The 109,568-nt window shown below is 42.9% G+C and overlaps 1 protein-coding gene across 2 annotated transcripts; it reads left to right on the top strand.

Moving 5' to 3' along the window:
• The first annotated feature begins 390 nt into the window (after nucleotides 1-390).
• CHM (CHM Rab escort protein) lies at nucleotides 391-77,107 on the top strand. 2 transcript variants are annotated; one of them, XM_061598531.1, is made up of 16 exons: nucleotides 392-558; nucleotides 833-976; nucleotides 13,514-13,580; nucleotides 23,725-23,797; nucleotides 24,784-24,908; nucleotides 33,830-34,220; nucleotides 36,661-36,777; nucleotides 39,716-39,836; nucleotides 41,103-41,328; nucleotides 51,598-51,675; nucleotides 58,494-58,598; nucleotides 61,932-61,995; nucleotides 63,507-63,603; nucleotides 68,670-68,762; nucleotides 70,427-70,596; nucleotides 73,675-77,107. In XM_061598531.1, exons 2-16 carry the CDS (start codon nucleotides 928-930, stop codon nucleotides 73,864-73,866), a joined length of 1,968 nt encoding a protein of 655 aa, XP_061454515.1. In that variant the 5' UTR covers nucleotides 392-558; nucleotides 833-927; the 3' UTR covers nucleotides 73,867-77,107. The 2 variants fall into 2 exon arrangements, with proteins under 2 accessions (XP_061454516.1, XP_061454515.1); XM_061598532.1 differs by lacking the exons at nucleotides 68,670-68,762; nucleotides 70,427-70,596; nucleotides 73,675-77,107 and adding an exon at nucleotides 64,901-65,178 and having other exon boundaries at nucleotides 391-558.
• The last annotated feature ends 32,461 nt before the right edge of the window (nucleotides 77,108-109,568 follow it).

Raw genomic sequence — 109,568 nt, 5'->3', positions numbered from 1 at the left:
CCCAGAGCTACAGTTTCAGAGTGGCTTAACAATCAATCCTTTCTTCCCAGCGAACTCTAAGGATGATAGCTCTGTGAGGGGTATAGGGCTTTCCTAAACACTCTCAGCACCCTTAACAAACTACACTTCCCAGAATCCTTGGGGAAGGCAGCCATAACTGTTTAAAAGTAATTCAGGTTTATACTGCAAATAATGACTACAGTAGGGCCCCACTTTACGGCGCTTCGCTGATTCGCTAATACAGCGGTCTCAGTTAGACGCAATTAGACTAAAGCCCCACTCACAGGGGCTTGTTCCACTTTTATGGTGGTTTTCGGGCATCGTGCCATTCTATTCAATGAGTTCCGCTTTACAGCAGTTTTCGCTTTACAGCGGGGGGGGGGGGCTACTGTATTTGGCATAAGCTTTCCCGGACTCAGGAGTTCACTTCATCAGATGCATGAATGTTAATCCTCAGTTGCACGTGACTGTAAAGCGCAAGGGACCATGAGGTCAGAGGCTAAACAAATGCAAACGTGCAAGTACTGGCAATTCAGTGACAGCTGAGATGCGTGTAAGGTAAGCAGGGCGATCCTTTAAAACAGCGGCGATGCAGATAAGAAGCCAATCAGCCTGGGCAATGCTCCGAATAGGCGTTAACTAAAATGCGAGGAAAGGAAGGAACCGCGACTGCGGTTTGCCTTTTCGCAGTCTTTCCGCATTTCGCTTAGGAAAGAACCTGGGTAACGTAGTTCCTTGGCAGGAGAACCAGAATACCTATGTTCTTCCCTGGGGAACTACATTACCCACAACGCACTGCCAAACCAATCCACTTCCGCCCTTCCTTCCGTAGCATCGGGTGCCGGAAGCTGTCTTGGAGACCCACTTCCGCCAGGAGTTAGCAAGCAAGCGGGGTCGTATGACAGTGGTCGCTTTTCCCCTCCCAAGATGGCGGACAACCTCCCCTCGGAGTTTGACGTGGTGATCATAGGAACGGGTAAGAGGGATGCGGGAGGCGCGCGCGTGTATGGAACGTGGGGATTGGATTTTGGCTGAAGGGTGGTCGAGCTCCTCCGGGGAGGGTGTCGCGGGAGAGGCAGGGAGCGTTAGCAGGAGCTGAAAGGAGGGGGCGAGATGGGGTTGGGGCAGGTACTTGGAGAGAAGGAGTGGGATGGAGACGCGCGGGGTGACCCCAGACTCATTTTGCCTGCCCCCTTTCACCATCCTGGCCCTTCCACATCTCGTACCCCTCCCCAGAGACGTACAGCACAATCCTAAGCGTGTCTACTCAGATGTAAGTCCTCCTGAATTCTTTGGGGGCTTTCTCCCAGGCAAGTGGGATTAGGATTGCAGCCGTATCCTCCTAAAAACATAATGTTTTAAAGCCCTTTGTTAAGAAAGCCCTATTCACGTCATCTGCTTTGATAGGTAAATGAAATCCCTTTCAATCCAGTAAATGTGCGGTTTTGCCAGCTCTCCTGTCTGCTCGGGCCACATTCACGCTATACATTTAAATTGCTGTTGTTCCACTTTAAACAGGCATCCTGTTCAGAGCAGCCAGTACTGTGATTTGCTGTGTCATCTGAACTAAGGATTATTCACGTATATACCTATCCTATCATATAAAAGCTGCATTCACCGCACATTTAAGGTGCTATCACACCACTTCAATCAATCATGGCTTTGTCCTAAGAATCCTGGGAACTGTAGCTTGATAAGGGTGCAGAGAGTTGTTAGGAGACCCTTGTTCCCTTCCGAGAGCTACAATTCCCAGGGTGGTTTAACAATCCCTCTTTCCAGGGAATTCTGGGAATTGTAGCTCTGTGGGGGGAATGAGGGGGGTGTCTCCTAACAACTCTCAGCATCATTGCCGCCCAGAGAGCTGTTTGCTAGTCGGGCGGGATATAAGCTGGATAAATAAATAAATAAAATAAACCAAACTACAGATGCCAGGATTATTTGGGCAGAAGCTGTGATTGATTAAAGTGGTATGATAGTGCCTTAAATGTGTGGTATGAATGCAGCTTTGATATGGTGATAGGATAGGTGTATATGAGAACAAACCTTGGTTCAGATGATGCAGCAAACCATAGTACTGGCTGATTTTAACTGCATGGGGAGGCATGTGGCTTATTGGGAAATGCAAACCAGGCCGTAGAATCATAGTGTTGGAAAGGAGCTTGGAGGCCTTCTAGTCCAACCCTTGCTTAATGCAGGAACAGATGGTCATCCAACCTCTGCTTAAACAGCTGCATTGGTTGCCAGTTCGTTTCCACACCCAATTCAAGATGCTCACACTGTTTAAAGCCCTAAATGACTTAAGCCCCAAATATCTGAGAGGTTGACTCCTTTTGTACAGACCTTTTGGGGTTTTAAGATCAGCAGAGGTAGTTCTGCCACCCTCAGAAGCTTGGGGTGCTGGTAGCCCAGGAGTGGGTATTCTCTGTGGCAGCCCCTAAGTTGTTAAATTCCCTACTCCGAGAGCTACGCCTAGAACTTTTACTATACAGTTTTCAGTGAATACTGAAGAAGCACCTCTTTACCTTGGTCTTTGACACCTGAGATGTATGCTTTCAGGACTTGCCCTATTTCTGTGACTGTAATTTGTTTTCACTGTTTTGAATACTGAATTTTAAGTTGTTGTAACCCGCCCTGGGACCTGCTGGTGAAGGGTGGGTAATAAATTTAATAATAATAATACCCCCAGCAAAGGAGAGCCATCTTCTAAGGCAGACTGCCCCACTGTCAAGCAACCAAGATAAATTCCACGTAGCCAGACGTCATGTGGACAAGCAAGGTTTAGAGCTCGTGTTGCCACCCTCTTTTCTCATAGGGCCTCGGAGCCTTGTGATGAGCAAAAGTTCCTCAGGTGAAGCTTTTCCTAGCCTGGAGCAGATGGGAAAATCTTCACCAGCTGAATTTCTGGTTGTTGTACAGTCGCATAGGAGCCATGCCAGAAACGAAGTTGGCAATCCATTTTAATCCAGGTTAAAATCCAACACTTGCTTGCTGTCCACGACTGGGGGTGATGCATGAAAGAAGCAGCTTCATCTTATCTCCACTTCCTACCGCCTTCTGTATTGTTGTTGCTTGGTGTATCAGCCCCTAACTGTCCCTCTTCACCTCACTCTGGCTTTTTTGTCCATTTAAGACCATGTGGTGAATCTTGAGAGACTGCCTTATTCCTTATACACCCAGTAGGATTCTGCAGGAGAGCTTCTCTTTCAAGGTTCAGAGACAACAGAAGCCTGCTCCACAGTAACTTGGAGGAGTGTGGCCGCCCCTGTTTTGTGGAACAGTGTTCCTGTTGAGAACAGTTTTTAACTGTTTTGAGCTTATATTTTATACATTGCCTTGGGACAGATGTGGAAGGTGATTAATAAATAACAGGAATAAGAATAATCTTCGGTCCATGAAAGTTTATGCCATAGTAAAGTGAATAGTCTCTAAGCAGTCACAGGACAATCTGTGTGCGTGCGTGCGTGCGCGCCCATGCATTTGGGACATTCTGTTAGCACTTGTGTTCTGTGTATATCAAGTCACTGGTGAAGTATGCTAAATGTATTTGCAATAATTTTCCATAGCATTCTGGCTGTGCAAATGGTTTATCTGTTTTACCTTCAGACCTGTGTGGTAGGTAGGTAGGTTGTGAAGATTCCCATTTTATGAATTTCATCCTGAAATTATGAGAAAAGTGACACAGAGGAAGCCTTGTAAGCCATCTAGTTCAGGTCCCAGCTCAGTGCAGGAAATCCAGATGATAGACAGCTGTTGGTTGGGGATGCGCTAGCTCTGTTTGAAGACCTCTGCCAGCAGCAGCGAGGGAGCACACAATCCCAGTGCAGCCCTCCAGGCCTCGGTCTCCAACCCCTGGGCAGGTCATCTCTCCTTGCTTGCCCTCCTTTTAACCTCCTCAAGTGCCTTTGGCTGGCAGGAGTGTGTTCGGTATGTGACCTGCATGCCAAAGCCTGCTTTCTGCATGCTTCTCTCCTGCATCAAGGTGCCTGCATGGCACTGGCAGGATCACAGAACTGCAGAGTTGCATCTGGAGTCTTGAGTGGCATACAAGAATCTAAATTCTCAAAATCGACTGTAATCTTTTTCCATTCACTTGCTGAGAAAGAGGATGCTCAAACTCTGACTCAGCAGACTGGTTCAGTTGCTTTAGTTCCTATAGAAGTCCACAGTCTTGTTTGACACAGGAGATCCCAGGAACCCTCTTAACCAGGTATTTATTTATTTATTTATTTATTTATTTATTTATTTATTTATTTATTTATTATATTTCTATACCGCCCAATAGCCGTAGCTCTCTGGGCGGTGCACAACATAAAAACATCCAATATACAAGTAAAAAACATATATCAACAACTTAAAAACAATATACCAAAAGTAGTAGAACATAATTAAACATATAAACAACTACAACACAAGCCTAAAAATATTAAAAACGTATTAAGTCAGTTAAAAGTATTAAGATGTTAAGGTGTTAAGTAATTAAGATTACTAAAATATTAAGAGCGTCAGTGCAAATGTAGGTGTTACAATAGATGTTAAAAATGTTGTTAAAAAGCCACTTGAAGTTTGACACATGGTGGTGGATATCATCTCTATGCACAGCTGATGTGCCATTCTTTAATTTGCTGAGTTGTGTGAACTGACTTTCTGCCCTTGAGTATTGTCCGTTCAAGCTTTAGCAGGTGCTCAGTCCAGCAAGGTCAAAGGCCTACGATGCTCACCTCTTTCTGCCTTTGCCTACTTTAGGCTGCAGTAACTGTTACTGTATGTGTTCAGATCATTACCCTAGCAAGCTAAGTAGAGTTTGGAGCAGCGTTTTCAGGCTGGGGATAGTGGTTTGGGTTTGCAGAATACTGAATGAGTAGCAGATTCTGGGCAGGGAGATCTACTACAGATACATATTCTAGGAATGGCATTCTCCCAATGAGTTGTTTCCACCAGGGACTGATTTAAATATCTATCTACCTATCTACCTGTCTGTCTCTGTCTCTATCTATCTAAATTGTGTTTTGTTTATTTGCTCAAACATATCCTGGCCTTCCTTCCCACGGGAACACAGAGTAGCCTAACAGTCAATCCCTCTTCCGAGGGAACTCTGGCAATTGTAGCTCCGTGCGGGGAACAGAGGTCTCCTAACAACTCTGAGCACTCTTAATGTGGGTGAACAATCAAATACCATTTAGGAGGGAGTTCTCAAAGCAGAGGGTGGCAGGTGTCCCCCAAGAATGCCCTGTCTCATGTTATCATCTGTCCATCAGACTAAGGATGGAAGCAGAGCTTGGAAAAGTTACTTTTTGAACTACAACTCTCTTCAGCCCCAGCCAGCATGGCCACTGGATTGGGCTGATGGGAGCTGTAGTTCAAAAAAGTAACTTTTCCAAGCTCTGGTTGGAAGAACACGCAGGCTATCCCTAGCGGTGAGTCCCATTGGTTGTATCCAGCTAGGTTCTACTTGGAGTAAACCCACTGAAATTAATGGACCGTTCGTCATCTCCATTCATTTCAGTGTGTCTGCTCTGAGTATGATGAATGTTGGGTACGAGTCATTTTGGGCTTTATATACTAATACCAGCACCTCCTGTCTGTGTGTCTATGCAGTGTCACTTCCCAGACTCAAGGCAGCTACAAGCCTTCCCGTGAATGGGACTGGGTGTTCTGGCCTCTGTATGGAGGCTTGGGTTCGAATTGCTGTGGGAAAGAGCTGTGGCTCAGTGACAGAGCATCGGCCTTGCATGCAGAAGGTCCCAGGTTCAATCCTCGGCATCTCCAGGTGGGATTGGGAGAGTCTCCCTGTCTGAAACCCTAGCAGACGCTGCTACCAGTCAGTGTAGGCCAGCCTTTCCCAACTAGCGGGCCACCAGATGTTGTTGGACCACAACTCCCATCAGCCTCAGCCAGCTTTGCCAATGGTCTGGAAAGATGGGAATTGTGGTCCAACAACATCTGGTGGCCCACTAGTTGGGAAACGCTGGTGTAGACAGTGCAGAACTAGATGGCCCAGTGGGTCTGATCTTCTGCATAAGGCAGCTTCCTGTGTCCCTATTTCTCAGCTTGCTTTGGTGTTTGCCTCCTACCCAGCCCCCTGCTCATGGAACAAGATCAACACTGCCGAGGAGAAACCTCTGTGCAGCACAATACTCTTCCTGTCTCTCTGCGTAGAAGAATATGGGATGGGCTTGAGAGTGAGCAACTGGGCTTGGCAAGAAATTTTGTGGAGAGGCATGGCCAGAAAGGCTCAAGATGCGGCAGGCATGGTGAATTCAGTCAGGGCTTGGCCTGGATGGGAGACCAACTGGGAACTGTGTATATCATGAATGGGGAACCTGAGGCCCGGAAGCCATATGTGGCCCTCCAGGCCTCTCTGTCTGGCCCTCTGGATTCTCCCCACATCACCACCTGAACAGGCCACACACCCCACTGGGCCCTGTTCCAGGTTGTTTGTTTGCCTGGCTGGAATGTGTCTCTTGCTTGCCTGGATGGAGAGACGTCCCTGTAGAAACCTCTGGCTTTGGGGACTGGAGCCTTCAGTACAAAGATTTCTTTTTTTAATTTGCAAATAGAAAGGGGGGGGGAGAAAGAGGAGAAATAAAACATTGCTAGCTGACATTAACAATAAGAACATTCCCATCAATTCTAACTGAAACATATATATGTTACATACATACATATATATGCTGCCATTTATGGCAGCCCATATGTCCAGATAGGTATCCAAACAGTTCTGACAATCGTAAGCCATGTGTTCCAATGTAGAAAGGGCAGTGAGATCTTCAGACCCCTTAAGTAGCAGGTGGGGGGGGGTTCTCTTTCCAGCCCGGCACTGCAAGTCTCTCAACCACCATAAGGGCTTGCAGGATCTACTGTGAGCCTCCAGTACAAAGGCAAGAGTTGCATCTGTTGCTCTACCCACCACTGAGATGTGGTCCCTACTAGAGAATGTGGCTCTTGGGGTGAAAAGGGTGTGTGTGTGTGTAGAAGAAAGACAAGATATAATAAATAAAAATATTCATGCTCATCCACTGCTGAACGTTGGTACCGCCAAAGCTCCTGCTGCTCCAGCTTGAATTAGGATGTCTGCAAATAATCTGCCAAACGTTACGAGCCTGCAAAACACAAAGAACCCTAGCCTGCTGGGGACTGGCAAAGGATGGATGGAGAATTCTTTCCCACTGTCAGCCCTCTTTGTTTTTTGCCGGGCGCAGAAGTTGGAGGCAGCACTGGGGAAGGGCCGCAGTTCAGTGGTGGAGCATCTGCCTTCCATGCAGAAGGTCCCAGGTTCAATCCCTGGTGTCTCCAGATAGAGTTGGGAGAGACTCCTGCCTGAAAACCTGGAGAGCTGCTAACAGTCAGTGTAGACAATACTGAGCTAGATGGACCAATGGTATAAGGCAGCTTCTTATGTTCCTATTCTGTCCTTCCCCAGCAGTCCTCTCATCTACATATTCCATGCACTTAACATGACTGTAGTTCCTGGTCCCCTGTGGCTACCAGGCTAGTCCTTAAATACAAGGTTGTACTAATTCTCATGTTGCCAGTGCACTGATTAGCCCCGGGTGTCTGTTGACAGAAGTGCTTATCATTTTTGCTATTGAATAGTACTGTTGGATATCCTAGCTCAGGGATGGGGAACATTTTCCACCCTTTGGGGCAACCATCTGGGGGCCACATGCCCACGGCAGGCAGGGCCAGAGGTAAAAATGGGCAGAGCAGTGAATGTGACGTTACCTTTGTACAGGAGGCTAGCTTCTACCCATGCTCACTCTCCCCACTTTATCCTCCAACCAGGTGAGCAAAAGGCCTTTTCTGAGTTCAAGGGCACATTCCAGCCAGGCAGAAACGCCCAAGGAGAGTGCAAAGCTGGGCTGGTGAGGGGTGTGGCTTGGGAGGGGGTGTGGCCTGGAGGAAGCCCTATGGGCCTGGAGAGCTGCATTTGCGTGATGGCCTGAGGTTCCCCATCCCTGTTCTCAAACTAGTGATGGTGGGTAATCACTGGGCCTGGTGGGGCAGCCAAGAGTGTCACCAGAGGTAGGGCCAGTTTTCTTTTGCTCCTTTGCAAAATACTGCGGACAGTTAAGCAGTCCAGCTGTAAAAATGCAGGTAGGGCTCTGTCCCACCTTGCCCCAGTAAGAAGCCTCCCGTGGTCCTAGCTCATCACACCAGTTGACACTGGAAACATAAACAGAGAATTCCTAAAACCGACCTTTCAAGCAGGATTTGATGGGAATCCAGCGCTGTAGTTTGGGAACACAATGCCAGCCTTTTACTCTGCATTTCCCCTCTGTTTGGTTTATGATTTGTGTTTCTGCCTTTAAAACTTGCCTGCGATGTCGCTGGGACCCTGGTAGCTGCCGTTAAGTTATCAAATGAAGTACATTCCCTTCTGAAAGGGGTTTGTGTTCTCTTACTTTGTGCCCCAATCATTCTATTCCCTCCTCTTGTTTTTCCTCTCAAAAAAAGAAGTTGTTCTTTTTTAAAAAAAAAAATACCAGTCACTATAAATTTCCTGGTTCCATGCATTTTCCCCTCCTTTCTCTTTCTAGACTTCGCCAGTTATAAATAACACATGAAATGACTTTCAAGGTAGAAAGCAGGGATCCATTTTGAAATATTCTATAAAATAAAGAGTGATTTATGGCTCCATATGATTTTGGCTGAAAGCATTTGGGCTTTGCCCAGTCATCAAAGTCCTGTCAGGGGAATCTATTATTTATTGTTCGATATGCCGGGAGTGGTGGTAGTACTTTATTTTATGTTTATCTTATGTAAGTATAGCGTTAAGAAAAATCAATTCCAGATACTAATACGGTTTTAAAAATCTATTGTGGCAAACTTACCAAATATTAGAAACATAAGGTACAAAGTAAAACATTATTTTTTTGGGGGGGAACTGTATTGTATCCAACTAAATTCTACTCAGAGTAGACCCATTAAAATTAATGGACCAAAGTAAGTCATGTCCTGTAATTTCAGTGAGACTGCTTGAGCGCAACTAAAATTGGATACATCTCTCTGATCTTAATGCCCACCTCCAAAAACCCTCTTAAAAGTTTTGATTTCTACTGAATATTTTTGGGGCACAATCTTTGTCAGTTTCATCAAAATGCATTTCCTGTTCCAATGTTCTCATAGGTCAAATTTTCATAAGCAGGCTTCATTTTCTGCAAGCAAATCTTTAAATATCTGGCACAGAAAGCTCCTCGAGCTAGACAACGTGGACTTTTTTTTAAGATTCCCATACAGACTTGGGAGCTTCTGAAGTATTTTACTAGCTTAGGCGCTGACTCTGCACCAGAATTGCTTGCTCACAATGCAGGGTTTGCTAAAACTCTGTACAGATAGGTTATAAGGGTAGGGGACCCCTGCCCCCCTCCAGATGTTGTTGGACTAGAACTCCCATCATCCCTGACCTTTGGCCATATTGGCCTGGGCTGATGGGACTTGGGAGTCCAGCAACATCTGGAGGGCCATGGGTTCCCCCCATCCCTGAGCTAGAGAGAATCCAATCCAACGGCAGAGACCTGAACAAGATTGTTTTTTTTGTTGCTCATACCAGAGAGCAGGGCTGACTAGGGAGCATTTATAGCAGGAGTCTGCCAGATGTTGTTGGACTCCAACTCACATCAGCCTCGCCCAACATGGCCAGTAGTTGGGGATGATGGGAGTTGTAGTCCAGCAACATCTGGAGGGCTACAGGTTGTCCCCCTCCCAATGTGGCAGGCTAATAGAAATTTACTGAATCAATACTGCAGCAGCAAATGATCCAGTCCTCTGAAGTAAGTAGGAATAGCTCACTTTCACAGCCATATCTAACTTTTTTAAAAGGAAGTTCTGTTGTGTAAAGAAATGTGCTTCTTGGCAAACTTTCCCCCCAAAGGGCCTCTTCTCAAGCTACCTTTCCTAGTGTGGGAGCTGCTCCAGCTCAACTCCTTCCCCAGGTGTGAAAATAACATCATGAGCCCTGAGGCAGCCCTGGCGTGTGTTGAAGCTACAAAATAGGCTCTTTCCAGATGACATGGGGTGCCCTGTGCTATCTTTGTGGGGCAGGGAGGGTTTATATTGCAGTGGCTCTTGCATTGCCAAGATGAGAAAGGGCGCTGAGGTAGAACAGGGCTGGTGTCCTGGAAACTCTAGCTTGTGAAGGGTGCTGGGAATTGTAGCTCTGTCAGGAGTCTCCTAACAACTCTTCTCAGCCTTAACAAACAAATTTAACAAAAGTGAGCTGTGGCGTCCCTGCTCACTTTACAAGGCAGTACCCCGGCTTTCCACAGCTTTACCACAACAGGCAACACCTTCTAACCCAATCTGCCACCAGGATCTTTACCATAGGTCCAAGTTCTTAGACACTTCAGGATGTGAGGATAGGTGTGAACTTTAATGTTATACTGTGTTACTGTCCCCCTGTTCAGTAACCAAGCATTAGGCATGGGGTGATGAAAACAAAAAAGATATTTATTAATACATTTGATAAATATAACACAATAACTGAACCTAACCCTATACTAACTCTGTCTCTAAACCAGACGCTAACTGTATCTGTATCTATCAGTCCCTATCTCCTGTCTAACCCTATCACTCTCCAGGACTATTCCCTATCAAGCTCATGAGCACCCTATCTGCACCCTCAAGAACACACACATTCTATGTATCACACTCCTCCTCCGCCTTCAATCTCTCAACCAGTCACCATTCATATGCAGATACTCCCTCCCTGACTTGCTCACTCAACCAAATACTACTTACCGTACACAACATACATTTAAAGTAACATCATGGAAGCCATGACTGTTAAAGTTCATATAAGAAGGCTTTAAATGTATAGTGTTGATGTGACCTTTGACTATGAGTGGGTGTACATAACAACAGATACCTGAGAGTGGATCCGGCTGAAGTTGCAGGACCTTGGATAGCTCCAAGCAGACTGCTCTGCCCCAACTTCGGCTAAGGCCTTTTATGCCCTGTGGGTCAGACTATACTCTGACTTCACCCTCTTCCTGAAGAGTGGAGAGCCTTAGAGAGGTAGTCCTTTGTCCTGGAGCCCAACAGTCTGATCCTGCATGGTGTATGGCCTGTGCTGGTCAGCAGACCCTGGGAAGCATAGGCTCTATGGTGTGCCTTTTGTGTAAAGGGGGCTAGTTCTTTTTGGGAGTCCCAGTTTAGGGGCTTCTGGCTGACAGGCTCTGTACCAGTATCTGGGCTCAGCACCTCTGGAGCTTCCACCACTGGTATTCCTGATCTTGCTAGTTGCTGCCCCTCAGTGTCAAGAGTCTGGGCTGCTAGCTGAGGTCATGAATAATGGACTCAAGTTGCAGGAAGCCAGATTTCGACTGGACATCAGGAAAAACTTCCAATTACCTAGAGAGGTAGTGGGCTCTCAGACACTGGAGGCATTCAAGAGGCAGCTGGACAGCCATCTGTCGGGAATGCTTTGATTTGGACTCCTGCATTGAGCAGGGGGTTGGACTCGATGGCCTTGTAGGCCCCTTCCAACTCTACCATTCTATGATTCTATGACATCTTGACCACTGACTATGTGGAAAAGTAACCTCTGCCCCTTTCTGCATTCATTCTTTGCTTAATTCTTGCCTGATCATCTGGAGATTGTGTCCCTGGTGAGCAAGTTGCTTACCAGTTTAAAAAGAAAAATGTTGGTTTCAGTATCACGGGGAAGGACCATTGCTCAGTAGTAGAGCATCTGCCTTGCATGCAGAAGGTTCCAGGTTGAATCCCTGGTATCTTCAGGTATGCATCAGAGAGACTCCTGCCTGAAACTCTGGAAAGCCACTCCTAGTCTGTGTAGACAACACTGAGCTAGGTAGTCCAACGGTCTGTTTGAATCAGACAATGTTGGCTGCCATTTTGGATAGCACAGCCTGGCATGGGTGGTGGGTAAAACAAAACTGACTTCTGTATTATTGGTTGTTTAAACTATACTAGTGATATTTTGGCTCATTCTCCTCCTTTTGATCAAATTGAATCGGCAACCTCCAAGTTCATTACTAAATGTTTAGAACCCGTAAGGTTTTAAACGAAAGCTGTTTAAACGAGCTCAGATTTAATTGGAAGGTTGCTCCATCCCAAATTCAAAAAGGGTAATTGTGCCTGCTTTTCCTTTTCTGTTACATCCAGCATTTGTTTCTTAGATTGTAAACTGTTAACATTTTATTAATATTACTTTCAAACCTGATGGCAAAAAGGCTTTGTGTGTTGAGCCTGCAAAATAGCTCCTAGGGATTTCTGGAAGGAAAGGCAACAAATGTAAGATGGTTGTTACTTGATTACAGATGGTGATTTTGAAATCGTGTTATGCATTGCTTTAAGATTTAAAGGTGTCTGAAAAGTTCGCATAGCCAAACAAGCATAAACTAAAGGCGTTGTCTGTTGCAGTGCGCCATTCTGAGATACTAGCAATGTGTCAATGAAAGTAGCTGGAAGCTTCAGCCAAATAGTGTTTCTTGAATGGAAATCAATATGCTAATTGGCTCATAGAACCAGGGACACTTATGGAAGTTTGAAACACTGCTCAAGGAAAAGAGATCTTGGCCTGTGATGTAAAACTCCCAGTACCTTCAGAATTGTCTACTAGACAAAATAAACTTTCATCTATCCCTAGCATAGCAATCTTTTTCTCTTCCCCACCCCTGGGGTGAAACCCAAGTGCTAAAATGGTGTTCTGTCAGTACAAAAACACCCTTGATGTTGCAGACCAGCACTGAACCTTCATAACGTTTCCCCCCTCCTTTTTGCCAGCTGAGATTAAATCTGCTATTATCAGTCAAAGAGGTAGACCTTAAAAATGACTAAAAAGTTGCTGAAAGTCTGAATTTCTACCTTAAGGGCACCGGAAGATATGAAATAGATTAGAATGCTTCTTAGGTTCATACCGATTTCTGATCTTGTTACGGAGTCATTTTGCTGAACTTGCATAAAACTCATCCACAAGGCTTTTGGCTTGGTCTGCTCTATGGCTTATGTGATAGGCAGCTTTGGTTTCACTTTCTGTTGCAGTGCAGAAGCAAAACCAATCTCTGTATGTGCATGTAGAACAGGGGTGAGGAACCTTGGGGCCTGGTGTCAGTGCAGCACTCCGAGACTCTCCCCAGGCTGTGGCTGTCCCCAGGCCATGCCCTTCCCAGTCCTTCTGTGCTCCCCTGGAGTGCTTTCGCCTGGCTAGAATGGGCCTTTGAACTGTAGATGTGTCTTTTTAACTGTGATAATGCCTCTTGCTTACCTGGAAGGAGGATGGAGAGGTAGGTAGGGGTTTGTGGAAGAGATAAAATTCTTACAGTTGCTCACATATTATCATCAAATATAAGCATTTTTTGTTTAATTGAATAAGTGAACAGAATACTTGGAGTAGCAACTGTCCTAGAATTAGAAAACATAATGGCTCAGGTTTTTTATTTTTAAAGCGTCCTGTTAATTTGACATCCCCCACCCCCCGGTACATAAATACACACCATTTTATTCCATTTAATCACAATCTGCTTCTTCTTATTGTTATTTAAATCTTTTACAGGTTTGCCTGAATCTATAATTGCAGCTGCATGCTCAAGAAGTGGCCAGCGGGTTCTCCATGTGGATTTGTAAGTCTCCTAACGAGTTGCTGCCTTTTGTTACATGTTGTGGGTCTCAATTTAACACTGGTCAACTTGGCACAACAGATTGTGCTTTCACCTCATGTTAACTGTTGGACAATATTATCTTTGGGGAAATTTATATTTGTTGTTGTGATCATGAGACGGCATGGTATTCTCTGGGATAAATGTAACAGTGTTTGGAATAAATGTAAACATCTCTCATTCTGCAGCCAGCATTGGGGCCTGCTGGTGAGATCCCCCACCCCATTCAGTTTCCTTTGGGTTGGGTGAACAGGGCTTTTGTGTTGCCTCTTTGCGGAGTAGAGCACAGATTTGTAATTGCAGGGACTTAGACACATCCTCTTCCTCCCACCCACCCCCGCCTCTTCTTGGTGCGGGAGGAAGTGAATGACTGATTTGGGAGATTCTGTAGCTACTTGAATGGGGGAGGCCTCCTGATTGCCAGGATTCACCCTTCTTCATTATAAACTGGAGTTTCTGTTGTTTGCTGAAGAACACATTTTTATCCTGGCTTTTGACTGTTAAGTTTTCTGTGAATTTTGTGAGACCACCTTTATTGTTGAAAGTACTTCTTTTGGTTTGCTTTATTGGATTTTAATAATATATAGAATCGTTGAATTGGAAGGGGCCTATAAGGCCATCGAGTCCAACTCCCTGCTCAATGCAGGAATCCAAATTAAAGCATAATGATATGGTTGCAACCCGCCATGGTCAATGACAGCTAAGAAATCTATTAAATTAGTATGTCGTCTTGAGCTCCATGGAGAACTCCTGGCAGAACTAGTCTGAAGAAGAGAAGGACTGGAGTCCAGGGGAGGGGCCCAGTGGGTTGAACCAGGCAGCCGTTGAAGTCAGGGAGGAGCTGTCAGGTCCCAGCCAGGGGGGTCCTCATCAGAGGAAGACCAGAAGACCCAGCCATGGCTCAGGCTTCATCTCAGGGTGAGGAGCCAGGTCCTATCATGAGGCCCAAAACGGACCATCTGCACTCAGGTCAAGTTTGGCCTCTGACATTGAGGCTGAACGGGTCCCGAGCCCAAGAGAGAAGCATCGCCTCAAACGCTAGCTGGAGACCCGGCCCATCCGGAGGAGTGCTGGATTGCAGACCTGGACTTCTTGGAAAGAAAGGACTCTTTGGGAATACAGGACTGGTTGAAAGTGATTCATAGGAATCAGCTGAGGTTTGGGGTGCGATTCCAGCAGCTCCAGCATAAAAATCCCAATGTTAGGCTGGAAAAGCTGCTGGAACAACGTATACAAGCTCTGTACCTGACCTGGCTGCTGATCACCTGTTAACTCCAGGCCTGACCTTGGACTACTGCAGACCTTTCTCTTGCCTTGCCCTGAGTCGCCCACAGACTGCTTGGCTCCTGACCTGGGACTGCTCTGACCGTGCTTCCTGCCTGACCCCTTTGTTGTAGTGGTCTCTGTTTGGGCCCTGACAGTGGACTGGCCCTGGATACTGCCTCGCTGTTGCCCTCAGCTGTATCTAGTGCAGGGAAGTCTCTTGCCTCCTGAAGAGCCTGGTGAGAACAGGGCTGGAGCTCAGTGATCTGCTGGCTGACAGCCCCTCTCCCAAGGGGCTAGCTGCCACAGATGGGGAAGACTCAGTTGTCGCCTGTCCCTTCACTCAGCCTCTGGACCTACTCTACTTACGCATCCTTGGAGCAGGAGCAGCAGCTGGAGGGTGGACTGGCCAAGGTGTCTCTGTCGCCAAGCATGCGCCATCTGCATAGGTGCAAGCAAACTGAGCCCACTCACCAACCTACCCATAGGAATGCTCACTTGCTTGTCCAGTCCTGAGCGGGAGACAGTTTCCATGCAAGTTGTGTGTCCCTACATACGGGAGTCTCTAGGGTGGTCCTGAATCTGATTCCATGGGACATATAAAAACATGAAATCTCCAATTCTTCCCAGAGAGAGGAAATTTGGGAAGAGAGTGTGAGAGCCTTCAAATCTCTCCCTAGCCGTGGTATAAGCCAGGGAGGAAATAACAATTCAGTATAATCCTTCTTTGACTTTGGGACTGGCAAACAACTGGCAAGGAGCCGGACACAGGCAGCACCTTAAACTATTTGCATGCTCTTGAATGCACTTAAAATAGCTTTCTGTTTTAAAATTGTGCATGTATTTTTAATGAATAAATGAGATGTGGACCTAGAAAAAAATGTATTAAGAATTTTAGACTGTCTAGAGCATTGTCTTAACAACTGCAGTAAGTAATACATATCTAAAAAATCACATCTCTTGAAATGCAGTATACCATAGGATGCTTTCCCCCATTATAGTAGCTATATGTGTTTTGAGCCTTTCAGATTGAACTGCATAAAACAACGTTTCCTACTTTCATTTATACTCAATAGGCAGCTGCTTGTTGCCTATAAGAGCCTTTACAAGACAGGAATTGGTCTCCACCAATAAATAAAACTGAAACTTGGAGAAATAAAAAGAGGGAAACTACCACTTGGTTTTGTTCCTCAAAATTTTAATCCATAAATCCTACATGATGTTCCTGGATGTATAACATATGAAAAGGAGAAACAAAATATTGCTCTCACTTGTAAATCTGATCCTTGTGATGCTGCGCAAACTTTACATTTCCTTTCTGATAGGAGTTGGATAGAAAGCATAATGGCGGGGGGAGTGCATGGGGAGAAACTGTGAGTCTAATGAAACTTTTGAAGTACTTTGTGTGCCATTGCTGCCTGGATTCATTACCCTGGGTGGATCTTATTACTTTTAATCTCCCGCCACTGTTTTGCGTTTATCATAATATACCGCTTATGTGATGATGGTAGATGGTCTGAAGTGGACCATTATAAACCACTGAGTAGCACCTCTGTTGATTTATAAACACTGTCCAAGCATCCCCCAGCAAGAGCAGCTAATCTTATTCAAAATAGTCACTTCCATTGAAGCCTGGTCATAAATTCCTGTAGTCATGTTTTAAAACCAAAGTTAGCTTCTGCCAAATTGTAATTGAAAGGGGCTCTATTTCTGGGTGCTAGCTATCTGTCTCAATAAAACGTGTTTCCTAAAAAAAAAGTCTGTGGTTCTTTTTCAGAGAGCTACATTTACTGTAGATATTAATGAGCTGTTGACGTGTGAAATTTCAAGGATGGATGCTAAGTGATTTAGAAAAGTAATTTGCAATTCGGAACGTGAGACTTGGCATTGACTTTAAACTTGAAGTTGTGAAAGTTGAGAATTGAATGCAGTTGTGAAAGCCATTTGTTTATGCATAAAGATCTTTCTTCCTAGTGACCTCCCTCCTCCCCGCTCCCTCCTGCAAATGTTCTTATTTTTGGGGACTTCGTTCTTGTTCGTAAATTCTGGATGCGTTGGTGGAATAACCAAAGGAATGGGAAGGTAGCATATTTCTTCAGGTTGTCTATTTCGTGTCTGACACTAAAATTTGGTTTATGAGTCTAATCATTTTGTCACAGTATAAAGAAATAAGCTGTTGAGCTAGGCATGTAAAATCTCCAGAAATTTTGAAGCTGGATGTGTTTTTCCAGGTTTTGGGGCGGGGGGGGGGGAACTGGAGATTTTGAGAAAAATGGAAACATATCCTGTACTTTCTTATCAAATTTAAACGTATTACTGCTTTAACAACCTAAAATGGCATAGTTATATCCTTAGTTAGAATATAAAATTGTTCCATCTGGCATATTTATGAAATTTACAGAGCAGTCTGCAAGACAGTACACACTGTTAAGTGGAGCTTACTCCCAGTTAAGCCCATATAGGATTGCAGCCTCAAAGTATAAATGCCTTTGGCTTCAGTCCTATACATGCTTACCTGGGAGTATATCCTATTGAAGCCAGTTGGAAAACTGGGGAAAAAGTTCTTGGGGGGGGGGATAGTTCTTTGTAGAAGTTTTCCATTCCCCATCCTACCCTGGACCTTCAGATTCTCTATTCAGATTACTTACAGAACTTTAGATTGCTTTTTAAAAATCAGTTAAATCAATTGACTTAAGTAAATTTGGGTATGGCCAAAATGTCAGTATAGGTGCCTTAATGAAATACTGGCTTGTGTAAGATAAAAACTCCAACATCCTGTTCTCACAGTGGCCAACCAGATGCCCACAAGGAGGACCGCGCACAAGAGCACTCTCCCCTCCTGCGGTTTCCAGCAACTGTGTTCAGAAGCATGCAGCCTCTGACTATGGTGGCAGGGCACAGCCATCATGGCTAGTAGCCATTGATACTCTAATTCTCTGTTAAAACCTTCCAAGTTGGTGGCCATCGCTGCAAATTTCATCATTTAACTATGGCCTATGTGAAGTACTTCCTTTCGTCTGTTCTGAATCCCCCGTTATTCAGGTTCATTGGATGCCTCTGTGTTCTGTTGTCATGAGAGTGTGATGTAACATATCAGGGTGTTTACCCAGATGGCTACTATGTCATTGCAAATCCACCTAGAAGTGTCTTTGTGGGAGGCTCAAACATTATTTGTTCCTTTGTTTGGTGAGGATCATCTATAAAATTAGCTCTGACGTCTGATTGCCCTGCTCTAAATGGCAAAAGCCATATGTTGGTCACTTAAACCAAATACTAGAAAAACTCATCCAGTGCATGATTTATGATCTTGCCCTGTCTAAGTAGAAGTAATTACAAATTGGCTTTTTGGGCACATCCATATTCTTATTTCACAGCAACATTAACTTAGATGACTTTAAAGGGGAGAGCCTTGAATTTATCAGCATTTGCTGAACTTCCATTTAGCCACTAATTACTGCTTGCCTCGTGTGTGTAGAAAAGCTGGGAAAGGCTATTGCCTTCCAGCCCTGCTGGTGAGCTTCCTAGAAGCATCTGATTGGCCACTGGAAGAGACAGGATGTTGAACCATTGTTCTGTTCCAGTTTAGATTGTTAAAAGAAAACTCTGGAGTGTTCGGAGAAGCTGTCTGGTTCTCATTCCGTTTTGGGATGAGATGAAAAATCATCTGATCAGAGGGGGAACCAGTGGCCCCCCAGATGTTCAAGGACTCCAACTCTCATCAGCTAGAATGGCCAGTGATCGGGGCTGATGAGAACTGTAGTCCCAACAACAACTGAAGGGTCAAAGTTTCTCCATCCCTGATTTTATAAATGTTTCAGCCAGGTGATTAGTTAAAACTTTTAGGATTAGGCTTGGGAGTCCTTTTACATTCTTGTCTTGAAATCAGTGTGACAGGATCACTAGGAAGAGGCAGCTTATTATGGTGACGGGAGATATTCCCCTCCCCAAGAGATCAAATAGAGGAGAGACACATGCAGACAGCTCTCTGGAGAAATCATAAAGCATCAGCAACTTCTTCCCAGGCATCAGCAGCTTTGATTCATTTTTCCAGGGCTATTACGGCATCGAGAGAGGCAGCTTTCCTAATTGACATTTTCAAAAGAGCTGTTTTTTAACCCTTCTTGCAAGTCAGCTGCTGCACATATCAGTAGCACATTTTTTGGTCCAGACAGTTATGTAGGCCTCCACTCTCTGGAATACAGAAACATGGTTCAGATGTAACATTAAACCATGGTTCTCATTGCAGGAGTGAGCATGCACGATCCTCTGGCTTGCATGCTTCCCTTTCTTCTGTGTACTCAAGGGGACAATAAAAAGCTTCTGCTTTTCCTTTTAAACCAATCATAGTTCCCTGTAATGTTCAGACTTGAGGAACTGTGGGTTTTTTCTAACTGAACAATTGCTGAGTTGGAAGATACTTTGGAGGTCATCTAGCCCAACCCTGTGCTCAGTGTAACACCAGCAATGCAGGATGCCATTATAGCATCCTTGGCAGTTGGCCATCTTGCTGGCTGGGGCTGATTGGGTTGTAGTCCAGCAACCTCTGGGGATCCAAAGCTGGAGAAGGTCGCTTTAGGGAAATGCATTTTGTTGTTAAACTTAATTAGCAGAACATAAGCATATAATTGTGTTTATGTCATTTTTGCTTCGGTCTATTATAGGAAGGTCCAAGGGCTATGGGTGATACTGAATCCCTGCCCCTTGGATGTTGAAACTTCTTTCATTGCTTTCTGTCTCCTTCCCCTCCTCTGGTCTTCTAAAACTTCACAAGTATTGCTCACCAGGGCTGGCTTCAAAGGGTAGCCAGGTTAGACCCTGGCCGAGGGCCCCTTAAAGGCCCCTCCTTAGGATGGGAGTGTAGAGATCCCGTTCTGTGATCCACTGCAGCATTGGCTCCCAACCCTGCCACGGATCGTGGAAAGGGAGCTCACAGTGTGCCTACCATCACAAGATGGCAGCGGGGGCATCAGCCCCTTAGGGAAACCTCCACCACCTTCTTGGTTGATGGCAGGAATGCGCACGCAGCACGCACGTCATTCACAGGGACGGGAGAGATAGGTGGAACATGTGAGCAGGCTTATTGAATCCTGCACTGACTGTATTGGGGGGGGTTGGGCTATGGCACCATGGGCCCAGGGCAGGCTGGTGCTCAAGAGCCCAGTCATGCCTGGTGCCAGCCCTGTTGCTCACAGTCTTTCTGTCTTAGGTCATGGTTGTAAAGGCTTGTTCACTTTTTGAAATGAAAGTTGAGGCACATTCTGTGCCAGGTAACATATCCTATGTTTGTGCGATGTACCCCAGGAGACATGTTCCTTGACGCTTGATCTATGCGTGTAGGCACATGAGTTGTTGGAGTGGATCACAGCAGACTGCTGGGGAAATATTTTAATGTGCTCCTCCACATTAAAATCTCCCTGCAAGTAGAAAACTAGCATATTGTGGGAACAGCTGCTACCCAAGTTCTCTCCCTGCTGATGTGGTTTTCTACTACAGGAAGTGTGTGTATGTGCGTGCTAAACATTGGAGGCATTACAAACGTGACCCTTGCCCCAACTCACACATTTTTGCCTGAAGTGATATGATCTATTGCAAGGGTAGCCAATGTGGGCCTTCCAGATGTTGATGAACTTCCACCAGCCCCAGACAACATGGCTACTCCTGGTTTATTCTGTCACTGCGTTCCCATTTTGCTCTACTGCAGGTTGATGTAACACTTGTGAAGCCAATGAACTAGTTAGATAAATGGTTTGGGTTTCTGACAACACGGAGAAATGTTCTTGGGGGAAGGATCGAGCACCTCCTTAATCACAAAACTGTGATTTGTAAAATGAGGCCAGCTTAAACCCACTGATTTCTTTCCACCTCTGCTTGGTAACTTGTCAACATTGGATAAAATGTTGTCAGCTTCAGACAAAATGTCTTTACTGCTTTTTTGTAAGTAGCTGAAGGACTTTTCTTTACAGTCAGCTACTAACCATGAACAATTAGAATGGTGCTTAGCAAACATCTGCCTCTCATTGTGCCAGCTAAGCAATCTTAGAGGCCCTGTAAGTGGTCACTGCTGTGGTCCCATAAAGAGCCTGATATTCCTAACAAAGCCTTTGCCCCTTAATACAACTCCCATAGAAAGACAGAGTTGTCCTTTTAAACAGTTAATTGCAACTCATTCCTTTTTATTTATTTATTTTTAACCATTCTAAATACAGCCGAGGAAGATGTGGTAGGATTGGCTTCCCGTTTTTTTTTTTTTTTTTTAAAAAACCTTCTGTGATGTTGTAAAACAGTAGTAAGCAGCTGGCAAGTCGTGGGCTAAATCTGTTCCAAGAATGAGCCCTGGTTTGCCTGGCAGATAAAAGGCAGAGATGTGCATCAGTGATTTGACTCTGCATAGTCTGCCCATTTAGACATTGCCAGGACAGAGGTCAAAGAAGGAAGCAGATCTGCATAAGATTTGCATATGCCAATTTATTTGGGGTGATGCAGATTTGGAAATAATTTAAATAGAAATGCAATAGTGGGGAAGGCAATAACCAGTTGACCTGTATGCCTGCTCAGTCTGCTGCCCAAGTGCTGACTGTTGATGGACCGCTCATCCTAGGGTTCCTTACCTTTAAACTGGACTTGGATCCGACAGCCCTTCAAAGAGAGGGCTGTCTTCTGTAACCGTAGGAAGCTGCCTCATACAGGGTCAGACCATTTGTCCATCTGCCTCAGTGTTGTCTACACTGGCTGGCAGCACCCGTCCAGGATTTCAGGCAGGAGGCTCTCCCAACCCTACCTGGAGATGCTGGGGATTGAACCTGGGACCTTCTGCATGCAAAGCAGATGCTCTACGCTGAGCTATGGCCCTTCCCGTAAAGTAAGACATAAGGCTACCCCAGTGCCTGTCAAAGACTTTAGTAAAAAGAGTTTTGTAAAAAGCGGTGTTCTGGCCCAGGATTGGGGAGCCTTTGGCCCTCCAGGTGTTGCTGAACTTCAAGTCCCATCAGCCCTAGCAAGCATGGCAATGGCCAGGGATGATGAGTATTGTACATCAGCAGCATCTGGACAGCCAAAGGTTCCCGGCACCTGTTCTAGCTCTTAAGGTTGTGCAGACAGACCAGAAAGGGTGTAGGCCAGCCTTTCCCAACCAGTGTGCCTCCAGATGTTGTTGGACCACAACTCCCATCAGCCTCAGGCAGCATTGCCAATGGTCAGGAAATATGGGAATTGTGGTCCAACAACATCTGGAGGCACACTGGTTGGGAAAGGCTGGTGTTGGCAATGCCTGGTGAACTGTCAGAATGCTGTGTGTCAGTTTGCATATATTCATATGCTAAGTGGGATTTTCTATGAGTTGGGATGGGTGGTAAGCCTTCAGTGCCTTCCATGGCTCCTTGTGCTGATCTGTGGCAAGTTGAATATATTCTGCACAGTACAGAAATAATTTGTATCCTTTAACGCAGCCGTTCCCAACCAGTGTGCCTCCAGATGTTGTTGGACCACAACTCCCATCAGCCTCAGCCAGCATTGCCAATGGTCAGGAAGATGGGAGTTGTGGTCCAACAACATCTGGAGGCACACTGGTTGGGAAAGGCTGCTTTAACAGGTCACAAAACTCACAATTTCTTGGTGCAACTGCCTTTTCCCCATTGAGAGGAGACTGAGAAGCTGTTTTAACAATAGCCAACCACCTCAGAGTTGCTTTAAGAAGCACTGCCGAAAATTTAGAAGCTACCCCCCGCCCCCGTGTTCCTATAGTGGGCCTCTCCCTCGAAATGGCTTTCAGCCCTTGCCCGGAATAAGAACATGCTAATAACAAACTAAATTAGAGTGGCCCTTCTCTTCTTTCCTTAGCCCAAGAACAGCCTTTGATGGTGCTGCTGTTTTTGAATGATACATAGATGCTTGAAAATGGTTCAGAAAAATGTCAGGCTGATGTGATTTGGTCTACAATTGATCTATCTATACTATTTGCATGGTGGAAAAAATAGCAATTGTATTTTTGGCATGTGTAGAATTTTACACCAAAGAAGCCTTACCCTCCAAAGATCTTGCCCCAAAATTCAGTGTCACACAGGGGTGTAGTCGTTGAGGATCTCAGGGGGTCTTAGACCCCTTACATTTTTGGGAGCAGGGTCTCAGCAGGGTCCCTATGTTACCAGCATCCTATGAGCCAAGCAGCATGTAAGGGGTGTGTGAGAAGAGTCTTCTAACAAGACTCCTTGTCTTTTCCTCTTGATTGGAGCCAATCAGAATGAAAGGAGGTAAGTCAGCCACTGAGAAGACTCTTTTCAGTAGCTAACGCTCTCCCCTTTCATGCTGATTGGCTCCTGTTGTTGTGTGAGAAGGCATTAACAAGGTTCTCATTCTGAACCCAGCACCAAAAAGGGTGGTGGTGGCTGTGACTATCACGAAGAGACCCTGCACTTCTGAATTTGTAACTATACTACTGGTGCCACATGCATGTGAAACAGAAATGTTTGGGATTGATTTGATGTGTTTTGCATTGCTTTTCCTCTCTTCTGCACCTCTGTGCACATGTCAGCTTCTTGGCTAAGACAACTTCTTCATTTCCCTTAGATAATGAACCTGACGCATAAGATTGGACCCTGTTTTTATGTGTTTGAATTCCTTAATTTTCTGTTTTTATATGCTTTTAAACTACTATTTTACTGGCTTTATGATGCATTTCTGTTTTAGTGATACTGTTTATTGTTTTTACATGTACACTGCATAAGAGATTTTGAAAATATTGTGCAGTTTATAAATGCTTTTAAATAAATAATTGCAATAAAATCTTTGCAAAAATGAATGTTTGCTGAGCTGACTATTCTTCTCTTCTCCTCCCCCCTCCCATCAATAGGAGACATTACTATGGAGGAAACTGGGCAAGTTTTAGTTTCTCTGGATTATTGTCCTGGATAAAAGAGAGCCAAGTAAGCAGCAATGATTTTTGTCTCATGCTAGACATTTAGCTCTTTGGTTAAAATATATAACTTAAAACAATTATCTATATATAATTTCACAATAGCGTGCATCCATATACAAAAAGGCAGTTATGGTTTTAAGGAGAATTATGTAGCTTATTACATGTCTTTGGTTACTATTATATTTTAAGCAGAATGCCCAATACAAGGTTGAACATTTGTCTTGAAATTTTATATTACAATCATTAACAAAGTTGATTTTTCAATACATTTCTTTAGTGCGCATCCTTCAATATCTCTTTTATAATATGTAAGTTTTGTCAACAGTATTATATCCTGTGTTTTTTCATACCATTGCAAGATGCCAGCTGATATATCTGATTTCCAGTTTCTTGCTGTGACAAGTCTAGCTGTAGTGATAATTGCTGCTGCAAGTTCCACATCTTCCTCGTTTACCATGCCTTTCAGATATCCCAATAAAGCTTATTTTGGTGTTAAGATTATATTGCTACTAAGGACTTCATTTATAATCCTCAGCACCTCTTTTTTTTAACTGCACTATGAAATAGGAACCTTCCAGAGGTTTCCTTTCGCCTCTATTTTCGCAGTAACACACATCTGTGGGATACAAATGTTGAACACATTCAGTGTATGCAGGGTGTTAGCAGAGCTTGGAAAAGTTACTTTTTAAAACTATAACTTCCATCAGCCCCAGCCAGCATGGCCACTGGATTGGGCTGATGGGAGTTGTAGTTCAAAAAAAGTAACTTTTCCAAGCTCTGGTGTTAAGTATAGCTTCTACTCCTAATGCTGATAAATAAATTGATATAAATGGAATTAAGTGTTTATTTTGTCAACTTATTAATATTTAAATAAAGCCAAAACGAGTGCCACTTGCTCATTTCTTAGAAAAAAAGTCTAACGCAACAGTTGTATGTGTGCGTGTTTTGCTTATTTATTTATTTATTTACTTATTTACTGCATATTCTTGCAAGGAAAAAGCTGACCCACGTGGGGAGAGTACAACCTGGAAAGAGCTAATCCTTGAAAATGAAGAAGGTATTCCTCTTAACAAGACAGACCAAACTATTCAGCATGTTGAAGATTTCTGCTATGCCAGGTAAGTGCTTACTATTCAGCACCTAAATGGGGTAGCAGAGGCATATTTTGAATTGGGGGAGGGGTTTCAAAGGGACAGCTGCATGAGCTTACTTCTATATCATGATAAGACCTGCTCCCCGCAATTTGGACCAGAGAAAGGATGGTTGGGGCTCATTGTTGCTGTCACAGTCAGCAAGCAGCAAAGCAAGTATTATTAAAAATATTTATAGCACAACTTTCATTTAAACAGATACCAGAGTTGGGTGCAGAACACAAATAAAATCTTAAAAATACACAACAACAGAACACACCAATATAAATAAATAAATAACAGCTAAAACAGCCTTCTGTTTTAACTTTTAAACTCCTGCTGGAAATCTTCCTGTTCCGCCAGGTTTATGCAGGCAATTAAGATGTCTTTTTGCAAGCATTGACCTTTGTTTTATTGTATTTTTAATATTTTTATTACTTTATTTTATTGTATGGTTGGTGTTGTTTTAACTTGTTCTAAACCACTTTGATGTTTTTAACGAAATAGCGATATACAAATATATTAATGAATAAATAAAATAAAATAAAAAATCAGTGCCACATCCACTTACAGTGCCTGAGCAAACAAATAAGGTTTAACCTGGCAGCAGAATAATGGCAACAACTGTGCTGAGTGGACTTGTGAGTGGAGGGAATTTTGTGATTGGGGCACCATCACAGAGAAGGTTCTGTGTCACATCACTGCTAGTAAGCTTCCCTCAGTAGCGCTTTGTTTGCCGCCCTGGGCTCCTGCTGGGAGGAAGGGCGGGATATAAATTAAATCAACCAATCAATCAATCAATAGTGGAACATGGAAAAGAGCCTCCTCAGAAGATCTCAGAGTACATGCAGGATGGTAATGGGGGGAGGAAATCCTTCAGGTATATGGATCCCAGTGTAATTCCTTTAGAATATGGTAATGTGATTCCATCTGACTGTACAGGTTAAAATTCTGGCATCTGCATTCTGCACTAATTGAACCTTCAGAGTCTTCAAGGGCTTCCCCATGTGCAACTCAGTACAGTAATCCAGTCAAGAGGTTACCAGAGCATTGATTGCTGCGGCCAAACTAACCCCATCCAGGAACACTGATTTCAACATTGGAGAACTGATCTCTTCCTTACTGACCGCTAATTCTGGGAGGAGCAGTTGTCGGCATTGGGCCCAAATGTGATGAGTTACCAGGACCAGCCGAAATCTATTGAGCCCCTATTCTTTTCACTGTGGCTGTCTCTGTTCTCACTGTGAAAAGTCAGACCTTTTAAACCTTTGCTTACTGCAGTACCCAAATAAGGGTTGTTTTGGCATGTTTCAGATGGGTGAAAAAAATAAAAGTGTCAAACAGTTAACTCTTTAATTGACTCATTTCCTTGATGTAGTATAGAGGAGTACTGGATTGCTTCCAGTTCCCTTTTGCAAATCCTGCGGGATCTAGGATTCCAGTGTAAAAACCAACCACTTTGTTTTTTTGTTCTTTTGTCAGCTATGACCAGGTTCACACGTGATGTACTGATGTACTTGCACATGATGATAGGCAGACAGACATGTGGACCAACCCCTTTCAGAAACATTGGTTACGTCTGGGATGGCCCATACATTCACCCATGCAAGTTTTTCGGTTATAAAGTCTGCCTGGATGCTACCTGTGATAGCTAAGCAGAATCTCTTTGTTCAAAGGCAGTGTTCCTCTGAATACCAGTTGCTGGGAGCAGGGGGCAATCATCACGGGAGGGGCTATTGCCTCCCATCTTCCTTGCAGGCTTCCCAGAAGCCTGGCCACTGACCACTGTTAGGAAACAGTAGACTAGGTAGGCAGAGCTTTGCCTGGCCACTGTTAGGAAACAGTAGACTAGGTAGGCAGAGCTTTGATCTGATCCAGCAAGTGTCCTGTGCTGAACTGAACTAGACATTTGTTGCTGGCATCAGTCAGAGAACCTTAGGCGCCCTTGTAGAGCTGCAGGGTTGGGGGCAGGGAGGAAAGGCCACAACTTGGAGGGGGAGAGCAGTGCTTAACCCTTACTTCACCTGCATTCCTTTCCCCTGCAGCTTCCTTCCCTTAGCTGTTAGGAAAAGCAACAAGAATAGATGGGGTGGAGGTGGGGGTGGTTGTCCACTGCTTCTCCCTTGTTGTCAGGCCGTATCTGCTGCTGCTGAACATTGATTTCAGCCCATTGGGTGAACTATCACTGTGGGTAGCGAGGCAGAATTCCAGGGTTGGAGTGGGTCATCCAAGAAAGCTCTGCCCTTTGTCCAAACCAAATGTGTCTCAGCTAATATTGGAGAGCTACTAAAGAACATAGTTGATGGGCAGGTTCATGCAGGGTGAGGTGGTCTTTCATATTTACTTAGGGAGCTGGTTCAGACATAACACTCAGCCAAACCACGTCTTGGGGCAAACAAGCAGGCTCTTGGAAAGGAGATTGTGGCTACTTTGCTCCTTCTGTTGTCCTGCTGGTGCCATGAGCTACGTCATGGTTCAGCTTAAGTTTTCATCCAAACCTGGGCTCATGGTTTGTCTTGCTCCAGTCAAACTGCAAGTTGTAACAAAGGTTTGTTCTTGGGTTTACAGCTCATGGTTTTTTCTAGAAGGGCAAACCACAAACCTGAGTTCGGACAATGCACTAAATCAAACTGTGATTTGGCTCAGGGCAGCATGGCAGCAAGAGGACCAGGGGAGGAGCACAGCGCTTCTCGGGGGAACCCCCTTGCATTCATGCTGAGCCGAGGTTTGGCTTGCTGTTACTCGTGAACCAATTCACTCACTCCCTGGTTTAAGCATACCATATCGAGTTATGACATCCAAACTGTGTTGCCTCCAACCCAGAAGTGAAAACATGAATCAGATCATGGCTTGGCTGTTGCATGTGAACTGGCTATTTGTCAATAGTTTGTCAATTATTTGAATTTTATGTTATGTATCTAAAAAAGAAAAACAGCAATTAAAAAAACCATTCCTTTTAATCGCTTAATGTTTGAGAGAGAACGCTGATCACAGCTCTTCTGACAGTTTACATGCGTCGGTTAGTTTTTGCTATTGTTGCTTAATTTCCCAGAACTCCTATGAAATTGCCATTAAACATTTATTTTGAAAGAGTAAAAACAGCTGGGTAGCAGTGGTGATATAGTGCGCAAAGCTGAAATGAATGGCCACAGAACAAAGTGCATCCATCAAAGTGGAAGAAAACCATCTCCGCAACAAGCAGTACTGGAAAAAAAGGCAAATGGCTGAAAAATAAATAGTGAACACCTGTGCTGCATAAATTAACCAGCTGGTTGGCAATTTTTCTTTTGACCTATCCGAAGGGGTAGCTGTTACGAGGCATTAATAAGACACATTGGCTCTGAGATTTTTTTGTTACTAGCATTAATTAATGGATTACACTAGATAATGTTCAGAATTTACACCACAATTTGTGCTGCAGATGTATGCTTTTTGTGAGTTAGTATTATAAAATAAATAAACAAATTACTCTGCCTGCACAAAGATTTAAACTTGAGTGTCTTCCCCCCCCCCCGCCGCCCCGTTTTTATAGCTGCCGTTCTGTTTGGGAATTACGTTTTATACAAAAATATTTTGGTGGCTGTTATAAAGTGCCTGCGAATCCTTGAAATGAACATCAAGATAGTGCATTAGCTGGATTCCTTTTTTTCACCTGCTGAAGTGGATGTTGAATATTAGGCATAAAATTTCTCATAATTGCGGCGACCTTTTGGAGACTGATCCTAGAAAGAAATCCCACTGAATTCAGTAGCCTTACGTTTGAGGAAGCAAGCTTAGGATGGTGCTCTTAGTAAGGTTTCAGTGCTTACAGTCAGCTAGTCTGGTGTAGTTGCTTTGAGTATCCAGTTTAGTTTGCTGGGTGATTTTGGGCTATCTCTTGGCCTAACCTACCTGACAGGGTTATTGTGAGGATAATGGGGCAGGGGGAGAGACACCTGACATCCCTATCTGAGCTTGTCAGGGCTGGGCCATGGGAAGTGGCACTAGAGTGAGTCAGGAGCCACGAAGTGGGGAATCTGGGCTGAACAGCTATCTTGATCACAGGAGAAACCAGAAGGTAAGATTGGAGTACAAGCATGTGTTGGCACTAAAGAGCAAGGCACAATCAAACTCTGGTAGTTGCTTGAGCAAAGCACAGTTGAGCCAGGAAGTTCTCATTAATACCCTCTCCAGCCTGGGAGGAGCCAATGGCCAGTTTGGGCAGAATTGGTTTGTAAGGTTCTTCCCTAAAAACTGTAGTGACCCTTTTCACCACACAGGGCAATAGACAGCGATTTCTGGCAGAGCTCCTTGGAGGCAGGGTGCGATAAAAAACCTGACAGAATTTTGGAGAGCCAGTGTGGGCTAGCGATTAGGATGTTGCACTAGGGACAGGGTAACAGGGTTCAAATCCTCTCCATTCAGCCATGAGGCTTGCTAGGTAACCTGGCACCAGTCACCATCTCTCAGCCTAACCTACCTCACACAGTTATTGTGAGGATAAAATGGGGGTAACTCCTATCCAGGTATGGCACTCCGAACTCACAGGAGGAAATGTGAGATACAAATGTGGTGGTTTGATGCAAAGGGAGAATATTTGTATATCATATAAATGAGGAATGTCTGTCTTCTGGTTTTGTATTCACTGTTACGAACACCAAACAGTATTTCCATTTTGCTTGGGTGCATGTGAGCTTTGCAGTACATACATCCCTCTTTGCATACATCCCTCTTCTTCTTCTTTTGTATCTGGTTGCTCTAAAGAAGAGATACAAAGCTGGCTTCTCCCTCTTCAGTGTATGTCTAATATGTATAAGTGGTGATTCTAACCAGGGATGGGGAAGCTATGGCCCCCCAGATGTTGGCCCCATCCACACTATACATTTAAAGCAGTATTATGCCAGTTTAAACAGCCATAGCTTCCCCCAAAGAATCCTGGGAAGTTGGTAGGAGACCCCTCTGCCCCTCCCAGAGCTACAGTTCCCAGAGTTCTCTGGGAAGAGGGATTGATTGTTAAACCACCTTGGGAATTGTAGCTCTGGGAGGGGAATAGGTGTATCCAAGAAGTCTCTCAGCTCCTCTTAACAAACTACAGTTCCCAGGATTCTTCAGGGGAAACCATGACTGTTTAAAGTGGCATAATACAGCTTGAAGTGTATAGTACAGATATGGCCATTGTTTGACTATGCTCCCATCTGCCCCAGCCAGCGTGGCCCAATGGTCCAAGGGGATGGAAGCTGTAGACTAGCAGCACTTGGAGGCCCACAGGTTCCACACCCTTCTTCGAAACCATTTGTGAATACAGAAATCCTAAGTTTTGAAAGAGCTGCATGTTTGGGGATTTATCTACATCTCTACTCAAGAGGTCGCCAGGGAAGATTCTTGTTTCTCCCTTTATATGAAAATTGATAAACTCGAGTTCTAAGGAATTCTAAGCTGTAGGTCAAGCTACCCATGACTTCCACAGTCAGATTTACTGACTTTTAAAAACAAAACTTAATAGCAGCTGTGGATAGGGTTGAGGGGTGGGTGTAGAGATGATTGGGGCAACGCCCCTGGTGGAAGAGGTGTTAACCCTTTTCTTCTGCTTCATTTTCTGCTGTTGGGCGCAGCAAGTGGACTGGGAGGATTGTCTGCTTATTTACTTTATTTAGTGTCATTTACCTAGTGAGTTTTATACTTTCCAAATAACAAGTTTAACATCCCCCCCCCACCCCGGGACTTCAACCAAAAAATAGAAATAAGGCAAACAACAGAGAGAGATGAAAGTAGGAGTAAACAGGAGAAGAATGTGCACTCAGTTTACACGGACTGTAGCTTACAATAGGTTATTGAAACTAGGGATCGATGAATCTGCCAAGTTCGGTTTCTCTCATTTTCTCCAGTCTTAATAATAATAATAATAATAAACTTTATTTCTACCCTGCCCTTTTTCCAATAGGACTCAGAGCGGCTTACAACTAAAAACAACACCATTAAAACATACAGAGTATATTATTAAAAAAGAATTAAACTATGAGAAAAATTAAAACCATAAAATATAGGTTAAAAACAGCGGACAATTTAAAATAATAAAGTCATATAATGTAATCACCAAACCTATGACACTTAATCCTGGTCGTTCTCTATCCCAAATGCCCGTTGAAATAAAACAGTCTTTACTTGTCGCCGGAAAGACGGCAAGGAGGGAGCTGATCGCACCTCACTCGGAAGGGAGTTCCACAGCCTAGGGGCGGCCACCGAAAAGGCCCTATCTCGTGGCCGCGTCATATGTGCTTGCGAAGGTGTGGGTAACACAAGAAGGGCCTCACCTGAAGATCTCAAATCCAGGACAGGTTCATGTAGGGAGATACGATCTGTCAAATAGTCTGGACCTGAGCCGTATAGGGCTTTGTAGGTCAAAACCAGCACTTTGAATTGTGACCGGAAACAAATTGGCAGCCAGTGGAGCTGTTGTAACAGGGGAGTTGTATGGTCCCTGTAACCAGCCCCGGTTAGCACTCTGGCTGCAGCTCTTTGTACCAATTTAAGTTTCTGAACAGTCTTCAAAGGCAGCCCCACGTACAGTAGTCTAAGGTCTTAAGGTCATTGTGCCTCATTTCTTCATACTTTTGGGTCTGTTTTTTTGAAGTCCACCTGAAAATTTGTACTCGCTTTCATGTACATTTCTCGAAGTACCATAAAGTCAAAGTCACAGGAACCCAAGTGACAATAAAATGATAGTGATGGTTTGAATGTGAACAACTATACATGCAAACTTATGCAAGTATATGTGTATAGAATAAAAATTACAAAATATAAGTTATCCAAACTGTGGCCACTATATATATGTGTGCGCATGTGTATATACACATATATACACATGAAGTTCTCTGAATAATTCAGATAATTGACAAGATCTCCAGGTTTGTTATCTCATTACCTACTTGTTGTTCCAAAGGCTTCCAAAGCAGGCCTTCTGAGAACAATATCTGTTTTTCCCCCACCCACCCCACACACAGTAGGGTGAACAGTGGCTTTCAGGGGAGGGATAATTTGATCATGGAAAAATGGGGGAACTAAAACATCCTTATCCTAGCCATCCTTGCCCAATTCAATTTGCACCCCACCCTCGCCCCTCTGCAGCTGTGTTAAACAAAATGACAAAAACCAAAACTGATGTCACATGTAGCTTAACCCCTCAGCCCTGACATGAAAAAATAATGTTGATAGCAACAATATTTCCAGAAAGATACTTTGGGTGAAATACACAGAAGTGTTCTGGGCTCAGTGATGTGATGAGTTTTATTTCAGCCCAGCTCACTCAGAGGTCTGTCTTGTTAAAAAAAAATAGTCTGGCTGCTAATTAGATCAGAGATGGATGTAAAGGGCCTAAAAAAATAAGTAGCTTTTACCTCTGGCAGCTGGGGAAATTCTACCTTTTATTGATAACTACTGAAGTTTTACTGCTGTATCGTTTCAGATCACCTTTCAAATAGCAGTTCATTAGTTGACGGCTAGGCTTGGAACATTTACTTGGTGGATTAATAACTAAGTGGCTGAGATAAAAAGATAATGCAGAATTGTTGCTGAACTCTTCCTCCCCCGCCTCCCCCACTAATAAGGACACTGATTTGATTCATCTCCGTTGGTAGCATAAACTGAAATTCCAAGTTCAAAAGTGCTAGTTGCCGTGGTAGGCTTCCTTGAAGTTGAAGATTAAAAAGGAAGATGAGCTTCAAGTGTGGAGTGCAGCCTTAGAAGGAGAATATTAAGGATTTTGCCATTAGGAAAGATGCTGAAGACTTGCCACATCTGCTGACCTTGCTCCTTTGACCTCCTTACCTTCATCCTGATAGGTAGCCAATGGATTAATGGGCCCAGCAGCAAGATTTAAAGCGTGTCTTTGTTATGTTTCATTAAAGGCCAGTATTAAGATGAAGATTTTATTTCCTGATACATATTTTTAAAAAACTTTTAATGATATTTCAGATTATGTCTTTGCACGCAATCCACAACATGTAGCTCTTTCTGTCCTCAGTCCCTGTGGGGTGGTATTCTTCCATCTAAGCTGATCGTTCACCTCCTCCACCAAAGCTGCAGTGTTTGTCAACTTGCTATGTGGCTGACATATTCCCCCTGAGCCCTTTGTAAACATTCTGTTACATTACAGTAGTTTGACCAATCAGTGGCTTTGGGGGTGGGGCTTGTGCACCTACAAGTAGTTCTATGCTATTATGTAAATGCAAGTGGGACTTGTGACAAACATTTGCAGTGGATGCTTCTATTCAGTATTCTAACCACTTCATTGCAGTCCAGCTACCCCCCATCATTTTTTGTTCCTCTCCCCCCTCCAACAGAAGTCATCATGTTTAAACCATTGAGCATGCTTAGTCCTCATAGGGCTGGTTTTGCCTCCCTCTACCATTTTTCATACTTCTGGAAGGAGTTTCCCCAAGCCTATTTCTGCCACCCTCTTATTCTTGGTTTCTGGTGTTTTGGTAACATAAGCAACTAGTCTTGTGGTTAGAGCGTTGGACTAGGACCTGGGAAACTGAGAGTTCCCCACTCAGCCATGAAGCTCACTAGGTGACCTTGGGCCAGTCTGTCAGCCCAACCTACCTTACTAGGTTGTTGTGAGGACAAAATAGAGAGGGAGGAGAGCCATGTTTGCCACCTGGAGCACCTTGGAGGAAAGGTGGGATATAAATGAAATAATAAAATAAGTAAATGTAATAATAAAATAAATAATAGATACTCACCCCCTGAACATTAGTACTAGGAGCAATTATATGTCTTATGGATCTATGTCGCCTAGGCAAAGCAGGCATAGTTCCTACAATATTTTGATAAGTTGGTGAAAGTCGCTCTTCCAAGTTGCAAGATAACTTTGGGGACTGATTTTCCTCTTTTTTCTCTCTCACTCTGGCTCTCACTTTGAAAAAAATCAGTCAGGATCCAGCTGAAGATGTAGAAGAAGTTGGTGCACTTCTGAAAGTCCCTGTCTCTGCTGCTGCTGCTTCTAGTGAGGTTGTAGACGAAGTCTGTGCTACCCCAGAAGCTGAGAGTGAGTGCTTTCCTTTGACGGATCAGACATCAGGGACCAAAAGTGAAGAAACTTTCCCCAACAGTGATCGAGAATATACAGCTGTCAAGGATGGTGTAGAAGTGACCTCTCTGGGAGAGGTACTCTGTGACAACGCAACGTCTGGTCAGTCTGTTTCGGAAATAGAAAATAATGAATCTGCATCAGTAACGGAATCTGCAGTTGAACCGAGGACAATTACTTATTCCCAAATTGTTAAAGAAGGGAGACGATTTAATATTGATTTAATTTCTAAGGTAGGGAGGTCATTGCCTGAGTATTCTTTCTTTCTTTTTTAAAAACTCTGTTTGCTTCATTAAAAAGATTCCTTTGGAGGCTTCAAAGGCGATCCGAGATAATTATGATGATACTGAGACCCAGTATTCTGCTCTGTTAGGACCATAGGTCTCTTTATAAAAGAACATTTTGTCATTCTTTAAAGACTCTCTCTCACACACAAAAACAAAACAAAAAATGAACCAAAGCTAAAATATGCTGAAAGCACATTGTGATCATTTGCTTTTGAGATAGAATTGACCATCTTGGGTCTTGCAACAAGACAATTTTTAAACCTTTCCCTTTTGGAATGGTGCTTTGCTAATCTGGGATTTGAATAGGTAAAAATGATGGTCATTATTTTTGTCTTATGAAGCCAGGTAGTAGAGTTGCAAATATAGTGCCAAGTTTAGTACAGGTGGCAGAAGCCAGGATCCTGAGACCTGTGCAACTAGGTCTATGATCCAAGACTTTGGGTTGGGTTTGCCCCTTTCATGCCCCTGTATCTCAGTGGTAGAGCATCTGCCTTGCATGCAGAAGGTCCCTGGTTCATTCCTGGGCATCTCCAGGTGGGGCTGGGAGAGAGCCCTGCTGGAAAAACTGGAGAGCTGCTGCCAGTCAGAGTAGGCAGTACTGAGCTAGATGGACCAATGACCTGACTCAAATATAAGGCTTTCTACGTTCCCCCTATTGTAATTGTGTCAAAGCAAGTTACTCACTTCACACTTTTCCAGGTTCTGGCCTGCCTTGTCCCATCGTGCCCCTGTGAACTTCCACTGGAGGTCAAGGCGAGACGTAGTTCTGATTTGGCGGTCAAACTCCCACATCCCTTTCTAGGCCTTTCAAAGTTATCTCCTCAAGACTTTGAGAGTGATGGCACTGCATAAGTCACTTTCTCCAGTGGAGCATTGCTTCTTTTCTTTTTCCTCCCCCCCCCCAAAGTTAGGTAATCTGTGTTGTGCTGGGGGTTTTACATTCATGTCCTTCCCAGAATATGTAATAAACGTTCACCTTATATAACGCGAACAAAGGTATTAGAAGATTAAGTTTTATGTTTTTAGCTTGTAACCGTTGTGCGCACGCTGCATGCTGGGATGTTGCAGAAATAAGGACAGTAGTTTAAGTTTGGTGGTCTCAAAAATACAAAAAATTGAGGAAGAGGACGTACAAAGAATGTATGGCAACAGTGACAACCGGCCTGGTGAACCTGCGTGGTGGTTGCTTAGCTCTCTGCTTTGCATAAGCAAGGGAACAAACCAGGAACCTGCCATTAACCAGAGCTTCCAATGATGTGCAAACAAGCCAGGATTTTAAAGTTGGTTTTCAAATCCTGGCTTGTTTGGAAGCCATTAACCATCACTTCCAATTCATACATAATGGAAAATACTGCAGCTGCTTAGATTGTTTTCCCCACTTGCGCAAGAGAGGAGCTGAGCTGGAGCAAGGGGTTTTCAGGTATGTTCACAAAGATCATGCATATCCTGCCTTGAGCCTAATACAGCTAGAATGCAAAAATTTGAAACCTCCAAAAACTGTGGCAAGTGTAAGAAGATCTAGAGCAATGGATCTTAGCCTTTTTTGGCATCACAGATCCTTTTGAGAATATGATGAAAACTGTGGACCACCATAAATAAATACATTATTTTTTATTGCATTGGAAATTTATTTATTTTTTTGTGACCGGTTCACGAACCCCCTGAAGCCTGTCCATGGACCGTTGGATCTAGCGTTATGGACAGTAGGGGAGCAGTCTTATTTTTTCCACTTCATCTGAAAAAGTATACTTTTTAAATTTAAGCCCCGAACCAAGTTTTTGTGATCTTGGTAATAGTTTCATGTCCACATGAAAGCTAATACTTTTGGCATTAGCATATAGACTAGTGGCAACTGCAACAAAATGTTGCAGTGTATCCTGCCTTGTAAAAGTAGTGTTCCCATTTAGGGTTAAAGCCAGGCATTCTTTTCTAGCACGATATCCCATCACCTTCCACGTGTACTCTTTTTCTTTTTCAACTGTCACTCTACATTCTGGGGCTTTTCTGTTCTCTTTGGGCTGTGGTGTCTGTGTGGTCTTTTGGGGGCTGTGTGTGTGGTTTGCTCCTTTGTTATTTTTTAAGAATGAAGATTCTTTGTACTCTTGCAAAGTGCCCCCCAAGCATGCTGACATTTTCCTCTTGTTTCTCACTTGCCCCATTCTGGTCACAGTCCTGGTGGCATTCATCACCTGAGTTAGCTGTTAGAAGGATTAAGATCTAGAAATGGTATTCCAGCAGTTGTCATTTAAATGACACTTATAATTTGCTAAATACTTTGGAGTCTTGATAGTGTGATCCTTGTTAACAATGGTAGCAAGAAAGAAAATATGTCAGTTAATAGTTGGATTTTCTTAAAATATATATAGATATGTTTTCTTTTGTGCAGTTACTGTACTCCCGAGGATTGTTGATCGACCTCCTAATTAAGTCAAATGTTAGCCGATATGCCGAGTTCAAAAATGTCACCCGGATTCTTGCATTTCGAGAAGGGAGAGTGGAACAGGTACTGTACATAAGCTGAGTTTGTGACTCATTTGAAAGAGCAAATTTAAGCAGACATAACTTTTAATGCAACCATTTCCCCCCTCCTTTCTGCAATACCTTCCTTCATTCTTGGATATAGTAATAGCCTTGGAAATCTTTTCAACACTTTACAAATCATGATATTACTTATACTGTGTTATAAATAATGGGCTGGTTTGGGTATAATGGCCAAACCATGATCTGATTGGTCCAAGACGAACCAGCTCCAGGATTTGAAGGACCTTTGGGTAAGATGCTGTTAGTGGGAACCCCTTTTGAGAGGGCTGTGATGTTCCTATATATTAATGTATATATGGTAAGTGCTGGTTGTTTAGAGTATACATGGTAAGTAGTGAAAGAGGAGGGGGAGTGAATGGGCAATAGAATGCTTGATGATTGGCTGAATGTTTAAAATGGCTGACAGTATAAATGAAAGGATGACAGGTAAATCTGGGTGAATGTGAGGTGGTGAATTGTGGAATCTGGGGGGAGAAGAGAAAGAGTGGATTGCTTGGTGGGGTTTAGAGAGTTGTTTACCAGGAGGGAGGTGGAGTTCGGATTAGTATTGAGTAAAACCATATGCTTATGTGCCTTAAGAAGAAATCTTGTTAGCTTTGTTATCTGTAATAAATACTTAATTTGGTTTACCAAAGGCCTGATCCTTGGCTGGGGTTTCACAGACCAGAAGGGAGGGTAAGGTAATGACCAAGGCTGAAGGGGAACTGTAACAAATGGTGGCAGCGGTGAAGAGAATAACAATACCAGTATTCAGAGTCTCTGGGAATACTAGTATTGGGACGTTACTGGTGGTTGCCTAGCAGGGGGATCTGTTGAGATCTGTGCTAGAGCGGGGAGAGAAATCATAAGAGAGAGCGGTCTGGACTGGTGGAGTCCCTGGTGGTGCCTAGAGACAGGCAGTAACTACGAGCAGGTAGGAACCTGACAGGGAGAGCCAGGGAAGGACGCCTCACAAGGGCCAATCTCCTCCTCTCCACTATTCACTTGCTTGCCCCCCGCTCTCTCTCTGGCCCCAATCCTCACAACTGTCCAGAGGCAAGTGGGACACTGCTCCATCCATCTCTGCCGCCTTACCACTGCTCGCAAGCTGAGAGAGGGTAGGTGGACAGGTAGTGACAGGAGTAGGGCCCGGAGGCTTCTGGAGATGGCAGTGGGCCTCCTAAGCCCATGCCCAGTGATGTCAACCCATGATGCAGGCCCAGGATTTAAGCCTCAAGCTCACACACTCCATTTTTCCCACCTTCTCCCGTTTGTGCGCTACAGTTCTCTTCATGCTCTCTTGTTCAAGCAAACCATAGTTTGTCTGCGGTTACTGCAAAGTTTGGTTTGCCCTTCAACCCCCAGTCGGAAGCCATCTTTTGAAGTGGATTTCCAGTTCTGTTTTGGAGGGCAAGTGCAAATCAAAGTTTGCCAATTCAGTTATAATGGCAAAAATTTTGGTTTGCCCAAAGAAAGAAGTCAGGAAGGGAATTGGAGTGGCAAGGAAGGAGCACGTGTACCTGAGGTCTGGAAGTATCTTAGAGAATAGGTAAAAGGAGAGAGTTAACTTGAATGGTGCTCTAAATCCCCAGTTGTGTCCAAGTGACTGTTGATATAACAAAGGTGATATTATCAACAGGTTTTGAAATGATGCAGTTATTCCCGATATGTTATGGGTGTTCAGGAGGGAGGGAGGTGCTGTTGGCTTAGTGAGGGCATAATAAAGAGTTTTATTAGCAGAACTAAGAAAAGAAGATCTGTTCTGATTTAAGTCTGTAGTCAGCCAGTTTTATTTTTTTACAAAATGCTGATGGAAAATTAGGAAAATGTAAACCAAAATAATGTTAGTTTCCGTGAGGAGAAGAGGTGATTTCCTTGAAGGGTACAAGTGTCTGGCACTGAAACAGGGTTGATTAAAACTCAAGATCATCATACAACCCAAAATCAAGCATTTGTCAATTAGAATAGCATATGAGTAGCTAATTAAATGGGAAGGAGAAAAGGCTAAGAGGCAACAAATGTGAGTGTTTTAGTTATGCCTCAGGGCAGAAAAAAAATTAGAAGTTTGCATTGATTTTAGCACAGAAGTTCATAGGGCCAGGGAGGAGCTCTGTGGGCCAGTTCTGAAAGATACATTTTGAGAGCAAAAGCCTTGAATAAGGGGGAATCCAAGTGATTACTCAAAAGATGAGTGATCTAATTAGCCCTTAAGCATGCTGAAATCAGGCTGTCTTGATTCATATAATAAGGCACTTCCCTCTGTATAGAGAGTATGTTGTGATCCATGCTGGTGATCTTGAGAATACTCTGGATTGGCTAAACCTGAATGTAATAAACAATAGAAAGTATGACTGATAAGGTGGGTGCAAATGTAACATTACCAGTCTTCCTCACCATGGCTAAGAAACAGGGCTGTGGTGTTGCACTTTTCTTCCCCTAAGCATCTTCCTTCTGCCTGGTGCTAATTTCCAACCACCTTCCATAACCATGGTTAGAGTTTATATTCTGCTGGATCCAGATTCCCTTTCTCCGGTGGAACAAATTGTCCTTTTCTGGTGAAAGAAAATCTTTGGGTCCAACACACTGGCTTCAGCCATAACTGTGATTAACACTAATCACAGTTCCTTTTTAATCAGCATTTAAATTTGAGGAGCAAACCATGGTTGTGAGAGGGCAGGAAGAATTTGTGCCACCAAGGCAAGGAGTGGACACAAACAATCCCATGACCTGTTCCTGACCTCTTCTTAAGCCCGATCAAACCATGGTGTCTGCAATCGACTACAATTTAAGCCTAAAACTCTCATGTTAAATAATATTTATAAAAATACAGATTTCTCCAGTTCTTCAAGACAGATCATTTCCTGCCCCTGTACATCTTTGGAATGGTGGAAAATGACACACACATCCCAACTATATTGCAGGTTCCGTGTTCTAGAGCTGATGTCTTCAACAGCAAACAGTTGACTATGGTAGAAAAGAGAATGCTGATGAGATTTCTGACATTTTGCTTGGAGTATGAGCAGCACCCTGATGAATATCAAGGTTTGTATCTGTTGAATGGAAGAATCCCATCTGTCATTTTCATTGAATGGTTAAATGTCTATGTCTTTTGTCTCTAAAATGTTACACTAGTCCCCAGTTTAGATCTCCATATTATATCTCATGTGCTGAGGGCAGAGCTTGGAAAAGTTACATTTTTGAACTACAACTCCCATCAGCCCCAGCCAGCATGGCCACTGGATTGGGCTGATGGGAGTTGTAGTTCAAAAAAAGTAACTTTTCCAAGCTCTGGCTGAGAGGCGTCCCATGTGATCTCCATTCACTTTACGTGTTGGGGGTAGCTCTTGTGCATGTGTGCAGCTGTCCTGAGCATTCAAGTTGATGGTGAAACCTTTGAGCATGTGGAGCTCAGTGAAAGCGTTGGAATCCACACGCTGCCTGTGGTTCCAAAGCGGAACCAGGATCATAGAGTGATGGTTTCGTTCCTTGAGGCAAGAGAGAACAACTGGAATGCGCTCGTTGGTGTTTGTGTTTTAAGAAGTGTGATGAGGAAATATATCTCAAACAGTGTGAGCTAGTGCTGTGTACTGGTTAGAGTCAGACTAGGACCTGGGAAACCAGGGTTCAAATCTCCCCTCCGCCATGAAGCTCATTGGGTGACCTTGGGCCAGTCACTGTCTCTTAGCCTAACCAGAGCTTGGAAAAGTTACTTTTTTGAACTACAACTCCTATCAGCCCAATCCAGTGGCCATGCTGGCTGGGGCTGATGGGAGTTGTAGTTCAAAAAAGTAACTTTTCCAAGCTCTGGCCTAACCTACCTCACAGTGTCCCACCTTGAGCTCCTTGGAAGAAAGGTAGGACATAAATGTAGTAATAAGCAAAAATCACAAATCCAGTGTCTGGGCTTAGTGTGCATGTAGAGGAGGAACTGTATCCTCTGAGTTGCCTGGTAGAGTTCAAAAAGACCCTGAAGCCTAAAAGCTGGTTAACATAATCTCTTAACATGGGAATGGCCATAGGTTAATGGTACAGCATTGGCTTTGCAGGCAAAAGGTCCCAGGCTCAGTCTCCAGCATCTCCAGGTAGGGCTGGGAAAGATTCATTACCTGAAGCCCTGGAGAGCCACTCAGCGCCATAGACTGAGTGAGACTGACCAATGGTCTGAGTCAGTGCAAGGGAGCTTCTTGCAGTCCTCTTCTGACTGTGGCATGTCTTGTATTTGGTTGGTAGGCTGGCTGTTGTTGTGGTTGCAAAATTGATTATCCAGAACTGCTAACCTCTTAGCCTTTCTTTTATTCCCTGAAACAGGTCATAAGGATTGTAAATTTTCAGACTACTTAAAAACCCGGAAGTTGACTCCCAATCTGCAACATTTCATATTGCATTCCATTGCGATGGTCTCAGAGGCCGATTGCTGCACCATCGATGGGCTGAAGGCGACCCAGAAGTTCCTGCAGTGCCTTGGCCGTTATGGTAACACTCCCTTCTTATTTCCTTTGTATGGCCAAGGGGAGATCCCGCAGTGCTTTTGCCGGTAAGCAAGAGATGTGTTTGTTTGTTTTTAAAAACTGATCAGCTGGGAATACTGGCTAAACTGATTCATCTCCTTTGAACACTTAACTGTTTTCATTTTTCTGTGGTCACATGTTTGTAAGAGGGAAATAAATCCTCCTTTTAAGGATGCAACTCGTGCTTAGGCCTTCCTTTGCGTAGCAGTGAATGCTGTGGAGGAATTGCAGTGGCCGTAGGATATTAAACCTGTGGCCCTCCCCACTCTTCTCTCCCCCCCCCATCACAATAGCCTGTGAGGGACTCTCTTGGTGGGCTGATTCTCAGTGGGCCAATCCCTCAAGCTTTGTCGTACGTTGCTTTCTATTGCTAATTCATTAACTGGAATTTTAAAATATGAAAAGTTTAATTCAGAGCTGTTCCTTGGTGCAGCTGTTACGTGTGGTGTTGCAAGTAATCTTTGCATCTCTCAGTTCAGTCTGCAGTCATCATCCAGAGTGTTTTCCTTTCCTGTTAGTAACAGTTTCTATTTCCATCACTCTCTCATCAAACCTTGAAGTTGCTTTCAGAAGCTTTTACATATCTATAGAAAGCCAATGTGTGCCCGCAGGAGCAAGGGCCTTGAGTTTTGATGTTCGATATCCAAGGTCAAACCCAATCTCTTCTATGAGGGTCAGTGTGTGGCCTTTGAGAAATCCCTATTTGTGTCCTTTATTTAACCCCGAGGTTCTCAATCTGTGGTCTCTAGTCACTAGTGGTCCTTGAGCTGCATTCAAGTGGCCCATGGCAAGGTTGTGGGACAGCTGAGATAGCCATAGTTTGCTCTGAATTTGATTTATTTTATTTTATTTTTGATGGAGATCAACTTCACCAAACTCTACTTACAAAAACAGGCACGTCCATTGCATTAGAAAGGCAAGATTACAGTTATTTAAAATGCAAATTAGGTAAGTGCCTTGATTTGCATAACAACAACAACAACAAACTTTTTTTATTTTAATTGCTGTGCCAAGGCCTCCAGTAATTTTCTGGTGGTCCACAGGGGACGTTTGAGAACCACTGCCCTCTCCCAACCTATTTTAAACGGAGCTTCTGGGAAGGGCTGTAGCTCAGTGGTAGTGCATCTGCTGTGCATGCTCCAAGGTCCCAGCTTCAATCCCTAGCATCTCCAGGCTGGAAAAGACTTGTGGTCTGAAACCCTGGAGAACTGCTGCCAGTCAGTGCAGACAATACTGAGCTAGAAGGCCTGATGGTCTGACTCAGTCTAAGGCCATTTCCTATGCTCCTATATATGTTCCTATGGTTGTGAGGCTAAAATACCAATTGCAGCGCCTTGGAGGGAGGGCAAGTAGCAGAGTCATCTCCAGGTAAGAGGGGGTCCTCTGGTGGGTCTCTCATGTCAGCAGCCAGCCAGCCCCTTCCCTCCTGTTTATTTCCACCTGGTATGATGGGCAGGTGAGCGGGGGGCCTACCAGAGGACCAGGAGGATGACGGCAGTGGTGGTAGAAGTGGCACTTCCATCAGCGAGTGCCATTGAGTGCTGCCGTCCTAATTGCCCACAATGCAACAGAGTGACATAACATCTGGGACGCGGTAGGCAATTACAATGGCGGCTGCCTGGCGCTTATTGGAGTGCCAGGAAATGGAGACCAGGGGGCACTGCTGTTGGCAACAGTGGGCTGTTGGCAACTGTCCAAGGATGCCGACACCAGGCCTGTTAAGAAGGTTAATTGCTTTTCACTAAAAATATTTGTTTTAGAATGTTCTCTTAGTTCCCTTTTCAATTAACTTGAAAAGCAGCCGCATCCTCCTTTAAAAGATTCCAACTTGTAATGATTTTATTTTCTATGTACAGGACCACCTTTGCCCCTGTGTGTGTTGCTAATTCTGAACACCGTTTTAAGACTTCTAGAAACAGTGTTTAGTCAGTCTACCCAGTGGTAACATCCCTGCCTATACATCATGCCCTACATTTTTTATCACCAGGTTATCAGAATAAGGTGTCACTTGTCCTGTGATTTCTAACCACCTCTTCATATTCTGTTTTAATGTAACCCTCTTAAGCGTTTCTTGCAGTCAGTTACCCTGTGTGTTCTCATCAAGGCTACTGTTATAAATGGCATGCATGCATATTTATGTGAATGATTCAAAGACATTTGTAAGTCACATCCTTGCATTCTGAATGAATTCTGCATAAACTCTAAATGCTTTCTGAAACTGTGGCGGTCCCCTGAGTGAACAAGAGCGGTCTTTATTCCAAAAACAACTTTGAGCGAATGGGATTATTTTTCATGCTGCTGTATAATTTTCATACTCAGGGTTCACGTTTTTGTTTTCAGATCAATTCAGAATGAGTTTTTTGGCAACAACAAAGAGCTGCATTTTTTAATTTTGCTTTTTACATTTTTTTTTTTTAAAACGGTTTCTTCCTGATGAGTAGACTTTTGCGAGGTCAGTGGGCTGGATCCAAAGGCTCCCTTCCTTTGACAGTAAGAGTCTTGATGGGAACCTCTGGATCCAGACCAAGGTTTCCTAATAGAGTAGCATCGAAAGCTATGCTCGTCACAGAAATGAAACCATTCTATCCCTTTAACACAGGGGAGGGAAAACATTTTCTCTCTCTCAAGGGGTGATCTACTTGGGAGGATGATCTACTGGGGGGAATGCATGCCAATGTCAGGTTGAGGGAGGGGGGGAACAGAGCCAAGAATGGATAGTAACTGGAGCCAAAAGTGGATGAAATGTGGGCAGAGAATGTTGAGACAACACCAAAGGCTGCATACGACTAAGCCGAGTGATGCCTGTTCCCTGCCCCTGTTTTAAAAGAATGACTCAGAGTACAGAGCATAGCTAAAAGGGATCTGCATCGCTGTCTGGTATGCAAATTATTTTACTAATTTATTTGTATGCACTTTATATCCGGTTTTATATCTTGATGTACTGGTTTGATTATATGGCAAAGGCCATCCTTCATCTAACCTAGACCCAAGTTATTTGGTGCTTTGAAGGCTTATACCATGTTCTATTCTCTCAAGAAGGCAGGAGACTTCCCAGCGATAACACCAAAGAGAGCAACACCAAGGCAGTATCCAGGGCCAGCCAAAGTCAGAGTCGCAACAGAGTCCACAACAAAATAGGGGTCAGGCCAGTAATGTGAGAGCACTCCAAGGTCAAGATCCAAGCAACAGGGCTCTCAATAGGGCTGCAGCTTGTGTACCTGTGGACCAGTTAATTTACCTCTTAACCTACACTACCTCACAGGGGACTTGTGAGGATTAAATAGGGTAGCTTCGTATTTTATAGGTTTATTATTAGCACTGGCCCATCACTGTGAAAGGCTGCGTTTGGCTTCTCCCATAAACGTGAATGGCTTCTACTGCCTTCTGTGGGAGAAAGTAAAATCAACAATGAATGCAGATTGAACACCGCTGGAGGAATTAATCAGTCAATCAAAATTAATTGGAATTAGGAGATGACCCACACAGCGGACATGGTCACTCCCTCTCCCACTTAGTTGAGCTTCTGTGCCCCCGTGGTTTGCCACAGAGCTTGACGCAATGGAAAAAATGAGACAACAGAATGAGAGTGGAGGAAAAGTCATGAGAACGCCAACTTTAGAACATGCTCTAAGGCCAATTGTGCAGCGAGGTTGGCAGAGAATTATTCTTTCATTGCCACCACCCTGGTGTCTGCTCAGTGCTGGCCAGTGTTGCCTTTTTCAAGGGGCATGAGGGGCAGTTTGGTCCCTGGGCAGACCTTTCAGAAGCTCCCTGGGAGTAGTTTATAGAGCACTTTGCAGATAAAAACTCCTTGCATCAATTCCTACCTGGATTCCACTTGCTCAATGTGTGCTGGAGATCTCCTCTGTCCCAGGTGTCTGTGTATCTTTCAGTTATTTTCAGGTAAACCAGGGAACAGAATTCTTGAAGAAGCATGGTTAACCACATCCGTACTCAACCCTTGCCCTTCCTGACTGATTCGGACAGCTGGGATTGATTGCCTAGATGTTGGAGGTTGATAATACTACTTTGAGGAGTGGTTGTGTGTGCCTACTGTCCTAAAGGGGGCATTGGTACATCCTTTTGTTTGTTTAAAACAGCAGCAGCAGCAATAACAGCTTTGGAACCCTCCAACTTGAGCAATGATCAGCCAGAGCTGCTGTCAATCAGAGTAGACAATACTGGGCTAGAGGGACATACTGTGAGGTGGTTTCCTATATCCCTATGTTTGCAGCTTTCTGAACTTTGCTTCCCTTTTTCAAACAGCAGATTTTTTATTGAAAGGAATAGTTTAGTATAAGCATTTCCTGTTCTTACTTTTGTATTGATAATGTAAATTAGGGTGCGGATAGCGTGGTTGCGCTTGGGGTAGGGTGGTTTCCTCCCCTTCTCTTGAGGAAAGCACCTTAGTTTGGGACAAACATCAGCGAGGTGAGATAATCCATCTCTTCGGAGCCCTGTTCTCCAGTGATGGATGGATAGATTGGTAAAGTAACTCAATAATCTTTTTTTTCCCCCTCTCGGGTTATTCACAGATCAGTGGGCGCTGTCGTTAATAAAGCTATGGAATGCTTTTGTATCCTTGCCCATATTATTTCTCAAGTTTTGACAGGACAAGACTTTTAATTTGAAAATAACCTTTGTGTTGAAACCTGCCCTCCTAAGCATGCAAAGTCCTTTGTGAGCGTGGTATGCCACGAGCCTAAGTTGAGCAGTGAAATCCTTCTCGCAAAATGTTGTTTGGAATACTTGTAGCATTTAAAATGTATTTCTTCTGCCGGCTTGCGAATGCTGGATCTCCTGGGGCTGAGCCGGCTGCTTGCTTCGAATATGTTGGATGAATACCCTGATCATGATGTGCAAGAACCGTTGTGCTAGCTGACAGAATGTTGGAAACAGCCCATACAGTCACAGTTCCCCTCATTCAAAAGCCTGCTGGTAGAGGTAGAGGTGTTTGCCACCAGTTTCCTGCAAGTAAACAATAATGTGGCTAGGTGCACCAGTAGACCACAGTGTGAAGAGGCAGTGGCCCGCTCATGCCCACCTATGGCTTTGGCCCCACCCACAGTTGGCATGCATCCTTAGCCCCAAAGGAATGTGACCCTCAATATAAAAGATATTACCTGCCCCTGGCCTTAGTCTTTTGCTGCCATCTAATGAATATGTGGTTACTTTATTTCTTCTTCTGCTTACTTTATTTAGTTTTTATTAGTGGATGGATCTTCTTTGGCTTTGTTTTACTTTGTTTTGGTCCTAAGAGATTAAGGTCACATCAACACCATTCTTTTGAAACACTCCTATACCACTTTAATGGCCATGATTTCTTCCAAAGAATCTTGTTGTTGTTGTTGTTGTTAATAATAATAATTATTTTATTTTGATTGATTGATTGATTGATTGATTGCCCACCCTTCCCCAATAGGTTATGAAATCTAAAACACCATATTAAAAAATATATAGTTCCCAGGATTCTTTAGGGGAAGCCATGACTGTAGTATAAAAGTGTTTTAAATGTATGGTGTGGGTGTGACCTGAACTGCATGTTGGGAGATCCCCAGCTCAAATCTAGTGTCTGCCATGAACTTGCTGAATGGTCTTAGGCATGCCACACACTCTCAGCCTTGGTAGCCATGTCTGCAATATCCGGGGATAAATAATCCTGATTTACCTTGCAGGGTTGTTGTAACAATGGCAACTAGATAATGCATGTGTGGGGCTTTAACTATCTGAAAGAACCATAGAATAGTAGAATTGGAAGGGGCCTATAAGGCCATTGAGTCCAACCCCCTGCTCAGTGCAGGAATCCAGCTTAAAGCATCCCTGACAGGTGGCTGTCCATCTGCCTCTTGAATGCCTCCAGCGTTGGAGGGCCCACCAGCTCCCTAGGTCATTGAAAGCACTACTGTATGTTGTTGTTTCCAGCTGTTTGTTGTGAGTGCCTTGGAGATTGATATTAGTTGAAAAGGCAGGATATAATTTTTTAAAATACGTTTAACGTTCCCGCAGGCCTCCTATCAAGTATCAAAAGAAAGCCAATCTGTGTTTGTGTGTGTGTGTGTGTAGCGAGTTGGAAGTCAAGATGTCTGATAAAGAGACATCTGTATTTCCTCCCTCCCCTTCCAAATGCCGAGATCCAGGAGCACCACATGGCAGTTGCATCGTCCTCCCCGTAGCAACAGATGCAGTAACCCCGAAGCTTCCTTCCTTCCTTGTAACATTAGTGTTTTAATTAAAGAAAACAACCAGTTGGAGGCAGTTACTTTCTGTGAAATGTAATGAAGATTTATTTTAGGGAGTGACCTTCACTGTATTAGCTCCAGCAGTAATCAGTAGAATTAATAGAATAATCAAATTATATACAAACTCATAAATCACTGTGAATGTGCTGTCAAAAGTTCAGCTATTAATGGGGTCTATTGTTTTGCAGCTGTATTAGAAATTGCAGCTGCTGATTCCTTAGCTTGATAGGAACTGAAATGGCATTTAAAGGCTAGAGATTATTCGGGGGGAGGGGGGACTCTTAGGCCAAAAATTTTCACAACTGTTAATTTAGCTGTAATGCAGCTTGATGTCACCAGGGCAAAGTTGAAACGTAGTGCGTAACAGGTGCGATCTTTCAGCAAAGCCTGAATTATTGGCCGAGACAGTAGCCAGTTAATTAGAGGAGTATCAGTTTAAACGTCTGTCGTGCAGGGTTAATAGTATCAGAGTTTCCTTGTACTTTGGTTCTAGCCAAATCATCCTCTTGTGGAAGAAGAAGAAATTGGCAGGACGGTTTGCTTGGTGTTCATATAGATTTCAACTTCTAAAGAGCATTGGAGAGTTAATTCCAAATTGCTTCATCTGTCTTGTTTTAAATACAGTACTAGCTGCATTTTTGGTTCCGTCTTTCCAGCGCGTGGTCCAACAGGCATGATACAAAAGAGAAAAAAGGATGAGGAGGGAACGGGGGGGGGGACACCAAATTTGGGTACCAGTTCTTACATAATGTTACATTGGGTGAGGAGGAACCAAATAGCAGTTGATCCCAGCTAAGGAAGAGGGTCTTGCTGTCTCCCTGCTCCCACTGATCCAGCCAGGTCTATGTGCTGCTGTCATCAATAGACATGATGACCAAGCTTTTGTCTTCATTGCAAATTGAGAGCCAGTGTTAGCTAGTGGTTAGAGTGTCGGGCAAGGACTGGGGAGACCCAGGTACAAATTCCTCTTGGGTGTGTGTGTATCCATCCAACAGAGCAGAGAAGCTACTGCTTATCAAAAAGCTCTTCAGATAATAATCTGACAAAGTTATACAGCACTCAATACTACTTGTCCTGTTTTCTCATATGTGTCGCATCTCCCCCAGTATGCATGTGTATCTGTTTTCCAGTTTGTTGTGGTTGTTAATTGGACTTGTTAGTTGCTTGTTACCCAAAGATCTCCAAGTGACTTAGAACATTGTTTAAAACATAAATAACTATATCATACTGTAAAAACAGAACAGAAATAACCCCCTCAACAGCCACAGGAAGCTTTGGCAGAGCACTAATAAGAAAACAGCGTCATCTCAGTCTGTGACGCATCTCAGAGGCTCTTATAAGAAGTTATTTTGGGCATCACAATCAGTTGCTTACATATTAGTTCTTAATTCGTTCAGTGCTGGTCTCTAGTTGTTGTTTCATAACCATAGTCTACAGCCACCGCTCTGCTCTCTTGAATATTGTTTTATTATTGTTGACTCATAAGCCACCTCAGACTCATAGAACTGCAAAGCAGAGTAGACATTTTAAAATAATAAATAATATTTGTACTTATGATTGTCAGGTGATGTAAAGTTTCTGGATTGGCCAGGCTTTATGCAAATACTAGGTAACCTGCTCTTTCCTAAAGATTCTGTGTGCTTCATTTCTGTCCTTCAGTAACTGATCTCAGGGATCCAAGGTTGGAAGGCGGGAGGGGGCAACAAGTTTGATTATTAATATAATAGAATTTGTAATACACACACACACACATTTAAATACATAAATAAATTTCCAAGTGCAAGACATGCACTGTGTTGGATATCTGTTCAGTTTTTCCACGTATTGATTCATCTAGATCTGGCAGAAAAACCTCTCAGACTGATTTAATTGAAAAAGTGCCCATGCTCCATTGCTGCTATTATTAGATCTTCATTCATTGGTTTATCATTTTTAGACAAATATTTGTCAGATAAACACACATGTTTGGCTTGCTGTGTTGAATTGCCAAAGGCCCTGTCTCCAGTTATGTAACCAAACAAATCTAATTGATTTTTCTTTAGAAATGTTTACTATTTTATTTTATTTTACTTTTTTAAAGCAAAAGACCAGGACCTTCTTTCTTTCTTTGGTGCTTCTTGATTTCTCCAGTGTGCTCTCTTGTGTGTTAGCTGTTTTAACCCACTTCCCCCCCCCCATTTTGTATCCTTTCTTTTACTTGAGAGAGAACAATTTAACTCTTCTTTTTTTAAAAAGGGGGGCATCATTCAGGCATCTTTTATTGCCTTTTATCATTTGTGAATGGATCTGATTTTTGTTACCTTTTATAAAGTCAAAGATGTATGGCTGGAGAGATATTAGCTATTTTAGGGTTAGCTTTACAGGCATACCCTGCTTTATGTGGGACTGGAGCGTGTATGTAAAGTGAAAATGTACTTAAAGTGAAGCAATTATCTGTGCATGTACTGCACTGCAATTGCCACTAGATAGCAGTGGTGTCATGCCATTAAGTGTCCGTAATTGCGAAGCGCGCGTACGTTAAGGGGGGTATGCCTCTATTTTGGTGTTAGGGTGTGGGGCAAGATGTAAGGTAAGGTTGTCTTGGCCACCCATGTTTTCTTATGGTGCCAAGCAAGTGGCTACACCTGAGACAGCTAGTGGAAATATTAAAAGATGCAGGGCTAATGGTAACGTACAGTACAGAGCCCCATGTCAGTTCTCTCTTCAGGCCGTGCCTTTGATCGCTCACCCACCTGTTAGCACGGGGATTCTTCTGGCAGCACCAAAGAGAAGTGTTTACAATTTCCTCATTCCTCTCTGGTGCTGCAAAAAAAACATCCCTGTGGTGCTGGAAACGAGTGGAACAGGCCGGGCTCATGCTGGGAGAGAAGGTTGTAGTAGGGCTGGGTGACTTTTAGCACTTCTCGGCCCCAGCTAGAGACGTCAGGTCAAGTAGAGCAGGGATAGCCAACAAGGTGCCCTCCAGAAGTTGTTGGACTGCAACTCCCATCAACTCCATCCAGCATGGCCAATAGTTAGGGATGCTGAGAGTTGTAGTCCAACAGCAGCTGGAGGGCATCACCTGAAATTGTCTTAAGAACTCCTGCATAAATTAGGCCCTTGGAATCCATACAACACTCCCTGCATGGTTGGCCTGTATGTGTGCATGTAAGTGTGTAAGAAAGTCAGTGTGGTGTAGTGGTTAAGGTGTTGGACTGCGGCCTGGGAGGCCAGGGTTCGAATCCCCACACATCCATGAAGCTCACTGGGTGACCTTGGGCCAGTCACTGCCTCTCAGCCGCAGAGGAAGGCAATGGTAAACCACCTCTGAATACCGCTTACCATGAAAACCCTATTCATAGGGTTGCCATAAGTTGGAATAGTTTTGAAGGCAGTACATCATCTTCATCATCAAGTGTGTTATTCTAGCCTGTATGTATTTTAATTCTAGTCTACCATACAAGCTAGGCTGGTGAGCATTTCTATAAATACTGGTGTTTATTATTGTTATCCCTACCCAAAATTGCCATTTTAAGTGAGTTTCTGGTTAAGGGACCCGGATAGCCTTGACTGTGGTCAACAGCTGTGCCAACAGCCTCTTCACTGTGAGTAAGGCAGAAAGAGGGGATTTGCCCCAGGGAGGAGAAGGAAGGCAGCACCACAAGGTTGACTTCCTATTTAGCTTGTTTAGTGGGGAAGCAGCATCACATTGGCATTGGCCCCAGTATAGGTTTGTTCTTTGTCTTTAACAAAACACACTTTTAAGCGACATGGTGAGATGAAAATTGTTTGTGATTTAATAGATTATCATCGTTAAATAATCTCTCTCTTCAAGTGTTTTTTTAAGAAGTCAAATGAGATGCAGAGTGACCTTTGCACTGCAATCCTTTGCACGTTTACTGGGAAGTAAGTCCCATTCTGTTCATTTGAGCTTACTCATAGGAAAGTGTGCATTGGATTGTAGGTTTTAGCTAATTACCCTACTTTATGCATTGTTTGTTGTGTTGTTTGGAGAAGGTGGGATAGAAATATATTTAAATCTCTATTTTTTAAAAAATATTTCTGATGCTCTTCTAGGATGTGTGCTGTATTTGGCGGTGTGTATTGTCTGCGCCACTCTGTACAGTGCCTTGTAGTGGACAAAGAAACGAGAAGGTAAGGCTAGCAAGAAGTAACCTTTCTCTCCTTTTTATCTCTCCCTGTACACACACACACACACACAAAACCACAAGATGAAAAATGCTGGAGTCAATTTTTTAAAAATGGTTCTTTGAAGATCTTCCTTGGTATTAATAACACATCAACCTTGATTAAAAGTAATTTGTGTATAGGTCCTCCAGAACAAGGAAAGTGGGTTTAGAATATAGAAACTAAATTAATTTCCCTGCGATATTACTTCAGCCTCCTTCCTGATCACCCAAGCTTGGAAGACAAATCATTTCAGTTGCCGGGGGTCTGGTGATGAGTGATGTTAGTTTTCCTTGTGGCCTTACCTACTCTAATTGATTTTCATCAGATGACAACAAAGCCCTCTGTTATTGCATTTTTAAAAATGAAGCTCTCCCAAAGACTCATCAGATTAATCTTTGCTGATAATGCATGTCACTCTGAGAGAAAAGGCTTTAATGAGTTTTTAGGTAGATTGTTGTCGTAAACTATGCTGCCCTCTTACCATAGGATGAATTCTTTTTTTACAATAGTAGCGGATCTCTGGGCAACTTTTTTTTTTAAGTTGGAAGAAAACTGTCTGGTATTTTCTTGCTTTTAGCTGCGAAATTCACTTCTGTGAATGGGCATAGCAGGATCTATGGTTGGGTTCAGACTTAGTCATGCTTAGAGGAGACACACTGAAATCAATGGGCCCCTTCCTGGCTTTATAGGCCCCTTCCAACTCTACTATTCTATGATTGCAGTGGGTCTACTCTAAGTATGATGAAGTCTGGATCCCACACAATGTCTGCAAACATCCCCCCCCCATCCTATACGGGCTGGACTTTTGAATAAATGCTCCTAAAGGGGTGTGTGTGATATACTACAGGATAGGGTTTCTTTCCTCCGCCCCATGTGTTATCAAGCACTATCAGCTGATGCAGAATGTGTTTGCTTGATAGTCTGCCAGCTAAGTGCAGCAATCATGAGTTAAGGAGAGAATTTGTAGTCCAGTGGTAGTACGTGGCAGGTCCACGGCTTGATCCAGTTGCTGAAACTATGCTGAAAATGTAGACAGCGTACAGGAAGCAAGCCAACGGGAAGTTCAGCAAGTTCTGCGTAGGTAGTCTTCACCTGGAGGACTTACCAAAAAAAGCTACACTCCTAAGGGGGGGGCAGAAAAAGGTCTCCTTGGGAGTAAGGAGGGGTAGCTGGAAAGAAAGCCTCCCCCTTCCCCCGATTTCTGCCCACAAAGTATTTCATGTTGCTGCTGTTGAAAATATAGGCCGACTACAGGAAGCAAGACAAGGGAAAGTTCAATGAGCTCTGATGTTCTGCCTGGATAGTCTTCACCCATAGGAATTACTTCTATTAACCAACCCCACTCCCCAACCTCCAGTTAAAGTATATCAGGTCTGGAGGACCAAGAAAGACCCCTGCTTGAGACCTTGGGACGGTTAATGGCAGTAAGAGTTAATTGTAGTGGCTTAGATAGACCAGTGGTTCATATAAGAGTCCTTCATGTTCAAGCGCCCACACAGGAACAACTAAGATTTCTGTAAATATGATCCACATGACAACGACTAGGCTGATTCTGCTAGTTGTTCCCATCTGCAACGGAAGACAAGGAAAGGGAGGTGGCTTGAGATGGCCACCGACTTGGATGGCCTTTAAAGCGGATTGGGCAAATTCATGGAGAAGGCTATCAACAGTTGCTATTTTATTTATTTATATTTATTACGTTTCTATCCCGCCCTTCCTGCCAAGGGAGCTCACAGTGTCTACCCCAGTTGATGTGAACTGCAAGTGGGGAAAGCGTTGTTGCGCTCTAAACCCGCTTGTGGGCTTCCCATAGGCATCTTGTTGACCACTGTGAGAACAGAGCACTGAACTAGATGGGCCTTCAGACTGATCCTGCAGCCAGGCTCTTCTGACGTTCTTATGTACAGTTGAAGACGAGGAAAGGGCGACAGCTTGAGCCTGTTCCACAAATGTCCCTGTTCACAGAGCAGCACAAACTATCTCAAGAGTCACGTACACATATTTGACTTTCTACATTTTATATGCATTAGATGGGAACCTCTAGCCACACCAGTGTATTTGCACATAGAGTTTATTTATTTATTTTATTATTTTTACCCCGCCCTTTTCCCAAAACTGGAACTCACGGCGGCTTCCAGATAAAAGCACACATATAATTAAAAACATACAAAAGTCTAGATTAAAATCGAATTAAACTATTTACAGTATTAAAACCATTCATACATAGTTAAAATAATTCAAACTCAGTTTAAAATAATACAATTAGACCATAGCAATGCAGCACCCTTCAAGTCCTGTCCTAACAGCTTTCAGTTCCAAAGGCTTGTTGAAATAAAAAAGTCTTTGCTTGCTGACGGAAGGACTGCAAGGAGGGGGCCATTCTTGCTTCCCTAGGAAGGGAGCTCCAAAGCCTCGGGGCAGCCACCACATTGGACAGTTGTTTTCCCACTGTGTGTTCATAGTAAAAGAGACACATGTGGAATTACTGTCTGAGGGGGGTAGCCGTATCGATATGTGGCAGCAGAAACGGTTGTGGCAGATTTATTGTGCCTTTGTCTGGTTCGTCAGCTACGGCCATTCCTGGACAGGGATAGCCTGACCTCTGTAGTCCATGCATTGGTAACCTCAAGCCTGGTATACTGCAGCGCGCTCTATGTGGGGCTGTCCTTGGCCCTGGTTTGGAAGCTCCAGCTGGTGCAAAATGCGGTGTCCAGATTGCTGATTGGAGCACATGGCTGACAACAGGTGACAGCACTTTTGAAACATCTGCATTGGCTGTCCATCCACTAAAGAGCCAGGTTCAAGGTCCTTGTGATGAGGTGTACAGGACAATGAGGTCTATAAGGAGCCTTAGAGCAGCAATCTGGAACCTCTGGCCTGTGGGCCTGATTAGATCTGAGAGGCCTCCCCATTTCACCTGTCTTTTCTAAGCCATGTCCACGTGTCCCACAGTTGACATCATATATGACATCAGGTGTGGTGCATATAAAATGGCAGCAAAGGAGGGTTTGCAGGTACCACTGATTGACAGTTACAGCAAGGTTCTTTGGAGGCTCTGTCAGACTGCACTTTCCAAGCTCCAGCAATCAGCTGATTGTTGGCATTTGCAAAGCCCTTGCCTCACAGCATGCCTTCAAAGTCTGTTTGGATTCAAACTGCACCTGCAAACAGACATTTTTCCTCTCCATTTACAGGTGCTGTTTGAATGCAAACAACACCTACAAATGGATTTCAGAGGGATCCTTTGAAGGTGTGCTGTCAGAACCAATCAGCTGATTGGTGCTGACAGCACGCCTTCAGAGGAGCTCACTCTTGATCGGCGCTGAAAATTTAAGTCCTTCTGAAGTGTGTCACCTGCTCCCATAATGACATCAGGTGACTGACAAGTGGATGGCCCCACCCACCTGTCAGAGCTGGCCTGCGAGGGGAAAAACTTTCTTTTCCTAGTGTATGAAAACTTCCTTCCTTTCTCTAAGAAATATAGGGCTATCTGAGCTTAGGCTGATGATAGCTTCATTTTGTGTGTCTCTCTGTGTGTGTTTTCTGACCCAGAGGTTTGTTCTTAGACTTGAACAGATCAGATGTTGGTTAGATTAGCCCTTGGATGAGATACTGTGCAAAGCTGGCTCCTAGCAAAATAAACGAATAAAATTCCCTGGCTGGTTACCTTCACAGTGTAATGCTTATGGTTCTTAAGCGTAACTTCCATTTGTTGACTGGATGCCATGTGACAGATGACAGGAAAGTTCAGTATGAACACTCTTGTCACAAAGATTTAGCTCTGTGCAGGGCATGTCCTACAGTTTCTCTGCCATTAAATCACTGGAGGTGACATACATGGAGGCAATGGAATGACTCTTCTTGAGATTAAGTAAAGTCATCATAGCCCCTTTATATGAAGTGCATCATATTGCTTTCATGCAAAGAGGCTAAAGGGAAAGAAGGCATCTACAGAGGGCTAGAGTTATTGGAGGATTAGAATCTCACAAGCATTATATCTTTCCAAATCTTCCCGCCTCAGCTTGAAGCTCTTTTTATGGGGTAGCTCTTTGCAAGCAGGGCCATTCCATTCTCTGAAGTGTTGTCAAATGCTGTGCATGCTAAAAGATGCACGCAGAGCTTTTTCCAACACCGGAGAGGAAGGGACAGCGCCGTTTTGCCTTGAAGCTCCATGTGTAAAGTGCCCCAACCAAATTTTGGAGCTTCATATGGACTCCACAGTGAGCATGGAGCATCCTATAGGTCTGGCCTGCCCCATTAATGTCACTGGCAAGAGTAAATCTGCTGATACAAAAGGAATTGTGCATGTGGAACTGATTCTTCCATTGAAGTGGATGGGGAAGCCCTTGCAGACAAGGAGGGCCCTGAGACCTAAAAAATGGCTGCTTCAGGCACCTAGCAGTTGGATCAGGGTTTATGTGGAAGTACAAATCCCAGCAAGCATGGCCAGTGACCAGGGATAATGGGAGTCATAGTTCAGCAACATCTGGAGGGCCAAAGGTTCCCCACACCTGATTTCTAGGCTTAATGGTCCCTGTTTCATAGTTGTCTGTCCAAGTCGCAGAGCCCTGAATTATATCAGATTATGCTTGTGTCACCTAATAAGTGTAGGTGTGGTTTTATAACTTAAACTTAACTTAAACAAGATGCAGAGGGAGAAAACCAGAGAAGAAAGTTTGTTTACATATACAGCATTATTCTAATTAAAGTAAGGATTTTTGTTTTGTTTTTGTCTTGTTAATACTGCTAAATACCCATCAAACTTGTTGTGTGCTTTCTTCATGAATGAGAATCTCCGTAGACTTTTGCCTTTAGGGGAATGAAAATTGAATTTTCTCTCCCTGTTAGCTTCCTTTCCTTTTTAATTTTGTCTCTCAGTTCCTTTATGCTGCATAGATCTTGCTTGTGTGGCTTCATTTGATAAGATTTAAGGTATTTTAATTTACGTCTGTATATTTTGAGCAGGCCTTACATTACAAATAATTGCCCACGTTTTACTTCTAGCACAGATTTAAGTGTGTTTTCCAGTGAAACAATCCCGTCCTCCAACTGAAAAGATGTGACGAATGTAAATTTATATTTCCATAATAAAAAAAAGATATAGCAAACACCGTAATTTACATATCTTTCCTGAAATATTGCATACCGGCTTTGTCAGTGCTGGTAAGTCCATTTCAAGGATGTCGCCCTTAGTCCATTAGTTTGGATAATGAGCCCTATAAAGTACATTTATAACTGGTGGCACTTGGGAAGGAGATGGATTCTAATTTTCATCCTTTTATCTAGACACATTGAAGAAGGTCAATGGAGGGTTCTGTATGATTCATTGTCCTAACACATATCGGATGACAAAGTCCTGATAATGTCATTGCATAAGTGTTTTCCTTATTTGAACGTGGCACTTGAAAGAATTCTTCTGCTGATCATCCCTTTTGAAGTAAAAGTAGGAACCAATATTAAAAGCCTTGTGGGCATGCACTCTCTCTCTCTCTCTCTCTGCTGTTTGGATGAAACCTTCCCAAACGTTTGACCTGTTAACCACTGCTGGATGAAGGAGGAAAAGCAAAAGGAAAAATAAAGAACCAGTGACATGCTTTTTGCTGGTGCTTTGAGTACTGCAACATGACATTTAATCAACCTTCCCCCACTGGAATGTTCAGAGAGAGGAGAGAAATTTTCATAAACAATAGAAAAGGTTATCATCAAATGTGAACTGTGGCAGCTGGACCAGCTTGTTTGTTAGCAGCATTTAAATGAGCAACTTTGAAGATTGTTATTATTATTATTAAAAATACATTTAAGTTGCAAGTAGAATAGATAGACCTGTATGTCTGCCCAGTCCCATTTGATTGTTATGTGTTTCCTATATTTGTATGTTGTCCCTTAGTCAGATAGTCCCTCAGGGTGCTTTTGCAAGAAGAATTTTGTGTAGGGTATGTGCGTGCACAATTTTACACCAGTCAGTAAAGCAGCCAAATTTAAAATGTGTTTATTTATATTTATTTACCATACTTACATACCAGTTTTAGTTAAAAGAGACCCGAAATCAGTTTACTCAGAAATCATATCATTACAAATCAAGAACACAATTAAGATAACGATAAAATATCAACAACATCAATAATGAAACCACAATATGCAATCCATAACATATAAACCATGGGTTGTATTCAACTAAGTCCTACTCAGAGTAGACCCAGTGAAATTGATGACTCTTAGTCATGCCTATTAACTTCAATGGGTCTACTCTGAGTAGGACTAGAATTGAATACCAACCAATATAAACAATGAAACCACGAAATTAGTAGTATAAAACAAAACAATCTTGAAAGCAATCTAACCATAACCACCAAAAGCTAGGGGGAAATAAACAAGTACATTTCCATCAGATAGTACATATGGTAGATTGCATTAAAACTCTGCAGTTTTAAAAACTTTTAAAGGCCTGGAAGGATGAGGAGGTCTTCAATGGGCACCTGAATGACAGCCAGAATCCATAAGCAAGGCATCACTACCATGAAGGTTCCCCAGTCTCTCTACCCCCTTACATCAGATTTACGTAAGGTTTTTAAGCAGAGGATGGATGACCACCTATCAGGGATGTTCTACCAGCATGTTCCCTGCATCACCAGGTAGCCTTTGAGGTTCCATCCAATTCTATGATTCAAAATTAAAAACGCCTGCCTGAAACTTAAGCTGAATCTTCCTCAATTTGCTTTTCATAAACATATCTGATTAAAGAAATGTTTTTTTTTCCTGTCTGTTTGTCTGCCTTTTAACAGGTGTAAAGCAATCATTGATCATTTTGGTCAACGAATAAGTGCCACCTATTTTGTTGTGGAAGATAGCTACCTTTCAGAGAAAACATGTGCCAATGTGTCTTACAGGTAAATACCAAGAGAGTAAATACCAGGAGAGAAGCAAAACTAATAGGTATTTCATGTCCTTTTCTGCCAGCCTTAAAGACTGAAGTCACCCATTCTCCCATAATGTTGTATGAACTGCTATGAAATTAACATGGACAAAGCATAAATTTACTTATTTTATTTATTATTTATTTATTACATTCGTACCCCACCTTTCTTTCACCATGGAATCCAAGGAGGCATACATGTAGTTCCCAGGCGGTCTCCCATTCAGGCACTGAGCAGACGCAGACCTGCTTAGCTTCAGCAAGGTGGTGGCCTCGTGTGCCTTCAGACCATACCCTGGCAGAAATGGGTAGATGATCTACCCATGTACCTATTTTCTGTTCCACTCTCCATCTTGCTACTCATGTGTATACATAAACTGGATCATTATATTCAGAGCTCCCCCCCCTTTCAGAAATTACGTACAACATGCCCTAAGACACTGGATGCATTTGGACACTAAATCATGGTATTGAATGTGACTAACCTTCCCCTGAGCCCTCATGACCTCCTTCCTCTTTCCCCTCAGCCAGAAGATTCCACTTGTATTTTTAAATTAACTGTGGTGTAGCATGTCGTATGTACTGTACCTAAATGATGGTTCACCTTAGTTATATTTAGTTAAAACAAGCCAGCTTTGTAAACTATGGTTTGAATTTGCCTTGTTTCAACTAAGATTAACCATAGTTTAGGGTAGAGATAACACAGTAAGCTGTAGTTTATCTAAAATGGAAGTGAACATGTTCAAATTCCTCCTTATACTTGTGCTTGGGGAGGAAGGGGAGGAATGCAAGCCCAAAGCCCACTGAAGCTCTCACAACACTAAACGATGGTTTGTCATGATGTCCAGACCAGCCTACCATGTACCAAAACTGGCTTCTGTCTTGAAAGCAGGTTTTTACAGCAAGTCTGCCATCCTATTAAATTTGTTTCTCATCTTCCAAGGAACTGCATGAGTGTAGGCTGATTGAGGCAGATGCTGATTTTTGCACCTGTCTTTTTTTCTCGGTGAGGCTGTTAGCAACTGCAGCTTGCAAATAAGCATTTGATTTCAGTCAGGGAAACAGAAGGGGGAAAGGGTCACATCCCCCTGGGGAACTTTTTTTAAGCATTGAAAAAGAAATTGCATTCAGTGTAGTTTGGCCCGGCAACTAGAAAAAAATTGTATTATATTGGCATTTGCCATGGCTTTTGTGTCCTTGCTCTGGACAAGTCACCCAGGAGACTAATTTAGATGCTTCTTACAAGGTGCATGGAGTAGAGCGGTCCTGCATTTTACACCTCTTCTCCCACCCCCTCCCCAGCTCTGCTTCATTCAGGCCATTAACCTTTGCTGAGGCAATTAGTAGCCTGTTAATGGCTATTTAAGAATGTTTAAAAGCTGCCATAGTGCTCTTGAGGGTCACACCAATGATCTGTTTGATCCAGTCTCCTCTCTCTCTCAATGGCTAATACTGGATGCTTCAGAAGGTATATAACCAAAGCAAGATAATTAAAGGAGGGATCCAACCCCCTTTCCCCTTCTCTCTCAGCTCATTGTCTCTGTTTATGGAAAGTTTAAGTCATGGCTTGAACTTTGGGTCAGCTTCACACATTATTTTGAAGAACTGAAATGGGAACTACTAGTATAGCTGCCCTCCCCCCCCCAATGCTTCTGGGGTAACGTGCAAACATGGGCATCATAAGAACATAAGAAAAGCCCTGCTTTTCTAGGGTCTATGTAGTCCAGCATTCCATTTTCCCCAGTGAGCAACCAGATGCCTCAGTGAAGCCCACAAGTCGGTCATGAGGGCAACAGCCTCTCCTGCTGCTGCCCCCTAGCAACTGATATTCATAGGCATGCTGCCTAATCTGGATCTGGTGGCAGCATGCCTCGGAGTACCCGTTGTTAAGTGGCAAAAGTGAGGGATGGCATCTGGCTGGCCACTGTGGAGATGCTGGACTCGGTGGACTTTTGGTCTGATCCATCTTGGCTCTTCTTGTGTTTGTATATGTTTGATCACACGGTCACCTCCAGATTCAACCTCCTCTGCCCCACTTCCTGAAAAATCAGATACACCTTTTTAGTCTTATTTTTTTTTAAAAAAAATCAGATTGATTAAAATGTGACTGAATGTTGTAACAGTTAAGTTCTAATGAACAAATTCATGGAGGAAGAGGTGATCAAAGGCTATGAGTCATGATGGTTGTATACTACCTCCAGAACCAGAGGCAGAGTGCGTCTGAATACCTGGTTGCTGAGGGAGAAAAAACAGCAGTATAGGGCTATTCCACTTACTTATTTGTGGACTTCCCAGAAGTATTTGGTTGGTTGCTGTAGGAAACTGCTGGACTAGAGTGGTCTGATTCAGCAGGGTTCACAATTCTTGACACAGATTTAATGTCTTATCAAATTACTTACAAATGTGATATGTGAACTTCATCCCTCATGCATGTTATTGATGAAGGTACTGATTAATGGGAGAGCCAATATTGACCTTTGTGGAAGTCTGCCATTCTGGTCTATTCATTACTCCTGCTCCTCATACTCCTCCTTTGCACATAGTTCTTCAGCCAATTTCAAGCTCATCACATTTACAAGATTTCTTCTGGGCTCTGGTTTCAATCTCTGTCATGCAGAAAACATGTGGGACTGAGTCAAAGGCCTTGCTTGAAGACCAGGAACCTTAACAGGAGTATGTCTTCTGCTTGCCTATGCAACCCATTGTTTTATCAAAGAAGGAAACTTGATCTGATCAATATTAAAAAAAAAACCTTGTTGATTGTCAATGATGGCTCTCTTTCCCCCTTTTAAGTACTCACAACTGAATTGTGTTGCTGTTTCTGAATGTCCTGTTTGTTTCAAAAGTAGTTTGCCATGCAACATGAAGAGGGAGGGTGTTGTAAGAGAAGCCTAAGCTTAAAGCCTCATTAGATACATGCCCGCTAGTTACACGGTTTTTTGGATCCCAGCCATTGGTTGATAACTATTTGTGCCTTAGTATGCTCTAAAACAATTTGCTGTTAGAGTGATTCTATGATGGGTGAAGTAAACATTATGTTCCATAAGGAGTACTGAGTGTATTCATTATAGCTTGATAGATATTAAGAGCCGAATCTGGCAGCCTTTATATATGCATGCACTCGAGTCATTGTTAATTTCTTCACTAAGCTGGCCATATGCAAATGTGTCATTAACAATGTGCAGGCTGGTGGAATGTTAGTTTCTCATGGTAGGTAATAGTGTGATTTTTGAAAAAGCCTGAATCCGTATGGCTCCTTTCTTCTTAAGTTTTGGTGATAGGCCATACTTGCTTTATTCACTTACAGGCAGATCTCCAGAGCAGTTCTCATCACTGATCGATCGATTTTGAAGGCAAACTCAGATCAACAGGTTAGCCCGTTCATTCAGTACTGGTGTTTTTTCCTATAAATAGCTGCTTGTTTGTGACTATATTTCACAATTTCTGTTCAGATATTTAATTTTTTTAAAAAAATATAAGTGGCTTGGTCAACATGGGATTCGTTTGCTAGGAAACATGAGAGTATTTATGTTCAAATGCTCAAAACTCTGAAATGGATATCAAAGATTATGAATGCTTCATACATGAAATGAATTCTTAAGAATAAGTAAAGGCTCTGTGATGGATCCAGGTTAAGTTAGTCTTGCTTTAGCCCCACTGAAATCATGGAACAAGTTGGTCATAACAACCTGAATCCATCCTGATTAACAAATGTTTGCTCATGGGCCAAACATGGACCTTATAAACACTAGGTTTGATGACTGGTCCCACCTCTCAGCACATAATATACCTCTGTGCCTCATTTATATCCTAATCTTTATTTGATTGCATTGATAATTCCACCTTTCATCCACAATGGCAGTCAAGGCAATGTACATTGGATTTCCCAGGCAGTCTCCCATCCAAGCACTGACCAGACCTGGACCAGTTTAGCAGCAACATTGTTGCCTCTGTTGCCTTGAGGCCATGCCCTTCTTTCAGGGTGGTTCAGCATACATGGATGTTTTCCCATTTGACCCTTACAACAACCCTATGGATAGATTAAACTGAGGCTATGATTAGTCTAAGTTTGCCCAGTGAGCTTCATGGCTGAGTGGTGATTTGGACCCAGGACATCCTGATTCATGGCCAGTGTTTTGCCCCCTAAACCCCACTGCATCTCTGCATATCTTTCATGTGTAACTGTAAGTCATAACAGAGGCAAGTATACAAATCAACCTAACAAACGTGCAAAATGCTATGCAAAGCAAATAAAGACAACATGTCCTTAAAACACACTATTACACGCATATTCATGTAATGGTGCCTGGTTTAAATGTGGAAAAATCTCTCCACAACCAGTGTAGGTGAGGCTACTTCTTCTGTAACAGCCCTATCTTTGTTTGTCAGTAAATACTCATTTTTCTCAGTCTTGATCAAGAGTTGAAATTAAATGAGAGTTAAAGGGAGACCTTATTTCTAGTCTCATTTTGTATAGCGAGGGATATCTTCCACCTTCACAAATGCACACCGCATCAACACAAATGCAGGGCCTCCAGTCGCATTTCTGTTGTAGCTGTCAACTGTGGCGGAATGCAGTTGCTGAAATTTTAGGTGAATGCAAACTGTCCTTTTCTTGAGCTCAGCGCACTATTGAGAAGACCACGGTGCCCGTGGTGGCATTCAGTAATGTAGTGTCATGGTCTGGCATTAGGCCATAGGGACAAATCCTGCTGGGTAAAAACAGCACTCAGACTTTGAATTGTGCTTTGGTGGAGAGGGGTTTAAAGTTTGCTTAATATGCCGGAGAGAAGTGAAAAACATGCATCTTAGCCTGCAAAGAGTTACTAGACTCTTTTTTAAAAAGGCTTTTTCAAGGAAAACTGTTCTCTCCACTTTCTAGATTTCCATTTTGACTGTCCCACCCATAGAGCTGGATCAGCCTGCCGTTTGCCTTGTAGAACTGTGTTCTTCAACCATGACGTGCATGAAAAATACATGTGAGTACATGTTGTTCTGACTTAGTTATTTGGACAAATAAGAAAGGAAGCAGCTACAAAATCTTTTGACAAATTCTCTCCTTTCTTGTTTTTAGTGGAGGCTGGTCCATTGGGGCAAATGGGGCACTCTCCCACCAACCTCAGCCTGCCCTCACCTGCCTGCCTTCTGACTTACAACCAGGCGAGGGGGTGGCATTGCCTGTCAGCTTTTCCCTCCTTAGCTTTAGTGTTGTCGCCCTTGTACAACTCAGCAAAAACGAGAATGGGGGACAACACTAGAATGAGTCGGCTCTGCCTGTCATTGCCTCTGACTCCACCTACTGGTGGCCTCCCTGCCTTCCACTCAAAGGGCACCAGCCACCACTGTGCCTTTTAATTTCTCTAATCTTCCATTAGCCAAGCATCTTGGAAAACTTTCTAATCTAATCGCCTGGTAGAAATGTCAGGATTGTAGCCAATGCATACTTGATGGCAACAGGTATATTAGTCTGGCTTACACTGTTGTGAAAGGGACATGCAAGTCTTCAGATATGCAGTAGTAGATACACACTAGCAGGGACAGCACCAGGCCTGACTGGATCTTTCGGCACCAGCCTGGCCTGGGCCCAGGCGCCATAGCCCAGCCCCCCACAATACTAGTGGCTCCTACCTCTTATGTCATGGTGCACAGGTCTGCTATCAACCAAGATGGTGGCAAGGGCGTCAGCCTCTTAGGGAAGTCCCTGCCACCAACTTGGGTGATGGCAGGCACTCACGCACAGCATTCACACTGACGGGAGAGGTGAGTGGGGCGGGCTGACTTATTGAAGCCCATGCTGTCTAAATGGGGGGGGTGCCTGGGAGCTCCCTCTCCATGATCCACACCAAGCGGGTTGCAGGACCTGATGCTGCCATGGATCACGGAATGGGAGCACCATCCTCCCACCCTAAGGAGGGGCCCTTCAGGTGCTCCTGTGGGCCGCAGGGGCCCTCGGCCGGGGCCCAACCTGGCCACCTGGCGCCATCCCTGCACACCAGGGACCTGTGACCAATATTATCATCATCATATTTATTACCCATCCTTCACCCTGAGGTCCCAAGATGGGTTACAACAATTTAAAACACACCATGAACAGCAATTTAAAACTTACAATCACAAAATAGGAGGTCTCTGGTGTGGATGCCTTTGTGTGGTTTGCGTGTGTATGTATATGTGTGTGAGAGAGCGAGATTAGGGATAGGTGAATCTGTCAGTTTTGGTTTCTCCCTGTTTCTCATTTTTCTAATCTGAAGTTCTTTTTATTATTTTTCTCTTTAGCTCAGAGAACATACCGTCATATGATTCGAATAGCTCAGCGTTGTCTCATCATCGCTTACTCATACCTATACAATAAATTCAAAAGTAACTGGAAAGAAAAGAATAAGAAAGTGATTCAACAGAACAATTCAAAGTAGTGTCTAATCTATCAATTCATATATTATAACTGTAGTTTCCAAAGGGAAGAAAAGAGTCAAAATATACAAAGAAATAAAGAAAAGAGAGAAGATTAACAAAAGAAAAAGAGGGAGAACAAAATGTGATTGTAAGTAAGGAAAAGGGAGTTGATGTTATTGTAACTAAGTTATTTACTGTGATTTGACTCCCTTTTCCTTACTTATTTTTGTTCTAATCTGAAGTTCTGTTCTCCAGACTACCACACAGTTTGTTTATTTTTTTTTTTAGAAGGCACCCTCATGAAAATTTGTCACCCCTTTAGTGTGAATTTCTCCTAATACACACATTTTTGTTTGCAATTTTGCCTAATGTACACGTTTTTGCAAAGCAGGTTCCCCTACTATGCATTTTATGTGAGTTCTATCTAGTATATTTATTTTTGTACGCATTACTTGGCTGGAGAACTGCATTGCAAAGTTTGGAGAATGTTGAAAGATGACTGCTTTTCAGTTTGCATCTTGTTTCAAAAAATGCAAATTAGGTACATTCGCCTGAACCTAATTTCTCCCCCATCCCTAGCGTTGCTATAATCTCTGGTTTACACCACTCTCCCATAGCTCTTCCTCAGCTAGGCTAAAACCCAACATGTAGCTGATACTATTACCTGTTTAAATTGTTGCAGCTACAAAACCTAATAACAATAAATGAGATTAATGTAGATGTTTGCATAAGAGTGACTTACAGAAAGTGGTGCCTTGTTAATATAGCAATAAAGTTTTTTTATGATTTCTGTGTTTAAAAACTATATGATATGTGCTATATAGATTAGTAATGACATTCCTGAAAAGGGGTTTGTGGCATTTCCTATAAGAGGTCTCCACTTTAGAAAATTTTAGTTTATTTTTTATAGCATTGACACATGGATTTTAACGGTTGGAACAAATGCTTCCCATGGCAATTGAATTTCATGTCCATTTGCCTTTCCTTGAGAACTCAACATTTACCATCAAAATTCTACCCTGAACTAAAAAAAAGACAACAGTACAGGTAATCTCCAGATCCAATGAACTCCTTAGTGGGCAAATAACTGTATAAGGCTTAAGTGAAATGGCTACTCTGTGGGGGGGTCATCATTACAACAGTACACTGTAGCCCTGATTTGGTTCTAAACTTGTCAGCCACCAAACATCTGAGTTCACGAATAGTAGGAATTAGGTAGGGCAGGGGTGGGGAACCTCCAACCTGTGAGCCTAAATAGGTCTACTAGACCTCACAATTTGGCCTACCAGGCCATTTTGGCCAAGCCATGCCCACCTTTCCTACACCTGGTGTCATATATTACATCAAGTGTGAGGTAGGTAAAGTTGTGGCTGGGCGGAAACAGAGTTTGTAAGCACTGCCAATTAACTGATCAGCAGTGCCTACAAGTCCTTTACAAAGTGCTTTGAAGCCCCAACTACCAGCTCATTATCAAGGCTTCAAAGCGCAGTGTAAGGCTGCTCTATTTTTTTCCCGCTGCAGAGACTTGTTGGCCTTCTTGTAACAGCTGATTGGTGATTACAGCAAGCCTCTTTGAAGGTGCCCTCCCAGTGCCAATCAGCTGTTTGGCACTGAAAGTACATCTTTCAGGCTGCTGCAACCACCCAGTGCCAATCAGCTGTTTGGCACTGAAAGTACATCTTTCAGGCTGCTGCAACCACCGATCAGCTGAAATCTTCTTTGAACTTTGACAGGGGGCATTCACCTAATGTCAGTATGACTGGTGATTGACCAACAAATGACACCATCCACCTGTCAAATTATGCCTGTGGCGGGTAGGGAAAGATAACAATCTAGCCAGTGGTTTCCCCATCCCGATGTAGGTTAATGACCAAACTGCGATAGGTTTAACAGTGTTAGTTAAACATTTTGCCTTCCTCCAGCATATGTTTGGGATCTCACATGAGCCCCAGGATTCAAGGTGACAGGTTGAATCACTCAAGCTGCCAGCGTGGTGCCCTGTTGATATTCCAGCTGTGCTAGAGAAGAAGGTGCAAGCCAAAGCATTTACCTCGGAAATGGGAAGCCTCTCTATCCAGCTCTCAAGACTCTCTCTAGGCCACACTCTCTCCCAGGCCGCCCCCTCCTCAGGTGCTTTTGCCTTGCTGCAATGTGTCCTTGCACTGTGGTAGTGCCCTTTGCTTGCCTGGATGGAGGATGGGGAGGTATGTGTAGAAACCTCTGTGTGGTAGGCATGTAGCCTACCATGCGAAGGCAAGGGTTGCACCCCCTGCTTTGTCTACTTTTGCCTCTGTGCCCACCCACCTCTTGTATATGGCCCCCAAAGAGTTCCCTGTGAGGGAATGTGTTCCTCACCTGGCAAAAGGTTCACCACCCCCAATATAACTAAATAGTGTTAAAAGTGTGGTCATTCACTTAGTAACATACTGACAATCAACAGGCAAGAAAAATGTATCTTTCGAGGAATGTAACACACATAGAAGAAGTTTAGGAAATACTAGGTTTTGATTATTCAAGTAAGGAGAAATCTTATTTAGGGGAAAATGCAGTTGGATACAGGCAAGCCTGGGAAAGGAGGGCAAGGAAGAGTGCGACATAACTCTTTCCATTGGCTTGGGTTGTGTTTTCTTTTAATAGAACTTCAGTATGCTTGGTACCACTTTGGCTTTGCATGGGGTTCATTTTTCAGGTGAAACTATCCTGATTGGATAATGGGGTTCAGGGGGGGCAGTTGGCAAACTTGTGATAGAGGAGAGATCTCTCTCAGACCCTGATGCCTTAAAAGGGGAGGACCCAGGACAGACATCATCTAAGGGCCCTGCCAGGCAACTGAGATCTTGGCAGCTGCCCAAGCATTCCACAAGCTTCCGCCAAACCGCGTTCATGGGGCTTAATCCCCAGAAGGTGAACATATGATTACAGTTTTGGTTACATGAACCCAGTGCCGTCAGTACGGGGTTGAACATTCTGTAATGTTGGACTGGTACACCTGGTTAAAACATTGGTGTGATACCCCCTTTCTTCACTTTCCTAGATTAGTGAAAATTTGCAGCAGACATTATGAACTGGAGGAGTTTTGCTTTAGTTTGAGAAGTAGCTTTCCTTCTGGTCTGCCTACACAGTTTTTGTATCCCCCCATCCCGTTTGTTATTAAAAATCACTTTAATAAGCGTTTGTTTAAAAGTCTATGATTATGTATTTACACTTCAGGTCAATTGGACTGCTAATGCTCAATTCATTAAAATGACAGATGGTTATCTAAAAAAAATTACGCTCTATTTTAACATACCCCAGGAAGGTCCAATCTGCAGGCATTAGTACTTATTAACATTCTTTTCTAGACATGGGTTTACAACTATCACCATATGGAGGGTAAACCCGCATCACATTCCTGTGCCCTGTTTGTTCCATCTGGTTATGGCTGCTCTCAAACATTTTCGAAGGGTTCCTTTAGTATACATATAGAAGATAATGCTCAAGTTAATTAATTAATAAAATCACCATCATCCTCTTAGGTGCTTCATAATGGGTTTTCTTTCCTCCCCCTGACAACTCAACTGTGTTACTGTCCATTTTTAACAACAATACTCAATATTTTGAATGCTGTCTGTGCGGAAATCATACCCGCTTTTCTATTCCATTCTTCCAACAGATTTGGTTCATTTAACTTGCTTGTCCGTTAAAACTGCTAAAGAAGACTTGCAGCCTGTTGTGAGGCAGCTGTTCAATGAAGGTACAGAAGCAGGTAAAGGAGATTGTTGTTGTTATTTTGCAATCTTCCCTTTCAACTAATATTTCCTTTCAACCCAAGTTAATTGTAACACCCACTCTGCCATTTCTGCATCAGCAGTTAAAAGTCTGGCTGCTTATGTATCTTTCCTGTACATTGTATCAGACCAGATAAGAACAAAGTTCTTGTCCTATTCTCTCCCCCCACTTTCCTTCTTAACATTAATCTTAATGCTTAAAGTGATCTGGTTTTGAAGTGATGTATTGTTTAGAAGCTGCCTGAAATACTTTTGGAGGAACTCTCTGATCAGAAGGGTCCTCAGGTGCACTGAGGCACTGAGAAGCTAGTTTTCACTGACACATAGGCCTTTTTATCATCAAGATGAGGTAGTGGTCATATTTTAATTAAAATGTCAGAACAAATACTGTTGGAGTTATTGAAAATGAATCACCAGATAAAGTGAGCAGTGGGCCATGGCAGGTCAGAGAAGCAAAGTCACCTGAAGAAGAGGACTCTATTCATTTTCTTGCCTAAATGAGGTAGAAGTAACTTTTTTTTTAATATGAGCAGTAGGAACTTTTAATAATATTTTTGAAAGAACACACTGCATCAGGCCCGGCGTCTTTCTTCAAGCTGACTATTCCTTCCAAACAATCTGAATAAAAATTAAACTGCTCTTTTTTTGAACAGTCATTAGACAGTGACTTTAAAAATATATACACACACACACACACAAATTAGTTGTCCTGTGCTTGCCTTTCTAAGATATCTTCTAACTATATCCATAGTGAAAGAGGCTTTCCTCTTTTTAAGGAATGCAGCCATATCATTTGTTTCAAATTTTAATCTATTTGGGATTTTTATTTTTGTTTTACTCTTCCCTGCCTTAAAAGCCTCAGGGTCAGTTACAGCCTCTTTCCCAATCTTGTACACAGAGAAGTGAGATTTAATATTCCCAAACTAAAACCCAAGAACAAACCTTGGTTACCACAACTGTAAGCCCCCCCAAAAAACCTATCTGCGTATGGAGAAAACTACCTAAGATCCAGCTGCTAACCCCCTGAGACAGATGGTAACACAGAGGTTGGTATCAACCCTTGACTTGTGCTGGAGATCTTCTAGTCAGTGGTTGTATTAGCCCAAGTCTCTCTGGTTTCATTTTGAGCCCTAAAGCCCGTATTGGAGTGCTTAAGCAGTGGGCTCGTTGTCCTCAGTTGGCTTTAATGTCCACAAGCATTTTCTACCCTGAGCTTGACCCTGTCCCATGAGACGCCCATTGAAGCTCTCAGTTTGTGGAGCCAGGTATCTGGCTTGAGATTCAAAACTTTCTGAAGCTGCTCTACAATACCCATATGCCCTTGAATTAATCAGCACAAACCTTTGTTCGCTCTATGCAGTTGTAAGTCACTGTATCAAGATTTCTTTATGCCAAATTGTATTTAATAACCAGTAGCAAACACCTAAGAAATATAAACACCAGCAAGAGGACCCTTTCGAACATTCATCTGGAAGGCTATTCCACAGTCAGGGTCCCACCATTAAAAAGCCTCCGTCCCTAATCTCCAAAGGAGAGAATCTAGAGCACACCCTCGGATGGTTAGTCTCTTTAACATTTTGCTGTACTGTACACATCTTGTTGCATCTGAATGCTGGTGACTAAAACCTTTTTCTTGTTTCAGAAAGCGAAGGTGCGGGAGAAGGGCAAAAACCTCAGATTCTTTGGTCAGTCTGTTTCAACATGAGAGACTCATCTGGGGTAGACAGGACTTCCTATGCCAATTTACCCTCCAACATCTATGTTTGTTCTGGGCCAGACAGTGCTTTAGGAAACGACTGTGCTGTCAAACAGGTAAGGAGGGCTCACATTTTTCTGCTTTTGTCTGAAAGTCTTTCATGATCTTCATCGCAGGTTTGTAATACCTTTTGTGTTCTGTGGGCCAGTTGAGAAATAAATAGAAACTAGTGGGGTCCTGCAACAAAATGGTGCAGTGTATTCCTGGAGTGCTTGTGTCGGCTTGTGCCAACCACTTAGAGGTTATGGATGATTAAACAATATACAAATCCCTTTAATTAAAATTAAAATAAGTTGGTTGTGATTGAGTGGGGCTAAAAAAACAAGTGAGCATCAAAGATTTCATTTGCAAATTTTTAAATACTAGTCTTTGAATTTTTAGAACTGCAACCAATCTTCATTGCAGCTCAGTGGACCACAAGGCTTCTGCGTGCAACTGAGTGCTGGATTTGGTCTGGGAGGAGGTCTTAAGAGGATGGTTTGACCTTTGCTGCAACCTGAGAGGAATTGCGGGGAGTGGGGTTGACAATCCAAACCAACCTCAACCCCACCTCTGACCTTTAATGTTAACAAGGAACTGCATTGCAGGGCTGCCTTAAGCTGCTCTCTCTCAGTACACTCCCAAACCTGTAATTGGCTGTAACAGTGAGCTACACGGCATGGTTGTTGTATACTAGTCCCTCAGCCCAATCTGCTGAATTGGGGATAATAGCAATGGACAACACTGTAGGATTGTTGCAAACCACTCGTAAGCCTAACCTACAGTATCCAGTGTGAACTTTTGCAGGGCTTTCATAAGCCACTCTTTCTCTGAGCCAGAACCTCTTCCCACCTGCTGTATGGGAGCAGTGCATTGCATTTAGGAATTTGCATTAGCAAGAATATTATTGAAATATTTCACACAGTGAGAACTGAGTTACAAAGAGTGGGGACTCCTCTCCTTTGGAGGGTCCTCTGTGTGTGTTAGATATCTCCATTGATTTTCTCTGGGCAGCCCTTGCTTCCATTCCCGGGGACATTTAACAGTAGCTTCTTGCTGTGAAGCAGGAAATGACATCCAGACAATGGGGTGGTTCTTTCTGTTCTTTTTGTCTCTATGAGCCTTTTCCTCTGTCTTCTTTTGCTGGCTTATCTCAGAGGAAGAATGGCAGGAGAGGGGAGAGAAGTGAAGCAGAAGTCAGCAGTAGAAGAGATACCGTGGCAGAGCCATTCATTCTCTTCTCCTTACCTTGTCTGTGCTCCTTGCTTTCTCCCATCCCGCATCTTAGCTTCATTAGAATGGCGTGTTTCAAGAAGATGGGTGGGTAGAGATAACGGAATCTTGAGCAATTTCCAAAGTAATCCAAGGGGATTTTGTTAGCGTTCATCCAATTCAAGAAATAAATAAATCTCCATTTTACTTAGTTGGATTAAACCACTGAGGGGTTTTTTTAAGAAAATTGTTTATTAACATTATCATAGAAGCCTTCTGTTTCCTATATATGTATTTGATGTTCATCTTTTATCCTCTTACCAGTCAATTTATTGCCCTGTAAAACAAAATTATGGCTACTATTAGCCTTTGAATATACAAATCAGATGTGAGCATTCAGGCTGTGTCAGCTGTTCTGTTAAAAAGCCCATTGATGATGGCCATTTAGGGGGAAAATGCAGCTGCTTAAAATTTCTTGCATATATTCTCTCTAGGCCTGAGTCATTTAAAAATTAATAGCTGCTATAGCCTTCTGTACTTCAGAAGTTGCACAAGGTATCGCATGCCGAAGCTGTGAAGGACTTGGCTTAAAATGCTTTTATGTACTCTTATCCAAACATCAGAATGGAAAAAAGAATTGCTGCTCATATTGCTTATGAATAGTGCATTGCAAAGGCACACGCTTGACTCTTTTCCTTTTGAAATCAATGGGACTCACAAGTGTTCATTTTTGGCCTTATTGCGCCCATAAATTCACATATTGTTCCTAATCTTTAACTCAGGGGCTGCCAACATGGTGCCCATGGGCACAGCTGACACCCTTGAGGTCTTCCCTCTGGTACTCATATAGTCTCTGAGCTTCCGGACTCACTGCCCCCTTGGTCGTGAGGCGGTGAGGGTGGTTACTTTTTACTCCCATGAAAAGTACATAGAGCTGAAGGGAGAAAGTTGGAAGTGTGACACTCTTTCCCAGCTCTATGTGTTTCCTCTTTGCACTTTCTCTTTTTCTGTCTCTTGGGCAAGGAGAGAGAGAAATGACCAGAGGGGATGGCATCCACAGCCCTCATTCAAAAATCTAAATGTGTCTACAGGCCTAAAAAGGTTGACTTCTGCTGGTCAAAAACATACAAAACAGTACAGATTCCTATTAGCAGCCTTTCTTTTTAGAAACAGCAAGCAGTTTCAAGCTAATAACAATGCTACACAGTTTCATGGGGGAACCCCCCCCCAAACAAAAAATCCTGAATCCCAGGTCATGGACTAAAGGCACATGATGCAGTCACACTATGGAATCTAAGTCTGTTTCTGGTCAGTGCCTGAATAGGAGATTGTCTGGGAGCCCCATATGTTTTGCCTTGAATTCCATATTAGAAGAAAGATGAGATGTATATGCACTCAATAAATAAATGAACATGGGATATAAATGGAATGAGTGAATAAAGCAATACCTTTTAGGAGCAATATTTGAACATAGCCATGCATATAGTGAGGCAACTAGCCATGATGGCTGCTTTCTGCCTCCATAGCCAAAGGCAATATGCTTCCGAATACCAGTTGCGGGAAACCACAGGAGAAGAGAGTGCTCTTCCGCTCGGGCCCTGCTTGTGAGCTTCCCATTAGGCATTCAGTTGGCCACTGTGAGAACAGGATGCTTGACTAGATGGGCCTCTGGCCTGATCCAGCAAGGTCTTCTTATGTTCTTATGAAGGATGGTTTGGTCACTTGTGAACACACCATTATATGTGTGGATCAGCTTGTGACCCCAGCCAGTAAAGAAGTTTTATTTATTTATTATTTGGTTTATATCCTGCCCTTCCTCCCGGCAGGAGCCCAGGGCAGCAAACAAAAGCACTAAAAACTTTAAAACATCATAAAAACAAACTTTAAGTTAACTTTAAGTTGACTACATGTTTGCTTTCCCCCACCCCACGTCTTCCAAATAGGCTGAGGTCATTTTTCAAGAGATGTTTCCCAATGAGGAATTCTGCCCACCACCTCCAAATCCAGAAGATATCATCTACGATGGAGATGGGACTCAGCCGGAGGATCCTGGGTTCAGTAATCCCTCTGAGGCCAAGCCAGAGACTTTGCCTGAGAAGTGCACTGAAGATAACGAAGGACCCTCTGAAGAGTGAGTGGATGACAAGGTCAGGACTGAACTTGTGTCACTATGGACTTTGATGGACATTTGACCCAGTCTGAAGTACAGCCAACCACTTTGTCATTCACAATATATAACCCCAGCAATTCTAGTGGGACTTTGCAGAGTTGACTTGAATCGGAACAGGAGAGTCTTGTCCACAACCATGTGTTATGTTATGTTTTATTTCTAGGCCGTATGCTGAAACATACTACATTCTCAGCTCATTTCTCCTGGAAATACAGTTTACCAGTTTGTAAGTAAGGCGTCCCTTCATTTCAAGCAATTGCAGTTTGCAAAAGACAACAGCAGCACAACATATATAACCCAGTTTGCTCTACAAGGGGGTGGGGGACACAATTTCATCCCCTGAAAACAGTTCTTGGGGTAGACTATTAGGCAGGCACTAGGCCAGGGATAGCCAACATAGTGTCCTCCACATGTTGTTAGACCACAACTCCCATTGGCTCCAGTCAGCATGGCCAATTGTGAGGAATGATGGGAACTGCCTCTGGAGGGGCACAATAACCCAGAAGTGGCCAACCTGATGCTCTCCAGGTGTTGCTGGACTACAACTTCCATCATCCCTGACCATGGGCCGTGCTGGCTTGGAGCTGAAGAGAGCTGGAACTTGAAACATCTGCAGCGGAAGCATGTTGGCAACACCTGCACTAGGCACTCAGCATTCAGTTTTTAGTGATCTAGTAGGAATTTGCCAGAAGGAAAGGTTTCAAGTGTTTTGTTTGGCTGTATAGAGTATCACAGAAGTGGCTTTGAAGCTTTGCTTGTACGCTCAGTAGAAATACATAATAAATATTCTTATCTTTCCAGTACCACTTCAGAATCTAAAGACCTGCTAAAGAACTGAGCTACATTTGTCACTGATTCAGTTAAAAAAAATTACTTGGTTGCTGCTCAAATGTACTGCGTGGCAAACAGCAGCGGCTCAATCCATGCCTGTATAACTATCATGTACATGGAGGGATCTCCATAAAGCTCAGTAGAGCCATCTTTCTCCTCCTTGTCTGGTTGCTACATCCGCATATGAATGCACACAGGCTGTGTGCTAAGGGCATGTTTATAGGGCATGTGAAGAGCATGAGATGTACCACCGTTCAACCCTCTTCAAACGAGGGAGATGTGGGAAGTATGCACACACGTCCCATCGCCCAAATTTATCCTGATGCTTAGGCATGCCTCAAGTCAGTGAGAGGAGGAAACAACTCTGTCGAACTTTATGGAGACCCCTTTGTACACAGGTATTGCACCTGTGTAGGGAAGGGTCATACCTTGTTTGAATTTTCACAAGTATACTTCTTAAAGTAGAGTAAGGTACAGTTTTCTAGACGTATCGGTATGTAAAGGACTCAGGGTTGTGTCTCACTAAGGCCCCATTCTGCACTATACAGCTAAAGCATGGTTTCCGCAAAAGAATCCTGGGAACTGTAGTTTGTTGTGGGTGCTGAGAGAGCTGTTTGGAAACCCCTATTCCCCTCACAGAGATACAATTTTCTCCTAACAACTCTCAACACCAGTAACAAATTCCCAGGATTCTTTGGGGAAACTATGATTGCTTTATGTGGTATGATACTGCTTTAAATGTATAGTGCAGATAGGGCCTCAGCTCTACTCTAGAGTAGACCCGAGGAAAATTAATCAACTTCAGTGGCTCTACTCTGAATAGGACTAGCATTGAATACAAGCTGTTCTCTTAAAAATATATAATTCAGGCACCAAGATGACTGTAAAAAGTCTACCCTACTGCAACACATCTAAAATTGGGGTAATTTTAAATTTGTGTATTGTAAGAGTGACTTATCTGCCCCCCACCCACCCAAAGAAATAAGCATTGGGTTATAACTTGCTTAAGAATGTAGATTTGTATACAGGAGGATGCAATGAAAAAAAAGTGGAAAGGTAATTTGTTGGTGAGGAATCTTCTGCAGAATACTATTTTGAAACTAGTCAAATGCCTGTCACTGTGAGGGCTGCGTGATTGTAAGCGGAGGAACTTGTGTTTTCAAGTGCCCTTTGGGAGACCCTCAGCCATTAAGAATTAACTGTGTTCCTTTCTGAACAGCTTCATCCTGTCTTCTTTCTTGGTTATGCTAGAGTAGGGATAGAAAACCTGTGACCCCTATCCACCCCAGAAGTTGGACTCCAGCTCCCGTCAGTGCCAGCCAGCATGGCCAGTCATCTAGGATAAGGAGCATTGTAGTCCCAACAACATCTAGAGGGCCACAACTTTCCTATCCCTGCACTAGAGCGTGGCAATTTTGGGAGCTGGCTTTTATAAATAAGTAGGAAGGATGTTCTATATTAAAGAATCCAAGGAGAATATGCAGAAGAAAGGAACAAAGGGTGGTTCTGTGCTGGAGAATCTAGAAAGTCATCTAATAATTCAAAATTTGTATCCATGTATATACCACTCTGAAATGCAAAAATGTTTTGCAGTCTTGTTGGTCTGTCCTTCCGATGTGGCTGTGTTACCCTTCCTATTTTACAGATGAGAGACTTGAGGTTAACGAGCAAGTAACTTGCACTTGGTCACCCAGAAAACCCAGCAACAAGTGCATTTTACAGTTAACATTGTAACAATCTTCAGAGATGGGCTATAGTGGACAAATTTGAGTAGCAGTGTTTAAAGTTTGTTGTGTGAAGCTTAGATAATGTTTCAGCTACTATGTAGCTCACTGCACCAATATTTTAAAACCCCAACTCCTCAATAAAAGCCACGAATACCACTAATGATACACAGTTTGGAAGAGAAATGGCAAGATCATCGCTCCATGGTACAACCCTTCAGTGCTTGAGCCTGGGTCATGACTTTGTACCTCTGAAGTCCATTTATTTCATAAACATAACGAATACATTCAGCATAGTGAAACAAGACACAGCTGTCTCATTGGTACAGAATGTACAAAAAAACAGTGGCTTAGATTCATTTCAGTTGCTATGTAGTCGTTCTTGTGATGCTCGCAATTAAGCTGTTATTTATGCTGAATAAGAGAGAGGTTGCCTTTGTCATTTGCTGTTGCTGTACCTATGCATAAAAGGTATGAATGTAGCCCAATTACGTTTGAACATTTACAGATCATTACAGGAGCCAAACCAAGAGGGCCTGCTCCTAAGAGTTTTCAGTAACAAGGATCCTACAGGAAAAGGATTTTTTTTCTTTTTTCTTTAATCTGGAAAGGAACTTTATAATATGAAAATTAAAGGTTTGCTTGCAAGAGTCTTTATTTCCATGCTTTGTTATGGTTGTGAATGTTAATGCAGGATGGTGTGTGTTGTCATTGCTTTGTGTGTGTATGTATGTTCTGTTCAAAGTGTTACTTATATCAAATTACCTCTTCCATTTCATCAACCCTTTGCTATTTGCAAAAGCAGTGATCAGTTTTCTGCTGCTTTTGTGTGTGTGTGTGGGGGAGAATGTTGTTTCAGGGGGGTGTAGTTCCAGTGCTTAACGTTACAGTGTGGCTATGGGGTGTCCTTTCTTTTTAACTTTGATTGATTGATTGGTTTTTTAAATGCTTCTTACCCCCTCGCTGGCATCCCCAGTGTCCATCTGCACTTCCTGGAATGTCACTGTAGACAGTCGATGGTCTGACTTGGTATAAGACAGTGTCCTTTGATCTTCCCTACCCCCAGTTTGTTCCTCTATCCACTGCTCCAATTTGCATCAAGAATGCTCTGGGTCTAGCTAGATATGAGATGTACAGTAAAAATGAAAATGCCTGCAGTATAGATGATATGCTCAGTCTAGTTAGTGTAAAGTTTGTTAAAAAAAAAAAGTTCAATACTCAGCGTTTGACTTTTAGAGCAAATGAAAGGCTGCAGAGGGTCTCAGGCTGTGATTTTACACTACACTGAGTGCGTACAAAGTATTTTCATGTCTTGTTCACATAACAGAGGTGCGTTTTGAATGTGTTTGCTGGGGCAGTTGAGTACCCAATGGTCACTGAGGGAGTATCAGCTGAGCATTTATTTCCCAGAAATAATGCATTGAAACACATGCGCACGCACACATACTGAATTTCATAACTTAAGCATAGCTAAAGGAGAGTTAGACTCACCCAGAGGGGGGTGGGAATAAAATAACAAAGCAATGCTATACCCACCTACTTGGGATAAAGCCCCACGGCACTCAGTGGGACTTCAGAATAGTTAGCATAGAATTGCAGGTTAGGTATTTTAGACAGGATATATTCAAAAGATAATACAGCTTTTTAAAAAAGAAAATGGGGATTTATGTGTTGGATTATTAATCAAGTTTGAGAAAGATAAGGTTAATTGAATTCTTAAACAAGTAGCTGTGTTATCCTTCAAGCACCTTGGAGCTCATTCAGTATTCACACTTTTTTTTATCCCCCTTGCAAGGGATGTGGTGCGTTTGAATTCTTCCTTTTTTAAAAAAAATAATGCATCTAAAATAACGTGGTTATTGGGCTATTGATCTAGTGAGTTAGACTCACAGAGGTGAGGCACACCAGCCCTACCACTACCCCTTTTTTTGGGTCGTTTTAAAGGAGGCAGAAGAGAGGTGGACTTATTTAGGTGATGTACACACCATACATTTGAAGCACATTTAAAAACAGTCACTTTCCCCAAAGAATCCTTAAAACTATAGTTTAGCCTTCACAGAGCTACAATTCCCAGCACCCTCAACAGTTCCCAGGATTTGGAGGGGGGCATGCTTTAAATGTATGGTGTGTGCACAGCCTTAGTTGACCTGGCCTGTTAAAAAGAGTTAAAGAAAATTGTCTTCTATCAGGAACACCTTTTTTCATTGTTCAAAAGGCAGTTGATCAATCAAACTAAATGTTTCAGCACTAGGGCTTATTATGCAATCAAACATAAACCTTATTCAGATGTTTGAGCAAACATATGCAGTCTTAAACTGGGGAGGGGACATCCCTGGGGAGAGGCTGAAAAAGGTTCCCCACCCCTGGTGTACAGGAGGGTATTGCAGCGTAAAAGTAAATTGTATATGACTGGAGTTAATGGTGAGCCTGAGGTCTGAAATGTTTTGATAGCTGTTGAATTAGACAAGCTTTGTCACAGTTCAAAATCCAGATTTGGAGGCTGTATGCTGCTCCATTTGTTCTACTTCTCCTCCCACCCCCGAAGTAATTATTAGAACTGGGATGCCTGAAGACTACCTGGACCTTTTCTTATTGCAATAAGGGATTTCTTATTGCAAGGAGGGATTTATGTAGGTAACTCCCATTAATGCTAATAGGACTTGCATGTGTAAATTCTCCTTATGTCAATGGCAGATTTAACCCCTAAAAGAAATCCATGTAGCTCTGGATGAGTTGATTTGGAATCTGTCTGAAAGTTACCAAGGGTTTTCTCTGATTGTTAGGTCTTACTTCATTGCGGGCAACAAAGAATTGTTGACGAATTACAAAGATTTCTCTCCTTGTGGTGACATGTCCCTATAGAAGAAAGGGGGGGGGCTTCCCCAGTGCCAAAGAACTGCATCTTGAATTAATTACAAGTCAGACCTGCAACACAATGTTGCAACATAGTCTCAATATACTCCTATAAGGAGTAGGGATGAGTGCATCTGTCAGTTTTGGTTTCTCTCAGTTCTAATCTTAAATTGAGTTCCCCATGTTTCTACAGCAATATGTATGTGTGTTTTAAATCCTCATAAAAACTTTTTAGTGTGAATGACTCCTAATGAACACAGTTTTGTAGGCAGCTTTGACTGAGGTACACATCGTAGAAGCAATTTCCCTGGATATAATACATTTTTGTACATTATTTTCATTAATCAGTATACATTTAGTTGATGGCCATGACTGCCTCTTGTGGGCACAAATTCCATAGTTTTAACTGTGTGCTGCGTAAAGAAGTAATTTCTTCAGTGCAGCTGAATGTTGGAAGATTCAGGACAGACTTCACTGGATGTCCATGAGTTCTAGTGTTGCGCGAGAAGGAGAAAACAAGTTCTCTGTCCACTTTCTCCATGCCCCCAGCACTGCACCCTTTCCTCATAGGGGAGTTGCTCCATCCCCTTGAACCTTGGAGCTCCTCAGCCATGCTACTGCCTTCTGATGCTCACTGACAGTGTTCCAGCTCCATTTTTGTTGGCATGCTCCTTCTGCATTCACTGCTAATGTGCTGAACCGGTGCCTGGCTGCGACAGTGGACTGGATGAGGGCTAATAAACTGAGGCTCAATTCAGACAAGACTGAGATGCTGCTAGTGGGTGGTTCTTCTGACCGGATGGTGGATGCCCACCTTGTCCTGGATGGGGTTGCACTCCCCCTGAAGGACCAGGTTCGTAGCTTGGGGGTTCTCCTAGAACCATCTCTGTCACTCGAGGCTCAGGTAGCTTCGGTGGCACGGAGTGCCTTCTACCAACTCCGGTTGGTGGCCCAGCTACACCCCTATCTGGACAAGGATAACCTAGTTCAGTTGTCGATGCTCTGGTAACCTCCAAGCCAGATTACTGCAATGCGCTGTACGTGGGGCTACCTTTGAAGATAGTTCGGAAACTGCAGCTTGTGCAAAATGCAGCAGCCAGATTGGTAACAGGGACTAGACGGTTCAAACAAATAAAACTGATTCTGACCTGCTTGCATTGGCTGCCTGTATGTTTCTGAGCCAGATTCCAGGTGCTGGTTTTAACCTATAAAGCCTTACACGGCTTGGGAACACATTACCTGATGGAACACCTCTCCCGACATGAACCTTCCCATACACTATGCTCAACATCAAAGGTCCTCCAGGTGCCTACTCTGAGGGAAGCTGGGAGTCTGGCAACAAGGGAAAGGGCCTTCTTAGTGGTGGCCCCCAAATTATGGAATGATTTTGTTGACGAGGTGCGCCTGGCGCCAACACTGTTATATTTCTGGTGCCAGGTCAAGACTTTCCTCTTCTCCCAGGCATTTTAACAGCATTTGAATAGCTGTTATCAGTTGTTTATCAGTTTTTATGGGTTTTAATTTGGTATGGTTTAAATTTGTATACTTGTTTTTAATGTTCTTAATTGGTGTAAACCGCCCAGAGAGCTTCAGCTATGGCGCTGTATATAAATGCAATAAATAATTAAAGGGAGCGATGTAAATGATTTGTCTGTTTTTTCTCACTAGCTCCCTGTACTTGGAAGGCAAATCTACACTACAGATTTAGACCTATTTAAAACATGTGTAATTGCCATGGTTTCCAAGAAAGAACCTCTAGTTCTGTGCAGGAGATTTGTAAGGACTTCCAAGATGGAGATTACAGGCACCCTGACCAAGTTACAATTTCCCAGAGCCCTTTTGGTTAAGCCTATTTCCATCATTCCTGATCATTGGTCAAGTTGTAGTGCAACAACATCTAGAAGGCACCACGTTGGCTATCCCTGGCTTAGCAGAAGATTTGAAGAAGAAATAAAGCTCCAGGCATGCTACAAGGCTGGAGCCCGGAGCAGGAGCACTTCTGTTAGGAAATGGAAGTATGTGGCTGCTGGCCAGACAGGAAATTGCTGGAGCTCAGATCCTCAGGCTCATAGACAGCAAAGTCCTTTGGAGTAATTTTTATTCTTGCTCCATCTCTGTCCTTCCTTGTTTCATCAGAATGAAACTTCTCTCTTTCAAATTTTAACTTTTCTACTTGTAATTCGGCATCCACTGCTCGTTGTTTCTCCCTCTCCTCAAACCCCATTCTCATTTTCTCAGCTTCCATCCTCAATCTCTCAGCTTCCAACTCTCGCTGTTTATCTTTTTCCTCAGCCTCCATCCTCAATCTCTCAGCTTCCAACTCTCTCTGTTTTTCCTTCTCTGCACCTTCCATCCTCAACTTCTCTCTCAAGTACTCTATATAAGCGGGATTGCTTAAATATCCTTCTGGGGTCTCTTCTCTGACAGGTTGTTTTTGCTGGGCAGTTGCAAATCCTATAAGTGCTACCCTCAATTCATCTACCCCTTTACCCTCATGAGGTAAATTGAATGTTATGCTCTTCTCCACCAGCTCCTCTCTTTTCATTTTTATGTATTCAGCCATGGTGTTTGAGTTCACTCACTCTTTGCCACACACTCTTTGCCAGTCACTCTCACAAGAAATCTTGTTTTGTTATTTCTGTTTGCCACACAACTATTAGGGATTGTCTAGTATTCGTATCTCACTGCTACAGCCAACACCTGTGACGTAGTCTCCTTTGTCACCACGTGTCTTTGGGACTCTCTTTGGTTCGTATCTGGATTCTCTGTTGTTCGTATCCCACCGCTACCACCACATGTGATGCTTCCTTCCCTGGCTCTCCCTGTCAGGTTCCTACCTGCGCGTGGCTACTGCCTGTCACTAGGCACCACCAGGGACTCCACCAGTCCGGACCGCACTCTCTTATGGTTTACCTATCCGCTCTAGCACAGATCTCAACAGATCCCCCTGCTAGGCAACCACCAGTAACGTCCCAATACTAGTATTCCCAGAGACTCTGAATACTGGTATTGTTATTCTCTTCACCGCTGCCACCATTTGTTACAGTTCCCCTTCAGCCTTGGTCATTACCTTACCCTCCCTTCTGGTCTGTGAAACCCCAGCCAAGGATCAGGCCTTTGGTAAACCAAATTAAGTATTTATTACAGATAACAAAGCTAACAAGATTAACAAGATTTCTTCTTAAGGCACATAAGCATATGGTTTTACTCAATACTAATCCGAACTCCACCCCCCTCCTGGTAAACAACTCTCTAAACCCCACCAAGCAATCCACTCAGTTCTCTTCTCCCCCCCAGATTCCACAATTCACCACCTCACATTCACCCAGATTTACCTGTCATCCTTTCATTTATACTGTCAGCCATTTTAAACATTCAGGCAATCATCAAGCATTCTATTGCCTATTCACTCCCCCTCCTCTTTCACTACTTACCATGTATACTCTAAACAACCAGCACTTACCATATATACACTAATATATAGGAACATCACACTCACCACCTGCTTTGCACGCAGGAGGTCCCAGGTTCGATCCATGGCATTTCCAGATAGGGCTGGGAATGTCACAAGAACATAAGAAGGTCCTGCTAGATCAGGCCAAAAGTCCATCTAGTCCAGCATCTTCTCTCAGTGTCCAACCACAGTGGGATCTGCCCTTTTATATATATATTATGGATGAACATTTTAGGTCCCTGTTTTCTTCTTGGTTTCAATGCCTGTTTGTGAAAATCGCTTTGAGTTGTTGGTGTTGGTGTCTCTTGTTCAGTTGGACTTGCAAGAGCACCTCATGTCATGGTGACTGTTTTCCAGAGATCATCTAGGCTTGATGGTAGTCTAGAGTCTAGAATTAGATCTCCCACCCACTCAAACTGGGTGGGAGCATAGCTTGTTGGCAATTCCACCATTATCTTTATTTACAGGCTGACAGTTGCTGCTTATCCGAATGTGGATGGGAAGCCATGTAGGAATGTTGTTAATCTCCGTGGTGCTTTGCGATTTAGAAAGTTGACAGTGACTCATCAAGGAGATGCTGCCGTTGTTGACTGCGTGGGAGGTCTGATCAAAGAAGACTTTAATAGGAAATGCTTCTCTTGTCATAACTCTCAAGGACAATAACTTCTATGCCCATTGCATATATTGGCAAGAAAATGATGGGAAATATGCAGAACGCAAACACCAAAAGGATGTGTCTGAAAGTGCTCAACAAAAGGATGTTTCCTACAACTGTTTTTGATCTCACCGCTCATGGTGACTGGTCTTCTGAATGTTCCAACATCCAGGCTGTGTCTCTTCTGCAATTCCATCATGTGGAATCTGGAGTTGGAGACAGATTTAAACCTCTTAGCTTGCATATATATATATGCAAATCTTTTTATGGGTAAACTGGAACAGGAGATCCTTAAAAAGGCCATTAGAAACCACTTATATGGTGGCGATACATTGACGACATCTTTATGGTCTGGACGAATGGTAAAGAGAGTTTGGAACAATTTAAAAATTACATCAACTCTATCCATCCCTCTATTAAGTTTACATTTAATAGTACAAATGACAATCCGCACATCCCTTTTCTGGATGTCCTTCTTACCACTGAAAACAACAAAATAGCCACTGATCTCTACAGCAAACCCACTGATGCCCACACCTATTTAAACTGGAAATCCTGCCATCCTAGGCATATAAAGAAGAACATTTTGTATAGCTTAGCTCTGAGAATCAAATTTATTTGCAACACTGAAGATAAATACCAGAGAAAGATCAGTGAACTTAAAGAACACCTTCTTCAAAGAGGATATTCTCTACATATTATGAATTGCAACATCCACCGAGCCTCCATTCTGTCCAGAGAAAACCTCCATCATACTGAGGTGTCAAAGAGCAGAGAGCAACGGATTCCATTTGTGGTAGATTTCCATCCAGCATCTCCTAACTATCACCGAGCAATCAAGGAGAGCTACCCATTGCTGGCAAACTCTGAACATCTTACCAGAGCCATCAGCAGGCCTCCTGTTATAGCATTTCGCCAACCTCCTAATTTGCGCAGACTGTTGGTGAGAGCTGTGCTTAAGCCACCTATCACCAATCCAGGGTCTCATCCTTGTCACTCCAAATGCTGTATCACCTGTGTGCACCTCAGGGAGACAGCCACTTTTACAAGCACTAGGACAGGCAGGACATATTACATCAAACAGAACACCTGCAGGTCCTGCAATATAGTTTACATCATTGAGTGCAAAAGACCAGGATGTCATATCCAATACGTAGGAAAGACCACAACTGACCTACGCACGTGCTTCAGGAACCACAAGTCAGCAATTTTGACAAAAAAAGTGGAGCAACCAGTTGCAAAGCATTTTAACATCGAGGGTCACAGCCTGTTGGACTTTTCCATTACAGTGATAGAGATGCCAGCAGATGCAGCAGCATTGACCAAAAGGGAGAACTTTTGGATTTACTCTCTGGACACATTGGCACCACATGGCCTGAACCTGGAGGACAGTACCACCACTACTTAGCTTCTGCAAATGAAGCCCCTCTGAGCATTCCATCCTCAAAGCTCTATAACTGCCACCTTGGTAACAGCATTTGTATGTTGGCAGCTGATGAAGGCAGAAGCTGAAACGTTTTGTTAATATAATAAAAACCTCTGTTTGGTTAATCACAATTACGTTTATATATATATATATATATATATATATATATATAAACTGAGTTGAATACAACCTATAGTAACTATTTCTAAATTTGTATCAATATATATCATTGAGTGTATGCAAATCTGTGCCCTCGTGTGCCCTCTTCTTTTGAGGGGGAGGGAGTAATGCACTTCCTTTTTTTTTTTTTAGCAATGAATACGTGGCCATGCTAAGACAGTATTTTTTTTTCCATTCAGTATTTTATTTACCAGAATTTCCTGTCAAAGGGTGCAGTAACTACAGCAGATAAAAATGAAGAAGATGCAGTGCTTAAGACAGTATTGACAGTATATTACTTGAAGAGTAGATCAAAAGCCCCCTGTGGGACTTGTTCTTATCTTGCAAATTCCATTGTGGGGGAAAGGTTAGAACCTCTTTAATGAGATGCTGTTTTTCCTGGGACAAAATACAGAAGTGGAATCCAGATCTAGGGCACCACCTGAGATACGAGGTGTACAGTACCAAGGTATGTATCTGGCAAAAAAAATAATACTAAGTAATGCGGCCATACTTTTAAAATGTAAGAGGTATGACATGTTTTCTGGATTAGGAATGATGGAAATGGGCCCCTTCTTACCTTCTATTTGAGGGGGACGCTCCTCTGAGAAAGTGGTACATATATTAAATCAGCCCTCATCAAGCTGGTGCCCTCCATGTGTTTTGGACTACAACTCCCAGTGTGCACTGATGGGAGTCATAGTCCATAGCATCTGGAGAGCACCACGTTAGCAAAGGCTGTATTAAGTAATGGGCTCAGAAAGAAAAATGAAGTTAATTTTTAAAAATGGTCATTAATGCTGTTAGTGGGAAAATCTTTAGAAGGGGACTGTCTAAGTAAGGAACCGTCATGAATTTACTTGGTATTATTAGGAGTATTATGTATCTATATAGCCATGAATTCTCCTTTGCTGACTTGGGTGGGTTGGGAATTTTACATCTTGAGTGAGCATTTCTCTCTTACTGTAAACTCTCTTCCAACTAGGAGTGCCTTGATCTAACAAAAATGAATGGTTGAAAAATAATAAATTGTATGGAAAATAAGTAATGTCTTCCCCTCCATAAGCAAGGAACTTCAGTTCTAAAACTAATATATAAGATGGATTTGGAATCCAGCAATACTATCCTTATCCTATGTCAGGTATATGTTAGTAGAATGGTCACCAAATCTATATCTTATGCCCATTCTTCTGGCGGCAGGAGGGAAGCAGGGAGGGAAAATACAAAAATGGCAGGAAAATAAAATGTGTGCTATATTTTCCAATTTCTATTCTACTGAGGTGTTGAATGATTTCTACAGTATAGTGTTTGCATTGGAGATGCCAGTGAAGGTCTCTCAAACCAGGCTCAGATTCAAATCTGAGCCAGAGAAGAACTGCTACCTTCTCCCACATTCCAGTTTCCTTCTGTTGAATGCAATAGAATGGTGTTGCTCCATTACATTCACTGGAAGCAGGGGAAAGAAAGAGAATAATAGGTTGCATTGACAAAAACCAAGGGGTGAGCCAGTCTCCAGGGGTCTTGTACATGGGAAAGGTCTCCCCCATCACACCCTTCAACAAGTGGCGCTATCAAGGCAAGACTTTGGGGCAGACATCCAAGGCTCCACTTAGCAGAATGAACACCGGGTCCCCAAACATAGCAGGGTTAGTCATACATATCACCATCTAAAGAGAAGGGTCCTGTAAAAATCGCCTAACTGCACCAATAACTGCATGCTGTTCATCTTTCCCCCATTCCAGATGTCACCAAGGCGGGGCCTGCACATGGGCACCCCTAATGCCTTCCCCTGACACCCATGAAGCTCTGAGCTCTGAGCAATTTCCCTTGGTATGAGGTGGTGAGGGTGGTTAGCTTTTTCTCCCTTGAAAGTACATAGAGGAGAAGGAGGAAATTGGAAGAGTGATACCAATGCAGGAATCCAAATTAAAGCATACCCAACAGGTAGCTGTCCAGCCGCCTGTTGAATGTCTCCAGTGTTGGAGAGCCCATCGCCTCACTAGGTAAGTGGTTTCATTGTTGCACCACTCTAACAGATAGGTTAAGGGGTGTGTCATCTTTTCCAGGTCTCATACTGGCTTGGGGGATTATCTGGGGAGGAAAAAAATGGAAAGATCTCAGGCCATTACCATATTTATCCAGGGTGAACTTGAGCAAGCCAGCTTATCTCTATGCTTGCATGCTACACAGGTCCCTTATAATGAAGACTTAGATACGCTGCAAGGCCCACAATATTTACCGCCGCTAGGCAAAATTTGAAAACCCAACTGATAACAGTTAGTCTGGCAGGCTTATTCCAATGTCATTCTTGAATTGATACCTGGAACTAGGATGCATATGCTGCTGGAACAGTGATAAATGGAGAAAAGGATGCCTTCTGACATCACCTAGCATCACCAATTCAACAGTGTGAAGAGGTTGTTTGAAAACAAAAGCAGACAGAAAGTGTTAATGATACACTGGAAATATGTACTGCAAAATAACCTGAGAACACGTGCAAACAATTTTCAGGCTGGAAAAACAAATATCACTGTAATGATATGTGATGGCAGATGTTTGGTGCACCACATTCCCCCCTCCATTACACATCAACTTTTATTGTTGTTGTTGTTCAAAAAACTTTCTTTGATTATTGGGAATATCTAGTTTTTGTCAGTGCTTTTAGGGAGGAGGAAGTAAATTAAAGTAATTGAAATCTAACGTAAAATGATGTTTTATTGAAATGCATCTCACGGGCATATGTTCCACCGACCGGTCATAATTTATGTATTACTTCATTGTTTAATTAGGACTTAATGCCAGTGTCATTAACATTCTGTGTGTTAATCTGCAAAGTTGGCTATTTATGGGCAGATAATGATGGCAGTTCTTTTGCAGCAAAGGACTTCTGACTGTGCAATTTAATTAAAAATAATTTTTGAAGTAACTGGAACCTGACATTCATTTTTGGCTTTATTAAGGATCCAGCATGTTTAAGAAAATTATTACCACATGAATGAAGCAGGGGTTTTTTTTAAGAAACTACTTTTGCTCTATGCAAAATCGAGCTGCTTGTTTTATAATGCTTATGGTTTTCTTCTTCCGGGAAGAGCCTAAGCAATAAGGGCTATCTTGGAGACTTCAGAAAAAAACGATTGGTTCCCAGTTGGAAAGGGTGTGAGACAGGGATGTATTTTATCACCCTATTTGTTTAATCTATACACAGAACATATCATACGGAAAGCAGGATTGGACCAAGATGAAGGAGGTGTGAAAATTGGAGGGAGAAATATCAATAATTTAAGATATGCAGATGATATCATACTACTAGCAGAAACCGGTAATGATTTGAAACGAATGCTGATGAAAGTTAAAGAGGAAAGCACAAAAGCAGGACTACAGATGAACGTCAAAAAGACTAAAGTAATGACAACAGAAGATTTATGTAACTTTAAAGTTGATAATGAGGACAATAGTCAAGAAATCAGAAGAAGGCTAGGACTGGGGAGGGCAGCTATGAGAGAATTAGAAAAGGTCCCCAAATGCAAAGATGTATCACTGAACACTAAAGTCAGGATCATTCAGACCATGGTATTCCCGATATCTATTTATGGATGTAAAAGTTGGACAGTGAAAAAAGCGGATAAGAGAAAAATCAACTCATTTGAGATGTGGTGTTGGAGGAGAGCTTTGCACATACCATGGACTGTGAGAAAGACAAATAATTGGATGTTAGAACAAATTAAACCAGAACTGTCACTAGAAGCTAAAGTGATGAAACTGAGGTTATCATACTTGGGACACATAACGAGAAGACATGATTCACTAGAAAAGACCATAATGCTGGGAAAAACAGAAGGGAGTAGAAAAAGAGGAAGGCCAAATAAGAGATGGATTGATTTCATAAAGGAAGCCACAGACCTGAACTTGCAGGATCTGAACAGGGTGGTTCATGACAGATGCTCTTGGAGGTCACTGATTCATAGGGTCGCCATAAGTTGTAATCGACTTGAAGGCACATAACAACAACTTGCATGCCTGGATGGAGATATGTGTGTAGAAACCTCTGGCGGAACATAGCCTACAGTACAAAGGTAAGAGTCACGTTTAGTGTTTGCATGCATGCACACACACACACACACATGCTCATGCACTTTTATCCGTGGCTCCACCCACTGCTGGAATGGAGCCCGCGGAGAGTTACCCATGTGGGACTGCAGCCCTTGGACTGAAAAGGGTTCCCCACCCTTGATCTGTAATGCACTTTCATGCTCTTTCCCATTCAGAAGCAAAGTTACCATTTAGCAGTGGTGGTTGGTGTCCCTTGGGACAGGTGGGGAGGAAGGCAGGGAGTCCCAACAGTAGGTGGAGCCAGCGTTAATGAAAGGCAGAGTCAACTCACCCTAGTTTTGACCCCCTCTTCCTCCCTGCTCAGTTCTGCAAGGGCAACACTGAAACTAAGGAGCGGGAAAGTGACAGGCACCCCCTGGACCGGATGCAAGTAAAAAGGCAGGTGGGTGGGGGTTGGCCGAGGGCAGACTGAGCTTGGTGGGACAGTGGCCCATCAGCCCTAATGAATCAGCCTCCACTGCCATTTAGGGAGGGCTTCTCCCAGCGGTTTCAGAAAATCCTTGCTTAGCCTCTGATCATTTGAAGCCCACTGAAAAGTTGTTAAAAGTGAAATTTTGCAGCCATGTTATGTCTTTTCATTTATTTTCATGAAAATTCAATTACAGCAGCCTACCTGTCTTGGGCATATTAACAAAACAATTCATGTATAGAAATGGTGTAGGAACATGTGGTTCTTCCATGCCAGGAATATCATTTTTTTAAAAAAGCATAAGCAGGAAGGATTTTTCAGAGATGAGTATATCTCTCAGTGTAATGTTGCATACAGACTGCAGATTGCCTCCACTATTGAATTGTATAATGAAAAATCAATCAGTTTAATGGTTGACAAACTTTGACATTCAAATAAAAATGTTCCTGGTATTTTCATCAAAGACCTGTAGGCAAAAGCTAGTTTCGGTGACTTTAATTTATGCAACAGTGAATGTCTGCCAAAACATTGTACAAATGACTGTATAATGAGGCAATAATAACTGCATAGGGAGGGGACTGGGGAAAAATACAACTAAAGGCAAGCTTCCTTAGTTTTTAAGTGATTATATAAATTCACCAAGCTCTACAATATGAAAAACCATTTTTCCTACTGCTTTCTTTACAACTCCAATCTTATTTTGAGAGCAATTTCTCCCAGTCATCAGACATGTATAATGTGATAGACTGTGCCAAGTTATAGCCAGTTGTGATTTTGTATTGAGACTTCTGAACATCTTGCAATAATCCAATAGCATGTCTTCCCAGTTACAAAAAAACTATATAAACAGAGGGGAAACTCAGGATTGTTAAGCACTGACGACCCAGCCCCAAACCAAAGTATATTCCGTTTGGATTATCAAGCTCCTGCACAGAGTTTTTCACTTCTGTGGAGGGGATACTTTAACTAACACCAACATCTACAACTTAGTAAACGAGACTGATTCTTGGTAGTTACAGACTGAAGTAAAGGAAATGCATCTTCGTGCAACCCAGTGGGATTCATTGGCCTGGTTTGCACATAAATGCTAAACCATGGTTAACATCAACCATAGTTAATGCTGAGGCATTTGGTAGACATTCCTATAAACCTTGGTTTATTATGTCACAGAATAGTTAAAAGCACTAGTGAGAGTAGCCAACCCGTAAGGGTGGTTTGAATTTTTTATTGCTCCTCAAATCATGGCTCTATAGTTTTTGGACGGTGATGGTTCCTTACCCATAGTTAAGGAGGAGGTCCAGGTTCACATATCATACTAAGCTCTAGTTAACATTAATTAACGTTTATAAATCAGCTACAAACGTTGATTAACAAGGGACCTTTAACCATAGTTAATAAACCATCATTAAGCTGCTGGGCTGGGCTCACACATACCACTAAGCCATGGTTTAATATATCGTGGCTTAGCATTATGTGCAGACCAGCCATTGTCACAAAATATTAGGAAATCTGCTAGCTTACCAATGATTCAAATGTGCAGTGATAGCATGTATACAGATATCCTGAGACAAATCATTTCAGACTGAAGGCCAGACTACAGCCTTTTCCTCTGACATTTATTTAGATTATTTCTATGCCCTATTTCAACTTTCGCTTCCCATGGCACCTTATGACATTATTAAAAAGAATATATCATGCAAGAATAAAATAATATGATAGCCATTTTCAAATATTTGAAGGGCTGTCACATGGAGAATAGAACAAATTTGTTTTCTGTTGCTTCAGAGGGTAGGATCTAAACCACTGGGTTCAGATTATAAGGGGATTTTGACTATCTTGGAAACTGGTTGAATCTCCTTTGCAAGAGGTTTTAAAGCAGAGGCTGTATGACCACCCATCCATGGTGATGTCCTCCAAATGTTTTGGATTGCCACTCCCATCAGCCCCAGCCAGTCCAAAACGTCTGTAGGGCACCATTCCTGATAGGTGGCTATCCAGCCTCTGCTTAAAAATCTCTATCAGAGATGGTACCCTCCAGATGCTTTGGTCTGGCTGATGCTCATGGGAGTGGTATTCCAAAACATCTGGAGAACACCAGAATGGGAAGGTTGTCCTACACCAAACTATGCTTTCAATGGCCGTTAGCTGTGTTAACTATATAGAACAGGGATGGGGAACCGATGGTCCTCCAAAGGTTGTTGGACTACAGCTCCCATCATCTCTGACCATTGGCCATGCTTGCAGGAGGTGATGGGAGTTGGAGTCCAGAAACATCTGGAGGGCCACTGGTTCCCCATCCCTGATACAGAACATCCATGCTCAGTGGCAAGTGTGCCACGGAATTCCACACAGGTGAGGTGTTTGCCTTCGTGTCTTGCTTTTGGACTTCACAGAAGCAATTGAAAACAGTATGTTGGACAAGTTGGACTTTGGGTGTGATCCAGAATGGCTTTTCTTATATGAACTGTAACAGAAACCAGAGTGCACAGCACTCCAGTGGTTGGAGGGAGAGAAGGTTCTAACCTTCATGTCCTGCTTGTAAGCTTTCCAGCAGCATTTGGTTGGCCATTGTGTAAAACCAGCCGCTGGACAAGATGGGCCTCATGGGCCTCTGCCTTGATTCGAGAAGAGATTTTGTATCCTGTTTCTTTTTGTGTAGACCGATAATGCTCCATCACACAAAGAGGCAATGCCTGGAGGAACCAGACATGTTGATTGAGGAATTGCCCCAATAGAAAGAACATAAGAGCCAGCTGGGTCAGGCCAATGGCCCATTTAGTCCAGCATCTTGTTCTCACAGTTACCAAATAGATGCCTACGGGAAGCCCGCAAGCAGGACCTGAGTGCAAGAGCGCTCTCCGCTATCCTGCAGTTTCTAGCAACTGGCATTCAGAAGCAGAGCTTGGAAAAGTTACTTTTTTGAACTACAACTCCCATCAGCTCCAGCCAGCATGGCCACTGGATTGGGCTGTTAGGAGTTGTAGTTCAAAAATGAACTTTTCCAAGCTCTGTTCAGAAGTATACTGCTGCTGACCATGAAGGCAGATCACAGCCATCATGGCTAGTAGCTTTCTCCTCCATGTATTTGTCTAATCCTCTTTTAAAGTCATCCAATCTGGTGATTGAAAAAGCCACCACATTCCAGCCCCTGAAAGTTTACTGTCCAGCATTTACTGTTCAGCCTCCTCATTCTGCTATTCACTCATGCATTGTTAAACCAATTCCACGGTATGTCACCTGCAGCTGCATGTTGGGTGCACCAAGCAGAGCTTGGAAAAGTTACTTTTTTGAACTACAACTCCCATCAGCCCAATCCAGTGGCCATGCTGGCTGGGGCTGATGGGAGTTGTAGTTCAAAAAAGTAACTTTTCCAAGCTCTGGCACCAAGTCCATATGATATGACAGGTCTGGTTCACTGCTGTGTAGCAACAAATCATTCAAAAACCAAGTGTATAATACTGTACATGGTTGCTTTGTTGACTCGCAAAGGAACCTCTAAAAATGTAAGTGCTGGTAACATCTTTGTTAGTTTGTTGATCCAGACTATGTGTGTCCAAGATCATAGGTGAAAAAGGAGTGTTGCCTTCAAAACAAAACAAAAAGCTGTCCCAGGTTGCTTCTAGATGACCTGTTTTATGGAACATTGATCCTGATTTGTCTGCATAAAGTTTGTGGGGAGGTTTGGAGTGTTAGCTATTTATTGAGCATTCGTATTGAACAGGTTTGTGAAGAGGTTATATGATGTTGCATCAAGGACTTTCCATTGCATTTCCCCGTCACATTTGTTATTAGAAAAAATCAAATGGGGGTGGTGGTGGATTTATTGCAGAAGAGCTCCAAATCAACTTTAACTGTGCAACCGGATTCCTACAACCATATATATCCACATCTCAGCCTTAAATTGGTTTGTTCCCCCTTCCCTGGGAACTGTGGTTTTGTGAACAGATCATCACAGAAGAATTTCAAGAAACCTGCCAAACTATAATTCCCATGATTATTTGGGGGAAAGCCATCAACACTGAATGGGTGTAAAGCCAGTGTAAATTTGTAATATATTATACCTGAGGGTGGTGAACCTGTGGCCCTCCAGATGTTGCTGGAATCCAACTCTCATCAGCCTCAGCCAGTATGGCCAATAGTTAGGAATGATGGGAGTTGTAGTCCAACAACATCTGGAGGACCACACATCCCACACTTTTGGTGTAGGCAATATTGAACTAGCTGAAACAATGGTCTGACTTGGTATAAGGTGACTTCCTACGACTTTCTCTAGCCCTTAACTGAAGCCCAGACGTTCACCCTACATTTTGTTGACAAAAAGAGAGAATGCTGGAACTTTTTGCCACACAAAATAGCTAATAGGACTCACAGTGTGACTCACAGTGCAAGCCAGTGCATGTCTCCTCAACTGGAAACCCCACAAAATTCAGTGGGACTTACTCCTAGATATGTGTGCACAGGACTGCAGCCTTTAGAAGTCTTTTTTTTTTAAGCAAGTGCTCAGGCTTCCGCCATGCCTTCCCAGCTTCCAAGGCCTGCTTTCTCAGCAGCAAAACTCAAAACTGCTTGCTAACCTCCCCTTGTGTCAGCAGCACCACTGGACAAATTTTCTGTCACCTGCACCGCTGTCAGCAGAACAGGGGAGGAAAAAAAGGCACCCTCAAAAAGTACAGAAACATAATTTCAGCACTAACATAAGTATCAAAATGATTTACCTGTCTGTTCTGCTTCACTTTCATCTCGGCTTTCACGGCCTTCATTCATCAATGTTTTATTTACACGCATATATCTCATTTTTACAGAGTCGCTTTCTTCCACACACCACCCGCCTCTCTCTCCCCTACCAGACACTTGCGTTGTCTGCCTGGCTCTTCATCCCAGGGACGAGAAATATACAAGGCTTGCGGGTGGGGCTTGGCTTTGCTGTATTTTGTAGGCCTTTTTTGTTAGGGGGAAGAGGAAAAGCTTTCTATCAGCCTTTGCCAACGTGGTGCCCACCAGCTGCTTGGCCTACAACTCCCATCAACCCCAGCCAGCACAGGCAAAGGCTGCCTTCAGTTCTGTTAAGAAAGGCGGGCCAGGGCCAGTCATGGACATCTCGGCTGTGTCTAGGGATGGCCTGATCTGCCCGTTTCTGTTCTCTCAATTTGTCATTTTTCTCATCTTTAATTCGGTTCTTGATATTTCTGCAGTAATTTGTAATTTTAAAAAAAGCCTCATGAAAAAGCTTTCAGCATTTCAATGTGAATTTCTCCTAATACATTTTTTGTATGCAGTTTTGACTAATGAACACATTTTTGCAAGCAATGTAGCCCAATGCAATTCATTTTTGTATGTTATTTTCATCAGTACATTATGTGCACGCTTCTCCCTAATGTACGCCTTTTTTAAACATGGCTGGAGAACTGCATTGCAAAATTTGCGTAAGTGAGAATCTGGAAGGATGTCTGTGTTTTGGTTCTCATATTGTCCCAGAAAATGTGGATTTGATTTGATAAATTCGCCTTTAAATGTGAACTGAATTGAATTTCTCCCCCATCCCAGGCTGTATCCATGTGCATCCATGAATGTCCAAGGATGCCTGTGTTTTGTTTCTCATATTACTTTGGAAAGTGAGAATTTGATGGATTCAGAGTAAATACAAATGGAATCAATTCCTCCCACCCATTCAGTTTGGTTCGCATTTTCATACAGACCTATTTAATCCACACTTCTGAGACAATACACAAAGTGAAACACAGCTACCCTGTGAAATTCACCCTTCTCCAAAGTTTGTGATGCAATTCACATGGCCCAAAAATGTGTACAGAAATGCCTGTATTAGAAGAAAGTGTACATTAAAATGCATGTATTTGGGAGTCTCTTGGGGTTGTAAAGTGGGGTATAATTATATGAGAGAGAGAGAGAGATAATGTCATAGTATTTAATAAAACTCGGTAACTTTTTAACATATGAAGTTGCCTAATACTGAGTCAGACCATTGGTCCATCTAGCTCAGTACTGCCGACACTGATTGGCAGCAGCTCTCCAGGGTTTCAGGCAAGGGTTGCTCGCAGACCTACCTGGAGATGCTGAAGATTGAACCTGGGATCTTTTGCATGCAAAGCAGATGATCCTCCACTGAGCTATAGCTCTATAGGCTCCCTGTAGTTAGCCTTTGGCTGACCTGCATTGTTTTCCCCATCCTCAGTTGTGTCTTTAGCTCCTCTCATGACAAAATTCCTGAAGCTGTGTACAGTGCTGTCTCGGGCCCAAGAGGATCAGTGGATTGTGCTCATAAAGCATTCTCCCATCGGCAGGAGCAACTGATGACAGTGAACAAGTTAAAAATCCAAAGTTGAAGGTATTAAGAGTTCCTGGACACATTTTCCTGGAGCATTCTAATAGGATATGAAGACAGTTGGGCATCACTTATATGAGGCCCGGAGAGCCATGATTTCCTTGATGGAGTGTCCTTACCAGGTCATCTGTGGCTTTGCTTATGGTCTCCACTAAGAAAAACTACCTCTCCAAAGCTGTGAACGTTCTCAGAAACGAAAATGAGCTCTCGCAACATAGAAATGAGGGAGTTCAATCTCTGCAGCACCATTTTTCTTTGTCCTGCAAGAGAGGGGCTGCCATGATAGATGCGAGTTGCAAAGCCAGCGCTTGTTCCTCAAGTTTCACGCATGCTGACAGAATGGCAGAGTTGCTGCGCCATCCTCAGGGTGCAATATCTATCAAACAATGCAGGTATATTATTTTCTACTCTCCTCCTTGTTATGCAGTGCAATTTGAAAACATACCAAAACAACTGTACATGTTTGTGTGTGAGTTCAGCAAACCCTAGAACAGAACCCCTTTCCCCTGTTTTTGGAGAGGATTAGATACATTCATGGAGAATAAGGCTATCAGTGGATGCTAGCCACAATAGTTATGTTCTGCCTCCACTGTCAGAAGCAGTATGCCTCCGAATGCCAATTGCTGGGAATTGCAGATGGGGAGAGTGCTGTTGCACTCCCAAAGGCATCCGGTTAGTCACTCTGAGAACGGGATGCTGGACTAGATGGGCCATTGGCCTGATCCAGCAGGCTGCTCTTATGTCCTTATGTTAAGATTCATACTTAACAACAATGAGAAAAATATGGTCAGATTTCAAAAGAGGCTTCTGCTCAGTTCCCTGTTTCAGCAGCAAAAAACAATTTATTCTGCAAGTGCGGGAATCAAAATCCACTCCTAAAAAAAATGAGACTGAGACTGGCAAGATTTAGGTTTATTAAATTTGTACATCATTTTCCATAAAAAAAGTCCTGGAGTGGCTTATACCCAAGCAAAAAACACAACAATGAAATTGTATCTGCATGATTGAAAACAGATTTGATAGCACAATCATATCACTGGAGCTGCTCAAAGGCTCAGGAAAACAAATGTGCTTTTGCCTGGCACTGAAATGTTGCAAGGTTGATCCCAGGCAGGCCTCCCGTGGGAGAGCATTCTATAAATGGGTGCTACTACAGAGAAGACCCATTTTCTTGTCTCTGCCCCCCAGATCTCCCTCATATGTGGCGTGCAGAGAAGGATGTCATATGACTCAGGTCACACCCACACCATACATTTAAAGCATCATTATATCACTTTAGTATCCATCGAGAATCCTGGGAACTGTCATTTGTTAAGGGTGCTGACCTCACAGAGCTACAATTCCCAGCACCCTGAAATGACAGTTCCCAGGCTTCTCTGTGACTGTTCAAGTGAGCTCCTTCTGGGAGGAAGGGCAGGATATAAATTTAATAAATAAATAATATATAAATAAATATTGTAAGCTTTCAAAGGGTGCTGTGGATGTGACCCCAGGGTGTGGCCAGGCTCATATGGCGACAGAAAAGGGAGTATGCTTAGGTTTGGCTGCATAGGAGAGCTCATAATAAGGACAAAATTAATGCCAGCATTCTCCTCCTTTCCTTCACATCCCTCCTCAAAACCCACCGACTTCTGTGTGGCTTTTGATTTATTCCTCGTTCCTAACTGTAATCAAGCTTTAACCATGGGTAATTGCATATGCCCCACCACGAGACAGAGTAAGCCAGAGTAAGACATCAGGCAGTGGATGCTGAGGGCAGCAGCCCCTGACTGTTGCTCCTGAGCCTCCAGCTATTGCCCCCTAGAGCTGTATTCGGACAGCAGTTTATTCCATTTTCCCGATGTTTTCTTACTTCTGCATTGTGTTTCTTCTTTCACATGACGTAAAAGCCACTTCTGGAAATCAGGTGGAATCTCATGGAAGTTTAGCACTCATTTCTGTCTTAATTGCTTCCAGAAAAAAAAAATCCATTTGCAACCCCATTAACCCAGAAAGTAATGCGACAAATTTGGGGGAGTTATGCTGGCCTATAGTTCTTTCCTGCCCTTTTCATGGCAGAATCATGGGGGAACATAAGTGTGCGTGTGGGGAAAGGGTGGGCAAGTAGGAACATGTCCAGTGACATTCATTGTGTCACACCGCACCCACTGGTGTGAATGAAAATTAGCATGGGAGGGAGGTATATCGGTCAACACAGCCGCAGTTCCATAAGGCCCCAGGTACTGCGGTGTGAAAGGAATGCTAGAAATCAGGGCAGAAGCGCTACTGTTATAATCAGAAAAACGAATGCAATCAATGCTATGTCTAAATGCAGCCTATGCTGTCAAACAGCATCTCCTGCCCTCTAATGTGGCCTTCAGATGTGATGGAGGATTTTACAGTACGATTCAATCCCAGTCCAGTTGGCTTCTTATGTGGAATGGTGTGTGTGTGTGTGCCATTTTGCCCTTCACCTTAAGCAACAGAATGTCTTAAATGAAAGGCTGTAGATCATTGGTAGAGCATCTGCTTTGCACGCAGAAAGTCCCTGCGTTCAATCCCCGGCTTCTCCAGGTAAAGCTAGGAGAGATTTCCTGCCTGAATCCCTGGAGAGCCACTGCCGATCAGTGCAGACAATGCTGAGCTAGATAGACCAATGGTGTGGCATGATATAAAGTGGCTTCCTATGTTCCCTAGGCCAATGCATATGCTCACACCCTTCACTTTCTACCACTATTTATTAATGGGGATAGCTCCTCCGAGAGCCCTTTTTACTAACAATATATACAAAACTCTATAGACATGGATTAGCAATGCTGCTGGCATTGCTGTAATGAACATTGATTTCTTGGGGTGACCCTTGAAGGGGGCACAGCTCAGTGGCAGACCATCTTCTTTGCATGCAGAAGGTCCCAGTTTGTTTCAATCCTTGGCATCTCCAGGTAGGGCTGAGAGAGGCTCCCGCACGAAACCCTGAAAAGCTGCTGCCAGTCAGTGAAGACAATACTGAGCTAGATGAAGGGGATGCGGGATAAATTCCATTCAGTTTGCATTTCAAGCCAAATCTATCAAATGTGCAGTTTCCAAAACAATATGAGAACCGAAACGCAGCCATTCCTCGAAATTCGCACTGATCCGAATTTTGCAATGCACTTCTTCAACCAAAGAATTTCACAAAAAGGCATATATTTGGGCAGGGCTTCCCAAACTGTGGTCCGTGGACTACTGGTAGTCCATGAGCTTCAGGCAGGTGGTCTGTGGTGTGGTTGTAAAAATACAATTAGAAATCATACAGCATCTAGCATAGCACATTACAATCGCCACAACTGGGAGGAAAAAAATGTAAGTGGTCCACCGAGATCCTCAGCAATTTTCAAGTGGTCCATGGGGAATAAAAGTTTAGGAACCACTGTATTAGGGGAAAGTGTGTCTAAAAATGAATATATATTTTGAGATATCAGCCTGTTTTGTGATATTGTGTGGTGTTATTTGTTGACACTGTTGTAGTTTATTATTATGATGTTCTGGATTGTTTTTATTATATTGTTTTGTTCTTGCTATGGAAGCCACTTTGAGGTCGCCTGGTGATGAAAAGTGGCATACAAATATACTAAATAAATAATAATAATATTCAAGAAAATAACATGCAAAAACGCTAGTCCTACCCGGTGTAGAAGACCCATTGAAGTTAATGGCCATGGCTAATATAGGTTCATTAATTTCAGTGGGGCTACTCTGAGTAGAACTTATTGGGAGACAACCTAGAGTACATTACAATGGATATGTTGCTGCTTAATATCCAGAACAGCCCTACTTTTCCAGATCAACCCCCGTGAAGGCCTCCTGTGCAAAAAAAATGTGAACGGCTGAGGATGCCTTTCTGTTGATAGCGGCCCACATCTTTTTTTTGAAGTAGCTTTCTGAAGAAGCATGGAAATGAGAACACATTCCAGAGTTTTCATCAATTAATTAACCCTACTGTTTTATTCAAATGATACATAGAACTTGGACTGTCTATTGTTCCTATTTATATATAGCTTTTAGCTTTACCAAGACATAATTTTGGATTTTTTCCTGTTTATTCATTCTTATTTATATACAGCCCTCTTATTGATTATTGTATATGGTGGGCCAAATGCAGCCCTCCAGGTCTCCCTGTTTGGCCGTTGGAACTGTCCCAAGGCCACACCCCCTCTCACCAGGTCACACCCATCATTTGCCCTGCTTTGCATTTTGAGTGTAATTGCCTGCCTAGAATGTGTCCTTGAACTCTGATAAGTCCTCTTGCTTGTCTGAATAGAGAGAGGTGTGGGTGGCTATATAAATCTGCCATACTGTACAAAAACAAAATTGATTGACATTCATTGATCTACCCATGACTAGTCCTCCCCTCACCAAAATGCCCCACCTAGAAATGTAGCTGCCCCACCTAAAATGTCAGGCTGGCTACACGGCTGCCTATATTAGTCATGTTTAGTAACTTGAATGGGTCAACTCTGAGTAGGACTAGCATTGAATAACACCCACTGCACTTGATCATTTATTTCTTGCAAAGAAAGCATGCTTACTTTTAATTTTATTTACATTTCTCGGCCACCTTTCAGCAAGGTGGTTTGCAAACTGTTTCAAAACACAAATGTAAAATATATCTGACCATTAAGGCCTGCGTCCAAGTGTGCTCCTGTTCAGGGTTCCAGTTAGCCATGCTGTCAAGCAGGGCATACCACTCTTCCCCCTCTCTGGTTTTCTGCTCCCCTCCCCCCCAACTGACACTCAACATTCTTGGCTCCGAGCAAGCTAAGTCCTCCTCGGCTAATTTGCCCCAGCAGGTTTTGCTTGGTATTTCTGAAAACCTCAGACTTCCTCCGAATGTGCTGACCCGCCTTTGTTGTTTCTCAGTTGCCCAGTTTTGGCTCCAATCCTGTTGGCACTTGCCTTCTGAGTTTGCTAGTAGAGGGAATGGTGAAAACAGCATATAACTATCATTTCAAATGAAACTTGGAAGCCGCCTGACACCATGTCCGATCGTCATCTAGCTCAGAACTGTCTGTTGTCTGACTGTCATGAGCTCTCCAGGGTCTTGGGTGGAGGGCATTGAGGCTGAGCAGTGGTTTCTTTCCAAGGACCCAAGCCAACAGTAAACATGCCAGAGCTTGGAAAAGTTACTTTTTTGAACTACAACTCCCATCAGCCCCAGCCAGCACGGCCACTGGATTAGGCTGATGGGAGTTGTAGTTCAAAAAAGTAACTTTTTTTCTTTTTTTTTTGAAGGTAATCCAAAGTGTTTTATTAAAAGAAAATGAGCCCATGGACAATTCCTTATTACAAAGAATCTCCATTAAGAATATTTGAAACAATTAGCTATAAGATAATTTCGAAGTTACATCTTATTTCCAGTATGTGAGTATTTTTTTTTTACAATAATTTTTATTCAAATTTTCATAAAACATACAAAACAAAATCATAAAACATTCAAAGCCAAAAAACAAAACAAAACAAAAATGATTAAACAAAAAAATAAAATGTTGACTTCCCATTTGTCGCAGATCAAATCAGTTGTAGGTCTACAATATATAACAATCCTGTCTCTTAAATTATATTATAAAATCACTTTCCTCCAGTAGTTATCTTAATTAATCATCAAATCTCATAAACATTACTTTATTCTTTCCACAAAAAGTCAAAGAGAGGTTTCAATTCTTTAAGAAATATATCTATCAATTTTTCTCCAAATAAACATGTCAATTAATCCATCTCGTTAATAATAATAATAATCTTATTGTCATAACCATAGTCCAAATAAACATATCGATTAATCCATCTCATCAACATCTGTTAGGTCCAATAATTTCAATAGCCATTATTCCATTATCCCTATTAATTCCATCTTCCATCTTCAATAGTCCTGTTAAGTCCAGTAATTTCAGTGTCCAATCTTCCATTATCAGTATTCCATAATAATCTTGCTGTCATAGCCATAGTCATATAATAAGAGTCTGATGGGAATTTCCTCTATCCCAAATATTTTCTTGCCATCAATTCTGAATAAGTTGCTGAAATATTGTTGTAAACTCATATCTGTGTTCTTCTTCTTTACAAAATGCACTGGCTCATCTCTTGAGAGTTTTTCCATTGTCACATGGCTGCAGTTAATTCCATAGATTTTCTGTATATCAAGCTCCATCACGTCATTCCAGTCCAGAAGATTATCCAAGCCATTGATAACTTTATCTCTAATATCTTCATTAATTTCTTCAGAGATAACGTTAAATTCCAAACAGTAGATTTTATTTCTAATATCCATAAACTCCAGATCTTTTTCCAATTCCACATTTGTTCCAATCTCCAGGGCTTGTATCTTCCCTTTATTTTTTCTTTTCTCATCTCTGATCTCATTCTCCTCTCTCACAGGATCCCCTATTTCTTTAAGCTCCTGCGTCATTTTGCTCAGTTCAATTTTCAGCTCCTTACTGCCCTGTCGCAGGGTTTGTTTCGTTATCTCAATCTCATCCATTATTTTCTGAAACATAATTACTTCCAGATTCTCAGCCACTTTCTTGATTGCCATTTTTAAAACCACGAAAACAAAACAAAACAAAAATAAAGAAGAACCACTTCTTATTTCAGCAACAATTGGGTTAATATTCCAGGCTTGATATCACAGTATAAACAGAGCAGCCTGCCTTATGTCTCTATGTTCAAGAACACAAAACAAATTTAGTTCCCAGCATCAAAACAGTTAGTGGCGTCGTGAAGAAGCAGATTCGTCAAAATAAAATAGACCAAAAAGAGAATAGTCCCAGACAATATAATGTTCCTCGGAATAGAAATCCCTCTTTTGTTTATATCTTTAGAATGCACTTCCAGGACAGCTTTTTGCAATAGAAACAGAGATAAGCTGTTAATTTCGTGAATAACAGAGAAGAGTTATAGCTCACCCAGAAGTTCTTTAAAGCTGATTCATTTGACAAATCTTTTTTTGCTGCAACAATTTAAACCAAGTAAAAAAAATAATAGAAAGAAGGGTGCTTGCCTGTTAGTCCGTTTTCTCTTTGAAGAAAAGATAAACGTATCGCATTAATCAGATAGAGCTTGTTCGGAAGTCCGTCCGGCATTGCTGGCTGGACCTTTTCTCATAAATTAATGAAATCCAGTCCTCCCAACAAAAACAGGCTTTTGAGGTTGATCTCTACGTTTCTCCCTGCCCGGGAGAAATTTCATCAGTCAAAAAAAAATGTTCTGACTGATTTATATCTGAATAAGCTTCTTTTGAGGCGGGAGCCCGTCTCAAAAGCAGGCACAAGCGAAGTCACCCTTCCCGGAAGTCATAAAAAGTAACTTTTCCAAGCTCTACAACTAACTCCATGGTGCTTGACGCTGCTGCAATAATAATTAATTAATGGTACGCACTGCAGTTATGACAGGAGATTCCTTACATAAGCAGTAATTATAACCGCATGGTTGCCAACAAATTGATTCTGATCACTGCTTTTCTGATGGGTGCCATTAAGATGTCATCATCCTTTGACTCAAGTCCAGTAAGCAATGCAGTATTTTTTTTAAAAAAGAAAACATGTATTGAAATGTTAAATATGTTTAGGATTGCAGCCCTTGTCTAGATTTTTTTCTGCAAATTTACAAGAGAGTGAATCCTGTTGCAGGGGTAAGGAAACTTTTTTGGCCCTAGGGCCGCATTCCCTTCTAGGCAGCCTTCCTGGGGCCACATGCCAGTGGTGGACAGGGCGAGAAGCTAAAGTGAGTGGGACAATAAATGTGACTGTTATTTAAACATTAGACTAACTGATTTTTTTTAAAAGACATGTGAAAGCATTTTCATCAGAATAATATAGCCAAGGAGCACTATTAAGAACAAATGTGAGGATGAAAACATATCAAGTACTGAAAAATAATTATTAAAAACAGTTTGTACCCTACCCTTCTATACAGAGATCCCCAAATCCCAGCCTTGGATTTGCCTACTTGTATTGGGTAATGATAACACCTTAATGGCAGTCTTCCAAAAGACCAGAATCCATCTCATTTTGAAGTAGCCCTAGGGATATGCAGTTGCCCTCATAGGTACTAGCAATTTGCCCCATCAATACTTGCCTTCAAAATAAGCCTATGTTGGTTTTTAGTTAAGACAATTTTTTTTTTTGGTTGCTGCTGTTTTCAAGTATTAGTTTTAATCTTCTGGGTTTTAAACATCGTTTGATTTTCTGCTGGGCTGCATACTATTTTAATCTGTGGTCATTACTCTTCTCTGGTAAATCTGTGGGTTCCATCCCCTTATGTTCTACACAGAGTAGACCTGTTGAAATCAATGGAGTTAAGTTACTCAATTCATTTGAATGGGTCTACTCAAACATCTGAAACAGCCCAGTGTCTGTCTGACTTTATATGTGGAATTGTAATTTTACTTTTTGTAATTCACCCAGAGAGGACATGGTCTTAAAGTTGGGGTGGGGACCTGGTTTGTTGAACTCCAACTCCCATCAGCCCCAGTGACGCATGGCCAATCATTGGGGGTGATTGGAACTGTAGCCCTGCAACATCTGGAGGGCCACATGTTCCCCATCCATTTCCTCAAGAGTGGCCTAAATACAGTGATGCCTGGTGGCTCCATGTCAGAGGGGCAGTGGAATCCGCTCTGGGTTTTAGTCCGAACTTTCAAGGACCTGTGCAAGGTGCTCAAATGGGTTCAGTACCTTGGACAGCTCCTTGAATGTTCAGACTAAAGCTCAGAGTGGAGTCCACTACCCCATTGACGTGGAGTCACCAGCCGCCACTGGTTGTATGTGCCCTGGCAAAATGAAATAGGTTCAGCACCTTAGACAACTCCTTGAAAGTTAAGACTAAAATCTGGAGTGGATTCCACTGCCCCCTTGATGTGGAGCCACCAGCTTTCACAGCCTTAAAAACTACTAAATAAAATAGTGAGCCAACCCCCCAAAATTGCTACTGGAACACAGCAGTACAGATAAAAATAAATAAATAAAAAGATGCATCTATAAAAGAAGAAACAGAATTTGGGCCCCATCTAAAAAGTCCCCAGACTAAGTACCGCTCTTGTTAACGCTTTAGAGCTCCTGGTTTCAAATATTGTCTCTTGAGTTCTCAGCTTCCTCATCTGTAAGATATGATCGAAAAGAATGTTGTGTCTGGGCAGGGGGGGAGCTCTGAAGATGAACTCATTAATGCAGGAGACATTCAGACACCATGGTGATGACGAGAATCATTCAAACAGCAACAAGGAAATGAATGGTTCTGTAGCCTGTGTGGGGATTGGGTGATAAGGCGTGGGGTGCTGCACATTGAATGATGAAGATGAAAAGAACTATTGAATAGCTGCCTCATTCACTGAGCATCATCCATCCTCGGTACTGACGGGCAGCCAAACTAGCACCGAGACACAAAAATAGAACGTTATCATCCAATTAAGTATGGCTTCTTGTAATATACACAGATGGAAACAATGGTCAAGTACCAAATGCCACGTCAATTCTAGCAATGCAAGCCGCCATTTGAGAAGTGAACTTTGCAATCTCCTCTGCTCTTGCTATATATTTTAACTTGGTTTAACTGTTGTTCTTCTCAGTTATCACCGCAAATTCATTGGGTACAATCCAGTTTTTCTGTTGATATCAGTAATATTTAAAAGTGCTTAATGTTTTCTGTATTCTGCTCATTTTTTCAAGAAATTTAATGCTGTCATACCCACAAAATCTAATGCAGGAAACCAAAATGTTAAAAATGTAAAGGAAAATCCTTTCTGTGAGCTGAAATTTAAAAAATGCACCATGGCAATATGGCTTTAGAACAGATGTGGGGAATCTTTGGGTTTCCAGATGTTGAACTATAACTCACATCAGCCCTAGCAATCATGCCCAGTGGCTTGGAATGATGGGAGTTGCAGTTCAGCAACATCTGAAAGGCCAAAGGTTCTCCACACCTGTTTTAGAATTTTGATCTTGGAGGATGAAATTTTAGGCAACGAATGTGAAAAATCCATTTGTCAGGGATTCAGCCTTTTTGTAATTTGATCTTTGTGAATTCCTGTATTGAGTGACTTTCTCTCCACCTCTGGAACTGATGTTTGGAGGAGAACTTAGCTATCCAACAGGCTTCATGCGTCTCTGAAGGCTGTGTAGGGAGTAGCTTGCTTGTGATTGACTGGGGTTCCATCCACGCCATACATTCAAAACACCTCTATACCATTTGAACAGTTATGGCTTCCCCAAAGAATCCTGGAAACTGTAGTTTGTTAAGAAAGCTGGGAATTGTAGCTCTGTGAGGAGTCCTCTTAACAACTCTCAGTCCCCTTAAGAAACTGCAGTTCCCAGGATTCTTTGGGAGAAGTCACAACTGCTTAAAGTAGTATGATACTGCTTTAAATGGAAAGTGCAGATGGGGCCTAACTCAGGAGCCAGGAACTAGGTTTCAGGATTAAAGAGAAAATCTGGATGAGAGAACAAGCCATAAGCCAGGACTAAAGGGAAAGACCAGATGCAAAAGACACGCTAAAGCACAGGTAGACCAGGAGTTGTCAGCATGGTACCTATAGATGCTTCCTATGGTGTGTGCAAAACATCTTAATATATACCCCTTCAAAAATCCAGAGTAAACAAGAAACGGTTTGCTCTTCCTCCTCAGTTCCTTTTTTGTCCTACATCAGCCTCTCTGACATTGAAGACATGCCCCCTTAAAGATGCCCAAAAGTCATTGGATGTCAGAATTGAACACCCACTGTTCTGGACAGGCCAGAGGTGCAAAGAGCTTCTCTCTGTGTGCAAGCATGACCATGGCTGAAGTAGGTGCTTTTCACCCATTGACGGAGGGCGGGGCTGATGGGCGCAATGGCTGTATTTGGGGGTGTGGAGCCCTGTCTCCTTTTCTGCTCTTTTAGGTGTAGCAGCCTTTTGGGTGTTACGCCACCCACCACACCTCAGAGGCAAAAGAGTGCTTGAAATATCTGATGTAGATGTGATCGCTGTTGCAATCACCGTGTTTGGGTAAATTAAAAAGCCCGAGATGCTCCTGGACTTGATACTGATCTTTGAAAAGCATGTTACAGTTATTGGTAAGGGTGCCTTCTTCCAACTTTGGCTCACCTGCTTTCTGATGGCTGGATGGCTGCCAGGAGGGAGGTTTCAGAGTTGATCCAATGCCTATTTCAAAGCTTGAAAACGGGTGGGTGGGGCCTATGGTGCCCTCCTGATGTCATTGGTCTCCAACTCCCATCAGCTCCAGCCAGCATAGCCAGTGGTCAGGGATGATGGGAGCTGTAGTCCAGCAATATTTGGAGAGCCACAGGTTTCCCAAACCCCTGCTTCAAACAAAAACCCGAAGCAAATGTGTGTTTGTTTTAGTAGCTACCTGCCAAATTGCATCCCCGTCCAATTATTGTTACGCGCTTGGAATTTATTTTGCCCTCGTCATTTGCAAATACTGGATTTGAGCCTCTACTCCCTATCTGAAGTTTCCTTAAAAGCATTCCTGCTGCATACTGACCCCTGCAGGGAAACAAGAAAAAAAACCCTGCATTTTCCTTTTTTGCTGACTTCCAATTAGGAATGGGCAAATCTCTCCATTTCAGTTTCTCTTTTTATCCATCTTAGTTCAGTTCACCATGTTTCTACATCACTTTGCATTTTTAAAAATCCTCATCAGTCTTTTAGCGCAAATTTCCCCTGATATGCATATTTGGCATGTGGTTTTCTCTAACATGCACATTATTTGCAAGGAATTTTGCCCAACATACACACTTTTGCAAGCAATTTTCTCTAACGTGCTGGCCTTTTGTATGTATTTTCACAGAATATATGCATTTTATGCACACAGTATTTGGTTGGAAACCTGCATTGCAAGAATAGGAAATGTATGAATTTCGAAGGATAACAGCATTTTAGAGAGCCAGTGTGCTGTGGTGGTTAGAGTGTTGGACTACGACCTGGGAGACCAGGGTTCGAATCCCACACAGCCATGAAGCTCACTGGGTGACCTTGGGCCTCTCAGCCTCTCAGCCTCAGAGGAAGGCAATGGTAAACCCCCTCTGAATACCGCTTACCATGAAAACCCTGTTCATAGGGTCGCCATAAATTGGGAGCGACTTGAAGGCAGTCCGTTTCAATTTTTTCCACCTGCGTTTTGGATTGCATATTGTTCTGGAAAATGCAAATTAAGTAGGTTGGTATTAACATGCAAACTGAACCAATTTTCTTTTCTTTCCCTACTACCATTTTTGCATGGCTTTTGACTGACATTCTTTGCAATGCTGCACATTAAGCCAACCTGGGTTGTACTCTTATATACTGAACACTTCAAGGCTAACTTAGATGTAAGAGGGCAGTGTTTAGATTTCCCTTAAGGGCAAATCCAGCCTGTGCGTACCTCTATGTTTTTCCCAAGGAACTAATAGCAGCTTTTGGAGAAATTTGTATTAGAACTGGAAACCCAGGAACAAAGGGAGCTGCCTGATACTGAGGAAGACCATTGGGTCCATCTAGCTCACTAGTGTCTGCACTGACTGGCAGATGATCTTTCAGGCAGGGTTCTTTTCCATTCCTACCTGGAGATTCCAGGGATTGAACCCTGGGACCTTCTGCATTCAAAGCAGATGCTGTGCTACTGATCTATGGCCCTTCCCCTATGGAAAGCTAAGGAAAATGGCATGGGGTAAAAGCTAACCCTCTCTCCCTTCCCAAAACACAGTCCTCCTGAGCCACACTGTGGACCTCACCCATCTGCATTTGCCATTTTTTAAAAAATCCAGTCACTAATCTCCCAGCATTACAGTTGGTTTGGCCCACAGATGGGGTTTAGCCATTCCAAACTCCGCACTGTGCACATCAGGAACAAGGTGGGATCAGCTCTCATACAGTCTATTCTACATCACTATTCTATGATTCTATGAGTCTTCAGGTTAAGGTGCAAATGAGGCCAAGTGGAATTGCTTACGTTGTATCAATGTATTATGCATGCATGCATTTAAAAGCATTTCTAAACCACTTAATATTTCAGTCCAGTATAAAAAACAGTATCCATTGAAACAAAAATACAACCTAAAACCAATAAAGCAATCTAAAACATATAAACATGAGGACAGGCCATCGCTTTGCATGCAGAAGGCCTCAGGTTCAATTCCTGACATCTCCAGGTAGGACTGAGAAAGATCTGTGTCTGAAACCCTGGAGAGCCGCTGCCAGGCAGTGTAGAAAATACTGAGCTAAATGGACCAACGGCTGGACTCAGTATTAAGGCAGCTTTCTGTGTTTCCTAAAAGTATATGAAAGAAAGTAAAACAGAGACTCGGGGGATTCATACACATAAATCAGGGTCCAATCTTAGGGGTCAGGGAAAGCCAGGGCAAAAAGATAAGTATTTCTAAGACATCTGAAGTAACTGATGGGAATGACAGCTTGGGCGTTTATGGTAGAAGGCAGGATAGAGCAATCTTTGGAAGGCATCACATCGAGTGTCTGGAAGAAGGCAAAACTGAGGCAGCGTTGTTTTTCCCCCAGGGACAGAAAAGTAGGACTGTCCCGGCATGAAAAAGCAATCCTATGAAATGCCCTTTAAAAAAAAGTGCAGGGAACAATTAAAAACTTCAAGCAGTCCAGCAGAGGGAGCTATTTTCTTAGTTTTCACTTGAGACAGCACCTTCCCTTGCATACCCAACAGGTTACATTTAATTGGGGATTATCCCCTTTCTAGCTGACTCCTTGGAA

This window comes from Rhineura floridana, chromosome 16 (genome assembly GCF_030035675.1).
Source record: "Rhineura floridana isolate rRhiFlo1 chromosome 16, rRhiFlo1.hap2, whole genome shotgun sequence".
Lineage (NCBI taxonomy): Eukaryota > Metazoa > Chordata > Lepidosauria > Squamata > Rhineuridae > Rhineura > Rhineura floridana.
The sequence above is the reverse complement of the archived record's forward strand: the minus strand, read 5'-3'. Positions and strand labels throughout refer to the sequence as shown.

Excerpts from the sequence above, each read along its gene's own strand:
- CHM (XM_061598531.1), top strand. The coding sequence starts at position 928 with ATGGCGGACAACCTCCCCTCGGAGTTTGACGTGGTGATCATAGGAACG. Across the intron at positions 24,909-33,829 it reads GAAGATTTCTGCTATGCCAG|TCAGGATCCAGCTGAAGATG; the intron begins GTAAGTGCTTAC and ends GAAAAAAATCAG. Across the intron at positions 41,329-51,597 it reads ATCCCGCAGTGCTTTTGCCG|GATGTGTGCTGTATTTGGCG; the intron begins GTAAGCAAGAGA and ends ATGCTCTTCTAG.